We start from the raw sequence: 144,179 nt of genomic DNA on the forward strand, positions 1-144,179 counted from the left end.
TTAACATGCTGTTCACTTAGAACCATGATACAAAAAAAAGCATTGAAAGAGAGAGGGCATTCAGGTAAGTCAGAGTGTCTGAGACAGTGAGGCAGCAAATAAAAAATGAGAAGCAGGTTGTAGGTGTGGGCAACTCTGCAAACAGGTATCAGATCTCTTACATGCTCAAACACACATAAAGCACCGATTATCTGGCTGAGGAAACCTCGAACAGAGAGTCAAAATAACTCAGCCAGAGAGTGCTGTCATGTTATTTAACTTATTGCATGGTGTAAAATGATGACACACAGCTTTAGATATAATAAAAAAAAAACATTTTTCACTAATAGGCTACATCCCTTAAAACACAGATTACATTTTTCCACAGAACCAATTCATCTGTTAAAAGGATTGTGTTCAATTCTATCAGACATATAACTACAGTTCCAAAAATGTTGGGACACTGTGTAAAATGTGATAAGAACAGAACTTGACGGTTGGCAAATCATCTAAACCCTTTATTTAATTGAAAATACTGTAAAGGTAACATATCAATGTTTTATGTTTTATAAAGAATAATTTAATATTTGATAACAGCAGTTGGCATCAAAAAGGATTGGGACAGGCATGTTCACCATTGTGTTGCATCACCTCTTCTTTTAACAACACTGTAAACATTTGGGAACCGAGGAGAACAGTTTCTGGAGTTTTGACAGTGAAATGTTGTCCCATTCCTGCCTAATATAGGATTTCAGCTCAACATTTCAGGGTCTAATTTGTTGTAATTTTTGTTTAACACTCAAACTACCAAGGCAGTGATTTTGACTGCTTTCAAAATTTGCAACGTCATAACTTTGTTTAAGGAAAACACAAGGACCCTGACTTTTCCTAAGTGTGTGTATATTTTATTCTAACATTGTTTTATCATTAAAATTTCAAAACACAAAACAGATCTGAGTATTGCTACCTCAAATGACCAAAACAGGCAAATTGACTGAATGCTTTTTACAAGGGGTGTCATATTTCAGTATTTTTTTACATTTTCCCGCTCTTTCTCCTGCTCTATTGTTTGTTTAGTTTGTTATGCTCTGTGAAGCTAAAATCTAGCAATAGCTTCACTCAAAACCTAATGTTGTGTTCACACCAGATGCGAATAAAATCGTGAGGTGACGTGAGGTGTGACGTATGGACCAGCGGTGATTCACTCGTCTGGAATATATGGGACACTTTGATTCCATCTCTGTGCAGCTTCCCCAAACTCTGTGACTCTACATACTTTTTATGGGATCAGGAATAAACTGCAGCTCACTGAGAGGACAGAGAGTGAGGAGGATTATCTGGTGAGTTGTGAAAAACTTTGTCTGTCAGCTATCGGTTGTAGTAGGAAGTTAACTCTGCCCCCTTTAGGATAACCGGCTTCTCCATTCAATGTCCGCAAGCTCAACCTTGTTTGACAACAACAGACTGCTGTGGCGTGGGATATTCACGCATGGTAGTGGGTGGTCCCTATCTTCTTTAGAGTGGAAGATGCTGCGTACAAGAATTCCAAAAAGAATGTCTAATTTTGATTTTCCAGACCCAGGACAGTTTTCCACATCACGTCAGTACATCTTTAATGGGGCTCAAGTTTGTAAAAGTTGCTGGCATTATTCAATCTTGATTATACAGGTTCCTCAGTGCATTGTCAGTTTTAGCTTGTGTTTGTGTATGCAGCAAGCGGCAACCTCCGCTCTAAAAATATGAGTCCAATGCAGAAGTGTTAAAAACTGCAGTTCATCGAGGATCCGCTTGAGGCTGGCTCCGGAAATACCGGAAACCACATACACACCAATTAAAAAAAGCCGATATTTACAGCAGAAATAAACATGTTTACAGCCTGGTACAAAAGACAAGTGTAGTTTGGATGGCTCGTTTCTCCATCGGCTCACACTGTAGGGAGGGGGAATTTTTTTCTAACGCGACAATTTCGAAGATATTGAGATTGCGAGTCTTCTAATGAGAGAGGCACAGCTGACTAAAAGTTTAAAATGTTTATTTCTATTGGTATTAAGAAATAAAGCCGGTAAGTCTATTTGGTGACAAATTCAAACACCAAATACTGAGTTACCCCCTTGGTTGCTGTTCTGCAGATGTCTTACAAAATAATACTCATCATACACAGCATAGCCTGTTTCCACCTCCGACAGTGGGGGATGTTGCTTAAATATTCATGTGCAAACACGCATACAATATCATTTGAAGACATTTTTAGACATCTATAGCAAGCAGTAACTACCTTCCTTTAAAAGGCAGTGTTGTATCATGAATGCTCCTCTCTTTAATTCCACTTTCTATGCTGAATGTCTATTTGGGCAGAGAGCATCCATTTGAAAATCACTCTTCTGCTGTTCTCTGCGCCGACTCCCGTTTCTTGTGAGATTCAAAGCAAAGTAACAATGAGCCCTTATGTTATGGATGACAATTCATACAGCAGCCTTGCTTAAAAGCCTCTGATGGAATGCTTCTTTTGTTTGTAATCGATCGGGGGAAAGAGGCATCCACCAAGTAATTGTAGCCTCATTTGATCTCAAATAAAGCATGCTGTCCAAGACAGAAGAGAGAGCAAGGTGTGCATACGCAGGAGACACCTTCATTACACCAAACACACACTCAAATACACCAGCATCATGGTTTTAACTACTGCATGAACACACACTCATGCACCCTCCTTCTGAATTATATCAACTCTGCTGGTCTGCCTTTTCCTCTAATATCTGTCTATGTCTTTTCTTCAATCATACTCAACAAACACACACACACACACCTTCACTTGTGTGCACATGCACATGCACACACACACAAACACACACATTCACTCCCTGCGCCTATCTACGAATGAGCCTGGGATTGATTCTAGTCACACTAGAGTGGGACGAAATGAGCAGTCACTCTGAATAGGCAAAGGTGTCAAATAATACAGATATGAACGTCAGAGGAATAATTGAAGAAAGTGTTTTATATGTAAAAGACAGAGGAGGACGGAAGACTGGAATTGAATCTCAGAGAAAATGAGGAGCGGGTTGTGTCCCAGGGAGGCGACTCACAATGCCTCAGCCTTGCTTGAAGAAAATCGAGGATAATTAGAGTGGTCAGTGGCTTCCACAGGGCACAACACCGCTCAGCCTCACTTCTCCTTTATCTGTCCTTCATTCCCTCTCCCTCTCTCTATCTCTGTTTGTTAGCCTCTTTTTATTTGAACATCTCACACTCAATTGTCAGTCCATTTCCATGTACCCCTATGTCCCTCTTCTCTCTCTGCTCTTGCTCTTTCTTTGTTTTTCATTTACCCCATCCATCGCTTTCCTATTTGTACTCTCCATGCCTTGTTTTTTTTTTCTGCCCCTCTCGTTCCCTCTTTCCATCCATCCCTCCCGCAGCAGACGCAGAGCTACATCAGTGGAGTTGATCAGATATTCCAGGCACATATGGACAGCACTGACAGGCATAAATCATGAGTATTTTGAAGTACCCATGCAGGGTTCTTCAGACTGCTTGTAGAGAGCGGGAAAAGCTCTGTGGAACCGGTGCACCAAATCCCTGTTTTCTACCTCCAGTTTCACACCAAATCTCTCTCTCTTGCTTTTCCTTACACAGCCACCACCTCTGCCTCGACAGACTTTTCCACTCTCTCTCTGGCTTTCTCCACGCCTTTCATCCTGAGCCAACTCGCCAACTCAATATGTGGTAATACGAATGCATCTTCCAAGCCCTCTTTGACTGAGCACATGTGCACTCACAGCCGGAGAGGTGACTGCTTTCCAAAGGAACTGCCACCCCACAACTCCACGGCAAAGTTGTGAACATCTCTGAGGACTTATCCTCTTGCCTCATTCCTTCTTTTTTCCACATTTCATCCTTGCTAGCTTGTAGGCATGACAACAACAGGTCTCTATGGCAACAGAATAGCCAGGAGCTACAGTCCAGGGTGTCCCTTGGTAGGAGGATAGCAGATGACAATCAATATTTCTTTCTGAGCAAAAATGGGTTAAAGAGAAAAAACAACAACCATCAGCAGGAGGGTAGCAGTCAGAGTTATATAGGCCTTAAGTCACACAACAAACCATCCAGTAACAGTTTGTAAACAAAATGAGAAATACAGCTTTCCAATAACTACCCTCCTTTCATTGCTCTGTTTTTCAATTCCAATCATCTGTAAGCATCCTCATAGACTAAGATTGTTTCTGACTAATATCAGGCGTGGAAATATTGCACAGAAATGAAAATCATTAGAAAATCAATTGATGTGCTACGTAATCACAGAGGAGATCCATGAAGCTTCCCATGAGAATTTGTCTCCCTGTGTGTGGCCACAAAGCGACAGGCAGTACAAATAAATCTCTGCGCTCTACCCTGTCCTCTCTCTCTCTCTTTTGCTTTTTTTCACCCTCTCCCTCCGCCTCTTCCCAGATGACTTGTCCTCTGTCTCCCTCTCTCGCTCCGAGTCCCTGGATATTGATTGGGACCCTACTGGAGGGAGCAGGGATAAGATAAATAAGGAGTCAGTGGCCGTGAGCCGCGCTCTTACTCAGGCTAACATGACGGAAAGGATAATCGTCTGCAAGACCTGAGAAAGTAGTCGTGTGTCCCTGCATGCCACTTTCATACAAAGCATTTCTTCTGAACATGAATTTGCAGCTCCCAACCCCAAATCCTTGATCACAACTGCTCACACTGACATTCTGACGATTTGGGCTAAAAAAGTGTCGACACAAGCAGTAGAACTTGTCATCCATGCCATTATCATTGAATTGCTTGTAGCTCTTAAATCAAACCATCTGTAAAACACCTCATCATCAACACTGTGGTAAAATGAGCTGCAGCTGCAGACATTACAGGCCCTTAATGGAAGCCTGGTGCATGGTGCCACCTCAACTGTGCAGCAGAAACAGCAACATTTAAGCAGGTGCCGGTCTGTTTTCACTCTGCTCAATGCAATTATCTAAGTAGTGCACAGGCCATCAAGTTCTTCTACACGGACCATAACACACCACTTCACATGAGACGCCTATCAATCAAGCCAGATTTCACTGAGATGCAATAAGGTACAGAACTAACTGATTGTCACACAGCACTTTTTACAGCAAAACGCTGCTATCTGAACAAAATACAGCACACAGGCATGCGTAAAGTCATCTGTAAACACAAGCACACACAGTGGGGTAAATAACTGCCGGTATCTCTTGCAGCGTCGGGAGCAGTGGCGCGAGGCTTCCCCTCAGATTTTGAAAGCCCTATCTGTATCAGGAACAGCAAACTGAAAAAGCAATTTGCTTTGTCACACAGAGACATGCTTGACTACACTGAATAATTGCACTGCAGCTCTGGAAAGAGCTGTTTTCCTTTTATCTAATGAAGGCCTTTAGGGGAGGAAGCCTGGCTCTGTGTGTTCTGTGTGTGCATGCATTTAAGTGTGATATGCATTATATGTGCCACAAGATGTCTGCAGGTATGTGTCAACATATATAGGTGTGCAAGTGAAAGATAAGCAGTTGAGGCATAAAAAAGGTATTCATTGCTGTGTCCTTATCTGATCCAATCCTGTCAGTGTCCCTTTGTTGCTTGCCGTCCGTACTGTTCCTCTGCAATATATTGATTCATCAAATCTGCATGTTGCCTCTCGTTTCTGCCTGGTTTCAGGTTTGAGCCAGTCCCTTGATTCAATAATGCAGTAGCAGACTGGTGAATAAAAGCCCCCATGCCTGGCCTCAGACACTAACTCCTGAGAAGAAGTGCTGAGTCCACACTCTGCCGCCTGCCGGCTGGCCTCTGTGGAGCTTGGCAGAGCGCTGAGGAAACTGGAGGGACAACTTCAGCCTCCAACCCCACATAACTAACAGTACAGAGGAGTGAAAGAGGCCCTAGTGAGGATTTGGAGTGTGAGGTTAAAGGCAGGCAGTTTAAATGAGACAGTGAGTTCCTCCCTCCCTCCCTCCCTCCCTCCCTCCCTCTTTTTCTGTGCAACTGGTCACAGAAATGGTCAGAAAAATGAGAAGGCCTGTTTGAGAAGAGGGGATGGACATAAGAAAAGTGGATAGAGAGACAGAGAGGAAATCAACTTAATGGAAAAAAAACAAAGTGTCTCCTCTGATGACTGCTTGTGTGTTCAGGAAAAGGTTTGTGATTTGCCATAATGACTGGAAAGCATTTGTTCCACTGTGGAACTGTAATTAAGCCATCAGCCACAGTTTGGAGTCCTTAACTTCATAATGAGGCTGAATGTGCGCAGTTCGTGCTCTGTGGATAAGCTGCTGTAATCACTTCTATCTGCTTAATTATGTAAAACCATTCTTTTATCCGACTAGTGTCTCGCTCTTTATCTCTTCCACTCTCCCTCTCGGTCTCTGTCGTAGTTTCATCTTTTGAATATAACTGGAACCATGAAAGCATGGGGATGTTAATATCTCCCAGCAACCAGAGACAGCCATGCTGGGAATTGTCAGTACAAATGGCTTCTGGGAGATAAAGTATAGCCAGAACTGAGTGTTAACAATGGCTGCTATATGAGGGAAGAGGTGTGTTAGCTGTAGCAACTTTTAAAATGAGCACGAAGCTCTCACCTCTGTGAGGAACTTTGTATTAGCTTTCTCTATCCTCTCTCCAGCTCATATGGACGTATTGTATATGACATATTCCTTTTCTGTATTCCTCTTTTTCAAGTTTATCTTAGATTTCAGGATGATAGCTTGCACACATTTCCTGAATTACAAGTGCTGTGCTGGTTACTGCAGGTTATTTGAAATTTAAGTAAACATCCCTAATGGAGACACACTGGATATACTGCTTTTACATAGACAGACATCAAAGCTCTTTTTCTAGGGTTCAGACATCACTCTCAAACATGTACTTGATCACACATACACTCACTCTTAAGTGTGTGGCAGTGGAGAGTGGAATATTGTGATGCTCGGGAACTTTACACCAAAGACAGGCCGCAACGGAGGGTAAAAAAAAGCCCTCAATGCATGAAAAAACATGAAGCTGCCGCTGTTTCAATGGAGCAGAAAAAACAGAGGAGAAAAATGTCAACAACAAATAGCTGCTGGTTTCTTTTGCTGCAGGCGACATGGACTTTGGTTCCCTCATGTTTCTTTCCTCTCGCATTATGCATCATCTTTTCATCCAATTAAACACAAATACAGTCTGCAGAGGACAACTCAGGGAGCATCTTCGTGCTGCTTGTTCTGGGAGAAACAGACAGAGGAGGGGAGCAGAAGGTGACACACAAGAGGGAGAGGAAGAGGAAGAGGAAGAAGAAGGGGAAAAGGGATATTTCGAGAAAAGGCAATGGGCCATTATGATTGTGTGTGCGTTTGTGTGTGCGTTTGTGCTTGGTGACTTCACTTAAAAGATGGAGCTCTGTGTTTCTGCCAGTCTTCGTCTCCCCTCATTTCTTCATGTTTCTGCGCGTCTGTGGAGGGTAGCGCTCCACCACTGCTTTGTTTTTGATTCAGCGACACGAGCAGTCTGCTGTGCACTTCTTCTAGATTATGATTGATGATGTTTGCTGAATTATGGCGAGGCGCGGACACGAAGCGTGGTAAGGGCCCTGCGCAGAAACCCCCAACTGATCCTGAGTTGTCCTTGCCCTGGTTGCCTTGGTTACACACAGGTAGTAAAGTGAGACAGCCTGAGAGAGGGTGTGAAAAGCAATCTTTAATTCCATCTTAAGGCAGCCATTGAGGATTTCACACCTTTTCATCCGGGCACTCGGCCACTGAGTATTACTATGGCAACTGAGCACTCTCGCCCTTCTGACCCAACGGCTGTGAGAGCCTCTCCACTTCTTACTCACCCTGTATTATTCCAGATGACCATATGAAAACACATATGGCTCATCTTCTGGTGAATCACAGGAGACTAGGTGTGCTTTATTTGTCTGATATGACAGGGGAAGCTTTTAAAAGTGTCTTTTAATTGTAGGTAAATCTTTTTATAAACCTAACCATGTTAAATAAGGTATTGCATCATTTCCTACAGCTTCTGCCTGAAACCCTGGAGTTGTATAATGTCTAAATCGACAATGACTTTTTTCCTACTGTAGCAGGCTGATGGGTGAAAGCTGTGGTCGTATTTGAGTTACAGAGATATCACAGATTGTGTGACTGCAGAACGGGTGTCATGTTTACATGACACGAAACAACTAGACATTCATTAGAAAGCATAACTGTGACACAATGCTGTTGTGATGTTTGCACGAAGCTTCCACCTTGGCTCTGTTATCTGTGTTATGTTTGCAGGAGTGGACGGGTTAACACTTCTCCATCTGTATGTTTATTCACATGTTGATATTGTGGGGGAGTGGGTTTGTTTCTGATAGACTGCCAGTCCAGCGAGTATTAGAAATAAACCAGACTTGAGAGCTTCATTGTGTCAACATCATCCTGTGGGCACTCTGTATTACCTAATGTAGATTAGTCCAATTTGTGGGTACTTTCAGGAAACATACGGTCATTCAGTCCTATTGCGTAATAACTCAGCAGCAGCGGCAGCAGCAGTAACATTATGAAGATCAATAACAACAACAGGCTCTGTGATGAGACAGGCTTCAATGTTTGTGTGATGGATAGAGCAACAAACTTCACAAAATCCAATTAGAGTGTCTCTGTATGTCTGTGTGATGATCTACAATCTACTTTCTCATTGGGCCCATCCACATGCCTAATATTCAACATAACAGTGAACAAATTACTGAGCTCTTCTGTCCCAAGCTCTGCTCCCCCACAGCTCACTTTCACAGTGTGTGAATAAAGTTCTCATTGTTTTTGAACTATTTGAAAATATCACCTCCTGAAAATTTGAAATCCATAAAATGATACAACGTTGGTTCAAAAAGAATAGTCCCATTGTACTCTCTCACAAGCAGAATGCCTGTAGGCAATTGGAGAAAAACTCTTTTGCTCTCTCTCTCTTGCCCTCTCTCTCTCTTTTTGTCACTCACTCACTCACACACAGATACACACACACATGCACATGTCAAAACGGAGAGAGCTGTTGGTAGATTTTTTTGTCTTCAGATCACTTCGTATAAGTTGATGGGTTTATTCCCCTCTAACTGTTTAACAGCTCAATCAGACAAACAGAAAAAATGTGAGGATGCATGAAATATGATCAAATAACTGTACGTTACACTGAGGGAAATCCTATAGAGACTTCAGAGAGGCATAAGAAGGTCCAGGCTGGAGAAAAAATGTAAAAAGCAAAGATTTCAGTGCCTCATCTGCCCAACACAGTGCAGTCACACATGAGGTGACAGAAAGAGAGATACTGCTGCCTGTGAAGTCACACAGAAGCCCTAAGGGTCTATTTTCTCCTTCCTCCTGGCCTCCTTAGAATGACTCCGGGATAAAAGGAGAAAAAAAAAATCTGCATCCTTGACAAATGGGTTATGCTTTGTTTGCATTTACCTCAGAAACATCCCCTAGCACTCTAAGCGCCCCAGGTCTCCAAACTGTGACAGGGGCTGGAGATGGAGGAGAGCTACCGTTGAGAAGGGAGGAGTGTGTTAGTGCAGCGAGTCTCCTCAGCATGACCATTAAACACACTGGCACTCTGACCCCATGAAGTAACTCAACATTACTTTTACTCACCCTGGCAGCCTTGGGCTTCTCTGTAATCCTCAACTTCATGCTCTTACTGTATGTATCCGAGCGATGGCACGATCCAGGGCTGTACAGTACAATGGAAAGGCTGTCCTGAAAACAAGAAGTGATCCCTGTATTCTTTGTTCTTTCTGATACACCTCCCCTCCTACGCTGCCCCTCAGCAACTCATTTCACCTCCATGTGGTTTGTCCTGCTGGGAAAATAGAGGGGTGTGCACCTTGGCACTGAGGGCAGCAGCAGGGGTGGGGAGAGTCAAGCCACAGCTGAACCGTACAAGGGCAGAGGCTGGAAAACACACGCCATCACACTGTCTGCTCTAAAACGCTGTCTGAATCTGTTATGAAATAAGCGCACAGTTGTAGGTGTTAAAAGCCATGACAAATCGTGTTGTTGACCTTTAAGAAAAATGGAATAGAAACATATAAGAAAGAATACTGCTTTGTAAAAGGAAACAATAAATATGAAGATTTTGTTCAGGGGATACGGGTCTTGATAAACACGTTTTTCTTTTGTTTGTTTTTTCTATTAAGTGGGGTTGTATGAGGTGCTTGCCAATAGTGTGTGCATTAAAAACAGGGATGGCAGTTGGCCCCTTTTATTTTGAAACCACTGATCCTGCACTGATCATAGTACACAAGTCAACTTGAATTTTGCCTCTAATAGTTATTCTTTACATTTTTATATAAGTTGGAGATAATTTCAAGCAATGCTAATATTGTCTGGCTGACACAGAATTGGTTGTAGAGTTTGTTATTTCAGCTCAGTCTCATGTCAACAGCTAATACAATGTATTTTACTAAAGGAAACATTTGTGGGGGGTTACTATGGGTTATGCCAACCCAAAACGTGCCTTGTGTTGTTACGCCATGTGTAGCAGACAAAACTCCATTGCTAGCTGGAGTCCTGGCTTACACGTGTCTCCCTGTTGCATCCAGAGCAATTATCCACTCGTGAGCCGTTCAATGTTGTAAAAACTAAAACAAATGTATTTACATGTTCCATAAGTGTCACAAATCCAAGTATTTGGCAGATGATGCAGGATTCCACAATATTAACAAAACTCTAGACAGACGCGGTAAAAAAACGTGCGACTCCAAAACTGTCTAGCTTCCACTGACTCCTCCCACTGTCTGTGCCACACACAAACCTATATTAAAGAGACAGTTTTCTTATCAAAAAAACAAACTATAATAATATGTTAAACAACCATTATGTTTTCTACATTCTTTACCACAACAATTTCTTAATTATACTAACGCTAAATAAATCTATAAACATTCACTATTAACTGGAAACATTACTTTGCCCCATGAAAACTCATCGTCAAGAAACCTTTGCATTCAGCTCTCCCGGTTTTATGTTGTAATATCTGAAAATTGAAGAAAGTCCTAAGAAGAGTCAGTAAGTTCATAAGGCAGGGATGGTGAGTGATGCAGACTGTAGCCGTTGTGGGCTGCCAGTATCCTACGCTTCGGTCCTGAAGTACTGTTGTTACCACATCCCACTTGTGACAGCGGTCTCTCTGAGTTCACAGGCATGCACAATTTACACATTTGCACCGCTAGGTAACTTGGGATCACTCCTACTCTTTGGCAACCAATTAAGTTTCTGCCCTCTCCCTTTCAGTCTGTTGAGTCTGGGTCTTCCTCTCTGTACTCGAGTTAAGAAAAGATTTGCTTTTATGTTGCTGTCTGAATCTCTCAAGTTTTTGTTAAGTTTAGTTTTGTCTCTGTAGACCTGAACAGCTGATCAGTGCGTGGCAGGCGGAAGAACATGGAGAACTATGTGCTGTTTCTGAAAACAGGGCTAAAAAAAGTGGATTTCTGACAGCAAAGTAAAGCACTAAAATAATTCTAAAGAATTCATCTTTCGATCCTTCTATTATCTTTACCACTTATCTTGTTCAGGGTCATGGGGGATGGGGCTTATCACATGGCCAACATGTAGAGACTCACACCTACGGGCAATTTAGAGTCACCAATCAACCTGATGAACATGTTGATGGACTGTGGGAGGGAGCTGGGTCTGGAGAGATCCCATGCATGCACAGGGATAACATGGTACACAGGAAGGCACCAGCCCACTTTGAACCAGGAACCCTCTTGCTGTAAGGCCACAGCGCTCACCACTGTGCAGTCGAACATATACAGTCGTTAACATTTGGGTCAGACTTTCACAAAATTTGATCAATTGTATGGTAAAGTTGACTGCAGAGCTTGATAGCCTAGCTTCTGTTCCACTTTTCCAGCTAGTTTCTTAACAAAGGAGCCAGGCTCCCCCGTTGATAACACACTTACTACTATAAAGAAGTATCTCATACAATCCCACTTCAACAAAACAAACTATCTCTGTAAAGATAACTTTTATGCATCACTGCTCTATGATTTATTGTTTATAACTTAGGGAAATACAGATCAAGTTAAAGGCTTGAGAAAGAGGCTGAGTAAATACAAACTTGGATTATTACAAATACAGTGTTTCTAAACTGTATTTGTCTCCTTTGTAAAACACAACCAATACTCAGCCGCTTTTAAACAACCTAAGAAACAGTGTATTAACACCCAGCTGTCATCAAACAGCGCATTCTGTTTGCTTTAGCTGTGTGTATGCTGCGTCCCCCTTTGAATTCATGAAAAGCAAAATAGAGTTGGAGGGCTGCATACACATTTTCTGTCTTTATGTTTTCTGCATTAGTTTTCTTGACACAGGTCAGTCATTACTGTTTTCCCAAAGATTTCCTGTTCTGCATTTACCTTAAAAACCAAGCTTCTAACTGAGAGCTAGAATTGGCAGCAGGGACTGTTTTATTTTCACACTACATTCAGGATGATCGGAAGCTGCGAAAGACAGCCTGCCACAAAAACAGACGAATCAGACCAACACTATCCAATCAGTGTCACACGGTTCATATAGACTCATACATGATGCTATAAGCATCAAGATAGTGTCTGCTTACACATTCATGACCACACCTGCTCAGAAAAATACTGATTAGAATGCCAAGCCATCATTTCATTATCTCTGTAAGCTAATGACATTCATTATCCTCATTGTAAGCGGGGCAAGAACAATCTTTATCATTTCCCTAAACCCCAGAGAATCTCTGATTTGGCATCTCTTAATGGGACCTGTGTCAGAGCTGAATTGATGATATTCATGTATAATGACAGTCACTCTTTTTGTCTTTCATAAAGCTCACAGTTTATGTTCACAGACATTATCAATGCTAAATGTCAGGTCTTTCTGGAGGTACCAGTCATTGTAGGGGAAACATTCGTCACTGTCTGTACGCACTGCTGTCTATCTGTCTATCTGTCTATCTGTCTATCTGTCTATCTGTCTATCTGTCTATCTGTCTATCTGTCTATCTGTCTATCTGTCTATCTGTGGCGTGAGAGTATTGTCGGTGCAAATAGGGCTCTCTCTCTCTCTCTCTCTCTCTCTCTCTCTCTCTCTCTCTCTCTCTCTCTCTCTCTCTCTCTCTCCTAACACGCACGCACACTAACGCGCACGGCCAAGCTTCGCTGCGTCAAAGAGTGGTACTTCTTTGACTGGGCTTCTTGCACACAGACGTGCTGCTCCTAGCGTCGGCACCTTGCAAGCACAGCAGTCACCTTCCAACCTCTGCGCCTCTCCTCCGCTCCTCTCGCGCGGTGGCTGATATTTCACAGAACGAAGGGGGACTGCTTGCCGTCCACTTCACCCGATTTCAGCAAACTGAGGACTTTCCCACACCGGGAGATCAGCGCTTCTCGCTTTTGCTTCCCGCAGAAGAGTCTATGCTCCACAGATACACCCCGGCTGGTCGCTTTGCTGAGCCAGAGAGGGCTGCCGTGCGTCCCGGTGATGAGGTTGGTGGCGCACAGCCGACGAAGCGTTAAAGGAATCCCTCTGTATCCGGAGAAACCGCCCCAGTAAGGGACAAAAACGGGGGTAAATCGGCGGGACTGCTGTCGGCTGGGACGCTACCATTTCAACTGGGATGCATCTCTTCAGTGCCATGTTCCTACTTGTGATGTTAGCTGTCATGCCCAGTGAGGTAAGGACTCCGGCACAAACGTTTGCACGCAATGAATAGGCATTGTCTAAAAGTTCCTAAAGCTGTGCTTAAAGCTTGTTCTCAGATATGAATTATTTATAAAAGACTTGAAGCCTAAAAGGAGAGGTGTTTTACAGTTAAAAGGAAGGAAACTATTGGCAAGTCTGTGCGAAGCCTGTATGCACGTTGCATCATTAAACAGGAAAATTGCTATTGTGTTGTCGTCTCGCAGAATGTAACGTAGTGAGATGGAGAGCAGGGAAGAAAAGGTGGAAAGTTATTGGAAGCTGTGGCAGTAAGTAAAGCTGTGGTTGTTATATTGCGGTAATTGAACCCACACAAATTGGAGAATGGGTGAAATGACAGTTGGACTCATTGTGAGAACAAACGCTGTCTCAAAATAAAGGAGAGGAATTTTAAGTTATGTCCTCTTATGACAGGGCAGATTTCTGAGGGCTCGGATATTTTTGATTCCCTACAGATCTATCCATCCATCCCTGACAGAGGGGTCCAGAGGCTCCCTGAGAAACCGATCCCGCTCAAAGAAGTGAGCAGTGATTGAACAGCAGCACTGAGTTTGTTTACAGCCTCTATGTGATTCGTGGCTGTGAATACAAACCATGCGTAATTAGAAGTGTTACCAAACCCGCGCCGACAAATGTTTGTATTCTGGAGATGTGTGACGTGTGTGTGTGAGAGAGTGTTGGTCGTGCTGTAGTGGATAACCCTCGAGGTAAGCCGTGTCCCTTTGGTAAAACTGACGAGCTTTGATGTGACAGTTGTAAATTGAAGTGAAGGACGGTAAATTATTTGACCCAGAAAAGCTTTCAGTGAAAGCAGGAGCATTTGAACTTGGAGGGGTTCAGCTGGTCAGTAGCAGGCAGTATTCAGCATAAGCCATGGCAGCTTGGAAAGTCTGCTGATCAAGAAGATACACCTTCTTTATTTTTTGGGTGAAAGTCTTTGATAGCCAGTGATCTGTTTGTTTGGCAGCGGCTTGCGGCTCCTTCAGGTCCATGCAGAAACAGATTCAGGACCACGGACAGCACCTTCATTTAAAAGCAGAGGTCTGAGTCAATTTAGCACCAAAGACAGAGCCGAGTGCCACCTTTGGGGGAGGCCACCAGACAGACCACAGGGCCACACAATAAAAAACATAAACAATGAGTAATGAAAGATGCCAAAAATATGGGAAAAAATATTTTTTATATCAAATGATGAAGAAATGAAGAAGAAATGATGAATCACAGAGAGTGGGACACAGTTTCTCAAGAGTGTCCTATACACTGAGCGTTTCATAGGCCTTATTTTTTCATGTCTAGCCTCTTAATAAAACAGCTTGCTACAGCCAATATCAGTGAGTCCAATAACCATATATTTTCATTTTACTACCTAGGAGGAGTCTATTATACAGAGCTCTCTAATACTACCTTAAATACAGTAAAATAAGTGGCTCATTGTTCCAACTGTACCAGACTCAGGATAAGCGTGTATAATGTGAACTTACCATCATGGCCATTATTATCATTCAATTATCACGGCCATTCTTTTCCGGCATACATTAGTGTTTTCTTTGCTCTTCTTACAGGGCAGGCGGACAATGCACTTGACCTTTCACAGAAGGGGAAGCTACATTATGTTTTTATTAAACAGGATGCACAATAATGGTGAACAGTTGGTACTATCCACCTGTGTCTGGGGTTAAAGTATTATATATACAGCACAGATGGTGTTAGAGGAAAACCAACTGGGTTTATTTTGAGAGCTATGAAATAAGATGCAACACCTCCAGGGGCTCTAATTTATCCATCACATTCACTACATCCCCGACTATAACAAAATGAAACCATGATGCGGTGTGCCTCTTTAGCATCCTTCAAATGTAATTTATTTCTTGATGCTGACATAGAATTTCTACTGACTGAAAACAAGGCGACTTTTAAATCTAATCAAATGAAAATTCAGTTATGAATTAAATGACTTGTCCTTCTGAAAACACTGATGCCGAAATATTGGTGATTTTGAGAATATAAAGAGAAATAGATGTCACTGTTTAACACTTACAAATATGAAATGTATCTGATGATTTTCTATCATATCTCAGCCCCCTCTTGAGTTGGTTCACGCTGTAATTGCCCTTGGGGGACAATTTGTTGTAAGTGTTTGCATGAAATATTTAAAGGGCTGAAGGAAAATATGACGCCACCCGACTCTCAAAGACTGCACAGCAAACATAAAGAATTGATGACTTTTCATGCATCTTCTGAAATGAGACTAACATTCCCTGTGAGTGGAGTTATGATACCACATATTTCAGTCACAGTCTCGGCACAGGCCGCTATGAAATATTTAGAGGGCTTTAATGAGACAGATGCACTTGTTCTCACTGCATGTGTTTGTTAAGTACCCATAAAGCCCATGGGTCTATGCTGTTCGGGATACAAATGGGCACCTGCTTGACCTTGGTACAGATGTTATTGATGTCTTGTACACATCAAGCCAAGCATGACAAAACACACTGGCAACAGCTCATATGTCAGTGTGTGTAATGTGTACATTGCACTTAACATTGCACTTAACATTGTTGTACCACACAGAATACTGCACAAGTGATGTTCATTTTCTCTCATTTTAGCAGGGCTGCAAGACATAAAGACTGCAGCACATCTAACTGTTATTAAAAAATCTCTTTTTTTTTAAAATTTCCTTCTGCATAGTGTACTACAGTGACAAAGTCTGAAATATAAAAGGATCATTTCAAATGAAGTTATGGTCACTTATTCTTTCTAGAAATGTCGCACATAATTTAGATATTTGTGAAAACAGTATTCTGTGTAAATCTTAAATTATATAGTTTCTAAACATTCAGTGAAAATTTAAAATGTGATCCAATGTAAATAATAAGTTAACAAGCTCTAGATTTCAGTTAAGTTCAGCTTATTGTCATTAGTGTTGTTAATGTCATAGTTTGATATCCATCACAGAGATAAACAGACTCATCTTGCCATAAAATAATCATTTATGTAAGAATCCTGCACTAACACATGAAAAATATGTAGTTTGGGGAAATTTCCAGGATGTTATTGTAAATTCAGATCTTCCTTTTCTGCTCCATATTTTGCAAAATGTGATCGAAGTGGAGAATGTGGGAAAGCAAGGTTTGAGTTACTTGGGAGCCAGTGGGAGCTCAGCTCACATAAGGCACATAAGGAGCTTCCATTAAGTAATGTAAAATACAATACAACTGTGGGGGTCACTTTACATTACCAGAAACCATTACTGAAATAACAAATAATAAGTTCAAATGTAATTCATCTTTTTCAGGGTATCAAGATATATAGGTTAAGATAAATACATTAGCATAAGTAACTAAGTACTATGTTCTCTCTAGATTTTCAGTATGGGCCCACTTCCCAGCCAAGCCACCACGGTGTGCAGTAGAGTATTATGCTGACTTGGACTATTTTGAAACTGTGGTAAAAAATGCCCTCTGGTTAACCTTAAAGTGTCTATAGGAAACAGTCATATCAAAATCATCGTCTGAAACATGTGACTATCACAATATCTGTTGTCTCAGAACAATGGACAGTGCTTTTTGACATGTGCCTAGGGTGTATGCGCCCAAATTTGGCATGATAAAATGTTGGCATGATAAAATGGGCCGTTGTGTGTGGCAGAGAGAGAGTGTGTGTATGTTTGTTTGTGTGTGTTTGTTGGACCACATAATGAGCAGTTTACTTTCTGGTTGTGTTCCTAATCGCATACTTTTCCAATGGTTCGTTTATCTCCGCCTCTATTGCCAGTTTTTCTTTGAGACCCCCATGAAGCTCAGATTATGACTTGAACCCTGTGGGAAACCCTGCTGTGGTTCTTCTGTAAATGTTTGATTGCTTAGGATGTAAATTTGATGCAGAGACAGAATTAATTTTGGGAATGGGAAATGCATTATTTCCTGTAGACAAAAACTTAAAGCACTTTTGAGGAACTGTTGTTGATGATGTTGGCATCCCCTGTGGACAAAGTGTTGTCTGTTATTTCTTTGCTGATTTTGTCCTGTACATGAGTGAGTAGTATTTTTGGCTGAAAATCCCAGCTTACTTTATTAGAACAGCCAAGTGTATGTCAAGCTTTGCCACAGAAAATGTACAAATAAAAGGCTGTTACAGCAGCAAGGAGTTAACACTATGACTGGCATCTACACCCTGCTATCAGTTTCAGACATTAAAAATAACCACATAGAAGTAGTTTAGGCTGATGATCATCTTATCTTCCATAGGTCATCAAGAAACTTGGTCTCAGTCTATTTCATAACAGACTAAAAATCCACATAGGATCTTTAAATGTGGCAAATCAAGACCATGAGAACTAAGCCAAACATGGACAAAATAAACCAAAAGTAAAACCTGTGTAAGCAAACGTCCATTTTATTACAAGTAAGCAACCTTTAAATTTGGCTTGACAAAGTAAACAGATGGATAAATTTGTTCACCAAAGACTTTAATAACGTTTGCCACACTATTAAATGGGATTGTATTCAAGAGAAAGTTTGCAAGTCATATCCGTGTAACAGTTCTGTTCCTCTGCAAAACTCAGACAGATTTAATGGGATAATGTGAAACAACATCAAAATATATGAAAAGAAAAGACATTCATTTATTTCTGTTCAGCTTTTTAATTACATTCTCCCAAATGTCTCCAAAAAGTGTTCAAACTAAGATAATCTGTAATTATGAAATGCACCAGTCAACGCTCAAAACAACAGATGATACATCTGAGAATAAGAAAGAAAGTCTGAGAAGAGTTTACTGTTTTTTGGATTACTCACTCATGATTATTCATCAGCAAATGGACACGAAAGCTGTCCTATACAGTGTAAACATATGGATATTAGACCTCCTCCGTACTGCCTGAGTCCCCTCATGTATAATATCCTCTTCAGTGATGCTAACAAGTTACATGATCAAACCTCATTGACCCATTTCCTTTGTGATGTTTGAATTACTTTCAAGCTGTTTTAAAAGTTTACCTGGCCTGACAGAAAAGTGAGCTAATATTGTTTAAAGAGATAAAGGATTTTATTCTTTTGGTAGCTGATCATTTGATGATGTCAACAAAAAAGACTCTTTCCCCTACTTGTAAGACTCACGTTAGGTACTGGAGGCATGTTATTTAGGTTGTGGACCCAGTGGAACAGGTGAACACCAGAGAACTAAAGTTATCCGTTCAAGCTGTCTGGGCCCCTGGACTCCCCTAACATTCGCCTGGCTGAGAGTGATGAAGAGTGGAATGAACATTTGCTTTGGTGTTTTTCTGCTCAAACAGCGGGTGCAGTGGGAGAGAAAACCTAATTGCTTGTCATTCTCAGAGAGGGAGACAGAACTCTGTGTAAGCAATTGGCTTGATTTTCAGTAATTTACTAGATCCTTTCTCTCACCAGGGATCAAGATAAACAATCAGTCTGAACAGACTAACATTTAGGACCTTGTTAAGTTGTGTCCTCATTCTAGAATGGTGTGATGATTGAACCCGAAACTTACCCGGCAGAGTCGGATTTATAGCGAAAAGGCGAGTACTGTAAAAGTAAGAGCACTTGTAAATCAAACTGCTGTTTAAAACATCCTTTGGCACAACATTCAGTTTATTTACATTGAGGCAATTATACAGTACTTTAGTGCTGTAATATAAGTGTCACTAAGCTGAGATGGTTTTATTGATGTGAATGAAAGAGCACAGAAGCTTTCTGCTGCCATACAGAGAAGGCTTACATTGCTACATGTCAGCATTAGTTACAAATCTGACAGATATTAACAGTAATCACAAGACTATTTCTACATTCAAACAAAGACAAAATTGTGTAAAGCAGTTAGCTGACCAAATGCTAATGCTATCTGCAGTGAGTCAACATGTCAGGACATCAAGGACGGACTTTAACTCAATCAGAGTCATGTGGGACAAACAGCTCGGTCGGCTTATGTCCAATCAAGACGGCTTTAAACAGTCCACAGACCTGGCAGTGACACTTTGGCCAAAAATCTCTTTCCCTGGTGCCAGTCCAACAAGAAAAGCAGCTTTATCACAATGAAAGCCCCCCAAGACATGAGTATAATCGAGCCAATTAAGGTAAATTTCAGTAATTGTCGCCTTGCCAAAAAACTAAAACACATCAATCGTGGGGGAAACTGTCAAAGTCATTAAACCTTTGATATTAACTCAAGCGGTTGTTTCATTCTGCTATTACCTTATGTGAGCCTATACCTGTTTTAAGCTTTCATAAATATAGAGGATTGAGAGCGTGCAGGTGGATGACAGGCAGAAAAGAACAGAGATGTGAGTCTCTGTTTCAGACTTTCAGAGAGGAAGGACAGTAGGAGGTGTAGACTGGACAGAGTGTGCTCTGCCAAGCAGCAGGCTAACCTCCACCTAGAGAATTAAACAAATGAAAAGCTGCAGGAGCAGGGGGCGTAAATCTGCCAGTGAGACACATAGACACACGCAACTGGTAAAATCACCTTGCTATGCTACAACAGGCTCAGTGCTTGTCTGATATAGGAGAATACGAGAACATTACACTTTACAGGGAGTATTGCATTAAATTATCCAGTGATTATTTAAACCCTATCTTCTAATGATATGTAAGCTTAGCTTTCAAGTGTTTGCTGCTCTTAGATAACCCACAGCCTCATTTCTGTTTCCCCTGTTTGTCGCTTACAATCATGTCTAGCACCATGTGGGTGAGTCCACCTCCACACACTCCCCGTTAATATACAAAGGTGCTGCTTCACAATCAGCTGCAGATAATGAAGTTGCATTATGTGTCGCGGCTGCTAGAAGAGATTGAATAGTATGTGCTTGTGTTATGACTGATTAGGCGAGAGCCGGAATCAGTGCTTGATAATGATACCACATTGTGTGACTCAGAAATTTACAACTGTAAAGAGATTTGTTTTATAAAAGAGACGCTGTTTGAAGAAGGGGGCTGGAGCTCAGAGAGCTGTTGAGCCTTTGTGCTGTCCGCTGCTCACTCTCATCTTAATGTTTGATGTGCTTTCATGTAGCCCGCTGCTTCATCATCAGAGGCTTGTGTTTGGGTGTGTTAGTGGAAAAAATAATGTGTACACACAGGGACAGGACACTAAGGAGCATCGTCTCCAAATGTAGAAAAAAGTAGTTTTTTAGGTAAGGGCAAAAGTGGCGCGATTTTAAGTTCACTGTTTTTTATTGTCAGAAGTTTGATGCAAACATTTTCACACAAGTTCAGTTAGAAGTTACAAGTCTAGTGTTTGCCCATGTAGAAAGAATGGTTAGCAAATTCATTTTTTTTAAATGGACAGGGAGGTCTGTGTGCGTGGTTTGGTTTCTGACGATGCTCTACCTGTTTCTGGGTCAGTTTTCTAAATGTGGTTTTTAATGACTCACACAGGGGTGATATTAGCGTGTGATGATGGCAGTGAGCTTTTTCCACCCAGCGGTCCGGGGTGAAATGGGTGACTGATTTTACTACTGCAGTGCTTCGGATGAGGCACAGAGGCAGGCAGCGGTCTGCGTGGTAATTGGTTAACAGATGGAACGCCGGGTAGAGAAAGCATGTGAGGTCAGCAGCCTGACTGTCAGACTGGTATCCCTGTCATGGCCACTCTCCCTGAGGAAGAGTGTCAGCATGCTTGTACCTTTCCAAATGGAATCACATATCTGTGTATAAGTGCAAACATGCTAATCTACCTTATTTGAATCATGCAAATCCAAAACTGCAATCATAACTTGAAAAAAACAAACATTAAACTTTGCTCAGTATCACTGATAACCTATGCAACACTATTTTTCTGCAGGCCTTTAAGGTTTGTAGTCTAATGTCACAACTCTGCCGACTCCCCACTGATAGATGCTCCAATAAAATAACACTCACCCTGTGCATGATGTTTTTGGTTCTATAAGCTTTTAACTCACACAACAGGTGGTCCTGTTTAACTGCTATTTGTTGTTGAAACCCTCTGAAATAAAAATTCTTCCAGATTTTCTGTGGACAGCATAAATGCTCCCTCCAAATCGGAAAGTCAAATATGAAAGTCAAGTAACGTCTGTATTTAGTCCAGTTTTAAATGACCACTTATTCATTCAGAGCCACAGACAGGCCACTACTTCTGCTTGGGGGCTGTGTGGGCTCTAAATGACCTCTGTTACTGTTTTCTGTCTTCTTATAAACCCAGCGGCTGGCTGGTCTAAAATGAACATTACCTTTCTCATGGCGTGAGCTGGCTGACTCCAGGGCAGCTCATAACTGTCATTAGAAAAGTCTTTGAGGTATTTTGGGAGTGAGCACTAAATGTGGATATTTCTCATTTGAAAAGACATGGTTAACCTGGCAGCTAACCAGCAGCCAGCTGTACACTCAATAACTGATCCTCATTTCATGCAGGTGGAAAGAAAGTAGATTAACATATGTCCCGAGCGTGAAGTATCCCTTTTGACCATTATATTGTCTAGAACATTTTCCAATTTCCAATCAGTGCACAAAATGTTTCTCAAAACATTCTGCATGCTGATATATCTATAGGATGTTATTTGTATTCTTGCTGTCAACAGTGAATTGAAGGATCAGCTTGACTGGTGGGATGAATATCATCCCCATATCACATTCTCTCCCCCACTTTCTCTCTTTGCTTCAGTGTGAGTGTGCTGGAGGGTGCAGGACTCCCAGAGGTTTATGTCTGTGACTCTAAGCAAGAGTGACATTTCTCTGACAACACCCAGGACATGCACGCGCACACACAGTCTTTCTTTCACACACACATTGTTTTTGTCTCCCTTTCTGCCTCCCCTTTGCTCTCTAGTTCGCAAACATGTCAGCGATGGCATCCAGGACAGACAAAGAGCCAAACGCTTAAAATCGACACCAACAAACACAGTGGAGTCTGTTCAGCCTGTCGAGGGTTAAAGTATAAGTGACGGCTGCCAATTCCAGCACAAACAAATGTATTGATCATGTGGTTGATGCTGGACATGCCACCAGTAATAAGACTAACTACACATGTAACCTTAGAAACTGCCACCACGGGACTCACCCAATCACTTTTTTTTGCATCCATCTGCTCTTTTTTTTGCATTGCAGTAGGCACCTTCTGACCAGTTTTCTGCATGACCTTGCTTTCCCCTGCTCGATGAATCTTTTATGAGCCTGGCAATGTGGGTTTCTGTGTAGAAGATTGGAATATAAATATGGCTGTTGCGCCTAGAGCTCCACTTCCCGCTCTGATACAAAAGCTTTCATAAGACTGAGCAGATTGGGCAAGCTGCTACTTGAACAGTGCTCTTCACATCTCTTTCGCTTTTATCAGAAGACACACATCCGGTATCAGAGAGTGTTATGCATTCTCATACACCACACATAGATTTTGCCTCCACCTGCCTGATCACAAATCTGGACAACTTACCACTCTCCTGTGAAATCCTTCTCGGACAAAGGGTTGACTTTTATGTCGAATTATTAAGGAGGAATTTCATTCACAGCATCGTTTGCTCTTTGAAAGCCTGACTTAATTACAAACTGCTCATATTCTTGTTGCAGAGCTGAAAGCTGTAGCAGCAATTGACATTGAACGAGACGTGATCAAAAAGTGTCAGAGTAAATCTTTGTTGAACTCCTCAGACTGCACTATGCCTTTGTTTCTCTTACTACCTTTCTCTCTTTTGTTTCTTTGTCCGTACTTTGTCTGCTTCTGCTCCCATTTCACAAGATCCTCACTAACTTTATTCCAGAGAACCCTCTCCTCACAGCCATGTATAAGTGTGGCAACATCGCCTCCCATTTTAAAAGCTAACTCAATTGCAGAGTTTTCATTTTGGAGAATGAAAGATGAGAGCTATGCGATGCAGCAGAGGCGGGTGGCAAGAGGAAGCATTTAATCGATGTGTTTTCCACGTGGCACTGTCACTGCCACTCAGTAGGGCCATTGATGAGGGAGGCTCTCTCTCTGACTGCACCAAGGCTTAAAGGCTCCAGTCAGGGAGGCGTGGGAGCCCAGCAGCCACCAGACACTGCTGCATATCAAGCAGGCTGGCAGAGCTGCTCCCTGCAGCCCCACGATGAGCAGGGGAGAGAGGTCCTTTGACAGAGACACTACATGTAGGAGAGGAGAGATAACAAGATGCTCAGTGGAGGGAACAGCAGCTTACATTACATTATGCCGCCTGATTCTAAACCCCTGGGACTTTTCCCAAGTCTAAAAAAAACATACACAGACATAGTAAGGTGTAACACCAGATGTCAACATCACAACTCAAAGTAAGAATCACAACTAAAGGCCTTTAATACATGCTGCTAATTGGGAACTCACTGTGTTTTATATGAAAGGGAGAGTGAAATATGGAATGGTATTTGAAGTATTGATGACACTTTCAGAGAGAAAGGCGATCCAGCTTTGATGGATTACACAAAATTGGAGGAAAATGATGAAACACGTTGACTTTGGCGTTAATTTTTCATAGATCACAAAGCTCAAATTCAGATAAGCATATTAGCCGAAAAGGAGCTTTTCTTACAGGAAGCCAAGTCTTTTTAGCCGGGCCATGATTCCATTACTCATAATAGCTCTTTGATTATTTACTGATAAAAAAAAATGTTCAAAACAATGGCTTTGAGCTTGCTCTGATTTTACATTCCACAACACCTTATTTTTAAATAACTCTCAGCCTTCAAGACAGCCTTTACAAAGAACTGACTATTTCTTGTAAACTCCAAAAAAATCATGTTCTCGTCTATGTGTATCACTTAAAAATGGGTATGAATACTGTATGTGAATCTAAATGGAATAAAGGTTGCAGTGCAACTTTAATGTTAAGAGTTATTCTGTATTACCAAGTCTTTATGAACATTACAAACTAGAAGGACTCTGGCAGTGCTGACTCTGTAAGCCAAGTTTTTAGTGATAAATCTGTAGGGGGAAACCACTGGATATATTTCTTAATACAAGTTCAACATACAAGTTCAACAGGTCATTATTATTGCTTGTATCAGAGTTTGATCTGGATCTGCTCCAAAATGTGTCCCATGCTACACCAAGTTTCATAAAATCAGGTCAGTAGTTTTCCAATAATCCTGCTGAAAAACAGCACAAAAAAATGTAACCTCAGCGGCAATAATAGAGCCAGCAGTGTACGAATAAACTGACATTCACGAACAAACAAACACTGTAGAAAGACGATTTGATAAGCTGATGCTGTGGTGATCAAGGTTAGTGGTAAGTGTCAGTGTAGAAAGTGAGAGGATGTGGATGCTGAATGAATGCCCAGTGGAGTAGATGAGAGGGGCAAGATGGCTGGGATAGTGAGTGAGCGAGGGAGAGCAAGAGAGAAAAACGCAAAGTGGTGAGGTAGTGGGAAATGAAAAAAAGAAACTGTAGCAGGGGATGGAAGGAGAAACAGACAGAGAGAGTGTCTCCCGACTGTGCCTGCAGGGCGATTATCTCTGCCATCCTAACCAAAAGGAGAATAATAATGAGAGGCCCGTTGCTCTGTAAACGTGATTTTTTCCTCTTTACTGGCACTGACACTCCTTGCAGATTGTCTTTAATTAGCCCCACGTTGCTTAATCAATATGGCCATGTCTATGACAGAACAGCGGCATGTGTATCCTGTCGCTTTGGCAAGAGAAGGCAGCAGGAAAAAAGGATGAAGTGTTGACAGACAAGATGAGTGAAGAAAGTGATGTAGAGTGGCATTTCTGTAGGAGGGGTGGGGAAAGTAACGTCATGCTCTGATAAAAACCTGCTCTCATGATGATTAGAGTCTGCACTTGTTTAACTAATATTGAGTATACAAGCCTGTAGATGTGTCGATAGATTAGAAAAGAAGCAGTCTGAAGTTAGTTCAGCTGTTTCTGTCAGTTTATGTTATGGGATTTAATGCAGTGATCCAAGCTATATTTTTGAGCAGCAGAGCTGAGTGCTTCAGCCACACTAATGGTGATGTGATGAATAGGTATTCAGGAGAGGTCTCTCTCTTTAAGCTCTAATGCCTCAGGCTGCTGGCCCTCTCAGGCCTAGCTCTCATCTCTTACTCCTCTCAGTGAGGGTAACAGCATGCAGGGAGCTGGTGCAGAGATCTTCAGAGAGGAGGACTCCTCTCTCGTTAGGCACATTTTTATACTTGGCATGTTCTGGGTTGATATCTGCTGCTGTAATGCTTATATCTTTGTCGATCATTACGAATCCGCTCCGAACAAAATTCAAACATGATAACAGAGAGACCCAGATTAATGATAGTGAACGGTATTAGATAAGAATTAACTCTGGGTATAGGTGGGAATAGGTGTGTGGGGAAAATCACTGGATTCAGTAGAGTGCCAAGAAATGAAGAATATGAACAGGGAAATTAAAAAATACAGATCATTTGAGATTAAAGGGACAGCCTGTGGCAGCCTCCTTATACACAAGTCTTTGCCTCCTTTTAAAAATGATCACATAAATGTTTTGCAGAAGTGGCCCTTGCATGTAACCCATTAAAATTCAAATGAATGATACAATCTGAGGAAGTCAGAAATGTCCCCAGAAAGTTATTCGCTCTGACAATCATTATTAAAGGGTATTTATGCCAGTCTTATTCCCATGCTTAAAGATAGGATCTTATTTTTGTTGTAGTCCTGTCCATTTCACCTGAGGCAATCAGGGAGTTTTGACAATGATATGTCCCAGGGGGAACAAGCAGCGGAGTCCCAAACTGCCATGAAGACAGACTAGAAAATATTTATGGTACCGATTAGCAAAGGAAGTACCTCCTTCAGGGAAAAATCATCTCCCATCCCCTTTACGTGCTGCATGGAATATTAATGCAAGGGGTGGCCTTTCTGATATCATATCTCCCAGGCTGCACCCAGAAATATCATCATTAAGCTCTGAAGATCTGTGTCGTGCTATGAGGGAAGAGTGAGCCGCACAGCATCCAGCTTCAGCTGGTATCCCGCAGAAGAGATACAGACAGACTGTTTAGAGTGATATACAGAGAAACTTTTTGTACGGCTTACAGAAACTGAATCTGATTTTTTGCCAAGTTTCACATAAAAGGATTTCACCTTTGTGTTTGTTGCATAACATAATAAGAGGTTAAAAATAGAGGCTAGAAACAAGAAAATTGAATTTGATACAAAAAATAAAGAGAACTTCACATGGATAGATAGACCAATAATTTCTAAAATCTCAAATGTCTCTAGTCACTTCTGACTTTTATGTTTTTAACATAACAATAAAAATATCAGTACACGTGGATGGATTACAACAAAAATGTCTATTTTGGTAGAGAACTATTGAAATACAGTGTCAGGAAAAATTACTGAAGCAATATCGGACATAAGGAGAGTTGAACTGAATTACAGTGTGGCTGTGATTCAGTAACAGGAAAGAGGCCCTAGCAGAGTGTCAACTATAATCACAGTGTGCTGATACTTGTTACAACAGCACGACCTGGGTTGATGTTATTGCTTGAATTGACAATTGTACGTAATGAAAACAAAAGCATGCAGTGATAAGCAAAAACTGACATAAGTAGGATTGTTTTTTGGTAACTTCATTATTCACTTAGCTTTGCCAACACGACTACACCTTGACTGCCTTGACTGGAGCTGGACTGTTATCATGCAAAATATTTTTTGTACACTTGCTAATTTGAGTAAGTCTACACATTACAAAACAATCAACGGAACTGATATTTAAGGAAATGCGCAAAGTTTGTAACAACTAAGACATCGACCAAGGTTAATTATGTGACATTAATTCATGGTATTACAGATTTCTGCAGCAATGACAACACTTATAAGTCACAGTGTTGTTCTAGACTCTGACCTCATCAGTCCTTGCAGTTTTATTTTTACATGTAAACTTTGAGGAGTGATGAGGGGGTGGCTGGGATGAAAAGTTTTAGACCAGCACTGCGGCAGGGCAGTGGTGGCGATGGCAGAACAGAAGCAGAGACCAGAAATCTTGCAGCATAAATAGATCGCCTAATTGGGAGGATATGCTTATCAAGTGATTGTGAGAATGATGCATGTTAAGTTTGACATCAGTGCAGCTTGAGTTGCCTGCCTGAAGTAGCCCACAGGCGTCACTCCATTTGATCAACATGAACTTTTTTGCAACTTGCTGTACATGTTAATCATAGTTCACTTACTACAAGAATTGTGTATTAAAACTTACTTTACTTGACTCTTAGTAACACTTCCACAACAATGAGCCCTTTACTACATGTACCCAGTATAGAGCGTAGCACTCAACGGTTTTAAGACTCTTCTTCGTTATTTTGATAGAAATTGAAAATTGACTTAATTACCTGAAGGGAGAGTTTATCAAAGCATGCCAAAATTACAAAAAAAATGTAATCACATGATGCTGGAGAGCTGAGATAGGCATACTCTGACATTTCCCATACAGTGATTCCTATCTGATGAACATTGCATCCGTTTCTGCGAGTTTCAGCCTGATTATACATCCCTTGACTCTGTGGTCGTTCTTTACCATCAGCACCTACCTCCTCCTCTATTCCACCAACACCTTACCACTCAGAATACTTCTCATCTCATACTCAGCTAACTCCCATGAATATTACCCCTTTAAAATATTAAACGTACAGCCCTCTCATTTCTGCTCTGAATACTCATTTTCTCTGGTTTGTTGATATTGTCAGTCTGATTGTTTTTATAATCACTGAATGGATCAGTGGCGCCTCAGTTTTGACAATGCAGCAGAGACTTTGCAAATTATTTATCTTGATTCATCGGCAGGGTGTTCGGGGAAGGTACAAGGAACACAAGTTAACACAAGACTGCTTATTAATACTAATAATACTTTTTTTTCTTGTTCCAGCAGCATGGCAAACCCCCATTAAAGCACACAGTGACAAGCTAATTTGCTCTTCTACAAGTTTCTCCTAACCCTTTTTGCCCAGAACCCCATTTGGCTGTAAATGTAATATTGAGTTAGAGGCTGTTTTGGGATTTCTCTCCAATGCACACTGAGCCTGTGTTATACTAATAATGTGTCCCTAATTAAATGTTACAGCTTCTCTGAGCATTAATGACCTGAAGACAGAGGACACAAATGGAGGCTGCAGTGTGAGCTCAGACAAAGAAGCTGGACACAAGACTGCAGGCTGCTACTCTCCCTTCATGACTAATATGCACTTATAGCTGATGGTCATTGTTTACTCCTGACCATGTTGAGAACAGTGCAATAAGATTGTTTTTTTCTGAGAATTGGCTGCTGCACACTCTCAGTCAACCAGACTGTAATTGGCAGGATCGCACCAATCCTCTCTGGTCCTGTTAGTTTCGCTGTTGCAGACGTGGCAGAAAACAGACAAGATGTAAATTCATCACCTTAGGGAGTTTCAAACGCATCAACCTCCCTTTTCTTTATTTTCTCAGCATTTCTCTTTACCTCCCCTTCACATTAGTCATCTCTATAACCCCTTTTAGTCTATCTCCTTTTTATTCCTTAGCTTATGTCCCTCCTGTGGACTCACCTCAGTGATGAGTCAATCATAGTGATATCTGGTGATGTTCGAAAACAATGACTCAGCCACAGACCAGTGGCTGTCATTTCAGCCATCTGCAATGTAAAAGGGCAAGAGCATCTAGGATCAGCTTAGAACTCTTCTTCAAAAATAGATGAATACATTTTAAATGAAACAAAGCACTTTGCCAGCAGGGTAATAAAACAATGAAACGGCACTCAGCAGCAGCAGTTCAGACGCAGATTTAAAACTGCTCTCATCAGCAGCAGCAGTGCTCTATATTGAGGTCTTAAACAGACTTGTAAATATTAGCATTCAAAAATAGATGTGTTTATCAGTTGTGCTGTGTCAAAATAAAAATAAAAATAAAAAAAAGCTAGCTGATTCTCATTTGACGACAAGTTACCATCTGGATGAAAAACTCAATTATTCTAGGTGATAGGGACTGGGCCAGTACCTCAAGTTCACTGAAGGGCGTACTGAATAGGGGGGGCATTCTCAATTAGCATGCTTTCTTTGAGCCCCAGATTCCTTTCTGCCAGGCTGAGGATTCCCAATTTGCTGTCAGTAATTACTCCATTTACAGGAATAGCTTTCCCTACACACACACACACACACACACACACACACACACACACACACACACACACACACACACACACACACACACACACACAGAATGTTTGATAAGCAGGGTGAGAGAAAAGGTCAGGATGTGGCAGTGGCTTTCTGCTGCTGGATCCAGGAAAGGCTGGACTTTGTTGGTCAGTGCTGATCAGGTCATAGATCAAGGAAATTATCACAGTAATTGTATGCGTTTGAATGTGTATCTGTATGCATGTGCTGATGCGTGAGTGCCTCAGTGTGTGTGGGCAATTCGTCCGGGCACATTTAACACAGGAAGTGCTGCACTGAGATGTATTCAGCTGGTAATGTTGGCATGGGTAGGAGCAGAACAGTGGATGGAGACATGCTGTGCTGCAGAATGCATGGCAGCTGATTGCCGCATGTCGTTCTCATCTATTGCTTTGATCAAGCCTTTTCTTTAGTGAGCCTTGAGCAAAATGTGGCACCCTGCATGTCCCTGATTGAGCTATCAGATATTCAACCGTACACCATTCATACATACCAAATACCCTACAAATAATAATGTATAAGCCCCCATGGGCTGTTAAGATTGTAATCAAGGGAACAATCAGAAGCAATCAATCCTTCCATGAGTACAATTTGAATGCATGTTCTAGGAAAATATTCATGAAGCTTCTAAGAATAAGTACACTGAACTGCAACTTCTCCAGTGCCATATGTGCTTGGTCAGAGGAAGTATAGCAATGCAATGCAGTCCTTTTTGACGATATCTGTCCCTCTGCTTGGTGGGTCATTGAAAGGGCAGATAGCTGCACAATGTCATATTCAATTATTCTAAAATACCTACATTATTCCTTGGTGGAGAAGTCTACCTTATATAGCATTTTAAAGACTGATCGACAGCATTAGAGGTTAAAAGGCCTTGTATCATTCTTGGTTTCAGATCTGCCCTAGGACATTTTATGAATGCATCTACTTGTCTTCAGTGTGGGTTGATTAGACAGGCTTCTCTGCAAAGACGAAAGATGGACTGGCTAAAGGGTATATTGTAGGTGTGCTACAGTCAATACATCCAGGCAGACACACTTAACATATTGATTTTCTTTCTTACGTGTTCCCACTGGAAGGACAGACTCTCACCTGTTAACAGCCATTATTGTACTTAAGCACTATTGGGCTGAGCCTCGGGCAGTAGTGCTGTTTTGTTCCTCACTTTTGTATCACTACAACAGTGACCGAGATACTGTACAGTATGTGCATGTCACGGCTCTACTGGGCCTCTCACTCAACACTGTAGCAACCGCCATTAGCGGGTATTGTAGACATTTTACAGCTCAGTGGAGGGAAAGCCTGGCTCGTGCAAGTGGACACAAATATGGAGAGGTATTGACAAACGCACACAATGGATGCATGCATATATAAAGATGCTTCAGATGCATGCACATGAAAAATCTGACTCTTAGAATGTCTCAAAGTCAAAGTTATGTGATTATCTGAAGAAGATCAGGAGGTCTTATCTTGTAACTGTGCTGATGCAATCTGAACATGCAGGGTTATCATTTCCCTTGTAAGGTCTTCATGCCACCAACATTTATCATGCTGTGATTTATATACTGCCAGCTCCCTCAGCAAGATAGAGGTCCTCCTTCTTTTGTTGTAAATGTTCACTGCTTAGACTACTAAATATTTACAATTCAATCTGATTGGTGAAGCAGGGTCAATGCATGTGTACTCTATAGTCCTCTTGTGGCCTCAGCTGCTACTATAAAATGTAAAAGCCCAGATGAGTTTCCTTCATCAAAGCCCCACAGGAGCTGTTAATAGATTAAACACTCCATGTTGAAAGCACACCACTGTCTGCCTGCCTGAACCCTGGGGTACAGCCTATTTATGTCATTTAAATTGTTGCCATGGTAATAGGGTCACACTTTGTTTAAGCTGATTTTGATCTTGATATATTTAGAAGGCAGTGGGCCTCCATGTCCATCATCTAATTAATGAATTATGACTCAGAAAAATAGCCAGTATTCTTAGAACCAGATGACGGCAGCATCTTTCTGAGCTCAGGCGGGGGCTTGCTTTGTGTGCGGCTCCGCTGCCTCAGTCATAACAGCTCTGCATCATTATGAAGGAGGTCTGTGTAATTAGCTGAGGTGTAATTTAGTCCCCTATTTCAGCTGTGGATCTGTAGCTGGCTATGTGTTTTTCACAGTGGAAACATGGCGAGTGTTTGTCGCTGCCTGCTCCCCCGTATTGTTATCTCACCCGGAGCTTGTGCCCCATGACTTCAGGGCTTTGTAACGCTCTACCGCCATCCATGGGTGTGCTATGCACGAATGCTGCCATTTCCTCAGTTGGTGGGGATTTTCACCATTTGAACTGATTAAAAATGCCCTTTATAGAGCAAACCCACAGGCAAGGAGCTGGGTGGATATTTTATAGATGTATATGTTAAGTAGAATGCTCTGCGTGTCGATACGTGCGTGTAGATGCTCAACAGTACTGAATCTACAGTTTTTTAATGCTTGTCTAAGTTTAAGCATGCAACAAGACATCTTGTATAACCAGTTTAAGAGTAAGAGCTCCAAACAGAAACAGTAGTAGCTGAGACACACGCAGGCTTGAAGTGAAATACATGTTAAGATGCCATTTTTCTCATTGCCAAAGGGGCAAAGGACCACAGAGCGAGTGGGAGTGAAGGGAGTTAAATCCTAAATAAGATTCACTGAGAAGGAGAACAAAGGAAAGCAACAGAGAATTAAAGATAATGATGCAGCAGAGAAGCAGCAAAAAAGAGGCTGGCCAATAATTAGAGTTAAAACTATGAGGCAGGGCTGTGCAAATTAATCAAAAAGGATTAAATGAATACAGGTTAAATGGCCAACTTCCTCTCTGGCTAATATTTAATGAAAGCTTGTTCTGCCAGCAGACTGTGTGATTGGACAGGTGATTGGCAGAGCGGCAGATTCTTTGAGGTATGGCAGATTGTCCTCATCACACTCATTATTCTCATCCTTTATTTGGTTTATCACTTTTACAAAAGATGCCATCTGACCTTTAATCAGTGAGAGGAATTTTAAGTTGAAAGAGTGCTGGTGCACTCCAGACACAGCTAAGGCAAACACGTGAGTTATTAACAACGGTGTCAGGTGACAGCTTCTGAGAGAATATGAGATGTGGGCGATGGTAGCCATTGGGCCTTCTGTCAGCCAGTGATGTTTTGTCTACATATGGCAATACCTTAAAATCTGAATAAGTGTAATCAGTCAGAGGTTATATCTAATACCAACAGACACAGTCTTTATAACTGGTTCAGACTGTTTAATGCCTGCTGACTGATGATAAATACTGTATCAGAATTGAGCTTGTGTTTATTCAACGATCACTACAAGACAGTGTGGGTTATTTTGAGATCAGAAAAAATATTATTCTCTGATCATTAGTAGAGCAAAACATAAAGAGAGTTAGGCATTGCCTCCACCACAATCCATTATTTCTGCCTCTTACTTTGTGAAGATCAAGAAAAACTGACAGACAGAAGGATCTACAAGGAGGATGGTATTTTTAGAGTCAGCATTATGTCATGTAAGATCCTCACAAGTGTACCGTAAAGTGTGTGAATCACTGTATTACGTTTAATGTATTACATTTAATGTGTTGTCTTTCTTTTTCATTAGGCTTTATTAAAACAATTAAGAAGCAAAGCCACAGAAGGAACATTTAAAAAAGAAACACGCCATGGCCATGGATTTGTGTTCTTCTTAGAGAAAATAAAGAGGAAAATATTTGCACAGCTGTCTCAGTTGTATGAACCTCCTGGGCTCTTTAATTGTCCAACATGTTGCATCAATAAGCACCATTTTGAATGATTTTCTTTTTCACTTAGCCCTTGTTCCCTCTGTACCTAGTTCCCTTTGCAGTAACAATGTGTGGGAGGGTGGATAAATACAGATACAAAGGTAAAGGATGTTTGTGTTCATGTCTGAATCTTTGCTGCCACCATGTGAACATGTTGATAACTGCATTCTCTTCAAGAGCTGCAATAATGGAAATATACAGCATGGCATATCACATTTCACAGATGTCCTGGCCCTTATAAAGCTTCACAGTAAACACCACTGCACATGAATCAATTCTAGGATAACATTTATATGCACATGAAATGTATTGGCATACTAATTGGTCAGACTTACGTGTGTAGCTGCAGAATGAAAGTATCCCAGAAACCGGATTATGAGATAAAACCATGTATCCATGTAACACTTTGTTGGATGAAAGAGTGAATTTATCCTCACTTGGCACCAGTGTATATCCTGCATGCTCTCAGACACTATCATTGACACTGGCATAATCCTGTATCTCTGTGTGCCTACAAATACTAGCTGCAAAGAACCTTTTATCCATACTATAATTTTCATGTGCAAAAAATGTGACTGCAACTGTAAAATCACATGCAGCGTTAAACCTATTTGACACGTCCTCATAAAGTAGTAAATACAAATCACCAGGGTCAGAATGAAATAACAACTATGGCAGTCATTTAGACAAGATGCAGTCCCCCTGGTAACCACAGGGGGCCAGTCTTGCTGCAAAAATGGAGGCAACAACCCAAGTGAGGGATGAGGGAGCCAGCAGGTGAGCTGAGGAGTGGTGAAGGATTTTTGGATGGGGCTCAGAAGCTGTCTCTTCTTATATCACTTCATAGTCCAACCCCACACAGAGGAGCCCGAATCACTCACCCAGTGTGACTGTGGGTGTGTGCATTAGGGTGGGGGGGCAGCCATGCAAGGCTGACAAAGTGAATAAGTCAGCAGATCAGGGTGCAAGCAAAAAATAGAGATGACCTGGCCTTTTTGTGTGAAGAGGCCCTTCTGTCATTTTTATGCATGGATATTTAGGGTGTAAAAATGACACCGGCTGCAGCCCGGTGTTGCTGTCAATTGTTGAGAGGAGAGATGTCAAAAGGCAATTTGAGCCACCCTTCAATTCACATGCCGCCTTATTGCATCTCACCAAATTGTATAGAGCAGAGGAGAGCTCAGACAGCTGTGATTTAGAAGAAAATACATACTTCACATCCACAAAATCGATAGAAACTTCAGAGCACATCAGAAAGCTGTCCTGCGATGAACCTAAACCAGACTTGAGGAGTTATCTCAGAGTTGACATGACGCCAAATATGTGACGCTCGCTTACCCACTGACTGCTGAAAGCCATTTGGATTGCAGCATTGCAACAACAGTAAAAATGTAACACTTGAAAAATAACCTGTAATCCCCTTCTTTAAAGGACGACATGCTATCTCGGCCATGCGAGTTGAGGGGAACTCCAAGTTTGATTGATTGGTTTTAGTTTCTAACTGTATTTATTGCTTTCATCTGCCACACAAAGCATTTTATTATACATGACGATTAAATGTTTCTCGTAATTTGCACTCATGCAGTGCTTTGAGAGCATTAGCAAAATTCAACTGTCAAGAAGACATTGTAACCTATTTCAGTGATATGCTTATGCCTCAGGCAGACTGGAGTTAGTAAGATACTGTGGAAGTGCAAGCAACAGCCTGATTTCAGATATGTCAACATGAAGCAGAATGACAGACAAGCTGTCAGAAGCAGCCATGGGCAGAAGCACCTGGATCTCTCCCACATTAATGTCTCACTAAACCACCTGCCTGTGTCTTCCATCTTGAGCCCCTGGCCAACCTGAAATCTCATCTAACCATCCTCATATCAGTCCTTCACTCGATACAGACAATGTGCTGAGGATGCGAGAGCATCTTCTGCGCCTCAGATGCCCTAAGCACTTACATGTCACATAACATAGAGCAGAGATCAGCCCTCAGAAATCAGTCTCTCTCTCTCTGATCTCTACGCCTCAGAAATGTGTTCTCGCATATACAACAAGATGTGAGTCATGAAAGGACAGCCAAATGTCAAAGACAGAGAGAGGAAAGGAAAAGAATGGAAACATGCATGCAAAACAGGGCTGGCAAGAACAGAGCAGAGGCTGATTGGGGAGGGGATGAGACACAGAGGCAGCCAATGCGCAGCTCTGCATCTTGAGGAAGAGAGAGAGAGAGAGACAGAGAGAGAGAGAGAGAGAGAGAGAGAGAGAGAGAGAGAGAGCAGGGGAGGGTGAGGGAGAAAGAGAGGAAAAGAGTGAGTGAGGGAGAGAGAGGGAGGGGGTGAGGCTGAAGCAGTCACTCTGGGAGGGAAGATTCCAGGGTGATGCTGTTGGATGTGAGCCGCTCTTCGCTTAGCGCTCTCTGGCTGTCCTTTGACTGAGCCAGTGCTGAGTGAGTGTGCTAGCTGTGATCCACCAGCTCTGGGGGGATCTGCTGCTGCTTGGACTGAGGCAGAATCTGACTGGCCATTTCCCTGCTGAGGCTGTCTGGAGCAGAGAAGGGTTGACTGGAGCTGAGGTCCAGGGCAGGGCAGGGCAGGGCAGGGCAGGGCAGGGCAGGGCAGAGCTGGCTGTTGGGCCGTTTGCGCCAGGGCCCCACAGAAAGCAAACATGAGCGTTCCAATGCTAAAGATCGGGGCGGTGCTCAGCACCATGGCCATGGTGACCAACTGGATGTCTCAAACCCTGCCCTCTCTAGTGGGACTCAACGGGACCACCATTTCCAGAGGGGGCACCTCGGAAAGGATTGTCAGCGTGCGTATGACTTTCTTTGCTTTTTTCTAAGTGAGTGTGCGCTGAATGTGTTCATTCATGCTTCGGTTTTTAGAGTAAGACAGAGAATTGAAGTGGCAGATGAAAGATGGACATAGAGAAAAGAGTGAGGTTGTGTGAGTTAGTCTGTGTTTATATTTTAACTGTGAGCGATTTTTGATAAAAGTGAGACTGTGTTTCAGGAAAGTGATGTTTAAAGAGAGATATGATGGTGGTGCAGACATGCATGTGAGGGCAATATTTCAACTGAACATGACAGATGCATATGTTCCTGCATGAGTCATATTAAGTATAATGAAGCTGATTTGTTGGCTTCTGAGTATGAGTGATGAGAGGTGGAGGATACAGTGTGGATGGCCGTGGTAAATCATATGTTTACCGGGGTGACGGGAGGTAGGGAGTGTTTCTGAGTGATGTTCAGGCTGATCTCATCAGTCACTCACCTCCAGGCTGAGAAGGATGATGCTCAGAATCAGAGGTGATGGGGAAGCCGGGGAGGTTGAGACAATGTTACAGTTACATATATGTCTTTTTTTCTGTTCGCTTTGTCTCTTTCTGGATCCTTATGGTCCATCTGTGGGCCATATGAAGAGAGGTGGCACAGATAGAGGGTGTTTGGTAACTAAAGTTTTGTTTACAGTTACCCTTTTCTTATTTTAAATGTGCACATGCAGAAAAGTAAAAGTTCCACCAGTCTGTCTCTTAGTGCTCCTCTCAATTAGAAAGAAGGCAGGCAAAGTGATTAGATAATTAATATTTTTTGCCTCTATCCTGATTGTGTTTTTATGGCAACTTTCCCATTAGGAAAAATGCCTTAGTCTGTTAAAATGATCGGATAAAATTGAACGTCCCAAGAGAACTGTGACCATCTGGAAATGTGTGTGTATGTTTGTGTGCTTAAATATGTACTCTGAGTATGTGTTGGCATTCTTGTCTCAGGGGTGAAGGTCCATCTGTTTGAAGTTAGGTTTCATAATCCAGAAAGTTTGTTAAAACAACAATTTGCCTCTTTATTGGTTTTTAATATTGCAGAGAGCTGTAGAACTTAGATGTTTTCTGTGGATAAGACGGCAGGTTTAAACTGTGCTGCCTTTGTGTAAATGTCAAACATCAAGTTCAGAGTATTCTGGTCTTAATAGCTTGTCTTTATCTTTGTAACAGCATGTACATACCCCAGTAGGTAGTTTTGAGAACATCAAAGCTAAATTATAATATAACCTTGGTACCAATATCAGAGCATAAAGCCTGTTTGAATTATTTACAACACTAAACTCTATAATCCTATTGAACACACACTTTCCCTTTGAAGCTACAATATCCAATAAACTGTTCATTTGTTTTCTATACCTGCTTATCTCGCTCAGGGTCAAGAACGTGAAACATAGTGCCATTTTTTTCGATTCCAGACTTATAACTGAAAGCCGTGTAATTTCCATTTCAAAAGGCTGGATATGATAAAACATTACATCCAATAATGAGAAGATGTTTTCTTTTGGCAACCCCTCACTCACAAACCCAATGGAGGAAATTGTGGCTATTGAAGTTCATCATAGTTTCATCAATACTGATGAGCCAGTTTGATGGTGCAGGATTATTTCAGTATAACATTGTGCTGTGATGGGAAACATCTGAAATAATCTCCCCTCGTAAACAATGGCAGCAAATTAAACTTTAATGTGAAACCTTGCCTCAAAGAACCATCACTATTAATGAGACGTTTTCCAGTGATGATCTCAGACGCAGTCATGAGTCTTACAATGTTGAGACCTCTAATTGAAGACAACCTAGCTTGGGTCTTATGACACTATGGTGCTAGTTTGCCACTGGCCATTGGATTGCTGTTCCACACCCTGGCACCCATGCATGCTGCGTCCCATATTCTCTAGAGCCATTTGCAAAGTCTGCCTCACTTGCTCTCTGCGTCTGTCTTCGAACCAGTTGATCTCAGAGCACAGCTGACTGAGTTTTATATGGGCCTTTTTCTGCCATGGTACTAAGCAAAACACTGCCTGGATGCTTGTGCACATCTGGATAGTGGAAGACCATGTTCCTTAATGAGCACAAGAGACCCTGCAACTGTAACACTTAGTTATTTCCTTGGACCACACTGTGTAATCACACCAGATCCACCTAACAGACTGACACATATTACTAAAATTCATAACATTGGTAACCACTTTCATTGTTTAATTATCTTACAATTAATTCAAACTTAAAAATAATTTTGGAGTCAGTTATTAAGTTTATAGGTTAATTAAAGGCACAGATACATGTATCTGCCGCCGCATTAGCAAGTAAAAGTTTCAAGGCTTTGTCGCCTGTAGATTTTAGTCTTAAATGTGCTTACAGCCCTTCAATGAGAAACTGCATGGAAAAGTACAGTTTCAGAAGTTGTTCAATACACTCCATTTTAAAATGACTAAGTGAAAAATTGAAGGTATGGTTGGTTATTCTCTAATGAGGTCTGAAGTACTTGTTGACATTCCGCACAGTTTCACAAAGGTACGTGGCCTAAGCAGGCAACAGTATGAATAGTTCTGGCTTGTAAGCAGCGTTATTTTTATAGAAATATTCCTCAAGTGGAAAAAGAAGCCCTGTATGCTCTTTCAACATTATTCTTAAAGCATAATCAAGACAAACAACGCAGGACAAGAGTTACAAAAATGATATTGACAACTTGTAAACTACCAGAGTAACAGCTTTCATCTGTGCATTAAGCAGGAACACATTCTGAGCCATCTTTCTGTAATTCATTTCATAAATGAGTACAGTATGATGTTAGAAAATGAAAAAAGAACAAAAACAAATGTGTGAGTGACAAGTGATCAATCAATCAATCAATCAATCAATCTTTATTTGTATGGCGCCAAATCACAACAAATGTTATCTCAAGACGCTTTTACAAACATAGGAGATCTAGACCACTCTATGTCAAGTGATCATACTTCAAAAGGTGCTTATAAAAAGATAAGCACAAGACAATCAGACTGCATCAATAATCTTTTTAAAGTTCAAGTAGGAAACGTGATAGGAAATGTCTAATCCATAGAGAAAATCAGACATTAGAAAAGTATGGCAGAAGCACACTCAATGTGCTGTACACAAGAACTATTTGCTACTCTCTATGTTAATTTCCAGTCAGTGTTTATGCTGGATCTAGTCAGTTTCTCAGTGAGTGCTTCACTAACCAAGAAGCTGAGTTCTCCTGGGGCTAAGCCAGCAGTGCATGCATGTTGGATGTATTGCTCATAAGAAGTACATACCATGCATTGTGAACATATATTCGGCTGTAGAGTCAAGCTCCAGTTAAAGCATGTGACTATCAAGTCAGAGAAAAAAATTGAAAAGTTTGACTCATACATAAAACTCCTATAGAATGAGTTATTTAATCCACTTGTGTCTCAGTGGACATTAAATGTACGCAGGAAAAAAGAATCCATATGGGGAACAAAAGTAACAAAACGTTATTTGTCGTAAAAGAAAGTCTTTCGCTGGAAGTCTTTTATCCCTAACCGCCGGATACACCGAAAAGTTTGCCATCATTCTTAGAGGATATATTTTAGTCAGAAGATAGCTGATGGCTTTTTGAGCTTACATCACTATACACGTCAACTGATGACCCTGATGATGGACTGACATCAGATTTTGCAGCCAAGGCAAAATGCAATACAGAAAGAAACAGAATCAGAACTTAAGTTGTTTTTCATACTTCAAATGTTACCCTACTAAATAGAGCTAAGATTAAAAATACCATTCAAGTTAAGGATTAAACACACAACCAACAACCAACATGCCTTTCTTGAATATGTATGCTGAGATGCAAATAGAAAACTTTAAACCTTTACATGCTGTTGTATACCCATGATATTGCATGGATAGACCTGACAGTAATGTGTGTGTGTGTGTGTGTGTGTGTGTGTGTGCGTGCGTGCGTGCGTGCGTGCGTGCGTGCATGTGTGTGTGTTTGTGTTTGTGTGTGTGACTCTTCCTTTGATATCTAAAATAAGCAAGCTGTGAGGCAAAGGAGTGAAGAAATTATTCTCACCATCAAAAGAAAGCATGGAACAACAAATGGCAGTGAACATAGAGCCAACACTGAATCTGATTGGGGTCACCCAGTCTCTGTCCGTCAGGGTGTGAGACTGTAAACTTTATCACATTCACTGTGCAGTCCAATAAAGCAGATTGTAAAGATTGATTCTTGGCTATAGATTAAAGATTAAACACTGCTGCAGATTTTTATTTGAGCACTTTGTTTTTATGTTTATAGTGCTGTGTTCTTTTTAACTTTATTCGAGTTCAGAGCCTGACAGGTGTCCTCTACTGCCCAGTCAATGTTAAGCATTGTGCACAGCCAGAATCACAGTGAAAGTTCATCTTGTAATGTAATTTTAAATTGTTCTGATACATTAACTAATTATGCGATAGCCTGTGTACAAAGCAGTATTGATCCCAAACTCTATGGGCTGGTAATCGGGCTTCTGACATGGTTCATTTGCCATGATGACAGTGCAATTTCCAACCAGCTGAACTTTAACTGAATCATTGCTTTGTCTTTCAAAAGCGATCTGAAGATCTTATTCACACACCTCTGCAATCCATATTTTCCTTTGATGCAGCACTGACTGTGTTCTCACAGTTTATGCAGTGTGTTCTCACGTTAGCCACCCTGCCACTCTTGTCTCCCTCCTCTACTAAACATTAACCACAATGAAACTGTCTTCTACCCATGTAACACTAGAGCAGATGCCAAATGCGGCTTCACTGGGGCACGTAGAGCGGTGCTTGCAGCCTTCTCCAACAAAACGGGTTAAAGTTGTGGGTGCTCACTTGTACGTGCTCAGCAAAGTTTAGAGTCATTTTCTTTCAGCAGCCCAAGAATCTGTAAGTGAGACCCCTTGAAGCATCATCCTACCCCTGCTGTCATTCAAGTGTGATCTGGATTAGATTGACTGAGCTGCAGTTGGAAAGTGAACAGGACTGCGCACAGGAGGGGTGGCAGTCACAGGAGTGATGGAGAGTCAGCAGGGAGGGAAAGGAGGCAGCAGGGAAAGGGGCATGATGAGTTTATGACTCATATTATTGACTGGCAACCATGCAGCACTGATTGTGGTAATCGCTTTTCTTTGGGTGGAGGGGAGACCAGGGACTTCAGCAGGAGTCCTCATTGAGTTTTATTTTGAAGGGCAGCAGCTTGCCTGTGCATTGAGGATTGAGTGAATGTTCATTTGTACAGCAGGCGTGTAGTGCATGTTTGTTTGTGTGTAGGTCATTACAGCAATATACTGTAAATTTGAAAAATGAGATCTGATTGTTTGGCGATGGTATAGATAGAACTCAGCTCAATGTAGCAGGGACAGATGTTGCTGCTTTGCTGAGGACAAGTAGAGAGAGAGAGAATTTAAAGCCTGGCACAAAACACTGACAGAGAGAGAGAGAGAGAGAGACTGTAAAACTGTGATAAACAAAGTTGGCATTGCAGATGGAAGCAGAGGAAATAGATAGATTCTATCAGTACTACCTTTTACTTTGTTATACTTACTCTCTGACTGTCTCACCTTGACGTCCCCTTCATTTTCAAAATGTTTCTTACACACTCTCTTCACATCTCTATCTCAGTTTCTCTGTTCTTGCACTCTCCGTCCTCTGTGGTGATGCAGCGTCTCAGATGTGATGGCAGTTCAGTTCACAGTCTAGCCAGCGGTCAGCTCTCTTCCCTATCTCACGAGAACCTGTGCCGGCTTCCGCCCGTTTGCCCCTTCTGCCTGCTGCTTATGAAAGTTATAATAGACTTCCCGTCATGCTCATAAAGTTGGGAGTTGTGGATTTATGATCTCATTTAGCTCTGGCTTTACAGCAGCAAGCCAGCTCCAGGGTCGGTGTAATGAAACGCCAGAGGAAGTTCATCCTGCTACTCTCGACAGTGATACCCGGAGCCTCCAATGTCTAATTTGGACGATCGCTTCCAACTTTGTTAATCATGAACAATGAAAGAGTGAGGCAGCACTCTGGTAATGGCTCATGGTTTGATTGCTTTCATCATGGTTGTCCTGAAACTATAAATACTCATATTATAAACATCTGGGAGCTTTAAGATGACAATCAGAATTATTTGTCTGGCCTCAGGCTCCATCCCATCTGTTCACATTTGTGTTTCAGATGTCTCATTTTATATGAAATATGCAGGAGTGACAGGAAGGCAGGCTGTACACTTTATAAAGTGAGTCCTCAATCGACCCAAGGTTTTTATCACAAGGCTTATTGTCCTCTGAGGTCTCATCCTTGTCAAAACAAGTGGATCTGGTGATTAAACGAAAAAATACTGAATATTTCCACTAATAATCTGTGTTCATCTGAAACTCTCTCACTTTCTTTAGCTCAGCCTCTTTCTCAACTGCTCAAATCCTTTCTCGGAATACCTGAAATGTTTCAAAGAAATGGTGACATCACTGGAAACACAAAGAAAGTATAGATCAGTGAAGCCAGAAGAAACCAATCAGTTATCTAAATTAGTTGCTTGTCTAAAAGACATAAAGACCTGGATGACCAGAAATTTCTTACTGCTAAACTCAGGAAAAACTGAAGTGATTGTTATTGGCCCCAAACACCTCAGAGAGACCTTTTCTAATAATATAAGTACCTTAGACGGCATTAGTCTGGCATCCAGCACCTCGGCTAGGAATCTAGGAGTCCTATTTGATCAAGATTTATCCTTCAACTCCCAAATTCAGCAAATCTCAAGGTCAGCCTATTTTCACTTGCGCAATATTTATAAAATTAGACACTTCCTATCTCAGAGCGACGCAGAAAAACTAGTCCATGCATTTTTTACCTCCAGGTTAGATTACTGTAACTCCCTCTTATCAGGCTGCCCCAATAAGTCTCTAAAGATTCTTCAGCTAGTTCAAAACGCCGTAGCTCGAGTATTGACTAAAACTAGGAAGAGGGAGCACATTTCTCCAGTGCTAGCTTCTCTACACTGGCTCCCAATAAAATGTAGAATAGAATTTAAAATCCTTCTTTTAACCTACAAAGCCCTTAAAAATCAGGCACCCTTGTATCTTAAAGAGCTCATAGTGCCCTATTACCCCTCTAGAACTCTACGCTCCCAACATGCAGGCTTGCTAGTTGTACCTAAAATCTCTAAAAGTAGTGTGGGAGGTAGAACCTTCAGTTATCAGGCCCCTCTCCTTTGGAATCATCTACCAGTCAGGGTCCGGGAGGCAGACACCCTCTCCACTTTTAAAAGTAGGCTTAAAACTTTCCTTTTTGACAAAGCTTATAGTTAGAGCTGGATCAGGCTTGGACCAGCTTTTGTCATGCTGCTATAGGCCTAGACTGCCGGGGAAACTGGCACACTGACACACTGGGATCCTAGCTCAACCCCTTCCCCCCAACCCCCTCATCACTTACTTTAACTCTGCCTGTCCCATTAAAGTTACTAACCATAGACCTTTCTGGAGTCCCTGAGCTCCATTGTCTCGTAGATTCCTCTGAGCTGCCGTAGACGTCCTCCTGCTGTGGACGATCTGGACTCCAGCTGATACGGACGTGCTGGACTCCAGCGGCAACAGCTTCTACGACTCGTCTCATCACTATCACTTCTCTCTCTTACTCCCCTCTATCTGTCTTTCCAGACCCAACTCGGTCGAGGCATGATGGCTGTCTAACATGAGTCTGGTTCTGCCTGAGGTTTCTGCCTGTTAAAAGGAAGTTTTTCCTCACCACTGTAACTAGCTAAATACTGCGATGTGCAATGCTCATGATGGATTAAGGTGGGGTCAGACTGAGTCTTACCCTGTCTTGAAGTTGGGTCTCATAATTTGACATAGTGTGGTCTAGACCTCCTATGTTTGTAAAAGCGTCTTGAGATAACGTTTGTTGTGATTTGGCGCTATACAAATAAAGATTGATTGATTGATTGATTGATAGATAGTATAGAAGTCTGGATATGTTTCAAAGTTTGGCTGACCTTTGACGCTTATGAAATCTTTGATACATTTGTGTCTGACAGGTAAAACATGAGACTCATGACATCGATATGGGGAGTCTGGTGTCCAATAAACTAAAAATGTATCATCCAAACTTTGTATTGACTGGAAAAATCTGATGAAACTCACAAAAATTGGGGTAATGCTGTGCAGCATTTAGTAGACGAGGAGTGAAGTTGGAATAGCATTTTCTTTTTGCTACTTTTTAGCTTAGCAATGTCCACACCTTCCCATCTCATCTCCTCTTCAACCCTCTCAGCAGGTTTTAACTCAAGTTGTCATTCAGTATTGTGACTGTGCACTATTTGAACTAAGCTAGAGGAAATAAGAGCCATTACTCTTTCCCTGTCAGCCTTTTCTCAAACCACAACTCTCTCTTTTCTGCCAATCAGTGCATCATGAACTCCCACTTTATGCATTTTTTAAATGGGACGGTGGGAGGTTGTAGTAGGAAGACAAGCCAGTAAGAGATGGTGGGACTTCATAGGACCAAGCTGTTGCATGTGATGTCATGGGAGCAGAGGGAACCCTAGGGTAATGCAAAAGAGGCAAGCCAGAAATCTTAAAAGAGCAATTTTCGTTTTAACATGCAAGCTCAATTGATTTTTCATCTCTCTTGCTCTCTGTGGTTCTCTGTTGTTTTCATTGCTGCTGTCTTCTTTCTTAATGGGCTTTAGCACGGCAGCCATGACTGTGACAGCTTTGAATCTGGCACTTACATATTCTATTTCATCCTTCACATCTAATGGTTGAATTTCTGGAGGAGTCAACAGTAAACCTTGTCTCACTTGAAGCCATAGTCTCTCTGGGAGGGGAGGATTATCTCAAACCTGAAGTGCTCCCAGCTAGCTGTCACTGATCACATGGTGCAGATAGCACAGGTTGTTTAATCACTCTGGACCTGCTTTCAATATGCAAATACTTTCTGTTAATTTCATTCTGCATAGTATTCTGAAACATTTGTTACTGGGGGTTTTATTTTCCCTGCACTAATGAAATGTCTTTTGGCCGCATGGTGTAGCACCATGTTAAATGACCCAATGTCAATGACCCACACTTCACTGCAGAGAAGAGGCTGAATTCTGTTTACATAAATAAGACAAAATTCAAAAACACATTCAAGTTTACCTCTTGCACCCGAGAGATGGGTTGTTTATGAGCGCTGATATGTGGATGTCTGTGCGATCACTCAGGCACAAAAAGTGTAGGTATAGGGACAAAAAATTAGCATTAGAGAAATCCACTTCCCTCCTGCTCCCTATAGTGCCTGTTACTGCTGTGAAAATGGGGAAGTTAGCGCAGAATGGATAGGAGGGTGGTAATGAAATTGGAACTGATTCAAATAAGCTCTTAATTTCAGCCCAGCATTTATGAAACATTAATGAAGAAGGGAGAAGATATGTTGCTGTGAGAATCCCTGGCTTGGAAAGAGCACACAAGGAGCACAGCATGAGTTAAAACATGTTGTATAATGAAGAAGGTATTATGATAATTTCTTTGACACACCTCCAATATTACCTTGCTGACTTATGACACTAACCCAAATGAAAGAGTGCAACGACCAACTGTGGCTCGCTCTCAAGCTGATAGCAGTTATAAAATATTGATGCACACTTCTGCACCCATCGCAGGAATCTTTTTTAACCAAAAGTGAATATCTGGTGCGTGGGCAGACAGCCCACACATATATGGATATGAGGTAATTTTATTGAAGGCAGGAGGCTGTGCATAGCCTCAGAGTGAGAAACTTAAGTGGATTGTGCTTTTTCAGGCAAGCTAACCTGCACCTGTTAACACGACAGGATATCAGCTGAAATGAGAAGCCGATGTACCATACTGTGGAATAACAATCACTATCATACACATACCCGTAAATCCGATAAAACCCTCTTGGGGAGTGTGCAACTGCACAGCATGTAAAATTAAATGCATTATTAAAATAGGATTGAATTTATGTACAGCGTATAACCATACATTCTTTGTGTTCTTGCATGCTGTTCAGCAGATATTGCATGTACAGATGCAGAGGGGGGATCACAGACATATTTAACCACTCGAGCTCTCACACAGACATGCTACAGCCCTGACAGTGAGTGAGACGCAGAAAGAGAAGCAGACAGAAGAAAAGAATCTCCCCTCAGGCGTTGGCACGATGAAGCAGACAGTCAGATGGAGTTGAAAGAAACTGAAGGAGGTCTTGCTGTAGAGATCATCTCTTTTGTTTCTTCTTAGCTTCAACTCTGGCCTCTGTGGACCTCCGTCTTCCACCTCCAACTCAAACCCCTTCGACGCTGGATTTCCTCAAAGAAGTAAACTAATGATAAGAAGATGCTGACTGCGAAAGCTTTGCAGGCCTCTGCAGGAGGCTGCCCACTGACTCACAAATTTGCATCAATATTAAGAATAGTGGAATGATAATTGAGCCAATGAGCCAGTGAGGTCCACAGTGAGTCATTCATGTGCACAGAGGACATTTGGTCATACTGAAGTATTTCTAATGTATGTGTGTAATATTCCCTGAATACAAAATGAGAATAGAATATTACTCCTGACTAAGTTTAATTACATTTAGATGTATTAATTTTGAAAGTGCAGGAGCCAATTTAAAACACTTTGATTATACTGAAACATAAATACGAGAACAATGTGATGTATAATAGCTGCTTACTGTGCAGTTGATCTCACAGTATATTTAAGTGCAGCTCACGGAGCTATTGTCTGTTTGCCACAGTTCATTTGGAGCCAGAGAGATTTAAAATTCATTCATTCTGGGAGTGTGAGGGAGGCAGGAGGGAGGCAGAGAGGCAGAGAGCGGGAGAGGAGAGAAAGAGGGGGGGTTGGAGTACCAGGGGGCTAGGAGGAGTGACAAGATGTGACAGTGAGCACATTGGCTTGCAGGGTGGCTGCTTCTTTACACTCCAATCACACAGTCCCCCCGTCCCCAAAGACATTTTAATCTGATCCCCCGGCCCATGAAGACGAGAAGCAAAACACTGAGCAGGAGAGCAGAGAAGCAACATTTTATACCCTGTCTTTTTCCCTCCCCTTACGTGGATGGCTCTTTAATTCTATCACTAAAATAGCTGCTCCTTTTCTCATTACATTATGCTTCATATCTGAGTGTGTGTAGATATTGTGAATGAACGGATTGTCCAAGCCAGGCCTTTAAAACTGTGTACATGCGCGTGTTCTTGCAAGCACACAGCACTACTTTTGATTGGATTAGTCAGAGAGAGACATCCACCCTTTCAGACTCACCCCTCCTCCACTGGTAACGGGCCGCATTATCGATCCCGAACAGCTCCATTTCCTCTCTGTGTCCAAACTTATTAGATGCTCTGCTTTCACACAGCCTGGCCTGATCCCTCCTTCTTCCCCTTTTCTTTGAAATCCCCACTTCCCTCCCATTTGTCTTTGTCTTTCTTCATCTTCCATCAAGATCTAACTCTATCTCTGTCGTGTTTTTCAGCCCTTTGTCTATTTCCCACCAGTGATCTTGTCTTATCTTAATCTGCTCTCATTTCTGCTCATTTTCTCCCCCTGACTCTTCCTATCCTCCTATCCTCAATCTCTTTAACTCATTTTCTCTGTCTTTACTGATGTGAGCTTCACTTCTGTTAAGCTAGGGGTTTGCTTTCTCTCTTTTTGTAGCTCTCCAGCTGATACTGAAATGGAACTGTGAATGTTTTTGAGTAGTTTGTAGGATCAATTGCGATTAATTGTTTTGGGGGAGAGTAACGTTTGACAAGCTTTCAAGAGAGAAAGAGAATTCCATTATAACTCAGAAATTATAACTGAGATAAATTATGGTGTCAGAATGGGCACAGCTAATCATGATATGGAATGCATTAAAGACTACTTTTTTCCTCCGAACACTTTCATCAACACTGTCAAGCACTGGATACATTTACTATTTTGAAAATGTTTTATATAAGGTTGAACACTTCCAAGATAACCGTTGATACATGCTGGCAGATTAAACTTTTCTGCCCTCATGCACTGTGAAAATCCTGCTCGGTAGCAACACCGATAAACAACAGACGACAGAAGCACCCAGTTTCTTCTCCTGGTCTAAGTTATATATGTCTGTGTTTCTGCAGGCCCTGTACCCGAGCCCGGAGGAGGGCTGGCAGATCTACAGCTCGGCACAGGACGCAGATGGGAAATGTATCTGTACCGTGGTCGCACCAGCCCAGAACATGTGTAACCGCGACCCACGCAGCAGGCAGCTCCGCCAGCTCATGGAGAAGGTGACAGCTGTCAATAACACACTCACTCACTCACTCACTCTGAGACACGACTGTAGCCCACGCAGACACACAAACAAACAGTCACGCTGCACTGCGCCCGTGTCTGGCTTCGTCTGTCAAATGCAGGCTGCTGAAGTTACCAGTCTTACTTCTTTTCGCCAACAGTTGATCAGACATGTAGATGAGGGTGATATCAAACTCAAGACAGTAGCTTTTACTATTCAAACTTGTATTTTTTGAGTATCAAAGCTGCTTAAATAAGGACTGGTTGCATTAATAGAATAAATGTCCTTAGCATAACAGGCAACACTGCAATGAACAATGATATTGTACAAATTTGAAGCAGGAAGCCACAGTGGCAGCTCACTCCTGGTGTTTGAAGCCTTTTAGCATGACAGGCTGTAAACTATGCAATCCCACAATTACCAGATAACATAAATCTAGTTTTAATGGTTGAAGTTGGGCCAACAACCGTATGAACAGGAGGAGAGGGCAGTGAACAACAATATGTCAACTGTTGCTCAGGTGATGACTGTCAGTCAGAGCAGCAAGACCACCTTTAATGTTCTCATAAAGCTGTCCTCCTGTGGTGCACTTTAATTTGAATACTGAATATGAGCAGGATGCTCACCCTTAGTAGTCTGTAGGTTTCCAAACGCAGATCAGTGCTGTTACAATGGCAGAAGGTTCCATGGTTGATCGCTGCCAACCATCTGCAAAAGACAAGTTAACTCTAAATTAGCTTGACTACAAAAAGAACATATTGAGATTTGTGTTATCTTAAAGTTAAAATATAATTTTACAAAGTTGCTTTTCACATGTTTGAAGTGTTCCCTGTCAATGAGGGGAAATGGTGACAAACAGACATCTTTACTGAGTTGTTATATTCATCCTGCTACCTGGCGCTCTCTTTGGTTCAAACCTGTTGCATTAGTGTCATTACTCTTACATCCTTGTTGTGATTTTTTTTGAATTTTTACTGGCAAAAAAATCCCAAGTGACATTGGAAAGTTTTCAGGAGTTTTGTGCATGTAGCATATCATACAGTATTTAATTTGTCAATAAAAATCAATTGAATTCAAATTAGTTTGAAAAATCCTTGAAGACAGGCAGTGCTTTGTGTGTATCCTGGCACCGTAAATTTTGCACACACTGAGTTTTCTCAGACCTGTGCTCATTCTTTATTTCTCTGTGAGCAAAAAACAGTCAACACTCTTTATGAGCCAACTCGTGTCACATATGACAGGCAAATAAATTAAAGTAATACAAAAACATGTACAAACACAAACCCTTGAAGTAGACATAGAGAAAAGCAAGCAAACACTGTTTCAGCAAGCAGACAATAAATCTATGTGTTATATACACCCAGTAAAGTGTTATTGACCTACAGTGCACTGCAGAGTATGCAAATGTAATTTCCTGCTGGTGTCTTGTGCATGAACACACACACACACACACACACACACACACACACACACACACACACACACACACACACACACACACACACACACAGATCAGAGGTGAAACTACAGGCAAGAGAAGACCTCTACACACAAGTGGTCCACAGCTGATCTTGACTCACATATGCATCAGCATTGATTGGTGATTTTCAGGCAGTGCATCTGAACTTACACTCTTATCTACTTGTTCAACACTGAACTAAGAAAATGAACAAATAGTGCTTTAAAGATTTTGTTGCTTAATGAGCCATGGCAGCTCGTGGACACTCAAAACTAGCATATTAGTTTATATGTACGGTTCCACAGAAGAAAGTGAAAGCCTGGGAGCAGAGATACAGAATAAAGTGGGTGAGACAGGAGGGCTGACATTGATGCGGTCTAGTGAGGAGAGGTGGTGGTAAATTGAGATGCTGAATAGGCTCTGAGGTCCTGGTGGATCAATGAGACACCTGAATTCACATATTGTATTCATTCTCATTGAAGCTTGCCTTTTCCCCTGACAGTCTCTGTCTGCTGCTCTTTCAAGCACACATTCACACAGACAAAATCCACACTGATACACACTTTAAAGAAGAATTCCAGCAGAGCAAGCGTATTCTCAAAGCTTTTCAGAGAAAGTGGTTACGTTCACTGAGATACAGTATTTGCAGGAATGTAAATATGTACTGCATGTCTTTGTAGGAGCTGTCATATACTGTATTTTGATGTGTAAATCTATTTTTGAAAGGTTTGGCATGTTTATGATATAGAAATGAAGTGTGATCAGTTTCTTTTTCTGGAGGTGTAAATGTGTCATTCGCTGTTTCTTGTAGTTCCCAACACATATACACTGTAAGACCTGTAACCACATCATCAGCATTCACCAATCAGGTAAAGCTAAAGTGAGCTTTTTTTTTTAGCTGTTTATGGAACAGACAGAAAATAATACTGATGTTTCTTTATATCCTAAAAAGCAAACATGACCATCTCTGTCAAGTTATTTTTAATGTTTTTAATGAAACTGTTGGTAGTGGGTAGGTATCAGACCAAGTGACTACATGATGTTCCATTGCAAGGAGTCTCAATGAGGGGTACATCTGAATAGTAAGAGAGAGCAGGGAGAGATTTTTTATCAATAAACATTTACTACTCATGTACAAGAGAATATCTGCAAAGTTTGCTTTGACCACAGGCGTCAAAATCAACAGAAACAGAAATTTCCACACAGGAGCTTTAATGAGGATTTTTGTTACAACCCTCCCTTCCTATTACTGGTTATGCAATCTGATTGAAGATAACTTAATTCCAGCAAAAAAACTGTCCTAAAATCACTGGTAATTTCGTTAACGACAATGACAAGCTAAAAATATACCACTGCTAATAAAAATTCTGACAAGCTGTTTGTTTTTTTTTAACGATATGAAGACAAGACGATGACAGGACAAAAATGTAAGTGGTGGACGGCCGGATATTCAAACTCGTGAATCATTATAATTTCCCCCCCGGTGTGTGTTAGTGACAAAGCCACGACCAGCTACTGGATGACACCACATTTGATATTTGACGCTTGCTGTTTTTTGCTGCTATTACTGTTAATAGCTCCTTGCCTACAGCTAGATTTATCCTAGTTTGGTGATGTATTAGATAATATATTTAGTAAGACGTCTCAAAGTTTTGATCAACTCTTATTTCATTAATTCAAATAATTATCAATATTTGGCTGTATGGCTCTGTTCTGGTAACTCCCTGCCCTCCCACGTGCTTATGTGGAATGTCAAAGCCTGAAGTGGAGAGAGCACACCTTTCCTCTCTTTCATGTGCTGGGGAGAGCAGCAGTAGCAAAGACCCCCTGGGATACAGAATAGAGCAGGTATCAATATTACACTTGTAAAATCAGGTACAGCATAAGAGGTGCTAGGTTGGAGGTGGGTTGCAGAGGAAGCAGCAAGAGAAGGCAGGCTAAAGCAGTTTAAATAGAATGCCAATTTTGCTATTTGCTATATGGATGTGTACAGTAGATGTAATCAGCTGAGCTGTCAGCTGATAGGGACTGGCATTAAGAGCAGCTGATGTTCTGCAGTCCGAGCTTAACTTCTTGGTAGGTCTTAACTTATGCTGCGATCAATTTATCAAAGGTGACGATGCAGTTCACAGCGTGCCTGTCACTGCATGTACATTTAGGGATTGTTGTCAAAGTGCAATCCTTGCATTGTGTGTTCATATAATCTGTATTTGAAACCAGATAACTAAAAGAGTGATGTCTTTTTTCTTGACTTGGAGTTGGAAGCATCCTTTTATATTACCACTTTTATCTGTGTGTAATGCACTTTCCTTACTCTTAATAGATCAGCAGAGACAGCACTGCAGCATTACATTGGAGAGTCTAGGCTAAATTATTCAACTAAGATATTACACAAGTTAGAGGGTTTTAAGAGTGTAATGTTGCAGATTTAAACACTTGATACAACCTTGATACCAGTATGTGATCTGCTAACTGGATGAGTTTAAAGAGAGATCATTTTTTCCACTGACTTGAGTTTTTATTGACCAAAACTAGACTTATATGTTTTGAGTTTTTCATTGGAGAAGACTGGACTAAACTATAAAAGGGCAAAAAGGATTCACTTGCAACCAAAACTAATAAGCATTAGTCTAAAGTCTAAAACTTGGACTAAATCTAAAATAGCTGCCAAAATCAATACTGCCTCCAACCGCTGAAAAAGAGCTGAATGAAAAAAATGAGAATAATGATAGTCCAGTGAAAGCATGTGAGTGAGGATTAGTTCGACATGGATGAGAATTTATAGTGACAGGACACATTGACAAAAATAAAAAAGTAATTGGTGATGGTGCAACTTGACATATAAAAACATTTGTTTAATGGTTACAGTGAACAATGACAAATAATATATATGGCACTGCAACTGCACATTGACATCATTGTGTATTTGTTGGTGCTGAGTCTATGTCAGACAGATGTAGATATCAACTCTCATTTTTTAAGGCTGCAATTATTTTTGTTGCATTGTATTGCTTTTATCATTGTTTACACTCTGTACCTGTGCAATGCTTGTAAGACACAAGTTGTCAGTGTTCCAATCAAATTCAGTCCACAGCTCAGCCTAATGAGGACAGTTGGGGTTATTAAGGTTTTAGCCGCACACAAGTTAAAAGAAGATGTTTTGGTCTGTGTGTTTGCTCACATAATAGTAGCACACCCGCTAAGGCATCCTAATTTGAACCCAGAACGTGGGGAAACATTTTAAGCAAGCCAGAGACACAAGGGCTCGCTCTGACAGAGAAAGCCAAGGTGACACTAACAATGTCTAAAATGCCCTCTGTTCAGAGAATGTAGAGTATCATTGTGCTTAGGCCTCACAAACACAGGCAAAAATCCATTCATAGCAGAGCTTACTCTGAAGGATGATGGTGTAAGAAAACTGTCGGCATAGACTTTGAACACCTCATCTCCTTTTGACCTCTCTACCTGAGTGTCTGAGGAGAGAAGGGATAAAATGAGACGGGAGGGCACAGTCGGGCGCTGAAACACACAAACACACTTGAGTATTTGGTACAGAGTGAGTCATTACAGTGGACATGAGGCAGACACACCTGTGACTGACTGGATTCTTGGAAGTGTGATGGTGGGGAGCATCTGACAAGGCCAGAAGACAGTATGAGAGCCATTTTTTTATATATATATTAGTTATCATGGTTCAGAGAATTTAGAGATTCCAGACTGACATAACAGCTTAGCAGGAGGGGGAGGAACCTGCATCTGTTTCGACTCCAGGCTGGTGGAAGAGTTCACTGCAACACCTTCCTTCAACTGTTCCATATGCACTGCTGTCAAACTCGATTTAATTGGTGTAGAAAACATTCTCTGACCAAACATTTCCTGGCAAGTTCACGAAGCATGTGGGAGAAGAGCTGGGCGTACAAAACAGTAGGCTTGGACACAAAGTAATTGAGTGGGCTGTCAAAGAGTAGGCAAGCAAGGCATTTGGTACAAAACAGACTCAATGCCAAACTGTGACCTATGAGAGTTCGGACTGTTTTTGTTTTGTTAGAAGTGATATGAATAAATAACTTTGTGGAGTGTCAGTGGCTCATGCCTGTGTGGGCGAGCTTGTATTTGTGTGGGTGATCGGACATATGCACACGTGAGGCTCCTGAATGCCCCAACAGCCGTGCAACATTTGTCAATGTTCAGAAGATTTCTGGCCAATTCAGGGCGATGTGCAGGAGATGAGTGGGTGTATGAAACAGTAGGCTGGTTATGCAGCTACAGAGTGGGCTGTCAAAGAGTGAGCAAGCTGAGTACCTCGTACAAATTAAACATAGTGCCGACCTGACTCCCCCGAGAGCTGAGATTCAATAAACACCTACTTGACATGTTTGCTTCTCATGAGATGTATTCTTTGCTTTATTGTTTGAATGTTCTGACAATTTGTGCTCACTTTCATTGTGATACTTATCGCCTACTACCCTTCTGTGCATAGGATATTAATATCCTAGCTTGACCTTGTTGACTCTTTTATATAATTTGTAATATATTATGTTTTTATGCAACATCCTGATAATTTTCTGTGTTGTTATTTAAAAATCTTCACACCCTTGCTTTAGTTACTCTTCCCCCTTGTTTCCCTTTTATTCTTCGCTTTTGCATTTCAACAACACCTCTCCGGTTTCTGTTTATTTATGATATAAATGGACTACAAATGTTATGTTCTTATATTGTGCTTGTTGATAATCTGACAAGGGATGTCTACTTCAGCTGGCTAAACAAGCAAACGTTGTTATCCTTGCTACTAGAATCAGTTGTTAACAGATTTTTTGTTTTTTTAAGATTATTATTTATGGCTTTTCTGCCTTTATAAGAAATGATAGCCTGGGAGAGAGGGACCGGAAAGGTGGGGGAAAAGAGGGGGACAACATGTACCAAACACTGCGGGGAAAGGCAATCCCGTAACCAGCACAATAGGGCTGCCAAGATTAGTCAACTAGTCGACTAGTTGTCGACGATCAAAATCGTACCTGGGGTACATGCTCCAGTAAACAAGCTAACCCAGTGCCCTATTTGACAAAACATTCTTGTTTTAATAATTGTATCCCTACAAATGCTGGACATAGTTGTGTCAGCTGTAGCGCAGCCTGTAGCCATTAGCTGGGGCTGTAGCTCCAGTTTGATGCCACAGCCATAATGCTATAATGATCTACTACCCTTGTGTAAAAAAGCACAGATGATGGATGGCATGTCATAGTGTTGAGTTGTTTGGCAGTTTATTGATCTAGAGAATGGAGATAAAGTTGTATGTATCCTGTGTTTGGCTGAACTGGTAAACACTTGACTAGAGCAATGCATAACCAGATTAGGCCTATGGACATTAGCCTGCAAGAAGGACCAAAGGCTGGTTTTGCTAGATCTGTTAACTAGAGATGTACATTTTAAGTATTTTCCATGATACATTTTTGGAAATGTTAACGATCAATTATCGATTGATCAATAAAAAAAAACATTATTATACTTATGTCAAAAACAAGACGCTCGAGTGGCTGCTTGTTGCAGCAGCTCTCTCTTCGTTGTTCTTTTTTCTGCCTACTCGCTCTTATTGAGAAAATAAACTTGTGTATTCGGTCAGGTGTCAGCCAGGGGCGCAACTGGGTCATAATCAGTCCAGCAGCAGAAAAGCTCAGACGGCTCTGACATTGCTCGTCTGCAAACATAGTGTACTAGCAATTCCCAACAGTCTGTTGGCTTTGTATTCAAAGGTGGGGAAATGTCCTGTTTAAAGTTGTCAACCTTTGTGTCCGTGTTGTTGTTGGCAGACCTGAAGCACAGCCGCAGCCGCTAGCTGAGCGTCTCCGCTGTGAGCAATACCTTTAACAGCTGATTCACATCGAAATATGCTTTAAACCTAAAAACGCCCCCTTGATAGCTGAGTGTAATATGAGACCACATGTTTGTTCCATGTACGGAAAATTGAGAACAAAAATGCTTGTTTTGAGTAATGTCTTAACAATCAATTAATCGATTATTGATTAATTGTGTACATCCCTACTGTTAACGTAGCCACACTTTGGCAAACCAATTTCACCATGTTGAATAAACTGTGCTTACTTTGACTGTTTCCTTTTTTATTTAAGTTATACTTTTGGGCATTTTTGCCTTTATTGATAGGATAGCTGTAGAGGGACAGGAAATGTGGGGAGTAGAGAGTGGGGGAAGACATGCAGCAAATGGTCCTGACTCGGAGTCCAATTGGCAACCTCTGCAATGAGGAATGTAGCCTCTGTATGTGGGGCACTTAGACCGCTAGGCCACCAGTGCCCCACTTTGACTGTTTTCTGAGAGTTCTCTTACCTTTAGATCAGTTGGTTGGAGGACATTTAAACGACAAGGAAATTAGATGCACTGTTCTGACTCAAAGCTCTTGTACACTACATGTCCCATTCATCTATTCACACCAATGGAAGAAGCTGCTACACTAAATGCCCACTAGAAAAAAATAATCCCATTCATATGCCACAAGAAGCAATTTTGTGCTCAGTTCCTTTTGATTGACAGACAATAGCCACCCTAATACAATATAATCTTTTCTTTATGCATTTTTTATACCACATTTATTAAAGGCTATAATTTTTTTAAAAGGCATTGCCCAAGCAGCACAGTTCATCCTGAAGTTTGTTATAATTGTCACTTATCGGTCTTTTCTTCATACTGGGTGAAAGCCTAAGCATCTAATTAACAGTTTAGAGCAAATAATGGGAGACAGCTTCAATACAGACATGACAGGCTCAAATTAAGCTTAGCCAGCTAAGCTCGCTTTGCACAACAGATATTTACCGCGAACTATTTGTGTGCATGTCCCCGGAGTTTTGTATGTGTGTTTATATTTATATATATGTGTGTGCATTTGCGACAGGTTCAAAATATTAGCCAATCAATGGAGGTGCTGGACCTGCGGACATACAGAGATCTACAGTACGTGAGAAACACGGAGAGTCTAATGAAAGTGGTGGATGGAAAGCTGAAGGTGGCCTCGGAAAATCCCCGCAGTCTCAATCCAAAGGGCTTTCAGGTAATTTGCTGTCTGTCACCTCTGGTACTGTGGTGAGAGTGTGTATGACTGGTGGGTGAATGTAGATACCATTAGATGAGGCTCTGCTCTCTGTGTGCTCACAAACTTTGCCAGAGTGCATTGCAATCTCTTTGGCTGTTCACAGACAATAAAAATTTGTATGGCTTTTGATAAACAGCTCCAGCTGAGGTGGACAAACAGAATTCTAAAACTATCTTGGTCAAAGAATTGTGCTAACTCACATGCTCCTGAATAATTAAACCTCTGGACCTAGAAGAGCCAGAAAAGGAATGTTTTTTTCTTTTACTGTCTTTCTCGTTCTACATCATTTCCCCTCTCTCCTCACTCAAAGATATACTTAACATTCTGGTGACTGCTCTTAGATAGCAGGCACATATATTCACATTTATCTCTTCCTTATCTCTCTACAAGCTGAGGCTCAGCTGCCATTATCAGTGGGCCTTTTTGTCTTCCTGTCAGCAAGCTGTCTGGCCCCGACTTTCTCCACATTCCTCACACTCACAGATATTAGATGGGTCATAATATAGCTTGATTAAAAGATGCATTGATAAATACTTAAGAGTGCTTTACAGCTGGGTTGTTGTCTCAGTAGTAGGACAAGCATGAAGAGCTGTTTTGCTTTCAGTGTATTTTATGAAAGAAACTCCATATGAGGTGAGGAAGATGTTTATGAAAATTAGCCAATTCATCATCTGAACCTCAACGTCTCATCGTAAATTTGCAGAAAAGTGAGCATTAAATTCTAGGACTTTTCTGAATGCAAATCTGCAATTCAATAAAGAGAAAAAAAGTATTTAGAAAAGCAGGACTGACCAGGGCAGGTTGCCTGATGAATGCTTGCAGCTCAAAGTTGCCAATGGCAAAGCGTGGGAGATTAACGAGGCCGAATTTTCGCAGCTTGAAAAGGGGAAAATGAGATTTATGATGTGGCGCCACAGGGCTGAGAGCTGCTCCATCACCAGATTTACGATAAACCTTAACACGAAGGAAACAGCCCCTCCTGTGGTGGCTACACTTTATTGATACACCTTTTTCTCTTTTCTAACTTCCAAGCAGGCAGCCTGGCTCTCCTGCTGCTCCCTGTACTCCAATCTAAGGACACATTGTTCTTTTCCCCTTGTAAACAAAAGAATGTCTCACAGAACAAGTTTACACCCAGCCCAGCTGTACCATGCTCCTAACTGTGGTTAAAGATAACAACTCAACTTTTAGACAGTAAACAGACTTGCATTTGATCAAATTGAAAATAATGTGCAAATACAGAGGTTTTCCAATCCTTTTAGAGGACTGTAAATAGAAATAGATTGCTACTTACAGATCATGCAAAGAAGCCAACACAATTGAAACAAATGGGCAGCAGCCAGATCAATACAGACAAAAAAGACTGCAACTGAGAAAACTTTTTTAATCCCTCAAGAAAAAGAAACTTCTGATGGAGGAAAGAGTAAAATGAATTGAACATTTAAAAAAAAATATCCAAGAAAATGACAGTAAAAGAAAATCAAGAAAATCTAGAAATTTAAGAGAGAGATCAAAGTAATAACGCTTCAGTGCAGGGTACTTTGAATGTCATGACAAATCTGGTCTCTAACATGTCAAACAGATGAACCAGCACCAAGCTCCACATGAGCGCCTGATTGAGAGATTATCTACAAACCAGAAGTAACAACTGGAGATTGAATGGCTCGCTCCTCTGTACTCAAACACTGTTCTGACCAGTGTAAGTTTTATATCCTCCCAGGGTTTTATCCTCTTCGGCCCATTTGCCATTTTATGTCTTTCTCTGCCATGGTTATTGTAGGAATTGAAAAACAAGGTGACTGAGTTGCTCCCCCTGCTGCCAGTACTGGAACAATACAAGACAGATGCCAAGATGATTCTTCGCCTTCGGGAGGAGGTGAGGAATCTGTCCTTGGTGCTTATGGCCATCCAAGAAGAGATGGGGGCCTATGACTATGAGGAGCTTCGTCAGAGAGTCCTGCTTCTGGAAACCAGGCTTCACTCCTGCATGCAGAAACTAGGTATACAATTAATACAAATGAGATGGTGCGTGATTGTGTTTGATTTGAGATCCTTTCAACAAAATCATTGAAGACTAAAAAATTTAGGACAACAAGGCGTTATTGAAAAAGGGCCTAAAAAAGTATGAATGAATAACTGATAATACTCTTGTGCAATGCGTTAGCTTTAACTGAGGATTTCAAGTTTTCGATGACTTAAATGATAAAGATAGTGACTCTTTAGCCTACAAGTAATTGGTAATCTGTTATGTGTTCCAGTGACTTTATTGAACAAAGTACAGAGGAGACGAAGTTATTAGAAATAGCAAAGGAATTTGTTACAAATGTGCTAAGTACAATATGCTGACCAGAAGAGATCATTAAATTGAATGCTAATTTTCATAAGGTAAATGTTATCCATCAGGAAAATTAGAGGCCTTTATATATATATATATATTTTTTTTTTTTAACTTTAATTTCTAATGAATAAATATTATTATCTAAAAGACACTTAATTTTTTTAATCCAAATAATTTGCGAAATTTCAATAGATAATCAGTATTGATTTAATTTTTAATCACTGGTTTAAAATTAGTCTTTTTGCATTTCTGAACAGTATTCAAGTCCATATTGATTTAACACTATAGACAGATTTATCGATTGTGCCGATAGTACCTGTACTCAAGAGGCTGATAAAAATAATAAACAAATAAAGTCTGCGGACACTGCAAGTAGTTTTGTCAGTGTGGCTGCTGTAGATGCAATATTAACACTTTCCTGAACGATAACACATATTTCTCATTCTAAATGACGGCATATCAAATCTAAAGCAGATACTGGCTAGTGTTTAATATATATTCTGTTGTAATGTTAGAATAATGCTATTAAATAATGCCTCTGACATAAATATCACTCATCTTCTAAACTATGTAGCATTACTTGATGTGTTTTTCTTCTGTTCACACCACCGTACATTTTGCTTTGGATTTGCCAACTGAGTTATCTGGGAGGTTTTTAAAAGGAAAATATTGCATTCAAATGCACAGTGGTGTTATTATCAATCATGGCAGCAGGAGAAAGCAGGAAGACGCCACATCTTGACTACAGTGTGTTGAAAGGGATGAAAAAGCACTTGATCAAAAGTAATAATAATAACAAGCAGTTCATTTCAGACCTTAATCACAGTGCCATCAACGCTGACAGTCTGTGCAGAAATAAAAACCCTTAGTTGGACACAGGACCTAGCGTGGTGGAAATCCTCGTGTCAGCATGAGCTGTTTTGTGAAAATGTTTATTTTGTGTATACATAACCACAGTTACTAAATGCCTACATAACTCTATATATTTTTTTATGATGTCTAACATTCTCTTCTTTGACTTACAGGATGTGGGAAGCTGACCGGTGTAAGTAATCCAATCACAGTGCGTGCATCAGGGTCGAGGTTTGGCTTCTGGATGACAGATACCATGATCCCAAGCTTAGACAGCAGAGTAAGTCCCCTCGGTTTCTACTTCACGGTTTGTAATTCAACAATTCCAGGGGATAAGAACGATATGTTTTTGTCAATATACATCCAAACTAAGTTAGGTGTTAAATGGAGAAAATATTCCTAGCAGCAATTCTGTCGAGATACTCCAGTGACTGATGGACTGCTTTCCCAGAGAGAGAGAGAGAGAGAGAGAGAGAGAGAGAGAGAGAGAGAGAGAGAGAGAGAGAGAGAGAGAGAGATTCAACAGGGATGCAAAACTGAGTCACTGATGGATAGCATCCCCTTCCTTGTCTTCCTCTGTCACTACAACTCAAGCTGATTAATCACTTCATCATCATGGAGAAATGAATGAGTTGTTTGGGCTGAAGTTTTCTAAACCACTTGGGTAATTACTAAAAGTGTGTTAAGATGTTCTGGACCTAGATGATACAGTAATGGCCTCAGCTGATTTGAAATGGCACATGGTTTTATGTGAGATACATGGTGAGAAGCAAGGGAAAGACACAATGCTGGACAAAATCTAAAGGAGCTGTGGAAAAGTGATGGAGACCGACAATTTGGAGAGTGGTTCCTTGTCCCCTACCATCTGCTGGGGAGAATGGACACTGATGAGCTTTAACAGGAAAGCAAATGATAGCCTGTTTTTATCTCCACACAGACCTAATATATATCGCCAACAGAAAAGGTCAATTTATGTGATTGAATACCCTGATCTTTCTCTTTAATCACCAGACTTGCTGATATAACAGTAGACTCTTAAAATCAATCACTGCTTGTATTAATAGCCAGATACATCAAGGATATCATATAAACCCCTGCACCAATCATGAAAATGATATTTGGGAAACATCATTGTCGCTGAGGAGCCAAACAGAAAAAACTCAGCAGAGGATTTGGCCTAGCTCAGCTCCTGTTCCTTGCTTCACTCTGGGGAGTCATTTAGCAAGCATAGGAGAAACAATGCCTAATGCTCCATAATTCAGCTGCTATACCTCACTCCCCCCAAACTCCCCCCATACCCTTCCTCTACCCCCACTGGGCTTGTTATCACAGAAAAGTGTCTGCTCTAGACTAGGGTGAAGGCGAGAGACAGAGAGGAGAGTGAGAGGTGAAAAAAAAGAAGATTCGTGGTGCATCAGGGGGGTGAAAGCTACATCTTAGCAAAGCTCTACTTGATATGTTAAGGACAAAATAAATATCTAAGCCAACTGCAATTTAATCGAATCAATTAAAAGCTGAACTGTGCCTCAACTGGAGCCCTGAAGGAATGAGATGGGGGATGCAGCCGGAGAGGGGCAATGTCAGTGGAGAGATCCGCTGAGAGTGCTTGAGGAAAAAGATAGAGCTGCTAAATGAATTGATTTTCTGTAAATGTGGACTGGAGAGGGCAGAGAGCAGAGCAGTGGCTGACTGCGAGGAGCAGGCAACATCTTCATTCCCACATGCGGGAAAGATCAATAGTCCTGCACACACAGTCAAGTATGCAAAACACAGGAGGGCATCCACTCACACTTAAACAAGCTGTGTTTCAACACGTATACACATTATCCTTACTTTGCTCAAGGCATCACCACAGGCTTCAAGAAAGCATTCCTCCAAGTGCTCTCGCAGAGTGGTGTGTCAAGTATAACACAAGGATGTTTTCAATAACCTCTAGATTTTTTTGTATTATATATATTATACTGAAACGTCTTGTTTTAAAGTAGTCCCGTCTTCACAAGTGGATTCATTTCTCCTCTCCACACAGGTGTGGTCCATGGATGGTTACTTCAAAGGACGCCGTGTCCTGGAGTACCGCACAATGAATGATTTCATGAAAGGCCAGAACTTTGTGCAACACTTGCTGCCTCATCCCTGGGCAGGCACTGGTCACGTGGTCTACAACGGCTCACTGTACTACAACAAGTACCAGAGCAACATCATCATCAAGTACCACTTCCGTTCTCGAAGTGTGCTGATACAGCGCAGCCTGAGTGGGGCCGGGTACAACAACACCTTTCCCTACTCCTGGGGCGGCTCCTCTGACATCGACCTTATGGCAGATGAGAACGGCCTGTGGGCCGTTTACACCACCATCCCCAACGCTGGGAACATTGTCATCAGTCGCCTGGAGCCACAGAGTCTGGAAGTGTTGCAAACTTGGGACACAGGTTTTCCCAAACGCAGTGCTGGAGAGTCATTCATGATCTGTGGCACACTTTACGTCACCAACTCCCACCTGGCTGGTGCCAAAATCTACTTTGCCTACTACACCAACACATCGAGCTATGAATACACAGACATCCCCTTTCACAATCAATACTCCCACATCTCCATGATGGACTATAACCCCAGGGAGAGGGTCCTGTACACATGGAACAACGGACACCAGGTGCTCTACAATGTCACACTGTTCCAGGTTATTAAGACTTCTGGGGACTGAAAGCTTCAGAGGGACTTACTCAAATAATGCTGTGATCATTGGTTGGGGAGGGATAAATAAGATATGTAGATGTGGGTACAGACTGTGGGGGATGTGGGGTTGGGGGCTTTGGTTTATGGGCAAAGGCTTGGATTTTTTAACAATTTCAATCTTCATAGAGTGCTATTATTCACATTCTGAAAAAACACTCTGACAGCAACGTCGGTAAAGATACAAGGACTGAACGCTTCTCTTTTTTTCTTTCTGTGATGAGTAAGCATGGTTCTTTTTATTTGTGATGATAAATAAAATATCAATCTTTACCATTTATGACTTTGGATTTTATTCTAACATCTTAACTATACTGTATTTTAGAGGGGTGAACAACAAAGGAGAAATGTCCTGTAGTTTCAAGAAAATATCTTCAGACTTGGATGTGAACACCCCTGAAGTCAGTGCTGCTTACAGTAAAAGGAAAGAAAAGGTGTAACATTTCTTTTTAAGATGTCTCTTATCTTGCTTGTCCTTGCTTGATGACAACAAAGGGGGTAAAGAAAGGTTTACAGGTAAACAAAACTTGTGCGTTTTCTTCACAACAAAAAAATCTAAATGCAATTTCATAAGAAATAAGCCTCGAGTAACTATCTGTCTCGACGATGCCATGTAGCTATAACTCAAAAGTCTGGATAATAAAAGAGTGAGGTGACAGCGTGTGAATACTGGCAATTCAATCTCAAGGGCTGCATTAGACCATATCTTTGAACCATTTCATCAGATTCTTTCCAGCCAAGCTCGGGCATAGGGTACTGCTTATGAAAAAAGCATCCTCACACACACTCAAGGAGTGGTAAATTGAACTGCAACAGCCGTGGCTTGCATTAAATTTTACAAGGTGAACTGAAAGTGAAGGCAAAAAACATTTGGTATAAGGAACAGGTGGTGGTGGTGTGAAGGGTTGAGAAGCACAAACAGGGAGGGCGAGGAGAAATGTAAAAGGAATTTTAAGAGTATTTATGTTTGAGTAGAGAAATGAGGTGTCACAGAAGCTGTTGCTCAACAAGCTCCAATCTGCTTTAATCTTGTTAGTCTCACACGGCTCCACACAGGTGCTCTCTGCAGAGAAATGTTCAAACACAGGACGTACAGCAGGATACCACTCACAAAGAAGTCTTAATTTACACACCTTTGATCGCTATCTTTCATTATGTATTAAAATGAATCCTGAAGCAGCATGGGCATTCTCTGCTTTACAGGCAGCACCTCTTCAGACAGCAGCCCACTGTGCTCCCATTTCAGTTCTTTCATTCACAAGGCGAGGTAGGCTGCAGCCATTCTTTGCAGGAACTGTGCTCCAAACAGAAGACAGAATAGAAAAGGAGGATCCACTTTCCTTTCCCTGCGTAACCATGGTGATCCTTTTTTATTCTGGATGACCTTTCTATCAATAAAGTGCGGTGCTGAAGAGAAACCCGATGAGTTCATACACAGCAGTGGCTGGCATTTAAAGCACAATATAGTACACGACAATGCAGAGCATCAAACAGTGTTAGGAAGACAGAGTAAAGTTTAAACTACACAGCAGAGGGAAAACAAACATATTAGAGCTGCAGTTACACAAAAGTATAGATGTGGATGTTATCAGTTACTTAAGAAAATACGTGTTTGCATGAAGAGCTGACATATGATTGGGAAACAGTGGATCATGCTGTCCTGGAGCTTTTGTCGAATCAGCCTAAACAAAATGAGATATGCGTTGACTTCCTGCTACTACTTTAGAGAGAGCAAACTATTCCCTAACCAGCAAGCATGTATGAAATAATGGCTGCATGCAAATAATGCAAATTCTATGATCCGACATACTGAGTAATAAAGTCAGCAGACTAGAAGACGCACTCATTTGAGAAATGTGCACAGAACATCTAGGCATTCATGAACTCTTCTTAGACTTGTGACTAAAAGGAAATAATGATGTGTTTTTCATCCTTTCGAACTTGCTGCGACAAAATCACATTTATTTACAATAAAAGGAGAAATGTTATTGCCACTCTCCTACTCAGTCGAGTATCTTGTTGTGTTTCCTCATTCAATAAGTGTATTTTGCAGAAACTGTTACGGAGAGAAAAATAGAAAGGAGAGCAATAATATTACCAAGTACAACAGAAAGGGAAACTGAAGTTGTGTCGACAAATCTTTTTCATAAAAAAAATCAATTACTCTGAGTGTTTGCTGCCAGCATTGTTACAATTGCCTCCAGCACTGGAGAGGCAAAAATTAGCTCTATAAGTACCACTGAGTACCCTGTTGTGCCAGCTAATGCTTAAGGTCAAGGGCTAGTGTGTGTCGGGATAGTAACAGTTAAGATAGTCGGCTTGACGTACTGCATCAAATCCCTCTGTGGCCCCATGTAAAAATTGAATCAACGTATCTGTGTCAGTGAGGATCATCTCCAGTTAAGGCCTTCTTGTCAGTCTGCAGCCCTTAATGTGTCTTCTTTGCTCAAGATCAACTCCGGAGAGAAACAGAGGGTTGAAACCGATGAATCACTGAGCTGGTGCATACTGTGTGTAAATCTCTAAAGAGTCAGATTCTCACAGAGTGGAGCTTTATCTGCAAAACCGTCCAGTACAACAGACTTCAGCCTTGTTGAAAGCTGTGTTTTCATCTGAGCTCCTGCTGTGTGTGTCTCAGTCAGCAGTTTACTGCAAGCTCAACACGGTTATTTGATTAAGTCTAAATAAGTTGTTTCCCATGGAAGCCTTTTATGGCTGTATTCATCAAAGACCAAAATAATGCTTGATAATCAGAAATATCCAACTGCGTGTGGATAGAAGTGGACACTGGGCCTCATGTATCAAAGTCATGCTCTCAAACTATAGAATTGTTCGCACCTGAGTTCCTGAATTCATGATTGCCTTGTCTTTGGAAGTTGGAAGCTCACGCCAGGCGTCCTTGTAAGCATTGTAAACACTGTTTTTTTCAAAGATTTGCTCATTGTTTAAACAGAAGTTTAAATTCTGACTATAGCCGACTAGTCTAAAGGTAACAACATTTTTTGTGATTGAGCACTATTTATTTGAGACAGCTAAACATGGAATCACAGAGTTTGCGGGTAAACGGTGTCAACAGGGTTTGCTAATTGTGGATAATTTTAGCAGGTTAAAGTTCACAGGCCAGTGCCAGTTAGGCATTGCTCTGGTGAGTTTATCAGACACATCCTTCATACAACTCCAAGTCAAAATATGTCAGAAACCTCCGGCCGCAAGAATTGAAGCCAATGCGGACATGTTAAAAACTGCAGTTTTTCAAGTGTCCACTTGCGGCTGGCTCCGGAAGTACCGGAAACCATATACACACAAATTCATAAAAGACGATCTTTACAGCAGAAATAAACATGTTTACAGTCTGGTGCAAAAAATGAGTGTAGTCGGCATAGCTCATTTCTAGATCGGCACATACTGTACAGGGGTTGAATTTTTTTCATAATGTGGCAATTTCGAAGATATTAAGATTACGAGTTTTCCATTATGAGAGGCACAGCTGAATTGATTGACAGGCGGAAACACTGTAACTGTTGGCTAGGAGGATCAAAGCCCGCCTCTTTACCTCACACTAGCTCAACAGCAGTTAGGTTGACTTCAGCATAACCAATATGGCTCCCTCTGACTATTGGCTTCAAAACAACGCCTCAGAAACAGATGGGTGACGTCACGGATACTACGTCCATTATTTGTACAGTCTATGGTCAAACTATGCAACAAGATAGAAACTGCCATTAGGGATGGGTACCGAATTCGGTACTTTTATAGGTACCGACCGAATTCCGTCGGTACTACCGAGTACCGATTCACGTAAAATCAAACGGTACCATGTTTCGGTACCTGAACACATCCTTGTGACTGTGAGGGAGTCGGAGAGTATGCGATTTTCGCCCTGTAATAAAGTTTGAGACTGATCGGGTGGACCTCCCTGCTCTCTGCATCTGCGCGAGAGCGCAGCTGACGGGCGCGCACACTCACTGCGGGGCAGAGCTGCAGGAGGATCTAGTTGAGACGGACTCTCTCACTCCGACTACCTGCCCTGTTTATAACCGTTCCTGTGTGTGTGAATGCCCAACAAGTAAGTTGTGTGTCCTGTTGTTATAAAGAGACGGAGAACTGACTTTTTCCTGTCCGCAGGCATTCACGTGTGTTCATTGATAAACTCCCGAAAGAGCAATTAGATGCCACGAGCACGTGTCTGCTAATATATCTAATCACCTATATAATCCTGTTTCTGTTCATTTCATGTTAAATGAAATAGATATGTTAAATAAGAAAAATTTGAGATTGTAATATTAAACTAATTAACATTTATTACCACATACACACAGACAAAATTACCGAAAATTGGTACCTTTGAGTACCGGTATCGATTCCCAGGTACCGGGTATCGGTACCTTATCGGTTCAATAGTGAAAGGTTCCCATCCCTAACTGTCATATGTGCTTATTCAAAACCGGTAGTAGTTGTCATCAACTGGGGCTAAAGCTCACAATAGTGGTGGGTGGCTGAGCTACAGCTCAAACACAACATATACCAGGCTTTTAAGGCCTACATTAATAATAAATAAATATCTTGTTCAACCACCAAATGATTCTAGCAAGGGTGAAGACCTATAATCATGTAGTCAACTAAACGCACCCATTCCTAGTAAACACTCCTCCAATGTTGCCCATATAAGGGCATGAGTCCACATGGTGTTTGCACACACATTAGTCACACAGGACTGAAAGGAGAAACAGTGGGCCTTTCTCAAACCCCCTCCTGCACCCTAGTTTTCACACATCTTCTTCTGCTTGTGTGGATCGTTTTTATGTTTTGTCATTAAAGATGCTCAGTGAATAGAAGTTCCATGTCATTACTATCAAAGATGGAAGCTGCTTGAAAGACAATTTTAAAAAGGAATAATAGCTTCATACAGGTGTAAAAATGGAAAAGTTATCAATTAATTCAAGGTGAGCCTTTTCTAGTCCTTAAAACAGTACATACATTTATTTGATTGTGAGGTGTGTTTGCAAGATTTTTATAAAAACCAACACCACCATAGAAGACAGAGATTTTACCAGATATTTCTATAGATCACTTATTATGTGTGTCATTTAACCATGATTACATAATGTTCTCCATACTCAGTGAGGGAAGTTTCTAAAACCTTGCCGCTGTATCTGATCTCTCCACCTTAAGGAGGTATGCTTGATTTAGCTATGGGCATGACTTCAAACAGAATTTACTCTACAGCAGTGTGAGCAAGGAGGATCCAGTTTAAGAAAGGACAGGAGAGGAGGGAGATAGAAGAGAATAGTCCAAATTAAAACCTAAAAATAACGCCAAATGTAGGAAAAACTATAGTCATTCTTGAGGTAGAGCTGCTGGAAATGACCAAAAAATTTGATGATTTATTGTGTTATTTTATAGTAGCATTACAATATGTAAATTACGTCAAACAAACTGAGAGATTGGATGATATCACTCCCTGAGCTAACACTGTCATCAAAGAAAGCCAAACACTGATTGAGGTGAGAATAAAAGTGTGTAATCTTCTATTTGGGAGAACAAAATTCCAGAAACAAAACAAAGACTGAACATATTTTTTTCAGAATTATTACAGCTATGGGGCACTCTGTTTGTCTTAGCGGTGAAATTGCCTAGCCCATGCATAGATGTTACAGCCCTACGAGGTATTGAATGCACCTCGCAGTAACAGAGGCACTTGACAGACAGTTCACGGCACTTCATCATCTTTGATGACAAGGCGTTGATCCAAACTTGCATGGAGCATAGGCATGGAGGCGGGAGAGCTGGTTCACACAACACTCCTGCTGCAGGTAGAGACCAAGCTAACACTAAGCCCGTCAGATAGTAACTCAGCATGTCATAGGAATGCATCACTTTATTTCTAAAGACTAGACGCACAGCAAGGAAAAATATTAATTCGCTATTGTCAGTGATGCACTTTAGCTCTTAATAGTCTCGTTTTCAGCATGAAAATATTAGTTGTATCGTCATAATTTTCGACAAAGAAAAAAACACTGCTCTCCAGTAATGTAAAGGATTGTCCTTACGTTCATGTGATCACGTGGGCTCTGCATGCTGGATCCGGGCGCTGCTGGATAGAAGGGCTGGAGCGGGTTCTGGAATGGGCTGCTTATATTGGAGTGCTTATATCAGAGATTTTAGATGCAGGCCGATAAAATCTGATACTGGTTTTTCTGCCGATATCGGACTGATATCCGATATCAATATCGGATCAGGACACCCCTAACCATAAGCAAAGCACTTTGGAGAATTTAGCTAGTGACAGCGGCAAGGAGAAACTTTCTTTTAACAGGCAGAAACCTCGAGAAGAACCAGACTCATGTTAGAAAGTCATACGCCTCAACCAAACAAATCCCAGATACTGAAACCTTCGGGAACGTCAGAATCTTCTTGAAAGCTGTGTGAATGTAGGAAGAAATGTATGCCTAATGGTGCGTTCACACCAAACGCGAATAGAATAATTTGCGCGAATGAAGTACATGTAAAGTCAATGCAGAGACGCGAGTAAACGCGAGAACTGGTCTGGCGCGAGTTGGGCGGCGCGAATTGCGCGAATGACGCGCATCATTCGTGCGAATAGCGCGCAGTATTCGCGCCCATGAAGCGAATTCATTCGCGTGAACGATTTGCGAGTGTTGAAATATCTGAACTCAAGCGAATGAGTCGCGGCGAGATACCCAATCGGAGTGCAGATCACCCGGGACGTGTGTTGTGTGAGGTATGCAGTGGCGGAGCTAGAGGGGGGGCCGGGGTAGCACTGGACCCCCCTGAAATCTGATTGGACCCCCCAGGTGCCACCCCAGATGACTGATATGTCACGGCACCGCACGTCTTGTCAAACGGAGCCTGTTGCATTTTAAAATTGGTGACTGCTAAGTCCCTCCTCTACAGTAGTTGGCGCTATGTACCACAAAGAGTTGTAATCCACCTTACTAGTAGAAGAAGAAGAATCGCCACAGAAGAAGAGGAAGATTTGAACTAGAGTCAAACGGTACGGTAGAACCAGCCGTTTGTCTGGAGTGCATTGCATTCAGCCGACAGAGACAAGCTGAGTAAGAAGAATAATAAGAAGAATAATAAGAAGAATAATAAGAAGAAGAAGAAGAAGAAGGAGAAGAAGAGAAGGAGGATAATCAGCGTTGATGATCCGTTTTCTAAAGTAAGTTTCACGGTGGTTTCCTAATGAGTAACTGTTTAAAGTCACTTTTGTGTTCAGATAGGAGATCGTTTTGCTACAAGCTACGGTTATCAAGCTAACGCTAACGTTACATCTCATGGCGTCTAGATGACCAGCGTCAGCTTACAACGGCCGCTCAACGCCACTAATGTCTACATTTAATTTGGGTTGTCACATTATATTTACGTGTTTCTGATATGATTTTAGAGGAATGAAACTAGCAGATAATCAGCCAGCTAGCTATTTCATGCTCTGTTGGCTTAAATGAAATGTAGCATGATGATGCCAGCTAGCGTGTCAACTAGCTGAAAAGTTTGAATATTATTAAACTTACATCTACAGTCGTCTATTGGCCCTGACATGTTTTAGGCTGGAAGTGGATATTTAATAATACTGTGTGATTGTAAGTGATGCTAGGAGTAACAAGACTGGCATATTTTTTCATAGGGTCAGTTGAGAATGAAAAGGCAGGGCGACAGGATACATGACTTCTTTGTTAAGAGAAGCAAGTCAGGCAGTCAGGCAGACAGACAGACAGAGCTCAGCTCTGACATCAGCAGCTCTGACATCAGCAGCTCCCATCCTGGTACTAGTCAGGAGAGAGAATGTCAGGCACAACCCACCAGGTAGGGGCATCCACAAAAGAGGCAAATGCTCAGTTCATGATTTGAAGTTCAGTTTTAGATATTATGAAATGTTGGGTACTGTGTGTTGTTTTTTGAATGGTGGTTGCATTTTTATTTTGATTACACTTCTATCTTTATTTAATGTAGTTCCATCAAGGGAGGACACAGAGGCCTCTGCTTCTGACGAGGATGATGGTGAGCTAGAAGAGCCAGACCCAGAGCCAGCTTTATCCAGCACTGCTTTTGCTCTTCTAAGAGGACCCAGTGGTAGGTATACTTACCTGAAATCTGCTAGTTAGCTGCAATTATAGTCTAATAATCTTCTGGATCCCTTAACTGTGTTTCCCTGTCCATTTTATTTGTATTCCAGATATTTCAAGATCCAAAGAAGAGGGTCCTGTTCAGCCGTGTCTGACAAAATTCCCCAAAACTCAGCATGGAACAAGGAAGAGGTCATTCAACAGCTCGTGGTACAGAGACAATTCTTGGCTTGAGTACTCCATCCTCCAAGACTCTTCCTACTGTTTCGCCTGTAGACATTTTTCTTTGCCAAATGCACCAGACTCTGCCTTTGCATCACAATCAGGCTTCTCCAACTGGAAAAAGGCGTTGTCTAAGGAGTCTGGGTTTAAGCTCCACTCCAAGTCAGAGCTGCACATCAATGCAGTGTATGCGTGGAGTCAGTATAAAAAAGCTACTGAGAATAACACAACCATGTTAAATTCTATGAATGTGAATTGCCAAAAGAAGGTGGAAGAAAATCAGCATTATGTGAAAACAATAGCAAATGTTCTTCTTTTGACGGCAACCCAAAATGTGTGAGCGAGTGTGAGTAGCTCTGAATGTGACTGAGTAACTGTGAGTTATTAACTGTAAGTATAAGTGGCTCTGGGAGTCACTTTAGTTATTAACTGTAAGTATAAGTGGCTCTGGGAGTCACTTTAGTTATTAACTGTAAGTATAAGTGGCTCTGGGAGTAACTTTAGTTATTAACTGTAAGTATAAGTGGCTCTGGGAGTAACTTTAGTTATTAACTGTAAGTATAAGTGGCTCTGGGAGTAACTTTAGTTATTAACTGTAAGTATAAGTGGCTCTGGGAGTAACTTTAGTTATTAACTGTATGTATAAGTGGCTCTGGGAGTAACTTTAGTTATTAACTGTAAGTATAAGTGGCTCTGGGAGTAACTTTAGTTATTAACTGTAAGTATAAGTGGCTCTGGGAGTAACTTTAGTTATTAACTGTAAGTATAAGTGGCTCTGGGAGTAACTTTAGTTATTAACTGTAAGTATAAGTGGCTCTGGGAGTAACTGTGTGAGTGAGCAACTGTGATTGCGAGTAACTGTGAGAGTAAGTGACTGTGTGAGTGAGTAACTGTGTGTGTGTGTGTGCGCACATTTTCATTAATGTAAAAATGGTTGTAGAAAACTGTAAAAAGTTGTTTTACATTTTTTTAATAAATTGAAAATTAAATACACAAATCTCATCCCGTGTGCTTAATATGTGCTTAAATATATTTCAACATGTAGAGACTCCAATTTCTATTGATTGTTCGAGAAATAAATTTATTGTCATAGTCTGTGGACCCCCCTGAAATAGCCTTAGCCACCCCCTGGCCACCCCAAAGATAAAACTCTAGCTCCGCCACTGGAGGTATGGACCAGCGGAGATTCCCTCATCTGGAATATATGGGACACTTTGATTCTATCATCGTACAGCTTCCCCAAACTCTGACACTACCTGTTTTTATGGGATGAGGAATAAACAGGAGCTCACTGTGAGGACAGAGAGTGAGGAGGATTATGTGGTGAGTTGTGAAAAACTTTCTGTCTGCTGTTGTAGTAGGATGTTATCTCTGCCCCATTTAGTATAAATGGATTCCCCATCCAATATCTGCGAGCTCAACCTTGTTACTGCGGTCAAGCCAGCCTCCACTTCTGAAACGAAAGTCAAGCCAGCCTCCACTGTATTCTGTTTGTTGACAACAGTCAGCTTAGACGTGGGAGCCCCCCTCCATCTTGCGTATATTCGCGTCGTGGCACTCGTTTACACGTGATTTTGACGCGCGAATAGAGCGAGTCATTCGCGCGAATAGAGCGAGTCATTCGCGCGAATAGAGCGAGTCATTCGCGCGAATAGAGCGAGTCATTCGCGTTTGATAGAACGTACCGTAAGAATTGTTGTTGAATGAGGCCCACTGTCCATACTCAACAGTTGGTTTATTAAGTACTTATATTTAGTATGAGTCAGTACTTTCAGTCCAATCAACTTACTTAAAGCTCAAAAATAGTTTCTAATAAGTAATCATAATGGTTACTTATTGCTTTTCTTCAAGCTTAAACCTGATGAATTTTCAGACCAACAACACTGAACAAGACAAAGTGAACGGGAAAGCCTGGAACTATATGCTGCTTAAAGTTATACATGATGCTGAGCTTGCAACAAAGTGCTCTGACCTACAACTTAAAAATTAGCAAAAAGAGTCATGACATGTGCCTGATGGTGAGGCAGCCACTGAGAAATTGATTAATGGTGTGTTGATGTCTGAAAGAGTTTGGAGAAGGCAAGTCTGTATAATTTTACACAAAAACACATGGGAGCTCTTGGCAGTTCTTAATTACGAATATACTAGAGCTCTCAGTTTTAATCCCTTGATCGTGATGCAATCGCTGGGGTAGCAGTCCTAGCAAGTCGACCCAGATATCCCTCTCCCCAGCAACACTTTCCAGCTGCTCCTGGGGGATCCCAAGGCGTTCCCTGTTCCGATAGGATATGTAATCCCTCCAGCTAGCTCTGGGTCCACCTTGAGGCCTCCTCCCAGATGGAAGCGCTTTGAACACCTCCAAAGGGAGGCGTCCAGGAGGCATCCTCCTCAAATTCCCCAACCATCTCAACTGACTCCTTTGGATGATAAGGAGCAACAGCTCTACTCCAGGCTGCAATCTCCTTTTTTCGTGTTGCAGGAACAAATCCCATGGAAAGTCAATGTGTAGATGCAAATTTGCGCCGGGTGACGCGTTTGAAGCGACACGCAACTAGATTGACGCAAATTTCGTGTCTGTCGCGTCTACGTACAAGTTAAAAATATCCAACTACAGTAAGAAATTTGCATGACGCTGTGGGGCGATGGCCAACCAGCATCAGGATGAGACACTGACGAGGATTACGTTGGAAAGAGGGACTGGACTTGTTTCGGAAGTCTGCTTGTCAACTCGATTTGTTGACGTGCATGACTCGAGCCATCGAGCAGATGAACTTTATGAAAGTCATTAAAACACTGGAATATCTGATAAGTTCTGCTGATTTGTGTGTGCTACTTATTTTAAAGATAGATTTTACTATTGTAAGTTAGCTAATGTAACCGCAGTTTGCACAATCGGCTCTGGCTAGCGGTGTATTTATCGGCTTACTAGCAGTCATTTACTGTATGTTTTACCAGAGGAATCACGCAGAATGAAAGGGGAAAGTCTCCGGGACACGTACATGAGGGAGAGAGGGAGATCGAGCCAGAGGAAGAGTCTGAAGCTGGTAGGATAAATAACGTAACGCCCGTCTCTTCCTCATCCCTCCATAAACAGAGAGGGGCGAGGGGTGAAGCCAGGAGAGAGGAAGGCAGCTGATGACAGACCAGGACCAGGGGAAGAACAAATCCCAGGGGACAGTGCAGTCAGATGTTGAGACTACACTGCTCTGATTAAGTGATTGCTACAATAAAACAGACATGGCATTATTGTTGTCAAAATGAAGATGCATATGTAGAATTAAGTGTTAAAAAATAACAGTTCTAGATGGTATCATATTTCTTTATTTGCCATTAGTTTAGCGTGAGATACTTCATACTTTCTGAAATGGATGTCATTTCTGTCTTTAAGACTCTTGTTATTATAACATAAATCACATCATTTTAATGTCAAACATCAATATTCCAGGAGCTGTGCCTCATAGTATGGATAGGTGGTTCTTAAAAGAGCTGTTTTAAATATGCTTGTGCACTACATCATCTCCTGCCATGGGACACTTCATCCCCAGAGGAGGAGGAGGATGTTAGAGTTGACATATCATGCTTTTTTCATCAATATATATTGGTCTATGAGGTCCCCAAAACATGTCTTTAAAGTTTATGCTAAAAAAAACACTTTGAAATCAGGTTTTGGCATGCCTGAAAAGCCCTCTTCTTCAGCTGTCCTCAGAACGGTCTGTGTTCTCTCTGACCACGCCCCCTCAGGAAGTGGATGTGGCCTTGGCTCTCCAGCACGTTGTTGGCTGAATATACACGGCTGCTCACAGATAGCGTTACTTCAACCCTCTGAATCTGATCCAGAATCTGATCTTGACAGAGAGGCACCTGCAGCAGGACCTTTCTGAACGATTGGTCACAGATTTTGTGTTTCTTGTTGTTTTATTTGTCAGTATGTCGACGTGTCTTGGTACACAGCTACAGCTACGACATGTAGCTATGTGGCTATGCTAACTAGCGCTAGCACTTATCCATGATATGTAAAAATCATCCACTAGATCTTCAAATCTGCAGACGTGGGGAGTAAAACCGACCTCTGCCAGAAAGGCAGCAGGACCTTTCTGAAGGATTGGTCACAGATTCTGTGTTACTTGTTGTTTTATTTGTTAGTATGTAGACGTGTGTCTTGGTACACAGCTACAGCTACGACATGTAGCTATGTGGCTATGCTAACTAGCGCTAGCACTTATCCATGATATGTAAAAATCATCCACTAGATCTTCAAATCTGCAGACGTGGGGAGTAAAACCGACCTCTGCCAGAAAGGCAGCAGGACCTTTCTGAAGGATTGGTCACAGATTCTGTGTTACTTGTTGTTTTATTTGTTAGTATGTAGACGTGTGTCTTGGTACACAGCTACAGCTACAGCTACAGCTACGACATGTAGCTGTGTAGCTAGGCTAACTAGCGCTAGCACTTTTCCATGGAAAATAAAAATCATCCACTAGATCTTCAAATCAGCAGATGCAGGGAGTAAAACCGACCTTTGTGTTTATTAAGACAGCCTACAACTAGCATGCCTCCCTCCTAAGCTCCTTGTTAGCACACGTGTGCAGGGAATGAAAAACGGAGGAAGGGTTCAGTATTATTTTATACAGTCTATGGGCTGAACAAGCTCCGAGCTCTGACTCCGTGACAGACTGGATATTGTTGTGACGTAACAAAAACACGGAAGTCTGAAACGGCTCGTTTCACACACAGTCACTGAAAGGTGCAGAAATCAGAACAGGGGCAGAATGTATTTTTTTCATTCTCGGGGGGTTTGTACACATGCCAGGGAAACATAATTCAGGTAGAGAACCATTAAAAAGTCGATTTTGCATGATATGTCACCTTTAAGGTCTTCCAGCATGGATGGCTTTCTTTGCTGAGGTGTTGGCTGCAGGTTGTCCCAGGCCAGGCAGAGGCTCCACCTCATCTCACGGCTTGCCACAGTGAAGACCTCAATACATGAGCTGTTAACCAGGCTCCTGTATGAATCACCTGTGGTAACTGCAGCACAGGAAACATTCAACCCGAGTGACTGATGGAGAAGACAGTTTGTATTGTACCCAGTATCTGTTGGGTTGGTAGTGATATATAATATTACATCTACACAGTAGTGGATTATAAACTTACAAAAATTACACAGTTTGAATTTAATTGTGCATAACTTTCAATTTTGTTTATTCATCATCCTAAATTTGAGTATTGATAAGGCTGCTACAATATAAACAGACCCAATGGATCTGAATTTAATTTACTGTATGAAAAAGAACATGTAAACAAGTGGAGGTTTATAATCTTGTGGGCAGAAATAAAAAGGGTTAGTTCAGGATGACATACCTACACAGTGAGAGCTTTTTCAGCATCATTGTGACAGAAACAATGTGTGTTTTAGGGCCCCTGTTGTAAATTATGGGTTGACTCCCGCAGCAACCCAGTGTGAGTCACCTGAGACAGGTAGACAGGCACGCAGTCGGGATGGTCCCAAGCTTGTCGAGCTGGGACAAAGTTTCTCAAGAAGCTCTGGAAGCGTATATCCTCTGGCCTCTAGAGGAAGGCAGTGACGGTTATGACAGCAAACATGACGGCGTTTGGATCTGCGGCGTCTTTGAGACTTCCACAATTGATTAAACAGCAGCTAACGAGTGGCTTCAGTCATCCTGATGACAGAACTACAAGGCACAAACAAACGCTGCTGGTATCTAGGAGACAGACCCCTCCTCCCGCTCTTGTCGCTTTCGTGTTCAGAGGAGCGAATATTCGCTTCACAAAAAGACAAACGCGAAGAAATTCGCATGAGTTTACGAGGCGAATTTTTCGCTCGCGTCTGGTGTGAACGTACCATAAGGCTGAGCCTTACCACCCTTTGGAGTATATTCATTTTGTCTGCGTGTATACACGTTCTCAATCTTTTGTCACACCCCATAGTCCAAATGTGAGGGTTGGAACGTAGATTGTCTCTAAATAGAAAGCTTCTTCAATCATGTGCTATTTGCACACCATAATTAAGCCGCTAAAGCGTCTTCCTGTGATGGAAAATAACGACACCCCTCCGCTTTTGAGAGGCATAATTCACTTTGATTCAAAAACTTCAAGACAACTCAATCAACAAATCAAAAGTAATGCATACTTTTTGTCGAAGGAATAAAAGTATCACTGAAGTACTTTGATTTTCAGTTACCTCCTACCAGCTTAGCACACAGGTGCAGCTAATCAGACTGATGTCAGCAAGCAACTGTGTCATAAAAGTCGTCAGTGCACTATTTTGGAGTGGGCAAATCACCACAGATCTGTTGAGGAAACTATATAAAAAAATTAACTACACTGCTTGATAAACAGATGGCAACTAACTGCAGGACAGTCGTCATTATCGGGTCTAAAGTCATGGTTTCAGAAAACACTGGTGTAGCAGTGCAAAGTATAATTTGAATAGTTAATCTCAATTAACTGTTGAAATTCTGCAATTAATCATGAAGTTTGATAGATCCTAAACACACACATTTAGCCTATAAAGGTTATGAAGGTAAGTTGGGAAAGAAGAGAAGGTAACATTTGCTGTTAATAAAAAAACAGATAATTTATTTATGCACAAAAAGAATACGGCCTCTGCATATCATTGATTAAAAACACAATACTGTATTGCAGATTACTTTGAAAATGCAATTAAAAATTCAGACCTTGCATATCCAAGTTCTGGTTGTCAAGACATCACTAATCTACTTTCAGCAGTTGCAGAGAATAGTAAAGAGGTCACAAATAGCTGTTCTTGGCATACTCTGCAACAGCATGCTGTATTACATGAGGAACTCTGCATTCAAAGGGATAAAGTAGTGGTTAAAAGTAGAAGTTCAGCACTACACTGTTTGTCAAATGTGAAAGAAACTGCAACTACAGGAGTTTACCTGACAGACCCCCAGTGACTTCCTCAAGGCTCAGCAGTGACTTCAGCAGAGCTTTTTCTTGTTGCAAAGTTTGAGTCCCTGAAGAAAACTAAAGGACCAACTTTAAAATGAAGTTGGCCTGAATAATAAGTGTTCAATGCAGAGTTTGTATTTGGAGGATGTATTAACCCACAGAAATCTCTCAGCCCGAGCAGTCTGCATTAATGCAGAGATCTAAAAGGAACAATAGACCACAGAGCCGCACACAAGGCATGATTTACTTTAAGTGGCTATAAGCATGCATTCTCACATGCACTCAAACTGATTGAGTGCAGATACGGCAGCAATGGAAGCTGTTTGATAGAGTGCAAAGGGTGTAGGGAGCCTCACAGACAGGAACAGAGATAAAGACAGGAACTCAAGGATTAAGAAGAGAAGTCAGTTCTTTTACTCCTCCTTTCTCTGGAACAAGGTTTGGTTTAATGGAAATACCATTATACTGTGTGCTTGTGTGTGTGTGTGTGTGTGTGTGTGTGTGTGTGTGTGTGTGTGTGTGTGTGTGTGTGTGCATCTGGTCCACTTTGATCAAGCTATACATGCTCGGTACTTTAATCTACTGTACATCCAGAACAAATGGTCCCAGTCTTGTTTCATGTGTCTGCAAATGCAAAGTTTCCTTGGCTGTACCATTTTTCATCAGCTGCCTCATTAATGGTAACCTCAGCCACACTGGGAACAACAACTCCCTTCTTCCAGATTCACAATAAAAACGTTTTCTCAACTCCCTGCTCCTTGAGATGACACAGACACAGACTGAGCAGAGCTTTGAACAATTGCCTCTTCATGATTAATCATAGCTGTTTCCTTCCACATTTTCTATTCATCTTTGAACTCTCAGAAAGGATTGTGCCAGAGAGTGGAGCTGGAATAGCAGCGTAGCAAGGGAGTAGGTAATTTTACTCCACTTAACTCCACAGAGAATCTTACTCATTAATTTGAACTTTAATTGTGTTTTGAGCTTTCATTGATTCAGCATGCACATGCCTAATCTCATTAGGTACTGTTTTGTGAAGGACAGTAAAGTAGAATCATTCTGGGCTGCAACCAGGGGTGATTCAGTTTTATAACCCTGATGTCCTGCATGGCACACATCGTCGGGGTTGTTAAGATTTACCATAAAGCATCCAACTGCAGACCCTCCTGGATCTGTATCCTTATCTGTATTTACAGAAATACGCTGCTGGACACAGAGACGCTGGCTTATCATGGTGTGCTGGTAAAGAAGAGGGGTCAGGATACTATATTACAAGCATTGCAATATAGCCCCAAGCAGATATGAGCAATAAGAGTCCCATAACTGGGATAAGTCAATACAAGTGAAGATTGAAAAAAGACTTTAAACAGTTTTGAGCACCGGCTCAATGAGCAAGATGTTATGAGATGTTTATCACACGGGGACTTCTATATTCTAAAGCAGATCCAATATTACTTAGGGCAGCTTTCTTTATATATATTTTTTCAACCATAAAGGATTAAATAGGATTAACCACATCAGGACCTTGTCTTCCTGTGAGGAGATTCTAATACGTTATCCTGCCTATTATCCAGCTACCTACAAAAGTCATAAACCTTGATTTAAAGACTATTTTATTGATTTGCAAATTATTATGATATAGAAAAAAGATTGGCCCTTCCAATTCCACAGCTGGTAGCGCTACCCAAGCACCTCTCTTCTTGCAGCACGAACAAACGTAAAACTAAACATTTCAAATAACGGTCAAGTTAACACATTAGCATGCTGGTAATATAATAATCATTTAACTGAACATTTCCATTGAAGGTAACATCAGACCAGGATAACAGGACTTGTGCAGGAATTCTTATATTATGAAAGAGATGTCAACCAAATAGAAGAAAAACCAACACAACCACAAACCAAAACATGGAACAGGCTGTGGCAAGGATACAGGACTGGTTGAGTTCGAAAAAAATGCCAACAGGTTGGTAGCTAGGTAATAAGCAAGAAAATGTATAATGTGCTGCTCATTATATGAAATGAAATCTCTTTAAGGTGTACAACATCACAATGACACAAGACTCACAGTAAATGGTAAGTTAGGAAGTTTAAGAGATTTTAAGAGTCGTTTCATCTGAAAAACACAACTTAAAGGGATAGTTCAGTTTTTTTAAGTGGGTTGTAAGAGGTTCTTGTCAATATAAGTACATCATCTACAGGGGATCCTGTTCTGTTCAGCCCGTTATTGAGAAACTGTCCAGAGAACCTACATGGAAGCTAGGTTATCAACAGCTTCAGACAGGGTCAAACAAAAGAGAGAGAGGGGAGAATATTCTGTGGTAACTGGTGAGCTGGAGAAATCCTGATTAACCTATTGGTGCAGGTGTGTAAACTAGGTGTCTACCAGTTATCAGCCTTGTTTTGTTGTCTGTAGTAGCCTTTTATTTTACATATCACCTGTATAATTAATTGACAAAAAATGTGGTACACTGGCTTCATTGCTGGTGTGTGTCTTTATCTCTGGGTTTATTTTTACTCAACACACTGACATTAATGTACTGTAAGTCTAAATGGCTAACTGAGGTATCTGAAGTTGAAAGTTTTGGTTTTGATCAAAAATTTGCTAAAGATATTCAACAAAGTATTGTGCAGGAGTTTGTAATATTCCAAATTCTATAATAGTGCAAAAACAAATGGGCTTTCTGATGGCAAAGTAAAGTGCTGAAAAAAATCCTAAATATAGTGTACACTTACACCAGCAGTCAATCAATATTTATTTGTATAGTGCCAAATCACAACAAACATTATCTCAAGACCCTTTTGCAAACACAGCAGGTCTAGAATGTGCTATGTTAAATTATTCACAAAGACCCAACATCAAGACAGGATAAGACTCAGGCTGTTTCCGAAATCGCCTACTATACTAGCAGTACGTACTGATATGTCCAAAATTCAGTATGTAGTAAGTAGCATGTGAACAAGAGCAAAAATCTGCAGTATGCCAAAACTCCCCGGATGTCTACTGATTCGGGAAAATATCTCAGTGTGCATCGGACCAGTCTTCCTCGCGTACTGTTTCCCATAATGCACAGCGCTCGTTCTGCTTTTTTTTATTTTTCCTCATTTTTTGACGGGAGGAAATCCGTTTTTGGGTGCTGTGAAAGTTATCAAATTACATATAAACCACTTCCTAACTTTTTAAATCATAAATGGATGCTAAATAAGCTTTTTATTTATCGGCTTCGCCGTTGTTTACTTCCGCTTTCCGAAACCGGAAATCCAGCGAAGTCTGGCTCAGCATGCTGCATGACAGATCGAACAGAACAGTCATACTACATACTAAATTCAAACGCAGTATGTAGTAGGCAATACCTACTGCCTACTACATTAGTAAGTAGTATGTAGCAGGCCGTTTCGGAAACAGCCTCAGTCTTATGTCATCTAAATCCACCATGCGCATTGCACCTCGCAGTATTTAGCTAGTTACAGCGGCAAGGAAAAAACTTCCTTTAAACAGGCAGAAACCTCGAGCTGAACCAGACTCATGCTAGACAGCCATCTGCCTCGACCAAGTTGGGGTTGGAAAGAGGGATAGAGGAGAATAAGAGTGAGTCAGAGCTCCAGTGATTAGATAACAGCAGTAGTGTTTGGGTTAGAGTTTACTCAAATTAGCTAAGTTGCATGAAAGCGTTGACCCTATCTTTAGTGACTGGCTAGCAGGTTCTACGTCTATTTTCTCAACAAAGGAGCACCTGACCTGAATCCCTTGTTGCTTACACACCTGTTGACAAGTACCTAACACAATCCCAAATATAAAAAAAAACAACTTCATGTCAGTGAGTGTATGCAAATTTTCCCCAGTTTGGCACCAGTAGAAGATAATTTGTTCATGATGAGGTTAGTTGTTCAACACTATGTACATTTATTCATTGCTCTGGAATTCAATTTGAACTCAGAATTGGGCAAGACAAAATTTCAAATATCAAAATTGGGAGCAGAAAAGGAAAAAAATATTTTAAGAACCTCACCATTTGGAGGCACAGGGCTGATGACAGAGGTAGAAGCAAAACTCTTGTCAATCAATATGGTCAACTGCTTTTGAAGAAAATACTACAGTATGAAAAATGACTTCCTGAAAAGCATTTCTTTTCACTCGCACTGCTTTCAGCCTTTCCTGCTCTTATGACTCCCATCTTTTTTGCAAAGTAAATGCAGTCATTTGCAGAAAGAGCAAGCAAAGATTTAAATGGCATCATTCACATTCCCTCTGTCCCTACCTCTTCAGGATCATTCTTGTGTCCTTACTTGTAGTGCATTTCAGCTGGGACTGCTCTCTTGAGAGTTATTTACACCAGTCAGTATGCAGTTACATTTAAAGAAATGTAACTGTCCTGGATATTCATGCTAAAGCTGAAAACATGTTGAACCTTTGCATGAAACCGCTCCAAACAGAGCAGCTTATAGCTCACCAAAGGAAGGCTTGAGCAGCATCTATTTGTCTTTGCAAAAGTGAGGCAGATTGTTCGTAAGGGACGATTTGCACTGCATGACATTTATTTTGAATGTAATGTGTGACAACAAGCATCCTTTCATTCTCCATGTAGTGCATTTTTTAAAAAGTTGTTCTGTGAGAAAAAGATTGCATGAGACACGAGGCACTGTCCTTTCCTCCCCAAATAATGTTATAACACTGTAGTGATGATGAGGACAATCTGGTGTTATAGCAGGAGACGAGACTTTAGAGAGTCAGCTCTGCTTTTGAGGCTGTTGTGTTAATGAAAGTGATATTTTCAAAGTTCAAACTATTTGAATAGTATCATTACTCATCATCATTTCAGCAGTGCAGTCACCACGTTTTGCTTCTTCTGTTAAGCTCAGCAAAGCAAGCATTGTAAAGCTACATGAGACCTTAACCTGCGGTGCTCCTATCAGATATGACAGATTTGTTGCCGTTATATCAGGAGTTCAGCCGCTGTCAACTAAATAATGCATAATACTAAAGCCTTTCTGTATGGATCAGAGGTGACGCCAAATATATTGCACAAAATCACAAAAACTTGCAAGGGGATACAGAAGTATTGCATAGTGATGCAAAAGACTGCAGAAAATCGATCTTTTTGGTGGCTTTGAAACTTTCATCAATTTCATTGTGGGAAAACCTATGACCTTGTGCTAATGAAGTCCACTTGAAAGTGATGAAATAAAAAATCAGTAAGCTGTTTTTTTTAAAAAGGGGGATTTGCGACAGTCTAATGCTAGGCTTAGTAGGGAGCCTGTAAGTTCATACACGCTAAATCCACAGGGATATGTTCAGTGCAGCCTTACACACTTAAGTCTCCCATTAAGAGATCCACAGATGCTCTTTTCAGATAGTTTCCCTTACACCCCACCTACACATGACTTCAGTGAATTAACAAACAAGTTCAATGTCATGGATTGCAATGGAAATCTACAAACTTAATCTTCTTGACAAACTGATCTCTGTATGTGTTGTTGGACTTATACACAGTGCTGCTGAGGCTCAAAAGCGTGGGTGGTGACATGCTGTATTTTTTTCCCTCAGCCAACAAAAGTCCTCAAGTTTGTCTCATGACAGCCTGCAGATACTCTCCCTGCAGTATTAAAATAAACAAGTAGTTTATTGATGGAGGTTGCATGGAACTGATAGTTATTCTATGAATATGAGGATGTGCAGTTTGTATTTGCCTCCATGCTTTGGCTCTGTTGCTCTCTAAACTCTCTACACAACACCCTGCACAGTCAAAACTGGGGAGTGGATGATCCTAAAAGTCAGTGATTAGAGTAATCAATGGAGATGACCCTCAGTCAACCCACATTTTCAGAGTCCTATCTCCCCCCAACCCCCTACCTTTTTTGTTTTTTGTAGAACTGCATGAACATCACCTCAAAGGTCTGGCAATTTTCCAAACCAAGTCCCAAATGACCCTCAACTGTTCAGAGTTCCTTAGGTTCTGAATAAGCCTAATAAACACAGCCGAATAATACGGCCCAGGCCTTTTCCCTGAAACAAAAACATCCAATGACTTCAAAACCAGTTCATAATTAACAATCTTTGTTTCTCCAATGCTCTTTGGTGGGACTTTGGGGACTGAGGGCTGAGCTGCCACTAGCTTGTTGTAAGTGCTTGGCTTGTTTGGAGAAATGATTTCCTATTATGTGCCATATTCATGAGGGTTCAACCAGGAGTCAAATAACTTTGACTAATAAACAGTGGTGGACAGTAACAGAGTAAATTTACTTGAGTACTGTACTTAGGTACATTTTTTGAGTATCTGTACTTTACTTGAGTATTATTTTTTGGGGACACTTATTACTTTTACTCCACAACATTTAGAAGACAATTATTTGACTTTTTACTCCACTACATTTCTATAAATGCTCTAGTTACTCACTACTTTTGCTTTGAAGTCAGCTCATGAATTTCCTTCTCTTTTCTGAAATCTGATCCCTAAGACAGTAAAATGTCCACCTGGCCATATTTTCTAAAGAATGATACATTTCAAATTAAGTTGTCTGTGCTTGGAGTAACTTAGTTGGTTTTTTTTATTACACAGTAGGGTTGGGCGATATAGAAAATTATGTTATCACGATAAAATATTTCATATCAGTCGATATCGATAATTATCACAATAAATATCAAATCATTATTCCATTTAAATTTAAATGCAGATTTTTGGTCCTGAGTGAAAGTGGAAGAAACCAGACAGTTAGTTAGTTTGTATCTGGATTTAGTTTTCTGATACATTTCTTGAATCCATCATTTCTGATGGTGCTAATAGGAAGCAGGTCTTTTGTGTAAAATTAGATTTTTATGAAGTTTTAGTTTGTAGATTATTATTTTTCTCAGATTGAGGTTATTTCCATAATTTGATTTACATTTACAACAAATATATGTCAAATTGTATTCTGTGTATCAGTTTAGTAGAGTATTGTTTTGAGTTGTGCTCTCCCCTTTGAGATTACAAAGGGTTAGAGGCAGTGTGATGTTGTTTCCCACTGTACAGTGAATGCATCACGCTCGTTCGGTGCTCCGTTGTCCTCCGGTCACGGTTGACATTAAACGTGTTAGAAATGCACAGCAGAAGTTGTCTCTGTGCTCTTCCTTTACCCACATCCTGTAAGTGTATTTAATCAGTCAGCACAGTTTCAGACTAACCACTCGCTGTCCCTCGTCTCAGCTGTTTACATTCAGATCCGAAAGTCTTTAAGCCCCACACCCTTTCACTCTGCAACATGATTGGCTGTTCAATGCCATCTTCTTCTTCTGTCAAATGTTGGGCGGCAACTAGCGTTTACGACTCCGACACAAAGGAGTTGTACTTCTCATAACTACCTGCTAATCATACATTATCCCTTACTTAATATTAGGTATCTTTCTGCTCGTCTGGGTTTCTGGGACTGTGAACTGAGTTGCAAACTTAAGCTGAGATTTCTATTCTGTCCCAAGAAGTCAAATGACCAGTAGTTTAACAGGTAACATCCTGCTGGGCATAACAGCCTGACGAACTCCCTCCAGTGCCCATGGGTTAGCTGCAGGGTTATTAGCCTGGATACACTATGGCTGTTTCCGAAATGGCCTGCTACATACTACTTACTAATGTAGTAGGCAGTAGGTATTGCCTACTACATTCTGCGTTTGAATTTAGTATGTAGTATGACTGTTCTGTTCGATCTGTCATGCAGCATGCTGGGCCAGACGTCGCTGGATTTCCAGTTTCGGAAAGCGGAAGTAAACAACGGCGAAGCCGATAAATAAAATGCTTATTTAGCATCCATTTATGATTTAAAAAGTTAGGAAGTAGTTTATATGTAATTTGATAACTTTCACAGCACCCAAAAACAGATTTCCCCCCGTCAAAAAATAAGGAAAAAGAAAAAGCAGAACGAGCGCTCTGCATTGTGGGAAACAGTACGCGAGGCAGACTGGTCCAATGCATGCTGAGATATTTTCCCGAATCAGTAGACATCCGGGGAGTTTTGGCATACTGCAGATTTTGCTCTTGCTCACATACTACATACTACATACTGAATTTTGGACAAATCAGTACGTACTGCTAGTATAGTAGGCGATTTCGGAAACAGCCTATTCCTCAATGTTTAGCAGCTTGAAAAGTGAAATGTATCATTCCTCCTCTATCACATCCAAAAGCTGCCCTTCCCTACTCACTCCGACTTCCCCTACTTTCCTCAGGTGTGATGTGGGCACTGGACAGCCGCTTGATGCCTCAGCATCCACTCTTCACTTAGTAGATTCAGCCACCCTCCTTGCACTCAACAGCCAGTTGAGTGGCTTCTTTTGTTCAAGATTAGGCTTTTATCCCTCCCGCACTGGTGCTGCATTTCTTACACATGTTAAAATAATCAGCTAAAACAATGGTTACATGATCTGAAATGTACATTTAAGTTAAACTTGCAGGTTAATTTTTTAGAACATTAAAACATGACTCAAAGTTGCTGCTGACAAAATTAATAATGTTTTTTTTATATATTTTAAAACACAGAAGAGTGCAAATTAGATGAAAAAGTGGTCTTTTTAGTTATGCACCTAAAAAACCACTTCATTTTCAACATGGTGTCATATTACATCTCATCAAAGACTCAGGCTCTCCCACTCTGCCTGAAAATACCGGCTGACTTTTCGCCTATAAGACAAAGTATGAGGACACTGTCATCACTCTCTCTTCCTCTCTGTATCTCCCTCTATCTCCTCCACTCTCACTTCGCTTTCATCAGCCTTAGATAAAAAGATGGACATGCAGATGCACATAGGGAGAGCCGCATGAGGTGCAGCATGGAGGACAATTACGGACCAAAGTGAAATATAACGTTAGAAGCATGATGATTCCTAAATATTTTAAGTTGTTATCTATTAAAAATAAGGACTTAAGTGCAGACTGTGTCTCTGATTACTGTGTAAAAAATAAACGCATACATCCATGCTATAAAACCTCTGAATCTTCACCATAATGAATTATTATGGACTTAAGTGGAACGCTCGCAGGTTTCATCTCCGGATCATATCGATTAGAGACATAAATCATGTATTTAATCATTTAGTGGACTCCATGCAGAAATACAGGAGAGATTGAGCCCCTTAATGAGTAAGACACAAACCATGACAAGGATAGCTACACAGAGAGATCCATGTTATATCTGCTCATGTCCGCTATAAATCATCGGTATCTTCACTGCGTTATTTTATACTATCAACCTGTGACATGAACACAGTATCAGATACAGTTAGCTAACGCTGCTCACTCACCACTGTTCTTCGCTGGGTCTCATTGCTCCTTAACTTTACGTCTCATGTGGTCATTATTTCCCTAATCCTGTCCTGGTCCTGCTATTGTTGACTTCTGACATGCTGGTACTTAAAAGCTTTAGGTCGTTTGCAGATGAAAAAACATTTCTTTCCCCTTTATTTACAAAACTGACATTTAAATCCTTTTTTATTGATGTTGAACATGAACTTAAATGGTAGGGCTCTCTTATGCTACGTCACATCCGGTTGTGTGTTTTTAATTTAGAAATACAGTAAACTTGCAAAAATGAATCCAGAATCTACTTTAGTGTATTAATTCCTCATTTCATTAAGAAACTTCCAACACTCTGATTCACTGGGGTCACAGATCTACATGTTGCCAACAAGAAAAGAAGGGAAATAAAGGCAAGCAAGAGCATTAAGAGAAGTAAAATTAACAGCAAACTTGACAACAGTGGACATATTATACGCATGTGTGAAGAATAGATAAGTATTCTGCTTGTGAAGTGGATGTGTTGTTGAAATGTGCAACGTATGAAGTAGTTAAAAAATGTACTGCACTTGTACGAGTTGTTTGTAAGATAAGATAAGATAAGATATACTTTATTTGTCCCCCGTTGGGGGAAATTTCTATTGTTACAGCAGCTTACAACATGGGACAGGGGAATACAACAATGTACTAACATAGTTAAAAAATATAATAACAGTAATGATAGCAATGACGAGGGTAAAATAAAATAAAATAGAAATAAAATAAAGTTAAAATAAAATAAAATAAAATATGGCAACTATTACAGATATATACACACTATGTACACTTCTATCTGATAAATAGATAGGTAAGTTATTGCATGATAAAAAATTGCAGGTTGGCGGGAGCGATATTAGTAATGCTGAACTCAACCAAACTAAGCGTGAGGTAAAGAGGCAGGCTTTGAGCCTCCTAGCCAACAGCTACAGAGTACACGCCTGTCAGTCAAGTCAGTAATATCCTTACATGGACAAAACTTGTAATCTTAATATCTTCTGAACTGTCTCATTATAAAAAATTCACCCCGTACAGTGGGTCTCATTCATGAAACCTGAGCAGCACGAATTTGTGTGCAAACCGCGTGCAGCGGAAATTTCCGCAGATTTCCGCATTCATCAATCTTTTAGTAGCACTGATCTGTGAGGAACTACTCACAAATCTACACCTGCTCCCGACTGTGTGAAGCGCTTGTGTAAATGTAGGAATACCCATAAATACTGCTTGTCACTGTCGGAAATTACAATTTTAATCGAACTGCTCTTTGTTATGTACACAACACGCAGATGCCTTTGAGACACGTAATTTAAACATGACACAATATTAAAAATATATATATATATTAGGGGTGGGACTTTAACGCGTTAATTACGATTAATTAATTAGAAAAAAATTAACGCGTTAAAAAAATTTACGCATTTAATCGCAGTTTGCATTCAAAACAACGCAGAACGTTTGTCACTGCACGATTTCCTGGTACACCGATTACACTGGTGCACACGGGTGAGCTCGGCTAACCATAAACATACATACGCGGCTAACAGCTACCAAAATGGAGGAATCGGACGAAAGCTCTTTGCTAGGACTGATGGAAGGAAAATTTCATTTCAAAAAATTATCCGATGGAAGTATTGACAAAAGTGTGGTTTTGTGCAAATTGTGCAAAAAAGAGTTTGCATACCACCGAAGCACGTCAACCCTACGGTATCACCTAAATGCAAAGCATGTTGCAGCGAGCACAGAGCCAGGCACTAGCAGTCCCGGTCCGAGTACGAACAAGCGGTGTCGGCAGCCCAAACTCGATGAAGTGTCTGGCTTCAGGACCAAAATGAGTAAGACAACATCGGACAGACTCACAATTTCACTCGCAAAATGGATTGCGCTGGACTGCAGACCGCTATTAGTGGTGGAAGATAAGGGGCTAGAAAATGTGCTACAGGTAGCGACATGTGATCCAACTTTTCAACTGCCGTGCAGAAAGACTATTTCTGGCAAATTTCAACAGCTTTATGACACTGAAAAGCAAGCAAAGTTGGATGCATTGCAGAAAGCTGAATTTGTGGCTCTGACTGGGGATCATTGGACCTCCGTTAGTAATTCTAATTACGTCGGTGTCACTGCACACATTGCTGATGTCACAGAAGGAACATGGCATCTACAGTCTTTTGCCCTGACTGTGCAAAAGACAAACACCAGACACTATGCTGAAAACTGCGCTGAGCAGTTTCTCTCTGTGGCAGAGGAATGGGGAATTCAACAAAAAGTCACCACAATTGGGACAGACAGTGCACGAACCATGATTGCTGCAGCAAGACACCTCCCATTCCAACACATGCCATGTGTTGCTCACATCGTGCAAAGAACCATCACTGTTAGCCTTGCTGATAGTGGGTTTAGTGATGCTTTAGCAAAATGTCGCAAGATAGTGGGTCACTTTAAACACAGCCCTGCTAATACAGATGAACTACACCAGGAACAAGCTAGACTGGGACAAGAAAAAGAGTCACTCATTCAGGATGTTTCCACAAGGTGGAATTCAACGCTGGATATGATTTCTCGTCTACTAAAGAATCAGGAGGCTGTTTTTGCTGCTTTAGCCAAACAGAAGCACAAACTGGTCATATTGACTCCATCAGAGCTGGTAAAACTCCAAAAGCTGGCGACTGTCCTTGGGCCATGCAGGTAAATAAAAATATTTTCTAATAGGATTTACTGTTTATTTAAAATGCTCTATAGTTTAAATTTATTTTGTAGATTAATAATTACTTTCCTGAACTGTCTCCTGCAGATTTGTGACAGAGCTCCTTGGAGGAGAGACATATGTCTCATGTTCAGTGGTTTTACCTGCTCTCTGCCACCTGTGCCACACGATGGAGGTCTCCGATGATGACTCAGCCTACATGGTGAAATTCAAGACAGCCTTCAAAAAGGACCTATCCCAACGCAAAGCTACACTCAACAATGAATGGCTCAAAATGGCTACTGTGCTCGACCCACGCTTTAAGGATTTAAAGTGTCTTGCAAGGGGAGAGCGGGCAGAGGTTTGGACCAGCCTTGAGGCTCTGCTGCAGGAACAGCGTCAAGGTACCACCACACAGGAGCCAGCAAAGAAAAAGAGCCTCCTTCTCTCGCCATTGTCTTCAGAGTCTGATTCAGATGAGGAAGTCCTGTGTAACAGGGCCCTGAGTTTGTACAGAGCAGAATCCACCATCAGTGAGACAGACTGCCCATTGCAGTGGTGGTCCAGGCGAGCAGGGACCCACCCACAGCTGTCTGTCCTGGCCTGCAAGTATCTGACTAGCCCTGCCACTTCTGTCCCATGTGAGAGGCTGTTCTCACTTGCAGGTCACATAGTAACAAAAAAGAGAGCTGCCTTGAGCTCTGAAAATGTGAACAGGCTAGTTTGTCTAAGCAACTGGTTGAAACAGAGGGAGGCGAAATAGGCATGGAGGTATTGTGAGGCCAATGGGTTTGTTATTTTTTGCACTCACTAAAATGTTTATTGCACTGTTATAGCGCAACTGCACTGTTATAGCCTAATGTACAAAATAAGTTGTGCTCAGGGTATTTTGAGTTTAAAGGAGATTTAAGCCTGTCAAATGACCTTTTATATTTCTGGTTGTTTTACCAGAAGAAGAAAGAAGTAGAGATTGCACTTTATGTTGAATTGTTTGTTGTTTTTGTTTTTAACCATTTGAAGGCAAAACTGTTATGAAAAAGTACTAAAGTACTTAAAAATTGCACTTTAACTTTGGGTCAATTCAATTTTGGCCAGAGATATTTTCTTTCTCTGATTTGAATTGAAATGCAATTGAATTTATTTTTTCAGACATTAAAAGAGCTTGGGTTTACAGTATTCATGCCTGTGTCTTTTATTTGATTCAGTGTTCTACTAAAATCCATTTAAATTAAAAAATGTTGCTTTTGGGGGCAAATATTGTTATGCGATTAATCGAGATTAATTAATTACAAAGCCTCTAATTAATTAGATTATTTTTTTTAATCGAGTCCCACCCCTAATATATATATATATATATATATATATAACATATTTTTACAACAAATTAGTTGGCAATTAAAGCTTTGAGATTTATATTATGTTTATTTAGAATGTGAACTACTTGTTAAAAACCACACAGACTAACTGGAGCCTAATCTGACATGGCCAATTAAAAGAAGCCACGCCATACCCGCACATTTGCGGGTGCTCTCCGTGCTGGGATTCTTAGCCACAGGGACCTTCCAGCGGGAGATGGCAGATAGATCTGGAATCTCCCAGCCATCAATGAGCCGCATTTTACCGGCAGTACTTTCCGGCATTATTGAACTAAGGCCGGAGTACATTCAATTCCCCTACGGCACTCAACGGCAAATCGAGGTAAAGCGGGGGTTTAGCGCACTGGTCAACATGCTAAATGTCATCGTGCCATAGACTACACACACATACGCATCAAGGCTCCATCTGATGATGCATTTGCATACATAAACTTTCATCCCGTGAAAAACTTTCATTCCATGAATGTGCAGCTGATATGTGATGCAAACTGTGTGTTGCTCAACGTTGTGGCACGGTGGCCCGGTGGGACACATGACAGCTTACTGCGCAATAGCGCAGTTGGCACCCGTTTGGAGAATGGAGCTGTGAGAGATGGCTGGCTTGTCAGTAAGAATGTAGTCTTCTATACAAATGCATGTGTTTTATATGTACAGACTTACCATATCCATAGAAAATAAAATGTGCTTCCTACATTCCACTTCGCCCAAAATAATTTAAATCTCCCCCTTGGAGAAGTTCTTTTTTCGCTCTCTATCCTTCTTTCCTTGTGCCATGATTGCAGGGCAGGCCGACCAGATGCACAGGTCTGTGTCCTTTTATGGTGGTTATTTGCTATTCATGGGCAGGGATTTATGCTAATTGTGATCACCGGGAGCGCTCTGTCAGTTTGCGATGGGTTGGCATTCATGATCTTACACACGTGTGAATCCGGAGTGGAGTTTTAGTAGGGTGAGCTTTTATGTGCAAATCTACACACAGATTTACTCACGTTTCATGAATCAGTGTGTGTTGATAGAGAAATTAGCTACTTAGACCCAAGACGTTTTTTGAACCAGGCCGTAAACATGTTTATTATTGCTGCAAAGATAATCTTCTTTGAATGGGTGCTTATGTGGTTTCCAGTGTTTCTGCAGCCAGCCTCAAACAGATACTTGGTGAACGGCAGTTTATAACACTTCCGCATGGGCTTCATACTTTGAGACCTGAGGTTGCGGCTTGGTTGTGAGTTGCTGACTTATTTCATAGTTTTACTTGCAAGTTAAGATTAAAATATATAATTTACATTTAAAAAGCATCAAATTTTTTTGTAATTATAAATGGAATTATTTACATGTATTTACACTGTGAAAAACTTGTTGAGTCAGCAAAGTTGTGATTAGAGATGCACCGATCCGATCCTGGTATTTGATATCGGCTAGATTGGACTCAAAAAGCTAGATCGGATATCGGAGACAAGGGCCGATATATAGTGCCGATCCATATGGTAGATCTATTCATCTCAGTTCTATCCTTTTCTGTGTTTACAAAAGCCATGTGCGTCTTCTATGTCATCAGTGCCGGCCAGTCTGTGCATTTTTGCCCGGTGGAGTATGATGGAGGATAACTAGAGGCTCTGCAGTTTAGGTGCATGTCACGCTTCTTTTGCTAACAACTCCGCCGGAAACTTGCAACATGTGCAGCGGTAAAGTTTCGACGGATGGCACTGAAAAATATAATGGGAGCCCAAGGGAAGAAGTTTACATCAGCTGTAGCTTACTGCAAAGAAGCAAGAAACCTTCTATTAATGAATTCAAAGTGTGAAAGCACGGACAGGTTATTGGATTTAATTGTTCAGGATCCTTGAAATAAAGGTATTCAAGCCTCTGGTTTAACACTTGGAACCCAGGTGCAGTTCACCATCAAGTCAGAAAAGCCTTAAGTTGCCAAAACATGATTCTATCCTCACATTAAGGAATAGAGATTATTATATCGATATCGGGATCTAAAAAGTAGGATCGGTGCATCCCTAGTTGTGATGTTTTGTATTGTCTGTTCCTGTTTTCACTGTGTATGAGGATTGAGCCACAAGTCATCTTTGTTCAAGTTAGAGTTTAACTGGTTGGATAGCCACAGCTCCTGCGCTGCAGTGAAGACAACAAAGCTTCTATAGCATCACCAGTGCAGACTTTAAGAAGCAATCTTTCATTACTGCAATAATTAGAAAGTTCTGGAAAGAGAAGTGTTGGGGCTTCGATAGAGTGACAGACAAAGTGAAATACAGGTTATGTGAGAAGACTGACAGATCACAGACCTTTTCTTCTGTATGTCAGGGAGACAAGACATTGTTCTCTCTGCCTTGAAGATCAAAAGAGATCATGAGGGCACTCAGAAGAGAGAGGTCCTCCTTTTTCCTCCGTCCTCTCTCCATTCTGAGTCAATATGAGGAAGTTCTCAAAAGAGAGAGAAAAAAGCTGGCTGTCAGAAAACTCCAGGGGCAGTGTTCATGGAGATGGCAACAGAAGGTGCCTGCTTTCCAGACCTAAAGTTCTATCTGACCAAAACAAAAGACAAATTACACCGAGATAATGGGTCTGAATCTACAAGGACATGTCCACTTTGTTTTGATTACAGTCTTGATCTGATGTGAGAATGAATTATTGTCATTATAATTCTGTTCCCTTAAGAAGAGAAATGAGGTACAAGCAAGCAGCAACTTCCAGTCTTGAGAAATGGACTGATGTGGAAGTGCTGAAAACTGCAGTGACCAGTTGAGGATGGCTGCAGAAGCAACAGAAATCACATACACACCCATTCAAAAAGCCCATATTTAAAACAAAAATAAATGTGTTTACAGCTGGGTTCAAAAAGGGGTTTGGTCTGAGGAGCTAGTTCTTCTATTGGAATGATACAATATATTAAAGTTAGGAGTTGTGCATAATTCGATTTTAGCAGGGAAGCTAAAAGCCTGCCTCAGCTCCACCTCTTTGCCTCATGTAAGGTTGTCTGAAAGTTAGATTGATTCAGCATTTTCAATATGGCGATTGCCGACGATAGGCTTCAAAACTGAAACTATGAAGACACTTCTATTTACACCTTTGAGGCAGATGGTCTGTGATGTAGTATGTAAGGCCCCGCCTCCAAATAAACACAGCCGTCATCACAGTCATCCCTTAGTTTGATAGCTCCTCTTCATCGAGCCAAGCTGTGCAGCAAGATAACCAAGTGTTGTACCCCATCATATCATTTTGCTTCACTTGGTGGGGCATGTATACACACCCCACAGGGCAGCAAACAAACCTAGAACAAACCTTTCTAGACGGTAAAACCAAACAAAAGTGTGTGCTGAAGATCAACTGGCTGTACGACAGATGTCACTTAGAGATACCCTTTAACAAACCCATAACAACCTGCCCCTCGTTGAATGTGCCCTCACACTGTGAGACAAGTGATGACCTTTGCTGCTGTATGCCAGGGTGCTAGCCTACATAATCCAGTGAGAAAGCTGTTGTTTTGACAGAGCTGTGCCCTTGGCTGGATTAGCTAAACAGACAAACAGCTGGTCACATATATGCACACTCTGAGTGTCATCACACACACAGGACACAGAGAATGCAACCTGCTCTTGTTAAACTTGGCCCAGGAGTTCAAAGGCCATAGAAATAAAGGCTGAAGGGATTACCTTGGGCAAATACAGTAAGTGGCATTTTGGCGTACCTTGAAGTAAACTGGATACAAGAGGGGTTCCCAGATAAAGCATGAAGGTCCGTCTTGCAGAGGTCAAAGCAAGAAGCAATGCAGTCTAGTATGAAATCATTTTCATATCTACATACTCAATAGGCTCAAATGGGGTACTACAGAGAGCACCAAGCACTATAGCTAAATCCCATAAGGGGATGATGAATTTAACCCCAAGCCTCAGCCAGCATACTCCCAACATGACAGGAAATTTAAGTTTGGAAAAGGATGGCTCTTTAAGAAGCAATGCCAGAAGGAATGTCAAAAATTCCACAGTTTAACTCTGAAATGGAAGTACATTGACACACATGACACACATGACACCACTGCTCGAACACCCGCTATTTCTAGGCATATAGGCCTCGAGTGGTTGAATACAGGGGCTGGTGACAAAACGCACAGGTCAACGCTCTCCGGACGTAGACTGTGGCTAGACAGACTGGAAATGCCTTGTGCTGGTCCTTATCATGCAAAGAGAAGCCCAACCCCTGAGGGCAGGGTGTGAATGGAAGACCTTTTTGTTCAACCCTGAGGACAGGGGTGAACGGAAGACTTCTTTTTAGCTTTAGCCTTGGTGCTTATCCATAGAGTGTATAAAATATGGACGTAGTATCAGTGACGTCCCCCATCTGTTCCTGAGAGCTGTTTGGAAGCCAATCGACGTCGGCAGCCATAGTGGAATTGCGGAACTCAACCAGGCAGAGTGTGACGTAGTGTTAGCCTCCTAGCCAACAGCTATGTGTTCCCGACCGGGAGTCACGTCAGTCATGTCCTTATTTGGGCAAAAACTCGTAATCTTAATATCTTCTGAACCGTCACATTAGAAAAAAATGTACCCCCTGTACAGCGTGTGCCATTAGAGAGATTAACTTCGTAGAGCCAAGCCGTTTTTTGAACCAGGTTGTAAACATGTTTATTAATGCTGCAAAGATCGTCTTTTTCCCATTCATGTCTATGTGGTTTCCGGTGTTTCTGCAGCTAGCCTCAAGCGGATTCTCGATGTTTTGTAGTTTATAACACTTCCGCATGGGCTTCATCGTTTGAGATCAGAGGTTGTCACTTGTGCTTATCCCAAAACACAATAATCAGGGCTCTACTTACAGCCACACTGTAAGTGGAGCAAGTTAAGATAGCTAACACCAACAGGGCAGTCAAGCTAATTCCAAGCCTGCGGTATGTTGTAAGCGAAATGCAGAGCATAAGAACTGAGGGAAAACTGATGACGGCAAAGCCTCACGTCATTGCACTGTTCCACGCTAAACTGTTTTTAAAGTCTTAACAGCTGTTGGAAATGTATGAGCACCTACACGTGACGTCAAATAATGACAGATTTAACAGTTTTATTCTTATAACGTATGGAGTGAATGATACAGCCAACACAACACACCACACGCTAACAGATTCCATTCACCAACAACAAGAGTCCACACTCTCATAATAGGAAACTTTGCAAAACCTCTCACTGTCAACAAACATGGAGGATGACTGGAGTTATCAAGTTAACTATCCAGTTGTCGGCTACCCTCAAGAGTTCTTCTACAGGATTTCTATTCATTTATATTGAATGCGTTTCTTATTTACAAACTGGTGCCGCTCTCCTGAGCAGATCAGGGGAAAGTAAAATTACCTTGAATAAATATCTCACCCCAGGACAATCTGAGCAAATAATCTTTAGATCCATAAAAAAATACTGGACTTTTGTCAGAATGGGGGGATTTGGCCCAAAATCGGCCTGATTATCTTGATGTGTCTACCCTGCTTTAAGCAATGTGGATATTTTGACATTACAGCCATAAGGAAGCCAAACTTAAAGTGATCTCAGTACTATGAGATTTATTAGTTTGTTTCAATAAAAGTCAAAATCTAAAAAGTATTTTAAAAACTTCTTTCAATAAAATATTTCATTGATTATGTTTTTTGTAAGATGGGTTATTGGTTATTGACTGTGCTCCAACATTTATATAATTAATACTTCAGACTAGGAATGCCAATTTGGCACAGTGGTTAAAGCGTTGAAGCCATACACATAGACTTTAGTCTTTGTTCCAGCTGCTGTGTTTTCAGTTCTGACTTTGTCGCAGCTGCATGTCATCCCTAGCTCTCTTCTTCCCTCACCTTTCCTATAGTTATTGCTTTGTTTGATTGACTTACTAGTATTTGCAGACGTAAGTTTGATTTTGAGGTTTTTGTTCTCATTCTGTGCTTGTGAAGCACTTTGAGGCAAAGTGTTTTAAGAGTGCTATATAAATCAAACTTGACTTTCTTACTCTTAAGCTGTAAAATAAAAGCTACAATGTCCATAAAAATAACATTATAAAATGCTGCAAACCATATATGGCTGTGTTTATATATTCTAAACACCACCTACAGGCCACTGATCTATGCACAAGTGGAACTTTCCTATTTCCTATAGAAAACCATTTTAAAAGGGCCTACCATGCCTTGACAATAAATGCATTTTAACCCTTCAAAAGAGGGTGCCTTGGAATTGTATCTTGGTTTTCTGACACATCCCTATCCAAAGAGCACCTCAAACTTACACCCTTTTTGGAGTCCAGGGAGCGCTCCATCCACCATTTTTTCAGTACCAGCGTACTGAACTATCACTGCTAAATGGTGTCTATGTTGAGGTGCAAACAGCACAAAAACTCTGATCTACTCTACCAATCCTCGACAGAACCTGCTGTAGCTAATTCACACCTGCCAGAACAGAAGATTACAGATGACTTCAGGTCAGATCAGCTCAACTGATTCAACATCAAAGTAGCAACAGTTATTACACAGACGCCAGAGTTTCTTATTTTTTGCTTGTGCATAAGGGGGAGCTCATTTTAACACTGATAGTGCTCTCAAGTATAAGATATTTATTGTGCTGTCAACACTCAATTCACAAAAACACACCAATGCACATAAAAGCACCCATGGACACAAAACACCTATATGCACAAACGTACCCATGCGCGAACACGGACAGTTGCACACAGACACACACATACAGTGACATGTTTAATGTCTTCAATGTAAAACAGAAGGTGGAAGCTCCAGCTCAAGGTGAAACAAGCAAGCCTGCCTACAAACACAATCATGAATTCATAATTACGCGCTGCACAACTGAGCCAACTCAGGGCCTGCATCCAGGCAACAAGTTATACATGTCATTTTTGCTCAGATGCTAAGATCAAACAAAATCAAAGGTACTCCGTTCTTCATCATTATATTAATGAGCGAGGCATAGGAATAACTAGGCCTCCAGGAATTCAAAACAAGTGCCTCAACCACCAAATGCATTGCATTTACGCACCGCAACAAGAAAAAGACGCACTTACCAATTGATGTCTTCACTGTTGACCGCAAAAGCAAGGGCATTTTTGAAGTACTTGGACACTCATGGGGATAATCGCTAGTGTCTTTGGCCACACTTCATTCCTCATCAGAAAATCCGGTTCCCCTTCTCAGTCCACAGACTTTTCTAATTCCCGGTCAGTGACTGACATCTCTAAACCTCCCTCAGCCCGATAGTTGGATCACCATCTCTCTCCTTTTCTGTTTTTAACGGTAATATTTATGAAATGCAAAACCATCAATTGTGATATAAGCTGTTGTTGTACCAGCAAAAACTGGCGCTCAAACACAAAAGTGTACGTAAGTGTACGTAAGTGTACGTGAGGTCAAAAGTGTAGTGTGTGCTGCGCAATTGGCTAAAAATAATCACCTGATTAGGCTTCATTCTGTTTGCAGGGGGGGAAATGTATTTGTGATGTTTTGACTTAAATTGAAATATATAGGACTCACATGTAAAGAGAACTATATCAAAATGTAATTAAATCTCAGAAACAGGTGTAGCTTGAGCACACCCAAGCCTCTCCCCGGCACCGCCTGTCACACAGGTACACAATAAATCAAAGCAATATAAGTGGAAACATAAAAAAAAAATATCACTGCACCATACATGTGAGATAAAGCAGAGAGCCATATGTATCATATTTTGTAATTAACATTCATTCATACAACCCCAATTCAATAACAGAAAACAAAAAAACAGAATATGATGGTTTGAAAATCAATAAACGCCTATATTTAATAAAACAGTGCAAAGACAACATATCAAATGAAAAAAGTTAACAGTTTCATTTAGGGATGCTTCAATCGATCCGCCACCGATCATTATCGTCCGTTTTCTGTGAAAAAGTATGTGATCGGTGTATGCCGATCAATGCCTCTCACCTGTAGCTCATACTTTGCAGCCTGAAGAGGACCTGTGTGTAGAGTGCCCCCTCCCCCTTTCCTTCACACTGCACAGGCGTGCAGCGGCAAACCACAACAAACATGTCTGCTGTGTGGAACTTTTATACAGTCTGTGAGAGTGATGTAAAGTTTGCATCCTGCAACACATGCGACGAAAAAATACCTCGCAGGGGAAGCACGTTAAAAAAGTTTCAACACAACCAATTTAATAAGGCATTTAAAGAGCAAACACTTGGCGGAGTATGGTGAGTTTTTGAGGCTCACGGCAGTGAATGAAAAGAAGACAGCTGGAGCAGCATCAGTCAGACGGCAGCTAACACAGCCCACGGTGGCAACACTCGCCCCTATGAGCGTGACAGTCAGAAGGCTAAGCAAATAATCCGAAAAATAATTGAATTCATCGGGTTAGATGAGCCTTTCTCAGTGGTGAAAGACACCGGGTTCCGCCGACTGCTCTCTCACTTGGAGTCCCGCTACGTGCTACCGGGACGTAAATAATTCACAGACGTAGCGCTGTCAGAGCTCCACCAGACAGTCTATTCTCACATCGAACGTCTCACTAAAGAAGGAATTCCATTCTCTATAAGTTTCACAAGTTTCAAACATGAAAGACAAACTTGTGAGATGTATTGTCTTTTATTTATTAGACTTTCTGCACTATTTAGCCTGTTGAGAGCCTTAATGTTTCCAATCTGTTAAAGATTGTGTTACTGATAGCAGGTACGTTTAAGTGTTTTTCAGTTGTCCTTTTAACTGAATAGTTGCTGCATTGTGCCTCTAACGTTTTTGTATTTTTTCTCTTGAAGAAGTAAGAAAAAATATGGTTTTTTTTCTAAATTAAGGTGATTTTATGGTTCCTTTTTCCCCAGATCATGTAGCACTCACCATAACTAAATAGAAACATTTACAGAAAGTCTATGTGATCGGTATCGGTGATCGGCAGTGATCGGCACTCATGGCTGATCGGTATAGGAATCGGCAGCATGAAACCTGATCGGAGCATCCCTAGTTTTATTATTTTATGGAAATTGTTTTAAACAGAGATTGTGCGCTCCAAAATAGCGCTCCTTCGGCTTATGTGATGTGGTTACCTGCTGAAATCTTTCTAATAAGCCTGTTTGCTTAGCTCATGAGTAGTAGCTAAAACATGAAGTATAATGGTGATAATTTCATTACATTTGACCCCAGGTGAATACTACTTTTGTCTTGTCATCTGAGCCAACTGGGAGTATCATAAAGTGATATGAGCCAAAAGCACAGTGGTGTTATTTTCCATCATGGCAGCAGCAAAAAGAAGGAATACGCTGAGGTAGCTCGCCGAGAAGGACATAAAAGCAAGTGATTAAAGAAAGTAACACGTTATTTCTTACCTAAATCATATTAGGATTAATGTGTTACCTTAGTAAGCCCCAGAAATCACAAAAAATACATTTCAGATGCATTTTTGCCTCCACTGTTTTTAAGAACTGTACTTAAACTCTAGTTTTAATCATTTGCAATTCATTTGCAGTTGACCTCAGTAAGGACATCAGTTTGAAAATCTTTTACATTTAGTCAGGACTTCTTATATGTTACATCTGCTTCAGTGTCTCATGTTTGTGCAATGTGCATCTGTTCCTTTGCAGCATCGCTGTAGCTATGCTCAGAATAGAGACGTGGGCTGGAGTTTGATTAAATTTCTTTATCTCACATCATCAGTGTATAGTAGATGTATTACTTGTACAAGTAATAAAACTCAGGCTAAATTGATTACATGTTTTGGCAACCCCCCTCACTCTTGAGCTGATATTACTTCTACAGAAGCTCAGGTATATTTTGAGGCAGCTTCAAACACCTAATTTATCTCTCTTATACACTTATTGTTTCTCTCTCTTCCTCTCTCTTCACACCTCCTGTGTGTTCTGGATTTTGCTCCAGGTTGAGCCATGTGTTTGCTCACATTGCTCCCAAAAAGCTGTTGTATAATTCATGTGCATGGAATATATACTTTGCCTTATACATTGCATTAATCTTTATCATGCCACACATCCAAAATATGATTTCACTATACTTTGTACATACATTAAAACATACTGGGTCTTTATATATAAGAGTTTACACATTAATTTATGTGGGAAAGCACGAAGTCTCAAACTGAAATCGATGCAGAAAGAAATCCATAAGGGAGGATTTGTATTGGAGTTATTATTTTTCTTCAACTTGCATTAAAAGGGAAAAATTACACGAGTCCTTTGGGTGAGCAGGTGCACTAAAGCACCCTTTCAATAAATATTCAGGAGCATTAGAGTGTCCAACAGGGATATGCTGACTTTTCTAGCCTCCAGTGAGATGCAACAGGACCCCACCCCTGTCACCTCAGTCGCCTCAGCCCCACCCATCCATAAACATTCCATGCTGCACGCACTGTGCTACATTAATATGCAAATTGAAGCTGAGGCTGTGTACAGGGCACTTTACTGATCCAGTTATTAAATTAATTTCCTCAAAACAAGCGTCAGGAGCTGCTGAGGTAGTCGATGGGTTTCCCTTTATCTGCGCATATTAATGAGCCTTTATCAATTTAACATTCATCACAGAAAAGAGGAGGAGGAGGCTGTGCTGGTGGCACCCCACCCCTCTGTCAGGCCACCTTGCTCTGCAGTCACAGACACTTGCAGAGTTGTCCATCACCTGAGCAATGCAAGACCCAGAGGGGCCGGGATCTCCATATCCTTTCCTTGCCAGCCCAATTTCATCTTGTCTGTTGCTCTATGCACTGCTGCACTCTGGGATGGCATGATCAAGATGTTGCAGTGACAGCAACAGGTGATGTCACACAGCAGCCAAAATGCTGCAGTCTCTGAGGGGCAGCTCTGTCAAATCACTGAGCTGCTGGTGGGAGTCTCACACTGCAATTCAGTGCAAAGGGCACACACACCAACACACACAGAGCTTGAGTTCATCAAGACAGAATGTGAATAGGAATGCTGTCTTTCCATTTTGCCTTTTACATTTCTTTTCCAGTTAAAAACTTGATTATGGGAGCTGAGCACATAAATGCAAGCAGAATGAATGTTAAAGCCATCTGCTTTTTGTGTGTTTTCACCTCTTTGTAATTCCTCTCAGCTTTACATTCCAAAGAATTAAGTCTTGTAATATGTTTGGTGGAATACTGAGGAAATAATGATTGCTGGCACTTTGCTAGTTTAGACTAATGTTACTCTCTCCACTAGCACAGTTTTTTGTGTCATTATAACCCGACTCATTCAAAGACTTGATTCTGATTCGTCAAAACCTAGTAACACTGGTGATGAATTCTCACATTCCATATAAAATCAGAACCCATTTAAAAAAGTCCAGCACATTTCACCCCTGTCTGTTGACTCTGTGGCAAAAATGTGAGTTTCTGTCTCTGCTGATCTTAACAGTCTTTAAATAATCACAGTTACAGGGCACAGATGCAAGAGCAGTGAGGAGCTACAGAGACCCAATCACCTACAATTGGTAAAAGTGGAGCAAGTTCCTGTCCTGCAATCCAGGCAACAGCAGCAGAGCTGGTGAGTGCAAGTTGCGGATAACTCCAGATTATCTAAAACCATACTGGTACAGTTGACAGTACCAGCAATGTTGACATTTGCCTAATTTACATATGAAGGTGTGTCTACTGTAAAGTTCTGAAAAGGAAACCAGAATGAAGACAGAAATATCAACAGAAAAAGTCCTGTAGATGTCTCATTCACCTTGTCTAATGTGACTTTCAATGGAAATTTTCACTTTAATGTGAATTATAACAAATAAGCAGAATAATGTTGCAAAAACGTGACTGTGACATGAACTGTTTAGTTGAATGTCAATTTGTCGCATAAGGAGGCTGATAAGAATCTGTTGCAGTGGAAGTGTTACCTTCCCTGGAATCACAGGGACCATTCTTTTAGCTGTAAAAAATAATTTCCTTTAAATCATAAACCATCTTTAAACCTATATTTTCTGTCAACTTGTTTATATTTCAGATAACGTATATTATGTATGTATATAGCCAGGTAATCTATAGTCTTCAACGCGAGCCTAGACCCCATTACAACAGTCAAGGTCTTGTGCACCCAGTTGGGATTCTAATCTTCATATCCACTGATTCACCATACATTATGTTTACTTCATATAATTACTCACATAAAAGCAATTTTGTATTTCCACTCTAAGGCAGTAGTTTCTAGGTGCTGTCACAATGCTAATTATTGCCTAGTCATCACTGATTTGATGAATAAGTGGAGGGTTTTTTTTATGTTTTTGGGGCTGGGGTGAACTACCAGTATGTGTGATTTAATAATTTGATAATAAAATGGTGATATGATGTTAAATCAATGAACAAACATAGAGGTGTGTATATTAGCTTTATCATTGCTTCTGATTCATTCTTTACATTCTTTTTGTGACAGTGGATGTTTCAGCGAAGTATCAATGTTTGTTGAAGTGGTCGACAGTTTTTCAAGGGACAGTGCCGTTGAGCATTGCAACTTGCAGTATTCAGCTAGTTACGGCGGCAAGGAAAGACTTAATTTTAACAGGGAGAAACCTCGAGCAAAACCAGATTCATGTTAGACAGCCATCTGCTTCGACCGAGTTGAGGTTGGAAAGAGAGAGAGAGAGAGAGAGAGAGAGAGAGAGAGTGAGAGAGAGAGAGAGAGAGAGAGAGAGAGAGAGAGAGAAGTTGTAGTAGTAGTAGTAGTAGCTGTTGCCGCTGAAGTCTGGCACGTCCTTAGTAGCTGGTATCTGGAATGTCCACAGCAGCAGGCCAACTTATCCTTAATGGGACAGGGAGAGGGGAAGGGGGTGAGATAGGATCCCAGTGTGTCAGTGTGCCAGTTCCCCCAGCAGTCTAAGCCTGTAGCAGCATAACAAAGAGCTGGTCAAAGCTAATTCATGAAATAGAAAAATACATTTCTACAGATTTTAAAACATGACTGATTTTTATGTCAGAAGTAATAGTAAAATGCATTATTTTATACATCATAACATAATTGATATCAAATGCTAGCCAGTGACTGTTTAAGATTTCTGTCATTCATGATAAGAAATACGTGTTATCATTTGGGGGGATGTTAATGTTCTCAACAGCAGCCACACTGGCGAGTCTGCCTGCAGTGTCTGAAGACATTATTTGTTTATTTTTCTAATCAGCCATTGACAGCACAGACATCAGAGGATGCTGACATGATTAATCGGCCTGACCGATTATGTCCTTCCCACTAAATCCAAAATGAAACCAAAAGCAGCAACGCTGTTCCTTTTACCACAAGATTTATGTCAACCTTTCCTGTTCTTCTCTGTGTCAGCCAGCATGCAACCTATTCTTGCAATCCTACTCAAAATAAATCAACTTATTCAGCTGGAAGCTAGCTGAGAATTCATCTGATTGCCTGAATGCTGCTCAACCTGATTGTTCAACTGCAAGCAGTGAAAAAAGTGTACTTCTATGTAGGCCTATATACTGTATGTACATTGCATCCCAGGCAGTGTTTTGCAGTGTGTTCATTGCTCATGCTCATATAGCATTGAAATGGAAATAGGATTTTATGTGCAGCCCTGGTTTCTATACCTAAAGATGCACCCAGACAAACACGAACCCCTTCCTGAAAACCAGCTCTCAACATTCTGAGAACAGCTGACTTCATAAGGACAGATTAACAAAGAGAGAAGGAGAGCAGGTGTAATAAAGGTTTCTTCCCGGGCAATGTTTGGAAACGATTCAAATGTTTGTTTAGCTTGCCTTCTTTTATTTGTATCTGAAGTGACCTTGGGCAAAGACGAGAGTAGGGGGACATTAGCGAACCAGAGAGCATCGTTATAGCAATTACTTGGAAATCACGAGGCCACAGGGAGCAATTATGTGCTTTGAGTTTACAATCCTGCATTGGATAGCAATGGAGAGAAAGATGAAGAAGAGCAGGCATTGAAACAATTGAGCTGGATGCATGTATAGAGGCAAGTAAAGCAGGAGTGAGCAAAGAAAGAAAGAAAGCAGGATGGAATATCATCAGAGGCAGCAGAAGAGGGGTTCAGGAGTCATGGTTGTGAGAGGATAAGAGGAGAGCAGGAAAGAAGAGAATTTCAATGGGAGTGAAGTGGACTCAAGTGTAATTGAGTGAAGACTAGTGAGGAAAAGTGGAAAGACAAAATAGCCAATAGCTCTTCTCGAGTCCTCAGAGCATGCTTTTTCTGCCACAGTGATAACTTGGATTTCTAATACAGGGACTTGTTCCTCTGAGGCATACATTTCAAATGGCTCTGTGTCCCCACAGTCTCTGCCCACACTGCCAGATGTGAGCGGTGACGCGCTGGCCTGGCGACACAGCCTGGCTGAGTCTGGGGCTCGGCTGATAAGAGCGAGGTGGAGGAGGTCACTGAGCTCACTGTATTGAGACATAACTGCCGGTCAATTCAATTTCCTTAAGGACACAGGAGTCCAACTGCAACCAGAACATTTCATATCACTCCCAGGCTCCTCTTGCCCTTTCCCCAATCTCATCCGAGTAGAGGGTTGAGGAGTGAGAGAGTGTAAACAGGAAAAAAGAGGGGGTGAGTGTCAGCTGATAGTTGTCAGCAGGGTTTTTTGCAGGTTACTGAGATGTGTCGGAAAATTTTAATTTCCTGACAGTGTTATTCTAACCAGTGATTAATCTCCAGCTGATTTGGAGAGGGAGCAAAGGGAGGAACATCAGAGAACAAACTCACAAACAGATTCAGAAAAAGCTGTTGCGTTCAGACAAACAGGCAAACACTGTTGGGATGTCGGGTTCTGTAAAGGAGAAGAATCAGCCTCCCCCTGCGCTTTAATTATTCATATCAGTGTGCGCTTGACTTTCAGAAGAGAGTAGGAGCGGTACACATACAGGCCACCGAGTGGATCAAACACCAATCCCACTGCAACAGAGGAACTGGCGACAAAGACCACCCTGTGATGCAGAGGGAGAGAGAGGAGGATGAACAAGAAGAAGTAAGGAAAGGACAAAGTATACAGAACAGCAATCTAAAATTGACTTTATATTCTGGGATGCCTGTGGACACCCACAGACCTGGAGCTAAATAAAAGATGTAAAGTTAGCTTCCTCTGCCTACTTAGGGCACACATGGTCAGGATGTGGTCTTTTATTGGAACTCTAATTTTAGACCAACTTCACTTCCAATACAAACACAGACAAATAGTCAGAGAAAAAGCTCAAACCTTTAGCGTTCATTTGGCTCGTGTAATGATCCTTCAGATGAGATGGCTTTTAGAGTTGCCATTGTGACTTAATTAAAACAAAGTATTAGCAGCAGTGGTGCAAAACAAGGGTTGTTCTGTTGAAATGATGAAAACTCCATTTATCAGTCCATTGTTTTACACAAGCGCTGAGAGAACAATTAATGGAGCCCTGTTATTTCAGTGGAGGAACTGTTAGTGTTTCTGCTTAAAGTGTTCGGTTATGTCTCAGATCTATAGCTAATCAATTCAATGAATTCAAATCATTAATTGAAAGGACCCTATGTCAACTTGCTTTTGTCAGTCAAGCTCAGTAGCAAGAGGTCCCTTCCTCTTCAAAACGAACAGATAATGTGATTGGAGCAGGTAAAAACACTGAATAATACAGTTCCATGTTAAAATGACTGTCTTTTAGATGTCTCATTGTCAGGCACAGGATGCCAGGAGGGGCTGTGAGCTGATCTGCTGCCAACTTGTTTGTAGTTGTTCATCTTGTTCTAAAGTAAGGAATCGTTTAGTTTTAATTGTCGCCATGTTTTTGAGTAGCTCCTGTACCTACACAGAGGCCTACGCACGTACTGACACGCACCTCCTCCAAAATGTAACTATGTGTCGAATCGACATGGACAGCAAGCCCTGTGATTGGTCCGCTCGGCAGCATTGTATTTCCTGCATTTACAGCACTTCCAAGATCCCGGCGGCACATTGGCCGTGTATTCATTTCCCTCAACATGTCCTCTCTGTTCTTTCCTGTTATCATTGCTGTATGATAAACAGCAACATGTATCAACTGTAGATTAACATAATATGCTCAGAATTCCTGTGAAAAAGTAAACAGAAAACTAAGCGGGGCAAACAGGCAACCTGACTATCAGAGAGACCCTCAAGCCCTCAAGCGTTTTGGCGGAGAATTGCTGCGTGACAAGTGTAGCTCTCGTCACGACAACACAGACACAGGTAAGTTCTTTGAAACGGGCGTTTAATGTTGGAGCAGTCTTGTGGAGCACCAAGACGCCGTGAGAACTGCAATCAGTATGAACAGAGTACAAATTATCACCACATTGTACATTATGCATCAGGATAAAGTAAATACAAAACATTCTTGGTACAATCATTAGTAAAAGTACATTTAAATAACTAAAATAAAATACCTCGTTGGCCGCTTGTCGCAAGAAGAGGTTCTTGGGCCTTATGTGTGTCTTTTGCAGTTCCTTTGGCTCTTCATGTGCATGACTGCAAAGCATGGGAGTAAACGAGCATCTGCCTTGCATGCAGTCCGTCTCTAAACTCTGTTGTAGCGGAACCAAAAACCTGGAACTTTAGTTCCACTTAAAAACGTGATTGTTTATTGCATTTTAACCTTTTAACTCTTCTTATATTAACTTATATTTATCTATTTATTTATATATATTTATTACGAACATGAAATTATTTATAACTATACAAATATGGGACAAATTAAAGTAACAGCACTTACACTCCCACCAAATCACTCATTTACCCTTTAATGTGGGATTTTCTTCAAACAAAATTTGAGTGTTAAGTGAAATGATATGTATGTGACTTAGTTGGCCTCAAGTAAGGTGACTGTCAGGTCCAAGAATCGTCACAGCAGAGTCAAGGAACACACGGACAACTTTTTCAGCTATTAGCTCGCTTTTGCAAAAGGGAAGACTGATCCAATGTTCACCACAAAGCGTGGTCGATCATCTTCAAAGTCTCCTCTGTTGCTCAGCTGTTTTATTGAAAGCATAGGCGTGATCGTATTACAAAGGGCGTGATAATATTTCATTGGGTTTGCACAAAAGTCAGTCACAAGTTGCTGGGCAGAATCACCTTGAAGATGTTCCTCTCAATGTGCTGCTACCTCTTATCATATCCTGAAAGAACACAAGCTGCTGGCAGATGATAAGAAGTTTGCACAGTTCTCACATTTCCCTCCTGTTTATCATTTGACAGCATTTTCATCAGTACCATGTTACTTGCTCTTCACATTTTCAACATGAACATCATTATGCATGTCTCTTTTACACAGTATCCTCACCATAAGGATCGAGGTCATCATACTTGTCAACATTGTTAACATTCAGTGGAACATAGCTGTGATTCTGTACCAGCATCTGATATTGAAGGAAAGAAGCACTTACAGTGCGCATAACCATACTGCGAAGACATGGTAAAACACACATAAACAGTACAAAAAATAATGCCAAAATGATCAGAAAGGGTGTAACAGTTTTCAATAATACTTGCCACCAGGAGCCCTGTATCAACCAGTCTAACAGTCCCGTGGTCGAGGCTCCCGGGGTGTGATCCTCAACATACCTTTGTAGGGCAGTGAGATTCTGTAGAGCCAGGTATATGGCTCCACCATCACTAGTTTCATCTGGAATGTAAGTACAACAGGTGTTACCGATCACTTTGCATACTCCACCTTGTGCAGCCAGAAGTAAATCTAGTGCCATCCTGTTTTGCAACACCATGCTCCTCATAGCTTGCAATTCATTTGAGATACCTTCACCAAGTCCTCTAGTCGCATTAATCATGCGGAGAATTGCATAACGGTTCATTTCTACGTAAGTCCGAACTTCTCCCACACCTACCCAAGGGAAAAGACTCTGAGCAAACTTATCCCCACCACCCCAAATACGATACTCGTGAGGCACAGGGTTAGGTGTGAGTCCACGTTTTCTTCGTCGTGAGTGTTTATGAGTTGGGTGTTGATCTTGATGAGTCATAATGAAGGTGTGATCGGACAGTGCAGCAAGTGCACAGACACCTCCCCAGTCTGGTGGCAGGTGAGTGTATCCCTTATGTCCACACACCCAAAACCAGTCTGACAGCACTCGTGAGCCTTTTGCAGTTGATGGAACAATGTGTGAACAGCCGTTATAATTCCACTCTGGGTTACCTGTCTGGTTCCCACCATCAGGGTGGGTGATCTTGTCCGTCTGTCTCAACTGACATTGTCCTGCTGTCTGATTCTTCCAACAGGCATTGAACAGGCAGGTGGAATTCATTAAACAGTTAGCAGCCATCACACATTTGTTGCAGGCAGTGTAATTAGTCATAGGACAGAATGAAACAATCTGATTGCACAGATGTGAGGGTGTGATACCTAGTTCTTTACTTCCATTTCCGACCACACACCAAGGGAAACTTCCTTTGTCCAGGTGATGAATGTAGACCACACCTGGCACCGATTAAGGGTTTTCTGTCTGTGGCCAGTCGAGGACATCTCTTACAGCAGAACAGTTGAAACCAGTTAGTACCTTACCCTGCTGGACTTGGGCATGGTTCAACGGTACACTGTAGTTAGCTTGAGATAGGCTGGTGTTTCCAGGGTGCGTGCTCAGTCCCATGAGGCAGAGGGTCTTGTTGCTGGACACGTTGTATGGCCAAAATCCTGCATTCACTCCGGAGCTAGGTAGATGGGTACACACATAGCAGTTAGACATGTTCTGATTCTTTGCAGTGTAATTTGCATACTTCCACCATTCATTTACTGCATAAGAATGGGGAATGACTGGATTGGCTCTCTTTTCAACTGATAATTTTACATCTTGTAGGAGCCACCAAACTGTTCCTCCAAATAGGAAAATGATCACGACAGCTACAGCACAGCATCCTTCAGCACACTGACGACGACAGCGCCTCCGCTGGTCCGTCTCAGTTGCCGGGGACATTGCTGCTACACTGCAGAGCCACCAGAAGCGCTCCGCCTAATTGAGTAGGGATCTGTTGGTTTCTTCACAACCATTGAGACGAATCACCACTATAAAGTGACCCCCCTTTGTAGGTTGACTTTCCCCCTACTCGTCCGGAGGCTCCAGCACTCTCTGCAGCTTACAGTGGCTGAGGTGGATCCAACTGGGTCTTTCAGCGATCTTTACTGCGGTGGGTGTTGTCAGGAGCACCTGGTATGGCCCATCCCACCTTGGGCTGGACCAACACTTCCTTTTGATGACCTTAACGAACACCCAATCTCCCGGCTTCACGGTCTCCGAGGCCTGTGGGAGAAAAGAATCAGGAGGCAGTAAATTTGCTTCAGTAACAGTTTTATCTGTGATGACTTTTCTCATGTAGTCTGCCAAGGTATGTTCTTCTTGTGACTTATCTACATCTTCTGTATAGATAGGTAGTCTATATGATCTTCCATACAAGATCTCAAATGGGCTCAGACCTTTATCTGTGGGAACTATTCTCATGTATAGTTTCACTAGGTCTAAACATTCTGGCCAAGGGCGGCCTGTCTCTTCCATACATTTTTTCAGTCTGCCTTTTACTGTGCCATTTGTTCTCTCCACTAACCCTGCACTCTGGGGGTGGTAAGCACAGTGATGTTTCAGGTTTATTTTCAGGTTTTCTGCCATTTTATTTACAACACTATTTACAAAATGTGGACCATTGTCGCTATAAATGGTCTCAGGAATTCCATAACATGGAACAATGTTCTTGCAAATTGCTTTTGCAACTGTCAAAGAGTCTGCATTCTTTGCTGGTATTATTTCTACCCATTTGGAGAAAGCATCGATCAGTACTAAACAGTACTTATAGGGACCACTCCAATTTAGCTCAATGAAATCCATATGGAGTGTTTGAAACGGGTATTGTGATTTGGGAATTTTTCCCCTTTTTGGTCTCAAATTCCCTTGTGGATTGTGTTTCATACAAACTTCACATGCTCTGCAGAAATTTTTTGAAAAGGTGTTAAATCCTATGGTATAAAAGTGTCTGTTTATTATTGATACCATCCCTCCTGTTGAGACATGGCAAGGCCCATGGCTCATTATAGCCGCTGCTTTGAAGAGCGAGCGGGGTAGGATGGGTTTGTTTTCCAAATGGTAGATATTTTCTTTTTCTTGTGCACCTAGTTTTATCCATGATTTTTTTTTTTTTTAGAGAGAAAAATCTTTGATTGTCACTGGAGTGGGAGTTCGTGTACTCCAGGAATCATTTTCATGCAGCAGGTTATACGTTTCCGGTACAACCCAGTGCTTGGACTGTATGCCCATCCGTCATCTCCCTCCCTCCCAAAGTCTTCAGCGTTGTTTTCCCTTTTTAGCTATGGGGCCTGAATCTCGCCATTTTAGTTCTGTGGCTTTGGGGAGAGAGAGATGAGGGTCTGTAGGTAACCAGAATAGTGATCTCACATTCAAAGGTAATTCAACAGAAAATACCGCGGTTGATTTCCCGTCTGAGTAGAGATAACAGGTCCAGATTGGTACCTATGTGTGTTGGAAAAGCTTTTCTTGGTATTTGATCTCTGTTTTGGTAACCACCCCGTCCCCTCCCGCGATATTCTCCCCTACTTCTGTTGTGGTCATGGTTGGGAGGGCGACGACCTCCTTGGTAATATATCTCATTTTGTTCACTTTCCCAATGAACATCTGCATCTGTTAAAAACACGCTTCTATCATCAGTGGGGCCTGGTTCAATGTTTGTTCAGAAATTTCTCTGCATGACGAGCATACTGAATGATTTGGTCTGGGCTATGTGTTTCATGCTCTATGTCATGCTTTCTCACCCAGTACGAAGTGTCTGGTAAGAAATTGTTTAGCAGCATGTTTTTTAACTGTTGCTGGTAGGGTCCTGCTGGGGCTAGATCGTGTGGAATACCGCTATGCACACGAAATTCTTTTTCAAATCTGTTTCTAAACTCATCAACAGGTTCTCCGGCTTTTTGTTTAACACCAGAGAGGGTCACATAGTTTGCTCTATGCATCAGTGCTAATCTAGCTCTAGCCAACACTCCATCTACTGCTGCTTTGTACTCTCCGTCGGGCAGAGGGCCTGCGTCTAGATAAGGAAAAATTTGTCCTTGAGCGTTTCTTCCCGTATAATTCCCTTGAACCCTCCCCCAATTTTTCCCAAGAGAGGACTGAAAGGCTTGTCCTGTTTCATGGCCATTTAGGCGATAAGAATTTAGGAGTTGCATGAAATCAACTGCCCACACTTCTACATCTTCATCTGGTGATGTTAACCCTTTCACTGCTTTTTCTGCTTCCTCTAAAGTCCAGGGTCTGAACACATAGAGGAACCTAGGCTGGTTGGCGTCATGTTCATCTGCAGCAGGGTTTGGTACCTGTACTAAGGGAAATTGCTCTGCAATATTAGGATTATGTTTCCAAGGCGAATATTTATCTGGTGGGTGTATCGTGCCACGGTCTCTGAGATTCATGCCTTGATTGTTTTGGGTCAGATCTGGGTACATTCTCTGTGCATTAGGTAATCGAGGGGGAGGTGTAGTGGGCACTGGGGCCTGAGCACCCCCCGCAGCTCCCTCTGGGGCCTGCGCTGGTGGGAGTAAACCCTGGCCTTCTGGCTGAATTGCTGGACCAGGAGGAGGCCCAGGGTCAGCTATCTGCTGGCGTCTTCTACGTCTCCCTTGTCCTTCATTATCCTCCTGTCTCACAAACATTACTCTGGTCCCTTTTCCTTTTCTAATCCCTTTCCTCCTTTTGTGACTTTCTGTGAGCCACACTTTAGCTGCCGCGAGCTCTTTCTCCTTTTTTCTCTTTGCGTTTCCCTTCTTTGTGGCCACACTAACCTGTAACTTTCTCACAACATCCTCTAAATCTTCAACTTTTAACTTTCCAGAAACTCCATATTTAGTTTTCCTATTTATTCATATGTCCTGCTATGCCTTTTTTCATCTACATGCAGCATATACTTCTGATCTCCTGTTACCTCCGGGCCCTTGGAGGATTTACAACAGCCACAACAACTGCAACAGTTTCCCATTATGACAATGTGTTTGCTTAATCCAGAGGTTCTGCAAACTACTTCAACAGACTACTGATTTATGTTATCACCGTTAGGTTTCCATCAGTACTGCTGCTTCATTTGCAAAACGTAGCATTCATGTCTCAACTCTCACACACACATGCATACAAGTGATCACTATTTAGACTTTGTCTCGTCTAAATCTTCCAAGTTTTACTTTTAAACTTAGGATACCTTTTATTTAGCTAAATCTTCCAAGTTACTCTGAACTTAGGATACCTTTTATTTAGACCTTGTATTGTCTAAATCTTCCAAGTCTATTTCTAAACTTAGGATACCTTTTATTTAGACCTTGTATTGTCTAAATCTTCCAAGTTTATTTGTAAACTTAGGATACCTTTTATTTAGCTAAATCTTCCAAGTTTATTTGTACTTAGGATACCTTTTATTTAAATCATCCGAGTTTACTCTGAACTCAGGAGGCTAACTTCTCGCCTTTTTTCACACATCACTTTATGTGTCATATACTCACTTTGAGTATTTCCCGTCCGGTTTCGTTGACTCCTGTGGACGCTTCGGATCCCGTCAATCCAGTCCTGTCGAGTGGAGGAGACTCCTAATTGCCGGCCTGGCGAGGAACGTCACCTCCCAGGGCTTTGATTCAGCTCTGTCCTATGCAGGCTGGCCGTCGACGGGCTTCGGCTGGTCTCCTCCTCAAGTCAGGAAATGGGTATGTTGGGATCCGGGTCACGGCACCAAGAAATGTCAGGTCCAAGAATCGTCACAGCAGAGTCAAGGAACACACGGACAACTTTTTCAGCTATTAGCTCGCTTTTGCAAAAGGGAAGACTGATCCAATGTTCACCACAAAGCGTGGTCGATCATCTTCAAAGTCTCCTCTGTTGCTCAGCTGTTTTATTGAAAGCATAGGCGTGATCGTATTACAAAGGGCGTGATAATATTTCATTGGGTTTGCACAAAAGTCAGTCACAAGTTGCTGGGCAGAATCACCTTGAAGATGTTCCTCTCAATGTGCTGCTACCTCTTATCATATCCTGAAAGAACACAAGCTGCTGGCAGATGATAAGAAGTTTGCACAGTTCTCACAGTGACTACCTTATGAATTGGTCTTTCAAGGTGAACTGTTCTAGTGTGTACCTTTCCTTTGTCAAGTGTGGTGTCACTGACCATTAGCTTTAGTTTTCTCACTAAGCCATCTGTGCTAGGGTGGACTTCCACAACTCTGGCAAGTTTCCATTCGTTTCTTGCAGAGTGGTCATCTTGAAGAATCACAATGTCGCCCACTTGTGAGTTCCGTGATGTTCTTTGCCATTTCTGTCGTCGTTGAAGATTCAACAAGTATTCCTTTTTCCATCTCTGCCAAAATTCATTGGCTAAGAACTGTACTCTTTTCCACCGTTTGTTCAGGTACAGGTCTTCTTTGCAGAACTGTCCAGGGGGTGGTAGAATGATCGATGATTTCATGGTTAAGATGTGGTTGGGAGTGAGTGGTTCTGGACCCGTTGGATCATGAAGATGTTCAACACTCAGTGGCCTACTGTTGATGATAGCCATCGTTTCATAGAGAAATGTTCTCAAGGTGGTAGTGTCGAGTCTACTTGCAGACTTGTCGAGCATGACTGTCAGAATGCTTCTGATGGTCCGAATTTGACGTTCCCAAACTCCTCCCATATGGCTCGCTGATGGGACATTCATTACAAATTCACATCCTATTGCTCTTTGACGTTCTTGATCCAATCCTTTGAGTAGCTCAGAAAACTCTCTCCTAGCACCCATGAAATTTGTTCCCTGATATGTGCACATCTCAGTTGGCGTACAGGCCCTCTTATAGCTACAAACGTTCGAAGCGCATTCATGAAGGCATCTGTAGTTAGATCATCCAGTGTTTCAATATGCACTGCTCTGGAACATAAGCATGTAAACAACAGTCCATATCGTTTTAGTTCCTTTCTTCCTTCCTTTACTATGAAAGGGCCAAAACAATCAATGCCACAATAAGTAAAGGGGGGTGATGTCTCAGTTCTCTCTTCTGGCAAATCTGCCATTTGTTGAATCTCTGTGGTTATTCTGTACCTTCTACACTTCACACATTTGTAGATGTGAGATGAAACCACACTTCCACATCCAATGATCCAGATTCCGTTTGCACGTAGTTCATTCATGGTCATACCTCTTCCTTGGTGACATACAAGCTCATGATGATGTTTGACTAGCAAGGCTGACACATGACATTTCTTTGGAAGAATTGCTGGATGTTTTACATTGGAATGTAAGGATGATAGGGTAAGTCTTCCTCCCACCCTGAGGACATCATTGTTATCCAAGAACGCATTCAACTGTTGTAACTTGTTGTGTCTTGTCAAGGTGTCCTTCTTCTGAATCTTCTTTGACCTTAGACAAGAAGAGGATGTCTTCCTGTGAAACTGGATTATCATCTGCACTGTGATCCACAAAGTCGGATTCAAGAGCCTTGATTATATCGACTGGATTGATCTCCTTGACTTGAGTTTTGCACACAAAGTGTACTTGCTTCTTCAGCTCAACTGGTGGCTGTACTTCAGGTGTCACTTGTCGCACCATGATTCTGTGGCTAGTACCTATCGCATCACCGTAGTTGCTTGCTGAGTCAGAGCAGCCGACAATGCTCCAGCCAAGATCAGTTAGCTGTGCGTATGGTTGGTTTTCTTTACCAGGCAAAATCTCTCTTGGAAGAAGAGCTTGTTGACAGTTATAGCCGATAAGAAGACCTACTTCACAGCCAAGAGGTGGAGGAATCTTGTCTGCCAGTTGTTCAAGATGAGGCCACTTTAAAGCAGTTTCAGAAGTCGGGATGTGTGACCTTTCTGCTGGAATAAACTCTCTTGTGAAGAGTGGTGGCAACTGGATCCTTTTCTCCAAGTTGTATCCTCTTACTTGTAGGTTCTTCAGCTTCTGACAATATATGAGTGTTGACCTTGTAGACATTGTAGATAGCCGTAGACAAACATTCTCTTTGTTTGTTTCAAGGTCTTGGGCTACTTCTTCCAAGATGAAGGTTGTGTCGCTTTGTGTGTCTAAGAGTGCATAGACAAGAACTTCTTTATCTGGTTGTTCTGTGGATGAGATCCAGACTGGTACGATTGAGGAAGTTTGTGTGCTAATGCCTTCTTGCATGACTCTGTTTGTAGTTGCTGTTGCAGTGATTTCTTTGGTGTCTTGTTTGTCCTTTAAGTTGTTGTCTCCTCTTTGAGATGTCAACCATTGACTATCTTTATCCTTTACTTTGAACTTGTCGTCATGCAAACATGTCGGATGTCTCTTCTGACACCTTTCACATGAGCTTCGGTTCTCACATTTCCTCGATTGATGACCAGTTTTTAAACATCCAAAGCAAAGCTTCTCCGCCTGTACAAACTTGATGCGATCTTGCACTGTCTTTTCAGTGAACTTTCTGCATTTGGCAAGTGCGTGCCCTGTTCTTTTGCAGAAAGTGCATGATGGAATGCTGCTTTGTGTTGTGTTTGTGTACAGTGTTTTTGCTTGAATAGTCTGGTTTCGTTTTGGCCTTTCACCATCAACACCTTTTAGAGCTTGCATTGATGATATGGGATGACAGGCGTGGTCTGCTTCGTTCGATATGAAGTCCACAAAGACTCTGAATGGTGGATATCCAGCATCTGTGTGTCTGGCTTCCATGACTTTTCGATTCCATCTGGTTATTAACCAATCTGGAAGTTTTAGCAGAAGTTTTTGACTCTCGCTGCAGTCATTGAGAACTTCTAATGTCTTAACATGGGGCATTGCAGCCTCACAACTCTTGAGGAAGTCTGCAAATTCTCTCAGCTCATAACCATCTTTAGCATTGAGCTTTGGCCATCCATGCAGCTTGTCTCTGAAGGACTTCCCGATAATGAATGGGTCTCCAAAACGTTTCTCTAGCAGCTGCCAGGCAGAATCGTATGCTTCTTCAGTACCTAGTATGAAGAAGCCCTCAACAGCTTTCTTTGCTTCACCATCCAAATACTTTCTTAGGTAATACAGTTTTTCATTCTTAGGGAGATTTTTCCGGCCGATTAGTGTCTCAAAGGACAGTCTCCAATCTTTGAACTTCAGAGGATCTCCAGAAAATACTGCAGGCTCTGGTATTGGAAGGCGATTAGCGCCAATAGCTTCTGCCAGCATGTTGATGAAGTCAGAGCCATTTGGAACTGGAGGCGTGGGCACTGCGGTTGGTGGAGCTTGGAGCAGTGGTTGCATACCTGATGGATTTATGGCTTGACTTGAAGTTGGTAGATGTTGTGGAATGAATGGAGGACTGGAGGCACTAAGGGGTTGTGTGATAACTGGCAAAGATTGAGGAATGATTGGAAAGCTGGTGGGATAAATAACTTGAGGGTCTCCTTCTGATTTGACATCATACTGTGAGCTGCCCTTTTCGAGGTTGTCTTCGGCTTGATCGTAGACTTTAACTCGTGCTCTTGCAGCATTCAGTTTCTTAACTTCTTCGAGACGTTCAAGCTTCCTACGCTTGTCCTGAATCGCTTGTTGTTTTGCTAGATTCTCAGCTTCTAGCCTTTGTAGCTCCGTAGCTTCCCTTTCTTGTTCCTCCATTACTGCCAAGACTTCCTGGGAGGCAGCCGCTTCAGCTGCAGCCTCATTTCTTTTGGCTGACTGGGCGCTTGAGGAGGTAGAGCTGGACTTTGACTGTTGAGAGGGTGGTCTTGTTAGAGAACCTGTTGAGTCTAAGATTGATCCAACATCAGGCCAAGGTTCTTCTTCCTCTTCCTCAGTATATCCTCCAAGCTGTTTCTCTGCCCTTCGAACAATAAATCCAGAAAGTGATATGCATGTGTCGACTCTGCGCCGCAGGTCTGGTTCAGGAGTTTGCATTCGACGCAACTCTTCATAAATAGTTATCACATTGGAGCTGGTGTGCTTTATGTTCTCAATCAGCTCATTTAAATCTTCCTTTGATGCCTCATATTTCAGTATTTCTTTACCCATTCTTGCTTGACATCTCCATTTCTCATAGAGGATTTTGTACCGATGCTGTACACCCTTTACTCTGTCTTCATGAAGTTCCTTACCCTTTTCTGTTGGAGTACGAATTCTTTCGCCCCTCCTTGGCTTATCTTCTTCTTCTGCCTTTTCATTATCTTTTACTTCCGGTTGAGTAGACCCTCTAACTGTTTTGCTGGAGCTTTCATTGCTTTTGTGAGACATTTTAAGATGACTTGAAAGGCTATTGAGTTTCTGTAACTACTTTGCTAACTTAGGATTCTCTTCAGCTATGTGTAAATGCAAGTTACAGTTCTTAGCTATGAACTTCAATGTTGCTCCAAATAACTGCATCTACACTTAACAAGACTTCAAAAATAAGTGTTTTCTATCATGTCTTTTTAGAAAAGAAAATAATTTTAACTTAAGTGAAATGACCCTTTAACTTAACGAAAATCGTTTTTAAAACTTAATTGGTGTTTGTAAACACAAATTGGCCTCTAAACTATTCCCCTTTCATGAAACACAAATCTTAACACTTAATTTCTTAACTTCTCCTCTAAACCTTGCAGCATGTAACAACCTTATACCAACATCAGATTTCTCCTTATACATGTAAGCGCAGTATGCAAGATTCATAGAACTGAGTCCTTATTTGCAATTTTCAAGTAAAACCACTTCTCATACCACAATAACTTGACAATAGTAGTAGAGCACTTCTTAGCTTTAGCTTGACTAGTTGCAGCTTTAACACAGTCTGTTCATCTTTGCCTACTGTGGCTTTGCATACATGGATGTGAGCTTTGCTTATCTGGTGCACTGGATCTTCGTATGTTGTTAGCCGCCGTAGATTCGTTGTCTCTCCCACCCGTGTTGAGCAGGCGAGTTCTCACTGTAGCTCTCGTCACGACAACACAGACACAGGTAAGTTCTTTGAAACGGGCGTTTAATGTTGGAGCAGTCTTGTGGAGCACCAAGACGCCGTGAGAACTGCAATCAGTATGAACAGAGTACAAATTATCACCACATTGTACATTATGCATCAGGATAAAGTAAATACAAAACATTCTTGGTACAATCATTAGTAAAAGTACATTTAAATAACTAAAATAAAATACCTCGTTGGCCGCTTGTCGCAAGAAGAGGTTCTTGGGCCTTATGTGTGTCTTTTGCAGTTCCTTTGGCTCTTCATGTGCATGACTGCAAAGCATGGGAGTAAACGAGCATCTGCCTTGCATGCAGTCCGTCTCTAAACTCTGTCGTAGCGGAAGCAAAAACCTGGAACTTTAGTTCCACTTAAAAACGTGATTGTTTATTGCATTTTAACCTTTTAACTCTTCTTATATTAACTTATATTTATCTATTTATTTATATATATTTATTACGAACATGAAATTATTTATAACTATACAAATATGGGACAAATTAAAGTAACAGCACTTACAACAAGGTCACATCGAAGCACATGTACAGTATGTAGTGCTCATGTCCGCGCCAGCCCCTGCTGCGTAGGGGCGACGCAGAATTATAAACCAGCCTATAAGATGCCATCACACCTAAAGTATGGTTTCATTGTTCAGATTCAGATGATGAAAATTATACATTGTTTAATTTTTTCCCTTGGGTCAATTTGTGTTCACACCTCAAAATTGTAAAGTTGACCAAAGCGTACACCACTGAAGGGCTGTTCTTACATCAATACCCCACAGTCCTTTTACCATTGCATATGCAAATAAGTGCTATACTTATGGTTGCACTGGACGCTTACAAATGTTAGCCAGTTAACCTTCCAACAAAATGAGTCTGGGTTGACTTAAAGTGGTCAATCCCTCATTGACATTTGGGAAGATGAGCATGTTTGTCAAAAGTTGGACATTACTTACAAAAATATGGAAATCAAGTCCTGTGATGTTGCTACACGTACAATGCTAATGTTGAATTGGATGGAGATGGTTAGTAACATTAGCCTATTGCTATTTGTATGCTAACTATCAAACTAGTTACTACCTGTAAACAAAATTAACAAGGATCTGTATCACTACATCTATTATAACTAGTCTTGATTGTGTTCTCACTGGAAACAAATGGCCTCAGGGTTCAATCGGAAAACAAACCTCCAAACTATGGAGGTTGTAAAGTTGTCGGCTGGATGTGTACTATCTTCACTGGATGTGGATGTGTACTATCTTCACTGACTTCACTTCCGGTGACCAGTGACGAGCGAACGCTGGCGCAACTTGCTGCCGCTGCTCGCCCGGCAACTTTTTATGGTTTTATGACCCTGCAATTGCCTTCGCAGGAACGCGTTTAAAATCTGTCGGCACTACAGCTTGTGTGAGCCTAACTACCGTTAGCTTACCTGTCCTGTCCCGGCCTGAGCCTCACCTGGTGTCTCCCTGGAAATCGACGCTGCCTGAGTCCTCTTCCACAATGTGGCTACATCTCGTATGTGTCTGGCTCTTTTTCCTGCCTGTTCACCGTCCAGTGACGGGCCTACACCAGTACTCGGCTGCTGACCTGCTCTGGCTGCGCTGTCACCTGCCTGGACCTGCGCCAGCGACACTCCACCTCCACTCGGACATCACCTTCCAGCCCCGCCGGCGATACATCCACCGAGGGTCCCGACGGAATCTCCACCATAACAACTCAACAGCAATAAAATCCATCTGGTCCAGCTCCCGACGCGCTCCATCAGCGGAATGTTGACCACAGCGTGTTAGCCCACCTAGCCCGGTCGGCTAGCACCACCACCAGCTGCGACAACACCGCTCTCAACTTTGGTCTACTCAACATCCGCTCACTGACGGGCAAGGGACACCTCATGCAGGACCTCCTCACCGACAGGAAGCTGGACTTTCTCTGTCTAACCGAGACATGGCAACAGCCCAACGATTTTTCCCAGCTGAATGAATCCACTCCTAGTGGGTTTGCTTACACCTGTCAATCCCGTGGCTCCGGTCGGGGAGGAGGTCGCGCGATAATTCACCGCAAGAAGTGGAAAGTCTCGCCGGTGTCTGTGCCCGTCTCCAGCTCGTTTGAATCCACTGTCTGCGAGTTGTCTGGTCCCACTCCAACCATCATTGCCTCTGTCTACCGCCCCCCTAAACCGAATAGTGACTTTTTAAATGACTTTGCTGCTTTCCTCACCCATCTATCCTCTCTCTCACCACACATAACACTGCTGGGCGATTTCAATATCCACATGGACAATATCAATCTCCCTCTCACCAAAGCCTTCACTTCCTGTTTAGATAGTTTTGGATGTCAGCAGCACACCACTATTCCCACACACTCCAAAGGACACATTCTGGACTTAATCTGTTGCTCTGGTGTCACCCCTCTCAACATTACAGCTGATGAACTCCCCATAACTGACCACTTTTTCCTCTCATTTACAGTCAAACTCGCTCTCTCCATTTCTAAGCCACCCCGTCTCATCTCATTCTGGAATATAAAGAACATTAACCCCGCCACTCTCATCTCTAGCTTCCACTCCTCCTGCCTCCCTGACATCCCCAATCCATCCACTCCGGATGATCTGGTTTCTCATTACAACACTGGACTCTATAATATTCTTAATTCTCTTGCTCCGTTAAAAACCAGATCTGTCTCTTTCTCTGTCTCCGCCCCTTGGTTCACCCCTGAGCTCCGTCTGATGAAAGCCAAGGTCGCCAACTTGAAAGACTCCATCGAAAAACTGGTCTCACTATTCATAAAGAAATGTACAATAACCACATATTATGTTACAAGGACTCCATCGCCAGCACCAAAACCCACTACTACTCCAGTTTAATCACCCCAAATAATGGAAACTCCAAGTCACTATTCTCTCTGCTTAACAATATCACCCAACCCAAGGACTCTCTCCCCGCTCACTTGTACACAACCTCCTTCTGCAACTCCATTATGTCGTTCTTCAATTCAAAAATCAAGAATCTCCACCAGCACCTTGGCCCTCACCCCCACCTCAGCATCTCAGCTGACTTTCACCCATCGACGCACTCATTCTCCTCCTTCCAGCTCCCCACTCTCTCTGAAATCACAGAACTCATCCAGAAATCCAAGCCATCCACCTGTCAACTGGACCCCCTCCCCACACAACTTGTTAAAGCCTCCCTCCCCTCCCTGGTCCCCCTCATCTCTGCCATCATCCACTCCTCTCTCACCACTGGAACTGTCCCTACATCCTTCAAAACTGCTGCCATTACCCCAATCCTGAAAAAAACTGGCACCGACCCCTCCAACTTCAACAACTTCCGCCCTATCTCCAATCTACATTTCATCTCCAAAATCCTGGAAAAAACAGTTGCCTCCCAACTCCACTCTCACCTAACCCACAATAACCTGTATGAACAGTTCCAGTCCGGTTTCCGCCCACTCCATAGCACTGAAACAGCACTCCTTAAAATCACCAACAACCCCCTTGTGGCAGCTGATTCTGGACTCCTCACCATCCTCATCCTCCTCGACCTAAGTGCAGCCTTCGATACCATCTGTCACACCACCCTCCTCACTCGGCTATTCTCCATTGGTATCACCCACACTCCGTTAGACTGGTTCACATCTTACCTCTCTGGCCGCACACAGTTCACTTAACTCAAGTCCTTTAAATCCACTCCTTCCTCCGTCACTACAGGGGTGCCCAAGGGCTCTGTCCTGGGGCCCCTCCTCTTCATCATCTACCTCCTTCCCCTCGGTAATATCTTCCGCAAATTCAACATTCACTTCCACTGTTATGCAGATGACACCCAGCTCTACCTCACCACTAACCCCTCGTCCACTCTCCCGCCCACCTCCCTCACTGATTGCATCTCTGAAATAAAAACCTGGTTCACCCTAAATTTCCTTACACTAAACAGTAATAAAACCGAGGTTCTCCTCATTGGCACCAAATCCACTCTATCCAAATCCAACAGCTTCTCCCTCACCATTGATAACTCCTCCGTCTCACCCTCCCCCCAGGTTAAGAGTCTGGGTGTCATCCTTGACAGCACATTATCCTTTCAATCACACATCAATAACATCACCAGGACTGCCTGCTTCCATCTTCGGAACATCAATCGTCTCCGCCCCTCCCTCACCCCCCACACTGCCGCCATCCTTGTCCACAGCCTTGTCACTTCCCGTCTGGACTACTGCAACTCTCTCCTCTTCAGCCTCCCTCACAAATCCCTCCATAAACTCCAACTGGTCCAGAATTCAGCTGCCCATATCATTACCTGAACCCCCTCCATCCACCACATCACTCCTGTCCTCCAACAGCTCCACTGGCTCCCTGTTCAGTTCCGTATTCAGTTCAAAGTCCTCCTGCTAACATTCAAGACCATCCACAACCTCGCCCCCCCATATCTGTCCAACCTCCTCCATGTTCCCACTCCCTCCCGCTCCCTCAGATCCTCTTCCTCCATACACCTGTCTGTCCCCTCCGCCCGTCTCACCACTATGGGAAGCCGAGCATTCAGCCGCTCTGCTCCCCGTCTCTGGAACTCATTGCCACCTCAACTCAAAAACACAGATTCTTTCCCCCATTTCAAATCACAACTCAAAACATATCTGTTCAAAACCGCCTACTCCGTCTAACTCCAATTGCACTGTCATTTTTGTTTCTATTCTTTTTCTTACCACTTTGTAAGTTTATATTGTTTTCATTTTGACTTTGATTTTGTTTCCTCTAATGTAAATTTGTGTATGTATATACTGTATATATATATATATATATATATATATATATATATATATATATATATATCTGTGCGGTGTCCTTGAGTGCCGAGAAAGGCGCCTTTAAATAAAATGTATTATTATTATTATTATTACTATGGCCTGGACAGTATTCATAGCTGATGAAGACTGAATATGGTTATCTAAAAAGAAAAATCTCATGAAGACTGATATGGGAGTTGTGTTGCTGAACAAATTGTAAGGAACAAGTAAATGTAAGTTCATGTGAGGAAATTGGAGTAGTTCCAAAATAAAAAGAGTCTAGCAGAGCTCTAACTTCAATCAATACTCCACAAGGTACGGCAGCACGATTACACCCTTTCTTCTTGCCTTCAAATTTAAAATTATACTGTCCTTAGTCTCACTGAGACTTTGTGTGTATGTCAGGTTTTTGTTTTCTAAATCAGTTTTATGACTTTTAAATTGTATTGTATTTGGCCTTCTTTTTTCTTTACCTGTATGTTTCTGCTCTTATGACTATATTCAGGGGTTTATTTTATAAAGTCATCCAAATAACTCCCTTTTAGAGAGGTTTCACTCATGATTACATTTTGACAGCAGGTGATCTGCAAGTTGACAAGGCTGTTAATGATGAATGATGCATTTCTCAAGGATCAAAAGCTGAGTGGAGAAAACCATCTGCAGCAAAGCGGCTAGTGAGCAAGAGGATCAGGTTTGTGTTAATACTGAAGCAGGACGAAGTTTGTCATGCATTAACAAGCGTTGACAAACATGACTATGGAAAGCCTATGAAGCAACATACTTTTGCATCGATGTGTCTGCGTCACGTTGCAATACTCTGTCGAAACGGTAGTGGGCAATATGGTCTCTATACTAGTCAGATCCCCTGTCTCTTCACACCACTGTCTACAGCGACCCTGAGTCAAGCAGCAGCCTCAAGTCTTAAAATCTGAAGCCAATGCGGAGGTGAGAAAAAACTGTACTTCATCGATTGTCTGCTTGAGGGTGGCTACAGAAACTACATCCACACCAATTCGAAAAAAGTGGATCTCTATAGCAAAAATAAACATCTTTACAGCCTGGTACAAAAAACTGTTTTGGTCTGAATTGCTAATTTCACTATCTGTACACACCGTGTCCTACAGGAGGATTTTTTTTATAACTCGTTACTTTTGAAGATATTAAACACATGAGTTTTGCCTAAATAAGGGCATGGCTGTCTTTAATTACAGGTGGGCACCTTGTAGCTGTTCGCAAAGAGGCTAAAGAGCCTGCCTCAACTCCACGTCTTTGCGTCATTCTAGATCGACTGAAGTTAGGTTGAGTGAGCATTTCAATATGGCAGCCGCTGACAATAGGATTCAAAACACGGAGGAGAAGAAGTGTACGGCCAATATACAGCAATTACAGAAAATGTTGCAAATGCAGAATATAATGCTGCCCAGCAGACCAATCACGGGGCTTGTTGTCTGCATTGTTTCAAAGCCTAGTTACATTTGGGTGGATGTGCATGTCAGGGTACATGAGTAAGCTTCTGCGTTGGAAAAGGGCTTACGCCATGGTCTACGGCATCGATTCAATGCAGAAGTATAAACCTGGCTTAAGTCTTCCCATATTGCTTTAAAGAAAAAGGCCAAAACACTGTATGATAGTGGACATCTATAAATGTACTGTAACAATATGTTTGCTGAGATAATACCACACTGTGAGAGTACCACACCACAAGTAAAAGTCCTGTGTTTAACTGTAATGTCATAAAGATTAAGTCAAATTTGGCCTTCAATCACAGCTTTGATGCTATTTGATGTTATGTTTGGGGCCTGTGTGGGACAAAAGTACAAAGGCAGAATTTCTGTCATAGTCCAGATGAAATTCCGGACATTTATATGTTTTTAAAATTCAAAATATGACAGTAAAATATATTTCCTTAAATGTATTCAATAATCACTATCAGTAATTATGATTTATTGATCTAAATAAAAAGGTGATTATTATTTTGGCCCAATTTTTCAGTTTTATTTTGCTTAAAAGAACGCAAACAGACACTGTGGATGGACGCTCCTTATGCTGCTAAGGCTAATTCTGTGGTGGGCAGATCAATAGTTTGTGAGACTTTGTCAGACAGCACAGACACTGGGTTCACACGAGTGAGTGGCTGAACTAAAAGTAGCAATATAAAAACCAGATGCTGTGTGAATATAAACAACTCCTTTGTTTCTGCAGCAACTTCAACTGCACTAAAAAATGTAATCCCCAGGATGAGATCAGGATGAAGAGGTTTTGATGAGCAGCTGAGCAGGAGAAGAGCAACTGATGAAATGATTTGAGTGTTTAGAAGCAAAGACAGGAGATATGTAGGATCATAATTAAAGGCCATGGAAACAAATCAAATCATACAGCGTCTGTCAATTTAGGTTGATTCATAAACTCAGCTGGTAGAAGTACATAGGGACATAAACAGTCAATCAGTGGTTTCACATCTGGTGCTCTCTCTATCTAAAACTGATTCCAACTCCAACATAAAGAAAGAAGAGTTTTTGTTGGTAGGAACTGTTTCATTTGGTAAAGATGACAAGACCTGGGTCAAAGTGGGAAGCTTGTTACGTTTCAGATCGGCTTACAGTTCATTTTTGACACCAAAACCCCTACTCTGATGTCTGTAGATCTCCAAATGATGCTGATTATTCAGCACAGAGTGTTCCTAGTTCTTGCAAGAGAAAAAAGATACAGAGGGAGACTAGGAAGATGCGAGACAGCCAACATCTCTTAAAGTGTCACTCTGAAGAGAATCTCTGGAGCTTTATAAGCAGACTTCAACAGCAACAACTCAACAGCCTTGTAGGAGCAAACATGCTGTACAGGTTTCTCTCGTCCGCCTACCTTTCACCCTATACCCCCACCCTTCCTTCCCTCCTTGTCATCTTCTCCCATATTTGTGACTCCCAGCACCTTACTTCACCCCTGCCTGGCCAGCTCTCTGACTGACTGCCTTATTTGCTCTTTAATGTTGTCAGAAATGCAGCAACCCTTCTATGGGTCACCGCTTTGAGGCTGAACTTGCATCTCACTGCCTGACAGAAAAAGAAAAAAAGAGGCCAAAGTGGGAAGTAGAGACAGAAATGGGGCTCTTTCATGCCCAACAGGAGGGAAGAAGAGAAAGACAGGGGGAATATGGGGGCAGAGGAGTGGGAAAAAAGTCAGACGTCTCATAGAAGACCTGCCATTCTGAGGGTCTGTACAAAGAAGGAAGAAAGACAGCCAGTAGAAGAGCTCTCAAATACATCCTCAGCAGGTTCCCAACTCTCTTACAACCCTCCAATGCACCAAAACATAGCACCTGACAGCGGCTGACAGAATCCACAGCAGGAGGCGGAGCAGAGGAGCACACTCCACATGCTCTCTGTGCATGACTTGCATGTGCACATCCATGCATGAAATAGGGTTTACAGCTGCTGACGTGACTACAGCAGTATTTACACATGATGTGTAATTAAAATGCAGTTATCATTAAGACATAACTAACATTAAGTTTAATTTGACGTTATTCTGCACAGACATGCAAGAGCATCTTGTGACTACTTCTTCATGTATGTGCGTGTTCAGAAACCATGAGAGGCGTGAGAGCTATGAAAATTTTAAATCTGCCCTTTATGTATGTGAAGGGAAGTATGCACCCATCCATACAGGACTGGAAACACAAACATCTATCTGAGTGATGTGCAAAGTGAAATGTGGATGAGGAGCTCTCATGATGAGTGAGAGATTGAGGTCATCCTGTATCCTGATCTTTGTTCCACATGGAGGTCTTTCCAAAAGCTGCCACTTCATAAAGTGAAACAAGCCATTTAATCACCACTCTATCTCCCACACATTTAAAAAGAGGTGACATTACTGGGACAGGCACAGCTGAAAACAAAGACCGTCTCGAATAATCTCATCAAGAACAATGAGGTGAAAAAAAAACAATCTTGTTTTTGATCTCTGAATATCATCATTCATCATTAATGGAGGAGTGTTTCTAACAGATTGCATGCTGCTGCAATTAAAAACCCATTTAGATAACTCAGAAAAACTGGATGGCATATGGACTGGACTTGTAATGTAGGTGTGGATGTGACTTATTTGTTTTTAACTTTTTAAAATCACACATTTTGTGCAAAAGAGAGAAAAAAGGTGAGATGAACACGAGTCTTTTCCATTTGTTTTTTTGCAGTGACTTAATTGCTGTTTCCTACACAGTGCTAAAAGCTGCAACCCAGCACTCACTTACCAGGAACTTAGCACCCTATCACTCAGATACTATATGAGTGCACCGCCGCAAACTCTCATCTCTAATTATAGACAAAGCTTTAATTACCATGGCCTCTTAAAATAGCTTTTGCCCCACTTTCCATACATATAATATAGCATTATATAAGTTTGCAGGAATGCACACATCCTGATAAAGCAGAGTCCAGGGCACCAGAGAAAGTATAGCAGGTACTCCTGGAGGAAGTAATCTGTGCATCTGCACCTTAGGACTCCACAGATTTAATTAACCTCACAGCTGTCCGGTTCCTGCCATTCACATCAGGTGACTCCAACATTGACTGTGGATACATGCCAACAAAACACATCTATTTCAAAGAGATTTCAGACATAAGTTCACAGAGTTATAATTTCAAACAATTGCAAATGCCTTTTCTTTTTCATTCATGTGAAAAAGCCACTGAGTTAATAGAGGAAGAAAGTGAAATGGATCAAAAAACATTGGCAGTAATTTTGACAAGTAAAGGTCAAACAATCCAAAAATGCCAAGGTGAATTAAACAAAATGTTTAATGTGAAACGCTTCAGCAAGATAAATTATAGATGGAAAAGATCTTTGAAATTATTCTGTTATTTAATTCTTGATGGAGTCAAATTTAATGAGACTTTCTACACCTCTAAAATTACCGTTCTGCACTTTGGCCACCCATACGTCCTATTTCAAAGTGAGATGTCTCCAGGATCAATTTTTCCATGACGCAGATCCACGACCACTTAGCCACTTTCCAAGGAGTGTTACTGAAAATTGAAATAGACATCTATACCTACAATTGGCCTCCTACAGTTCTAAAGCAGTAGACTGCCACACTCACTGGAACAATTTGTGGCAGTACAGCTGTGACATCAACTGGGAATAGTGAGATAAATTAGCAGAAATGTACTTGAGTGTTCCAACAAAAACTTCTGGAGACTTGTATGTGGATGTGTGCTGTGAAAACTCCTGTGTAATCTCACCTGAACTTTTATTATGTTTGCTTCAAAAGTGTCAACAAGATGATTTGGCAGGCATACATCATTTGTTGTTGAACCACAGAGACTCATTTGAATTTCAATTTGGCGTGGAGGGAGGGAATTTTTAAGAAAAGAGGGAGGGAGAAATGTAAGGTAGTGAAGGGCAAGGCAGCAACAAGTCCAATCACTCATAGATGAGAGTCATTTGTCTCAGTCTGAGGGGCACTCATTCAATTATTTTTTAACTGTTTGCTCTGATGTTGAGCAGGGATCGATTTGTTTCTCGTTATACCACATCAAGAGAGCAGACTAGGACAATGAATAAAATGTCGCCTCAAAAGCTTCTGTGAGAGAATAAAACATGAAGAAACAATCCTTATAATACAAGAATACAAAGATTAATGATTGTGCATTGTATTTGTACTCCGTCAGAACAGCTAAATTCTTTTGCTGTTAGCCAAAGCTAGTTTATTGTACACTCTATGTTGTGGTAATATCCTGCTGGTTTTACTCAAAAGTATGCATCCAAAAAAGACACAATGCTGTGATTCTATCACAGCCTGAGTGTAGTTCAGAATGTGTCAAGACAAAGAAAAATAAAGCATTTTAGATTTCACACAGAAGCAGTAGCTGGATCCTGAAATATCTGCTGCTGTCCTCTCTGTAGTGAGAATAATGTGAACAAATATCAGGTAAACAGGCTGAAAACTAACACAAAGGATTTTGGCACCCTGGAGTTGACAAAGCTGGGCTGCCACAAAGTTTGTCCTCGAGGATGAAGACAAAATGACTATTCATTTTTTCATCTCCGCAGAAGTGAGGAGTGTCATTATGGATGCTGGGGACAGAAAGAGCAATACAAATATGCAGCTTCTAATGAGTGTGAGAGATGGAAGTTCATACATATGGATTACACATTTTGTGTCTCTATATGTGTGTCTGTGAGTGTGTTTATTTGTTTAGAAGTAGCTGTCCATATAATATTTGCATGAGGGAGGAGGAATAGAGGAGGGCCAGAGGAGGGGGAGAAAGTGAGAGCCAGCAGAAAAGAGGTGCTGTAAATTGTTAACAGAGAGAGCCAGCTAAATGCTGACTCATGTATGCCACGCAATTACATCCAAAAAATGCTTGGCATCCCCATCCAGATTGAGCTGCTGCTGTTTTGCAGTATTTATTTATTGAACTATTTGAAGGGTTTTTTAAGCCACTAGATACACAAATCATCAATAACTCTATATTTTAGGATTCCCCATAATACATTCCATCTGGCACTAGTAATGTCATTTAAGTCCATGTCAACTCTACATACACTGGGTTTGAATTGGAAGTGGTTATGCTATGATAAACAGTATCAGTCAGAAGTTTGAACACTTCCTCATTCCGTAGTTTTTCTTTAATTTTATGATTTTCTACATTGCAGATAAATACTAACGACATCAAAACAACAAATGGACCTTCAAGAAATTATATAGTAAACAAAAAAGTATTACAAACCATAATAGGTTTCATAGTTGAGATTCTTCAGAGTAGTCACCTTTTGCTTCAATGACAGCGTTGCTTTGCATTCTCTCAATCAGCTTCATGAGGTCGTCCTTTCAATCAAAACACTTAAGGTTTATTAAAGCTCCTGTGAGTGACTTTCTGTTTTTGTGCTATTTGACTTTGTTGTCCTTTCAATGCCTAAGTCTTTTATGACCAAAAGTCCCTGACTAATGTCCTTTAAAAGCCAAATATATAACTCATTGAAAATGTGCAGTGAAGGAAAGAAAAACAAAGATGTTTCTTCATTGAGCTTTCAGTCCCATGGTCTGACATGAATGCATGTAAGTACTGCATTCAAATTTACAATATCTGTTAAGATCAGTCTTGTTGCTGATGGTGTCATGTGATTCTGGAGGTCATAAAATGGCATGATTGTAAATGTTGGTCTTTTTCACAATCAACTATGAACTCACCACAGGGGCTTTAATAATTTACAACCATTGTCTTTAAATGCATGATTATGACCTTAGAGGAGGTGTAAAAAAAATAACGCTGCCAGTCTGTTCTATGTACAATTTTCATTTAATTTGTACATGTAGATATTTATCCCAACATGCTTTGCTTAGAGGGTTGCTGTGGCTCAGTGGTAGAGTCGGTCGTCTCTCAATTGGAAGGTTAGGGGTTAAATCCCAGGTCCCGCTGTCCACATGCCAAAGTGTCCTTGGGCAGCAAGACACTTTACCCCAAACTGCCCCTGGAGTGATGTGATGTGTGAAGAGGATTAGTTAATACTGAAGGGCACTTTACATAGCAGCCCCTGCCACCACTGTGTAAATGAATGAATATGACATGTGGTGTTAAAGTGCTTTGAGCAGTGAGACGACAAGAGATAGCGGTATATAAACTCCATTTACCATCAGCACGGCTTGCTACGGGGAGCATCATCCTCTGGGTATAATTTCTGTAACACAATAAGATACAGCTTTACCTCTCTATGCACTTCATATTGGTATATTGGTTGCACCAAGGTGGAAAAGAAGGTGTTAAAAGGGTGTCTTATACACTAACTTGTACAGTTAACCACAGTTGTCTATTCACAGGTGCAATGTTTTATAGCAAGTCATAAATAGTCTACTTTTTAATTTGCTCTTGTTGAGTTTCAGTGGATAGAGTCGAGTTCTGTGATAATACAGCACTAGATTATGCTACAGTGCCGGCATTTAGCATGGCATTTGGCTTTGCTAACCTCGGGGAGTATTGTTTGTGTATGCTTACTGTTCTACTCGGCTCGTCATTTGTCTAATGAACTTCAAGCTAGTTATTTCAAGCACTTCAAATTTCAGTATTGAGTGGAAAAATGGATCCGAATAATTTTCAGCTGTCAGTGCTTATTCAGCCACTGCCACTTGAGCTGTTGTTGTTGTTTACAGAGCTGAGCAGATGACAAGCAAACATGATCAGCTACACTGTCAAAGTGTTGAGAAATGGTCTAGCTTGGAAAATTGTCTGTTTTTTGACTGTGTTTTCTTGAATAATTCATATTTATTTCACTCAGTTTTGTGGATACTAAGTGAGACACTCATCAACACAAGCACACACAAAGGCACCAACATTTTGCTCTGTGCAGTTAAAATTCCACAATTTCAAACAAAGTAGTTGTTTGTGCTGACATTTTTTCCCCCTAAAGTTTGGGCACTTGTTTAGTGTCCAAAAAGTAGCAAGTTTCCCAAAGACCTCAGTGCTTCTCATACAGAGGTGATTGTTCACAGCTCTGTGTTCAAACAGGTCCAATTTTTAAGCAGCACATTGAGGGAATGCATGCATTTAAACTTTGTCCATAATGGTGGTATAACTGCAGGGGAACAAAGAGCGTGCATGCATGGAATTAAACATAAAAATATATGCCATGTGTTAAATTGAAAGAGCATTTAAAAGAAATCTAACTTTGCAACAGCTTCAAGCAACACATAAGTGGCTTTTGGATAAGAACATCGAGTAAAAATAGTATGATTACGTGTTGTCAGAATTGAGACTTAGCTATACTGTCCAAAAGTTCAAGGTTGGCCGGATACAAATGTAGATATAATATGGAACCACGTCCAGGTGATTTAAACACAATAAACCCAGGCACAAACTCTGAGTATGAGGAAGGTGCGAATACAACAAAAGTGCATTATGATTCAGGCTGTAAAATTGGGCGACTGTCTCCACATATTGTCAGTGAGGCTAGATAACCGAGCAGAGTGCAGTCACCCAAGATGGAGAGGAATGTAATCTTTTGAATAAGACAAATCTTAAAATAAAACTAATTTCTCCCTCTTGGCATTGTGCTTTGTCTGCAAAAATTAGGATTTGCAGTGACTTCTCAGACACTCAGGGCCACTGGTGAGCGAATGGAGTTATTATGCACATCACAATAGCTCACACACACACGCATATACACACACATTCTCTCTCTCTGTCTCTCTCGCTAGCTCAGAGGCCCCCTTGCTGCACTCATCCATTGCTATTCAGCGTCTCCTCCCGTCTGGTCCTTTATGACTCCCTGAGCAGCTCTTGGGCTTTGCGGCTACCAGAAGTACAAGTGTGCTTAACAGCCCCTGCATATTCAGAAGACCTATAATAAAAAGCAAAAGCAGACAGACAGCGGGTGGGCAAACCTGACATCAACACCCCTACTCAACTCAGTGATTCCAAACAGAGAGAGATCGAGGAAAACCAACAAGCAAAACAGGGGGTCCAACGGAGGTCCTATGGTTGAAAGCCCATGATCACAGCTAGAGTGGGAAAACTGCTGTTCAAAGTGCTCATTTAAGCATTCAGACTCTGAGAGAGAAAGGGTCAATGTGCTTCTTTACATGCTTTTCCAATACTGCTGAGCATTTTTCAGGTTTCTTTGGGTTTTCTCAAAATTTCATCTTCTTTCCACCCGCCCATACCTTTTAAAAAAAAATAGTGACGTCCAAATAAACAGCAGACTGGAAACATGCTATAGAACAGTCATGGATTTAACCTCAATTTTCTGTAATTATGCATCAAAATTATAATACTGACATTGCATTTTGAATGCACAGACCAATTACAAGTATTTTTTTTGTATTCATTAGATGCATACAAAAAACTTCAATCAGTCAAGCTTGTATATGTATTGAAGTTTTAAAGTGAAAAACTTGATAGAGATGGATGATCATACTTAGCATGCACTCAGTAGCTTCTTGTCCTCCAAGGCCACCGTCATTCACCAACATGAGGGGTGAGCAAGGGAGCGTTTTGATCTAGATATAGCTATATACACTGTATATCCTTGTCTACACACTGTTCCTTATAACTGTGTTAGGGACCTAGCAGTAAGGCACAAGACACAGGTGTAATTTTTAAAGAAAAGTGGGTTTTCATTTTACCCAAATTATACAAGCCATATTCACAAACCAAAATTATAAGAACCCGGCCTATAAAAGAGGCCAACTTAACATAACTCAAATCAACAAGACAAAATATGAGGTGTGAACTACACTAACAGATCTGACACAATAAGACAAAAGGGAACCTATATAGTGGTTTGGTCAAACTAAGTTTAACATAAGAATAACAATTAAAGGTGACATATCACGCTTTTTTCATCAATATATATTGGTCTAAGAGGTCCCCAAAACATGTCTTTAAAGTTTATGCTCAAAAAAACACTTTGAAATCAGATTTTGGCATGCCTGAAAAGCCCTCTTCTTCAGTCCTCCTCAGAACACTCTGTTTTCTCTCTGACCACGCCCCCTCCGGAAGTGGATGTGCCTCGGCTCTCCAGCACGTTGATCTAATGTTTACATGTTGGCTGAATATACACGGCTGCTCAGAGATCGCGTTACTTCAACCCTCTGAATCTGATCCAGAATCTGATCCTGACGGAGAGGCGCCTGTAGCAGGACCTTTCTGAACGATTGGTCATAGATTTAGTGTTTCTTGTTGTTTTATTTATCAGTATGTAGACATGTGTCTTGGTACACAGCTACGGACATGTAGCTATGTGGCTATGCTAACTAGCGCTAGCACTTATCCATGATAAATAAAAATCATCCACTAGATCTTCAACTCTGCAGACGTGGGGAGTAAAACCGACCTCTGCCAGAAAGGCAGCAGGACCTTTTATGAAGGATTGGTCACAGATTCTGTGTTTCTTGTTTTATTTGTCAGTATGTTGACGCGTGTCTTGGTACACAGCTACAGCTACGACATGTAGCTTGGTCACAGATTCTGTGTTTCTTGTTGTTTTATTTGTCAGTATGTGTACGTGCGTCTTGGTACACAGCTACGACATGTAGCTATGTAGCTATGCTAACTAGCGCTAGCACTTATCCATGATAAATAAAAATCATCCACTAGATCTTCAAATCTGCAGACGTGGGGAGTAAAACTGACCTTTGTGTTTATTAAGACAGCCTACAACTAGCATGCCTCCCTCCTAAGCTCCTTGTTACCACACATTTGTGCAGGTAATGAAAAACGGGGGAGGGATTCAGTATTATTTTATACAGTCTATGGGCTGAACATGCTCCGAGCTCTGACTCCGTGACAGACCGGATATTGTTGTTACGTAACAAAAACACGGAAGTCTGAAACGGCTCGTTTCACACACATTTACAAAAAGGTGTAGAAATCAAAACAGCGGCAGAATGGATTTTTTTCATTCTCGGGGGGTTTGTAGACATGCCAGGGACACATATTTCAGGTAAAGAACCATTAAAAAGTCAATTTTGCATGATATGTCACCTTTAATTGAACTAAATTCAAAGTAATACCAACTAGTCCTAAAAAAAGCCCATGACCTCAGAGCCCATGGTCTGCTCCAACCAGCTGGCCTCAGCATAAAAGTCATGTCAGCCTTTGGCCACGCCTTTTGCTCATACAGGAAGTGCTTTCCCCCACAGCCAGGTAACTCAAAGACAAAGAAACAATGATTTTTATAACAGAAAATGTAAATAAAAACAATGATTAATATAAAAGAAAATATATAACCTTACAAAAATGTGTGTGGTTAGGGTTAGGGTCAATTTAAAAAACAAAAGATTAAATACAAGAAAAATAAAATACTGAATGAGACTAAAGTGTGTTGATTGTGTGATTGACTGCAAACTAAAACAGGTGCTGAAACTAAAGGCTGGTTTTTACTTCTGCGTCGACCCTACGCAGCAGTGGTTGACGTGTACATGAGCTCTACAGGGCAGAGGGCCTCTCTGATGGTCGGGTCATCTGTAATCTTTCTTGAATGCAAAGTGTAAATGTGTGTATTACTGAATATATGGAAAAGGGCATGCCCCTTCACTTAATTTATAAAACATACAGAATATGTTTAAAATAAATGTTATACTTGATATGTTCCTAAGAAATAAGAGAGTTAAGCTTTAGCCTAGCAGAAAACATCAGTTTTGATCACCAACTGATATTGACTGACTCACATTATAAATGATGTAGAGGAGGGCGACTGTCTCTCTAAACCAAGCTGTTAAGAGACCGAAGGCTTGAAGAGATACATTTGCATATGGGTTTATGGATTAATTTATGTGATAATCAGGAGTTATACCCAGCAGAAGGTGGTTTAATTAATGTCAAGAGGTTTTTCAAATGAACTACAATAATTCACATCATTTCAGTCAGACCATTAAGACAGCAGTCTTGGCCCCCAGGACATTAGAGCCCCCCTTCTTACTGAATTCAACATTAGCTTGTATATATTTCTGCATGAGCACAGAGAAAGACAGCATCACCACGGAAACCACTGCAAGATGGGAGGGGAAAGTAGCACCATGAGAGAAGAAAACAAAACCTGTTATAATGCAAAACAGCAAATGACCAAATATACAAGGAACTGCAGAAAGTAAAGCACTAATGAGACCCGGGGTTCAGGACATATTTCGTGACATTTGTTTAATTTACTGCTTTTCTTCTACAAGTCTATGATCTTAAAGGCACAATAAATAGTGAGCAAAGAATGATTAATGTATTAAGGAAGTCAAATGTTAATTGCAAAGAGACAGAAACTTGAAAGTGTGTATATGAGATAAATACAGAGCATGTGGGAGAAAAATGTCCCTCCCTGTTTGTCATAACATGATGGACCTCATAGGAAACACAAACAGACGGGCGTGTTTAATTTCCTTGCAATAACTAAAAATTGAGCACAGTAGATAAAACCTGACAAGGCTTTTCATCACAGTAAATGCTGATGAACCATCAGATACAGGAAATCATGAACCCATACTGTTTCAGCAGAGAAATCACTCTGCTTAGGAAATTATATTTAACCAAGTTTATAAATGTACAAGGCTGACATGACAAATCTAAATCAATTAGAAATTTCATATTTCAGTTTCCAATTACAAGTTTGCAAAGTAAACAGCTCAAAGCAGTTTCATGTTGGCTGCATTTGGAAATTAGGTCATTAAATTGTGATTTTATGTGCACATGAGGAAAACTCAACTGTATTTCCACTGGAAAGATGTTTGCTGATCCTTAAAGCATATCCTGTTGAAGCTTTCGTGTTGGTTGTAATTTCATGAAGCAGAGACATCTCTCTAAAGTTGTGAATCAAGCTTCTCTGGGGACAGACCCTAATGTTTATCACATTCCACACTGGCCACTAAGCCATAAGAACAACCAAAAGAACATTGGTGGCCCAAATGCACAACACAAAAAAAGTCTATCATCGCAACTTAGCATCCTGAAAGTTATATTTTTAGAGGCTTTCACACCTTTATTTAGAGATGAGGGGAGAGTGGATAGAGCAGGAAACCGGGCGAGAGAGTGAGGGAATGACATCCAAGAAAGGGGCCACCCGCCATATGGGTGCTCCATTTCACATTAGGCTAAAACACCTCATTCATTGACTGATACATATTTTGTACTTAAATGAATTGATTCAAATAGGACACTGACTTTCTTAATATATGGGAGCTGTTCAATGGCACAGAAAAGACTGTCCGATCTTTTCATTTTTAAACAGAGTGAAGGCAGCAAATGTTCTTAAAGCTACAGTGGGCAATGCTTTTTCATCAGAATTTGAGTAAAAGCTCATGTGAGGAGTTTGAGCTGGTTATGGATCCTGATGCCCCTATATGACCTCAAAAAACTGACCACCAGTGACAAGATTGTCATAGAGGATGCCAATAGCCACACAAAATGAAAGTTTCTCATAGGAGCTTTAACCCAAATTTGTATTAAAAAACCTGATCATTTCATGTCACTAACAATATTGAGTTAAGATATTTCTTTAAAAAATGTTCCCATTATTAGCCAATCACAGTAACTTTGAACAAACTTGCATCATCAGCTTCTATGTAATGTGTCTGCAGGGTTCGCTCTGTCTCTGACTCGCTAACTTGCTCTCTTTGCCTCTGTGCTGACATCATAGCAGCTATGTGGCACACATCAGTTGCTACTTTAAAGATTGGAGTGTATGTATATTGATCAGCTGTCAGTGTTTTTGATGTGGCACTGCTTGGTGGAAGACACAAGCTGTGTCTCAATTCAGGGTCTGCATCCTCCTGAGGCTGCATTTTGAAGGCCGATTACGTCACAACGATGCGCGAAGGCTGTCCCATTTTGAAGGCTCCTTCAAAAACACCCGGATGCAGCCCACAAATGCGGCCTTCTTTTCCCTGTTCTAGAAGGACACATCGCTACTATCCTTCGCGGCCCCATATATCCCAAGATCCTTTGCGCCGCTGCTCATTCATGAAAATTACTATCCAATATGGCGGCACCTAGCGGGGAAGAGAGAGACTGAGTGGAATTCACTTTTAAATGTAAGTATTTGGGTTTTACTCTTTTGAACATCCAACGCCAGGTATGTGAAGCTTCAAGGGACCTTAACACTTTAATGTTTCTGTTAAAATACGTGACGTTAGTAATGCTTACATGTAGCCACGGGACTAGACTGTTATACTTCATATTACATATAAATGGACTAAGATGACCAACTTTAGATGAGGTTGTGAGCCCTGTGTTATTTCCATACTGTAAAACTGTAGGTAAAGGTTTGCATTGAATACTGAGCTGACTTCAGGATTATTAAAATTTTTATTATTGTTATTTCGCCATATAAGAATCCTTGTGTCTGTTGACATGACAAAACGTGCTTTACATTTCTTTTGTTTTTTAGGGAGCAAGGATCAAACTGAGAGATTCATAAACCTGAGGGATCAGAACGATCATTACGGGTGTAAAACATTCAGCCACTGTTAGATGGAGGTTAGTCAATAATTATGGAAACACATTTTATAATAATGGAACAGTTTTCTTAGTGAAATAATGCTGAAGTCATGTTGAAGTAATGCAGGACTCATGATGAATTTCTGTATGAATTAATAAGTAATTCCTGTTGTTCACCATGAACTAATGATCCTGTCTGACTTCATGTAATGACAACGTGTTTAATACATCATTAGTTAAGGTATGGTAATTAACAATTACTTCATACATCAGTTCAGATTTCACCAAATTTGCTGGACATACAAGTTTTTATTTTTAGGATGATTGAATATGAACAGCCTCTCAGGCAGAATTTTAAAATGTCATATTTCTGAGAACATACTGAATGGTGTGTGTATATATATATATATATATATATATATATATATATATATATATATATACACACACAATATATGTATATATACAGTATTTACACACACATGTGTTTATTTAACAACATGTGTCTTGGCCAGCAGGCCAAAACAAATGGGAAAACCTGAAAATAAAATACAAAGTGTATACAGACATGGATGATGATATTGAAGCTACTATGTTTTTTAAGATGTTTTTTTTTTCAGAGCTGGCAAAGAGAAAATCAACACTTCTGAAAAGGTGTATGACAACATTCACATCACATAGACATATTTTCAAATCTCCTGTCAGCTTTTAGCACTGACTTAATGTAGCATCTACGGACAGCAGAAACCTTGACGTAAAGGTGAGGGCGTGAACAATTGGTGACGCAACCCGGAAATCCTCCGAAGGCCAGACCGTCTCATTTCACAAGGTTTAATGCGTCCCTCGAATGTGCCTCCGAAGGACTCACCTCCGAAGACCGCGTAGGCTGCGTCCTCCGAAGGATGCAGCCCCTGAATTGAGACACAGCTACAGTGTACGTGGCAACGGTTGTTCATGTTATTTAGATTGGGTGGGGCTTAGTGGAGTGATATGAGGTAGCAATGGGAAGGGTGCTTACCGCTACTTTAAATTTTCAACAAGGGTAAACTTCCAACAGAAGACAGAGGAATAAAAAGGGCGCTAAACAGAAGCCCCCTGAGTGATAGAAAACGCAATTTAAAATGATTAGGTATCAGACCAATTCTTTTCAACAGCCTGACTAAACCCCTGAAAAAACATAATTAGTTGTATTAAATAAAAGACAGTTTCAATGAACTTTTCACACAAAAAAAAAAAATTAGCTTTTCTTAGCAATAGTGACAAGAATAGGTCATCATGGCTACACAAATAAAAGGGAGGATACTTTTTCAATACATCAAAATCCAGCTTTATTTCAGGATACTTTGCAAATAAAGTAATCTGAACTAATTTCCCCTCAAAACTGTTTCATAATTAAGTTAAATAAATGATGTTGCCACTAATGACCAAATTCCACCAGTCCATACGCTCTGTCATAGCACCCGATCTGGTTTTTATTCTAGTCACTGTGTTAAACTGGCTCTGCTTGTAACGGGTTGAGTTAGGACCCACAAGCAGTATCGGAAGCCAAGAGATCAGTTGGTAATGACCTTTATTGAACAGTTCAATAGACACAACAGGTGAATAGTCTCTCTACCTCGAACACAGGTAGGGAATCGAGTCTCTCGGGGCTCGATGATAGCCTGACGAATCAAGCACAGGTGACAGACAGATCCCGGAGGGAGTTGAAGAACAGACTCACTCGTACTCCGCAGGAGGACAGGACACCAAACGGCCACGAGGACGGACAGGCTGAACCCCGGAAGGGCGAAGGCAGAACTCGTAGTCAGGGACAGAAGGCGTAGGTGTTTTCCTGGGAAGCGGCGAGGAGGGATGGTCACGGGCAGGCAGGGTCAGCAACGGGAGATCAGTCCGCAGAAGAATGCTGGAAAGTCTTGCATGAGGTCAAAGAACAATCTGGCAAGGAGTGGAGAGTGGCTGCTGCTTATAAACCAGCTTGATTGCAGATGAGGAGCAGGTGAGTGTGCAGGTGAACCGGGTTGCCTGATGAGGGGGCGTGGCTGGCCAGCAGAGTGGAGCAGAGGCAAGGAGAGTGGAAAATTACTGACAGAGGGGAGGAGGTGAGCAGACTGTGACCCTGCTTCATTACGGCCAAATTCCACCAGATCTGTGTTGGGTACATCTGTGATCAGTCACTGCACCAGATCTGATAGGTTTCTATACTAGTCTATGAGTTAACTCCCACTGGATCCGCTCTGTTGCGTTCTGGCTGCGTCTCTGATCCGGCACACCAGAACGCAATAGATCAGATACACAAGACTTCTAATTTTACTGGATCCCGGAGCACACATCAATATTCACAGAGCAGATGGAGCGGGACAGGAAGTCAGTCACCAAAAAAAAATGAAACATCGGGTTAATTTTCAGAATAAAACAGTCTGTTTTATCACTAGGTCATATTCCTCTTATCTACAACAATAAACTGTCATGATGAGTGGAGCCAGACCTGGAGTCAACAGGTCAGGGGTTTTCAGAGGCCAATAAAGACAACATGGATAAGGAGAGGAGTCGAATTATAGTTGATTAAGCTACTGAGGGAAATCCATGGTCTCGTGACTCCAGCTGTCCAGCTGTTCTGCTCCATACTGCATTCTGAATATGCATCCAGTTGGTGTTGACAGATGAGAGAGCACAGAGCTGGTTCCCAGAGGATCGCTGACTGACCAGACACAGATCTGTTGGAAGTCCAGCGTTAGACACAAAGAATCTCTGAGGGGGGGCTTGTTGCAGACATCCACAGGTACTTCCAGGCAAGCTTGGTGAATCGTGGAACCCTTATTACAACCACAAAGCTATAGCTCAATGTCGCCTTGTTCCATTGTCACTGAGGTCACTCTGTCCTTGACCTGAGGCTTGGTTTCTGTACAGATAGCAGTTTGTTTTTGAACCTCTGATCCAAACAAAATGCCACATCTAACAGCTCCCGCGTAGCTTCTTCTTTACATTCTCATTACTGTGATTCAACATCTCTCTCCACAATGTTAGTGGGGTCTGTGTCTTCCTCTTGCATCAGCAGCACTGCAGTGTTGAAGAGGTGCTGGCATCTTTATCTGAGCACTCCAGCAGTGGGCCTAGGGATAGATTCCAGGATCTATATCTTGCCAGGTTGGAAATAGATGCTGCACCCACAAGACCATAGCAGGATCTAGTGCTGGTCCAGTATCCAACTGTACATCAGCTTCATACTGCATGCACCTCATCCAAGTGTGGTCAGAACTCTGTGGCCACAGCTGGTCACTTACATGAAAATTAACTTTTTGTGGCCACAGACCATCAGGCTGGGGTTATTGTCCAACCGTGTATTGATCTATTTGGCACACGTGCCTGCACATCCTTTCTTTTGATTAATAGTTGACCGGGTTAAACTACTCGAGAAATAACAACCACTGAAGAGATGACTCCAATAAAGTGAATCCTTCTGCCAGCACTGTTATGCTGTTCACGACTCAGGAATGATCTATTTTCTGAAACTGGAAATGTAGAAAGATCAAAGCGTTTCAGCTGTTGATGCAGAACACTGTGGAAGATGAATATTTATACAGAGGCACACATGGGAGCACTTCACTATGCAGCTGAAAGCCAAAAAATGCAACCAACCCATTCTTCTCCCTTCTTCTGTCAAACCCAAACAGCCTCTCAATCAATTCTCAGCTAAAAACCCAAACACATCGCCCGCCTCTCTCTGCTATGTGCACATCGTGTGTCCTGCTCACGGATCAGAAGTAAGGAATCCACTCATATTCACTCTGCCTTGAAAACAGTCTTTGAAGAGGCCAAAAAGCCCAATCCATCCATGAGTGTGTGAGTAAAAGTGAGTCCATGTGATCCGTGGAAATTCACAGCTTACCGTTTATCCTCAGACAAAAGCGTTGGGCAGAATGAAAGGGAAATTGGAGTGCTTACTGAAGCTGCTGAGAGGGCCCCTAGCCAAGCCACAAATTGCTTCCCTCCTCTTTACTGCACAGCCCTAACATGGCTGAAGCCATACATCAATTATCAGCCACCTCAGTGGAACATTTCTGCTGCTGCAGTACCTTTTCTGGTTTGTTGCCAAATGAGCGCTGCGTGCACTTCACATCATCGGAGTCAAGCAGGCAGCACTGAGGCAGTAGGTGAATTATAAATCTGCTGCCCATCCAAAGGAACTAAGTAACAGTTGACAGGTGTCAGTGGCATCTCAAGTAGTGAGACAGAAAGCTGACAAAGGCTGGTGAAGCAGAATGTGACGCAGCTCACCGATTTCACATTGTGCCTTCAATCGGTAATGATGAGATTTTTAGTATCTTCAATGCCTAGCTTGCCAAGCAGTTTTTGTTTTATGATTGTGCTATGAGTTCATTGGGGATAAAAAAAAACAACCCCCTTGCTTGGAACAAGAGTTTTGCTCTTACTCCAGAACACCCATTCCCAGTAACAACTTCGTTCTGGGCAGTCATCCATCAGAGTCTGAACACAGAGTGATGGCCGGAGAGCAAGAGAGGGCTTGTATGGGGGGGAGGACAAGTGCAGTCATTTAGTCCAGCTTGCTACATCCAAAGCCCTCATCTCTTGCCTGTTTGCCTGCCAGGCAAACCAGTTACCCCCAGGCCCATGCTGGCAGGTCCTCTTCAGCTATTAAAAAAGTCTGATGTGTACACCCCATTCCCATTTCATTCCAACTGTAAGCTACATCTACATTAGGATATGTTCTCACTGCTATACCACACCTTTGATTGAGTCCAAGCTGGGCAAAAGAAAGAGGTTGAGGATATCAGAAAGCTGTAATGTATGAGGAAGCTGGAAGTGTAAGGTAAATGATTGATTGCTCACTGCTCACACAGTTATGTTAAGTTGGTTTCAATGTTTTTGTTTTTTAAAAATAATTAATGGTTCTTTGGG

The 144,179-nt window shown here is 41.4% G+C and overlaps 2 protein-coding genes and 3 long non-coding RNA genes across 8 annotated transcripts; 2 read left to right on the top strand and 3 right to left on the bottom strand.

Annotated features, from left to right (window-relative positions):
• The first annotated feature begins 13,164 nt into the window (after positions 1 to 13,164).
• Positions 13,165 to 63,427, top strand: olfm2a (olfactomedin 2a). 3 transcript variants are annotated; one of them, XM_034710575.1, is made up of 6 exons: positions 13,165 to 13,659; positions 48,512 to 48,661; positions 57,030 to 57,185; positions 59,008 to 59,227; positions 60,591 to 60,697; positions 62,444 to 63,427. In XM_034710575.1, exons 1-6 carry the CDS (start codon positions 13,603 to 13,605, stop codon positions 63,116 to 63,118), a joined length of 1,365 nt encoding a protein of 454 aa, XP_034566466.1. In that variant the 5' UTR covers positions 13,165 to 13,602; the 3' UTR covers positions 63,119 to 63,427. The 3 variants fall into 3 exon arrangements, with proteins under 3 accessions (XP_034566466.1, XP_034566465.1, XP_034566467.1); XM_034710574.1 differs by lacking the exon at positions 13,165 to 13,659 and adding an exon at positions 35,863 to 36,402; XM_034710576.1 differs by lacking the exon at positions 13,165 to 13,659 and adding an exon at positions 36,416 to 36,432.
• Positions 63,428 to 69,853: 6,426 nt separating this feature from the next.
• LOC117831761 lies at positions 69,854 to 72,449 on the top strand. Of its 2 annotated transcripts, XM_034710577.1 has the most exons (4): positions 69,854 to 70,330; positions 70,796 to 70,974; positions 71,122 to 71,241; positions 71,345 to 72,449. In XM_034710577.1, exons 2-4 carry the CDS (start codon positions 70,833 to 70,835, stop codon positions 71,794 to 71,796), a joined length of 714 nt encoding a protein of 237 aa, XP_034566468.1. In that variant the 5' UTR covers positions 69,854 to 70,330; positions 70,796 to 70,832; the 3' UTR covers positions 71,797 to 72,449. The 2 variants fall into 2 exon arrangements, with proteins under 2 accessions (XP_034566468.1, XP_034566469.1); XM_034710578.1 differs by having other exon boundaries at positions 69,854 to 70,974.
• A 35,430-nt stretch (positions 72,450 to 107,879) lies between these two features.
• On the bottom strand, positions 107,880 to 108,253 carry LOC117832533. The gene is made up of 2 exons (XR_004635200.1): positions 108,069 to 108,253; positions 107,880 to 107,940 (listed from the first exon to the last, which is right to left on the bottom strand). It is a non-coding gene; the product is annotated as an uncharacterized LOC117832533 (long non-coding RNA).
• An 11,317-nt stretch (positions 108,254 to 119,570) lies between these two features.
• Positions 119,571 to 119,895, bottom strand: LOC117832898. Its single transcript, XR_004635281.1, has 2 exons — positions 119,760 to 119,895; positions 119,571 to 119,631 (listed from the first exon to the last, which is right to left on the bottom strand). It is a non-coding gene; the product is annotated as an uncharacterized LOC117832898 (long non-coding RNA).
• Positions 119,896 to 131,419: 11,524 nt separating this feature from the next.
• LOC117832622 lies at positions 131,420 to 141,031 on the bottom strand. Its single transcript, XR_004635213.1, has 3 exons — positions 140,983 to 141,031; positions 131,978 to 132,024; positions 131,420 to 131,817 (listed from the first exon to the last, which is right to left on the bottom strand). It is a non-coding gene; the product is annotated as an uncharacterized LOC117832622 (long non-coding RNA).
• Between the last annotated feature and the right edge of the window lie 3,148 nt (positions 141,032 to 144,179).

This window comes from Notolabrus celidotus, chromosome 20 (assembly GCF_009762535.1).
Source record: "Notolabrus celidotus isolate fNotCel1 chromosome 20, fNotCel1.pri, whole genome shotgun sequence".
Taxonomy (NCBI): Eukaryota; Metazoa; Chordata; class Actinopteri; order Labriformes; family Labridae; genus Notolabrus; species Notolabrus celidotus.

Coding starts and splice junctions, on each gene's coding strand:
- olfm2a (XM_034710574.1), top strand. CDS start 36,259: ATGAGCGTTCCAATGCTAAAGATCGGGGCGGTGCTCAGCACCATGGCC. Junction 36,403..48,511: donor CCTCGGAAAGGATTGTCAGC/GTGCGTATGACT, acceptor GTGTTTCTGCAG/GCCCTGTACCCGAGCCCGGA. Junction 60,698..62,443: donor TCCCAAGCTTAGACAGCAGA/GTAAGTCCCCTC, acceptor CTCTCCACACAG/GTGTGGTCCATGGATGGTTA.
- LOC117831761 (XM_034710578.1), top strand. CDS start 70,833: ATGACTTCTTTGTTAAGAGAAGCAAGTCAGGCAGTCAGGCAGACAGAC. Junction 70,975..71,121: donor TGTCAGGCACAACCCACCAG/GTAGGGGCATCC, acceptor TATTTAATGTAG/TTCCATCAAGGGAGGACACA. Junction 71,242..71,344: donor TCTTCTAAGAGGACCCAGTG/GTAGGTATACTT, acceptor TTTGTATTCCAG/ATATTTCAAGATCCAAAGAA.